Source organism: Diadema antillarum, unplaced genomic scaffold (genome assembly GCF_040938485.1).
Source record: "Diadema antillarum isolate AM-2024a unplaced genomic scaffold, OU_Dant_1.0 seq00000674_RagTag, whole genome shotgun sequence".
In the NCBI taxonomy this organism is placed as follows: Eukaryota; Metazoa; Echinodermata; class Echinoidea; order Diadematoida; family Diadematidae; genus Diadema; species Diadema antillarum.
In genome coordinates this window covers 902,244-1,023,675 of record NW_027271580.1, presented here as the reverse complement: position 1 = coordinate 1,023,675, position 121,432 = coordinate 902,244, and the positions used below count along the sequence as shown (strand labels likewise).

At 38.6% G+C, this 121,432-nt stretch overlaps 3 protein-coding genes across 3 annotated transcripts; 2 read left to right on the top strand and 1 right to left on the bottom strand.

Annotated features, from left to right (window-relative positions):
• Positions 1 to 9,686: 9,686 nt before the first annotated feature.
• LOC139736920 (uncharacterized) lies at positions 9,687 to 22,315 on the top strand. Its single transcript, XM_071647594.1, has 15 exons — positions 9,687 to 9,749; positions 11,792 to 12,609; positions 12,958 to 13,037; positions 13,761 to 13,891; positions 14,630 to 14,855; positions 15,209 to 15,276; positions 16,202 to 16,286; positions 16,671 to 16,814; positions 17,757 to 17,816; positions 18,467 to 18,730; positions 19,657 to 19,921; positions 20,221 to 20,508; positions 20,964 to 21,156; positions 21,514 to 21,661; positions 22,305 to 22,315. Exons 2-15 carry the CDS (start codon positions 11,831 to 11,833, stop codon positions 22,313 to 22,315), a joined length of 2,742 nt encoding a protein of 913 aa, XP_071503695.1. The 5' UTR covers positions 9,687 to 9,749; positions 11,792 to 11,830.
• Positions 21,116 to 25,679, top strand: LOC139736919 (uncharacterized). The gene is made up of 3 exons (XM_071647593.1): positions 21,116 to 21,156; positions 21,514 to 21,661; positions 23,379 to 25,679. The coding sequence occupies exon 3, from the start codon at positions 23,379 to 23,381 to the stop codon at positions 25,677 to 25,679; it is 2,301 nt and encodes a 766-aa protein (XP_071503694.1). The 5' UTR covers positions 21,116 to 21,156; positions 21,514 to 21,661.
• Positions 25,680 to 34,152: 8,473 nt separating this feature from the next.
• Positions 34,153 to 120,679, bottom strand: LOC139736918 (spondin-1-like). Its single transcript, XM_071647591.1, has 12 exons — positions 120,351 to 120,679; positions 74,056 to 74,150; positions 72,325 to 72,458; positions 52,490 to 52,563; positions 51,066 to 51,206; positions 50,366 to 50,514; positions 40,842 to 41,099; positions 40,066 to 40,252; positions 39,086 to 39,346; positions 38,273 to 38,308; positions 37,254 to 37,427; positions 34,153 to 36,052 (listed from the first exon to the last, which is right to left on the bottom strand). The coding sequence occupies exons 1-12, from the start codon at positions 120,538 to 120,540 to the stop codon at positions 35,871 to 35,873; spliced, it is 1,881 nt and encodes a 626-aa protein (XP_071503692.1). The 5' UTR covers positions 120,541 to 120,679; the 3' UTR covers positions 34,153 to 35,870.
• Positions 120,680 to 121,432: the final 753 nt, after the last annotated feature.

Here is a 121,432-nt window from a genome sequence, read left to right as displayed (position 1 = left end):
ATCATTTTGGAGATCCTGTTCATATACGAAGTAAATCTGTTCATTAAAACTTCTTCTAAGCTTAGTGTAATCATAATTCTTGAATGAGAGCATGCAACATATGTTTCTGGTCTGTTTTAGTGGACAGGCCTATCAAGAATGTTAAAAGGAATACTTTGTAAACAAATGTGAAGGATTTATCTCCTTTAGATGTGTTTCTTCCATGAAAGATGGTGACTACAATTACAGTACATACAAATAGAAGTTTAAAAGTCCATGAAACAAGAATACCATTGTTTAATTCTAAGAGTGTTAGAAAGTAAACTGAAATATACTTTTTATCAAGTGATTGCCTTATGATGATATTGTTTTGTGTTTTTTTTTTGTACACTTGCAAGTTGTGTTTTTTTTTCCCTGTTGACAAACAATATTACCTGACTTATTTCATGTGCATAACCTGAATATTGTATGGGAAGTAGGAGTGTTTTGTGCAAGTATGAATTAATAATTGCCAAGCATAGCAAGCCAAAGATTTTGACAAGGCCCCCCCTCCCCCCCAAAAAAAAAAAACAAAAACAAAAACAAAAACAAATGTCCACTGATAGTCAGTCTTGCATTTTTATGAAATGGAAAGGCTGATTTATTGAATTTGTATGAGAAATATGTATATTATTCTTTGATTATACCGTACAAAACAGTAATAATGGTTTAGAAGTTAAGTCCAAATGGTTTTCTTTGAATCTCAAGTAAATCTCTGAATTTAGACTGTCTCCTCTTTCAGTGAATGTTTGGTGGTCTTTTCTTGGCAAAAATCTGTGGATCATGATGAAATTGATGTAATAATGTTGCAGATTCGAGTTTCAGAGGGATAATTTTTTTATATTAGATAAGAGTTTTGTGCTTTCTCCAATGCTGAATTGATTGATACACAATGTGCAGAATGCCATATGCGCTCATGCTCTGCCCCTTTTATGCCAAAATTTTTATTTGTGCAAGACCTGATATCACTTTTATTTTATTTTCAGGGGTTTGATTGCCCTTTCTGCTTTTATGCTTCAGATACAGTGAGAGCCATTGCAACAGAGCATAAAATATCTATGGGTTTCTTTTTAGCAAAACAAGTGATTTGTGTTTTTCAAAATCTTGTTCTCAGTGTTGTTTTTACGCTACTTGGAGAGTGAAAGGGAGTTACAACAGTACAAGGTTCTGAAAGAATACTTGACAGTATTTTATGGAGCATTTTTCTGTTCAAGCAAGCTCGTGTAATGCAGGAGTACATGACAGTAAATATTATCTGTGGTGTAAATTCAGCAAAATGTGTCTTGAAGTGAGCATTGTTTATATCATTTGTTGGAAAGTGGCAGCTCAGCCAACTTAAAGAAGCCATGTTGGAAATTTGTTGATATTTTTCTACTGTGCAGTTTCAGAGGATATCCACTAATTTACAGGCTCTGATTTGACACAACCCTCTTCCAAAACAAAGCCAAGGCATGATACCTGTTTTTGTGCAAACTTGCATTTGCTCAGTTTTGCTGTCAAGCCAGCCGCTGGCAGTCTAATAGGCACCTTGATCTTACACATGAGCAAGATGTCCTTCCCATGACTCACTGTAGATGATGATATCATATATATATATATATATGCTGTTGCAAATTCATTCATGTCTTGCAGCACCTGGTCTACCAACCTCTGAAAAGTCGTGGGTACGCCTTGCACGCCAAATGGAAATGGCATGACATTGAACTCGAAAAGACCAAACGGGGTTATGAATGCCGATTTCTTCCTTGCCTCTTTTGTAAGAGGAACTTGCCAATATCCCTAGGTTAGATCAATGGTTGTCGTGAATTTGGCTTTCCCTAACTCATCAATTATAGCCTCCATGTTGGGCATAGGGTAGGCACCAACTTCTGTCACCTGATTTACTTTCTGATTATCTACGCAGATTCTTAGTGACCCATCCGTCTTTCTGACAACAGTTAAGGGCCTAGCGTATGGTGAATCTGACAGAGAAATTACCCCTGCCTCAAGCATTTCGTCTAGCTCCCTTTTCACTGTATCTCTCAGCCAATAGGCCTTTTGCATAGTGGGATGGTCATTGGATGTCACTAAGTCATGTTCAATCATGTCAGTCCATCCGAGATTGTCACTTTTTCTTTGGATGTTTGTAAACTCATGAATGACGTCAACACTCACTGCGTGTTGGGGTGAAACAATCTCTGTTTCTTCCTCTTATCCCCCATCTCGATCACATAATTTACATCACTCAATAATCTTTGCCGCCCCGGCCTTTTTAGGGTTAAAAGTCGCACTACTTATTGAACAATTAGAGCAACATCGATTCTTACATGATAGCCATCAATGAGATGAGACATGTTATTATGTGATAAATACAAAATATGTCATATCGTGACATGTACTGCCTCTGGAAGGATTTTCATCAAAGCCTAGCGAAGGAGGATGCTGTATGCCTGTGTCAAAAGCCATGAGTTCCTCAAAGTGAATTTTTCATCCTCCAATTCCTCAGAGAGATCACGCCAATGTGTAATGCATCGTTCTTCTTCACGTTATCTGTTGCTCCCAGCTTCGGCTGCGGGAGGATCCTCCATATCAACTATTGAATCCTCCTACGTGAAAGGGTGAGCAGACATAGTGTCTCTTACACCAAGGTCCTTGAGCCCTTTCCACATCCCTTCAGCAGCTTCCATATGTCGGTCTTTCTTCTTCACATTGTCTGTTGCTCCGAGGCAGGGAATAAATGGGTGAAAACTGCCATTCCACCACTGTGGCTGTGTCATCCTCATGAAATTCGCCTATAGCCGCAAAAACAGAGACTCCAACCCCAAGCACCTTCTGATCTGGAGATTCTCCCGCCCGAAACCCCTAGCAAACGGGAGACTCCATGTTGATGTGTGCGAAGCGCGAAGTTCCTAGGATTCTAGATGTTCTCTGGTGCTATCTAAGGCTTATTTTTTCAACATACGATAGAAATAAGTAAGAAAGCCTTTCCACCGGGAGACACAGAACCAGGGCGGGAGAAATCAAATCTCAAACGGGAGAACGGGAGATTGTGCAAAAATGGGCTTTCGCGGGAGATCTCCCGTCGAATATAGTAGAGTTGGAGTCTCTCCAAAAGTAGCCATGATTTGACTCCCAGACGTTACCAAGTCAAGAAGATGCAATCAAAGTTTATCCTCGTCGCCACATTTGTTGTTATGTACATGTAATTTTGGTACATTAATACAACAATGAAGACACTAAAGAAATCACTTGTGATACTTTCAAGTGCAGTTCGAAAGCAAATTTTATTACGCATAGGGCATGCGCGGCTCTACAGTGTGTGTGTGTAATACTGTAGTCTTCATTTCCATACACTGCAATTACTACACGTACCAGCATGTCCAGTCTTTTCACCATCCATCCACTGAACTGGCAAAGCAAACTTAAAATTTTTAAGTGCCTGCCAGAACGTGCTCACATGGAACCCCTTTGCTAAGTCTTTTTGCTCCCCCTTATCAGTCAACTCTCCTTGGCAATACTCATTGTATGGTCACTATTGTTGCTGTCACATTGGTTCAGCCAGCTGTCAGATACTCACTATAGTCTTGTGCCTCCTTGGGTTCCAGCCCCTCGATTCCATATCTGTCTGCAAAGCAACCCTGGAACTGGTTGCCCAGTGTTGGTGCTGACGACATCACAACTGCGTTGCGGATGACCAATGTAATGTAGGGGGGCTCTACTTCCCCGGTCTCTCTCGATGTTGGAACTCACAAAGTTTTTGAGTCCCAAGACAGTGCTCCAGCAACTACATTACCACCAGCATGGGCACTTCTCAGCTTCTCCTGTGTCAGGCAATACTTCTGGATAACACAGCGCAGAAATAAAGTCTCAGCTGATGGTATTTATTGTTGCTTACAAGTAATGGGAGTTCATCTCACCACTCCCACCAAATGTTATTGGATGATTTTCAGCAATGCTGCATTCTCAGCACACTGGCGTACCTTTCACACTCAACTCCCACACAATATGACACTTTTGAAGAACTTCACAACAAACATTGATGTACAATATGTACAAAGATGGTCGTTTATTGTTTTGATGCCCAGATAAAGTTCTCAGGTCTTCTTGTTCAGTATCAGAAAGTGGGTATCTTCCACTCACTGAGTGACTGATGAATGAATAAATGCTTGTGTGGACTGACTTCAAAGAAAGAAATTGTTTTGTTTATAGTATTCTGAGGGAGCAGCACATGGTGCCATGGAATATTTTGTATAACACCACCTAGCAACAAAGTAATGAATGCGATAATATTTGCATGCTTCACCCCTTGATGATTTATGCACATCATCATCCAGTGGTATTCTGTCAATTACTGGCTACATGGCTCTGGGCCATGATCGTGCATGTTCAGAAGTGACGACCAGGCTGACCGCTAGAGTATTCTCAGTTAATTTATCTTATCGACTGTCCATTACCACCTGTCTGGTTTTAATGGAAAGTCCCATATATTTGTTAAAAATGTGTGCAAGTGCTTTGTCGTAGTAACAAGAAGAACACAGGAGACTTTTTTTGTGTATTGTTTGAATTTGCAGGTTCAAAGAGAAATAATCTCAAAAGTGATGGGAACAGGTAGGATTGGTTTCTGCGGTTGTCATGGAAACAGGTAGCAACAGGTGGAGCAATATCTCACGACTGAGATTTATTTGTGAATTTTATTGCGTATTCCTGTCATACAGAGTAGATGTTGGTATCGCATGAATAGGCGGATAGGAATGATATTAAAGTGGCAACAGACTATGTGTGTGTTTTATGCAATGGACAAAAAAAAAAAAAAATGCTGCCATTTCATTTCTGCAATATTGGGTTCTTTTCTGATATTGTGCAATGATGTAAAAAGTCAAACTGACAGTTTCCAGGCTTGCTCTGTTGCCACATATTGATGAATGAGCTGCAAGCTATGATATACAGGTGTCTGCCATTATTTTTATATTTTCTCTCTTTTCTCCTCTTTTACCGTGTGACAATGAGAAACTCCAGATATCATCTGTCACCAGATTGTACAATTCTGAACGGGATGTGGGGATACGAGGGCCAGTGGTAGATGCAAATGGCTGTATTTGGTGATGTTCTCACATAATAATCAGTAGCTTTGGCAGCAATGAATGGACTTCCTGAAAAAGCATCCATTGCATTTCTTGTCTTTGAAACTTGGGAACAACTGAGGTGAAGATGAAGTTATTAGGAGTGTCCCGCACACAGATAATACTCTTTGAAAAATTTATTTAAAGCTCCCAGATAAGTGTGTCAATCATTCACCACTGTAATCGGTTGCTTGGTACTGTAAGACCAGAAATTTTCGCGAATTTTTGTGAAGAGCCAAGATTTGTGAAATTAAAATGAATGCGAAATTCTTGTCTACACTCTATGAATTGAATGCCAGTGGCAGTTCATTAAAATTTTGTGCTGTGATAATGGCAGTTGGCTCTAAATTGTGAAAATTTCATGCCATTAATATTTTTGGTTTTACAGTCAACATTTCAATTTGGGGATGTGTATGTTATTGATGTAAAAGAAGAATGTCCAGCAGGAGCGGAAAAAGCATACAAAAGAGAAGATGTGGAAGAATTAAGATTTTACTGTTTTGGGAGTAAACCTGTCAGTAACATACTGAATCCAAGGTTTTCTTTTCTTTGTTTTGGCTCTTTGTGCAAATGCACTAGAGGGTAGATATATGTTTTTGTCAAAGTAGGTCATTGATATTCTGTACATTTGTTGTTTTTTCATGAATATGAACTTCAATATACTGCTGAGATGATCCACATACATACATAGTTTTGCCCAGCTCTCTTTACCATGACAACATTGGGGAAAGAGGAGTTGTATAACATGTTTGTGTCTACTACTAGTGGCTATTTTGTAGCTTCTTTTTTTCCTTTCCTATTTTTAACAGACACTGTTGTTGTATACTTACATTCCAGCAAGTTTGATCCAATCAAAGTGGTGCATTACTTTCTTAAATATCTCACACCCCAAGGGTACTGGAATTCCATTTATTCTAGTGAATTCTACATATTAACAGGCATTAGTTTTATTGTAGTTAAGCTCCTGTACTTTCCTGCATACAGTATATACTTATGTTAGCATTTAAAAGGAGAATGCGGAAAGTGCTGTAGGATCGTACACAAGACTGATCAAGATATGCCTATTTTTTTTTCCATTTTTTTCTTATCTCTTAATGGCTGTATGGTCAAAACTATGTTGCGCATGTCACAAGAAGAATATTTATATGAAACTATTGTACAGAGATAGAGAATAAATTTTTAAGAAATAGCCAAGCATGTATGGATTTCGTCCTGGCTTTTACATCAATTATGATTTATTCTACCATGTTGTGTGCGATGTTACTGGAGGGAGATACTGATACAATACAAATACAGATACAGATACAGATACAGATACAGATACAGATGCACATACACATACACATACACATACACATACACATACACATACACATACACATACACATACACATACACATACACATACACATACACATACACATACACATACACATACACATACACATACAGATTACTCACCTACACAAAGAGAACAACACATAGGTGTATTACCCCAGTACTTCTGACCCTCCTCTGGCTCCCTGTGGAAAAATGTATTCCCTTCACAATTGTACTTCTTGTCTACCGTACATTGCCCAGATTTGCCCCTGCCTGTCTTCAAAATACTCTTCATCTTCACCAACCATCCTTCACCAAATCTCCGCACCTCTAACTTCACAAATTTTACAGGTACCTCGGGTCAAACATAGTTGGGGAATCATACTTTTCTGTACATTAGCCTAAAAGTCAAACTTTGGAACAACCTTCCAATATCTCTACAACGAGCAACTTCTACTGATGATTTCAAATTGAACCTCAAAACCTACCTTTTAAAACTTTTTGATTTTCATTGACAATTGTTCACATGTAGTATGTGTATATGTGTATTTCTTGTTTGTTTCCTTATTGTTTTTATGTTCTGTCTTCATGATAGGCCCACTGTGTCATATTACAGTGCCATGGGTTATCTTTTTTGGTAGAATGAGCACTTTATAAGACTTCACTTTTATTACTATACCTAGTATATTAGAGTGAGGCCTGTTTGTTGCAAGTTCTAACTGCCTGTGTGTATGCATTCGCCGCTTACAAAGGCAGAAAAAAAAGCTGCTGAAAACTGCTGATCAAATAGTGGCGAGCCATTGCAGTCCAGTAAAATTGAGCCAGTCCATCTATGTTGATTTTCAAGCCAAATTAACGCTGCTTCACCACAGCAAAGAATGGTAACATGCTTTCCCTTCCTATCCACAAAAAGGAAATCTACAAAAATTGCATATGTTTCGGAGTGAGTGACAACCATCTGATATCATTCAGGTAAGATGAAAATTTGCGTGCATATTTAGCTGTATACATGTAGTATGAATGTATGTATGAAGTTTATTGTTCCATGACATTTGCTCCTGCGACATTGCTCCCATGAAATATTTGCATGCTAAGCCAAACACAAATTCTACCCTCAAACATAATCCCAACCCTAATCCTAATCCTTGAAGAAAATAAGACCGGAGCAATTGTTGCAGGAGCAAATGTCATGCTACCAAAGTTTATATGTGCATTGTCTGAATATACAGGTGTTTATATGAAGATATACGTACGTGTATGTGTAATAAAGCAATAACATTCACACGGGTAGATGACTAGAGGTTCATCATTGCTTTATTGCCACTTTGAGATTCACGCAACTCACACGAGATTCAATCATCAGGCAATTTATCACATCAATATAGTTGCCTGATAATGACACCTTGTGTAGGTTGCATGAAACTTGTGAGTAGCAATAAACCACAGAGCAACCTCTGGCCATCTACATGTCTGAAAATTATTGCTTTTCTACGGTCTACCTCTTCCGCATTGACCACTGTGTATGAAGATATACTTCACAAATTATATATGATATTTGCACTTATTCATATAGGCATGAATTTTAAAATAAATGACATCCTCCACATCAAAGTTTTTAGAGTTGAAAATGTTCAGCGTAATGATGGCTATGTAATAAAGGAAATTGGAGGGGTATCGCGAACTGAATTACCAATTCCTAGACTGCTACAGGTATTTTCAATGTCTAGGTTTTTAGCCACTTATGTGTTGTGGAAATGATTCAAAAACATTATATTTCTAGCGTCCATGTCATATGCCATTTTAAAGAAGATAGATTGAAATTCTTAAGCCAACAAAATTTTATTTTGATGAATTACAGCTATCATTACAATGTCTTTTATCCCAAATGAAAAATGTCATATTGAAAAATACCATGATTCAAAAATATATTCAAATTCTACTGTTATGTTTTCCACATTTTCCACATAATTGTGCAGATTTGTATCTGAAGAAACCAGTACAGGAATTTCTAGGTATTTATCTTGTTTCATTGCCAAGATATTTGCATAATTGTGAAGCATGTCCGCAATGCCCATGTAAGGCCTGGATACCCTTTCTGTAGTAGTTAGCCTACTGTGTGCAGAAACACATTAATTTTCTGCTTTACTTTGATGAATTAGTCCAAATAGATATGTTTCAGTTAAATATCATAAGTTCTCACCAAAATACCAGTCGATATAATCATTTTCATTATTGTGATCAAAAGCACTATAGCTTTTTCTACAAAAGATATATCAAAACTTCCCTGTAATGTTACGCTCTAACTGTCGTATAACTCCAATTGCAACTACACTTTTCATGTTTTGGTTCGTTCATTCATTCATATTTTGATGATTAGATTTTGTCAACTAATGTCACCTTAAACATAGAGTAGGTAGGTTTCAAAAACAATTACAGAAGGGACTTATCGTCCCTTAGGTCTACATGTGAAACATATTTTGTATCTCAACATACAGATCAGTTTCTCGACAACTTTTAAAACCATTCTCATGACATTCACATTTTACAGAGTTAAATATTGCCTTTGTTTATTCGTTTGTTTTCCATAATTGACTAGTGGTGAAGCATATCTTTCGTCCAGTTGCTGTGATCAGTTCTTATTCCCAGAGGGCCACGGAGGTGGTATATAAGAAATATTGTAACACTTCTGTGGAAAGTACTCGTGCCGAACCGCTACAGAAGTGCCTGGCCGAACGTAGCCAAACTAGAGCATGTGATGTTTTGGAGGTTACAGTATTGGTTTGTGTATTTTTATGTAGAGCAGTTCGTGTACAACGTACTGTATTACTATAAGTATGCTAATGAGAATCGTTCAGTCATATAAACCCATTCACCATCAAGCTGCTGCATGCCTCGGAATACTAAGCCACGCCCTTGTACAATTCATCGTATTTTCATTGGATAGTCAGGACGGCCCGATGAGACGCACACATGTACGCTATGTTTAGAGAGTTGTGCGAGGACAGCGAAAAATGGGCGGTCTTGTGTGTACCCGCATCAGCCGCGCCAAAATTGAACTGAAAAACGTACGCCCGTGGTTTCTGTGCTGATATGCCTGGTCGATTGTGCGCGAAGCGAACTCCCAATCTTGTATCGTATGCCGTTTTCGTGTGTACGCATAGCAGAGAGCTAGAGGGCAGGGACGTATTACGTGTACGTGTGTACGTTTAGTGTGTGTGTGATTTTGTGCCATTGATCGCAAACGATCGGCTGACTGAGCTGTGTTAGCAGAACAGAGGCAGACGCCTGGCCTTGGGTGCCTTGGAAAAAATGGTAAGTTTTTCCTAAAAAGTCATTATTTGCAAATTCCTTAACAGTCAATGTATAATTTCATCATGATATCTCTTTTCACATGCAGACCCAGTTAAGAAAAAAAAATCTTTCGACTTGAAAACCTAGCCATTTTCCAGCGACACCCCAACGCACGATCAGCAGAGAACAGAGAACAGTCGGATTCGGAATATCGACTAGGATAGGCAACGTTGGATGTTGAATTGTATGCAAAATTTACAGCACTTGCTAACTTATTCATCTAGTTTTACAAAAATGCTTCATTACGCTATTTTCCCTCTCAGTGTTGACGACATGACAGTGACATATATGAGTCACAAAAGATATAGATTGTCTAACTCTAATTTGTGATCTGCACTAGCACAGTAACTAAAGTTGTAACGTTAGACCCACTTGTCGACGTATTACATCGTGCACTGCACTGCGCCTCGGCCGTCGACGAAACGCGACGACCAACAGTTTGATATTCGTACTGCCATGTAATGTAATATTTTCCTGTCGAAATTCAGCTGCTCGTAAGAGTGCACGAAATAAATAAATTCTGATACAATGAAATTTGGACACAGATTGATTGTACAGGCATGATGCCTTTCATGATTTGGACAGGCTCTTTCTTATTTGTGGGCGTTATATCGCGGATCGCCAACGGACTACACAGGGAAGGCGGGCGCGCGTTTTTCGGCTTGTTTGGTTCTTTGCGCGCCCTGCCTATACCACTTTTATGGTGCTGCTGGTTCATCAACACAGCTCTACTATAATGGCGACCGGATGTGGGGCATGGCTTTATTAAGCAAAGATCAATCGTGATCGCAGCCATTTGTGTTGAAATTTGAATGGTCAGACTAACTTGTGCTTTGATGGAACCATTGCCTGACCAATATACAGCTACAAGAGTTCAAAACTATTTACCCAAAGAATAAAAGAAGAAGCATCTTTCAGTCTTACTAAAGTTCAGGAGCTAAAATTTAGATGCTAATGCCAATGCAATGGCATGCAGTAGATTATGTCCCTGTAGGGCCTATTGTAATTTTTCTATCACAAAACAAAACATCACCCATTCACTAGATCTAGTCTAGTCAGATAATACCACTACTACAAGGTTGTTTCTCGCTCAGGAATTCAGTTTCTTTACAGTACTTCACGTCTTCACCCATTACGACATATTGACCTGTCCAACCTCCCTTGATACACGATGGCGGTGTTTTATTTTTGTTTTTGCTTTAATTTTTCTTTTGTTTGGTTTTTCATCTTGAGAATTTAAAATCTACAGGGCAGTCAAAAGGTTTTGAAAGCATGTTTGTGACCTTCAAATTCATGAAATTCTTCCGTCGATGTAGGGCAATTTGTCAATCAGTTGCAATGTTTGTGACCATTCTGATTTTAGCATGTTTCCACATCCACAAGAAATTTAAGGCAAACACTGACTGAATTGCAAACAATTGCAGGACATGCCTCTGGCTTCTCCCCAGCCCCCCCCCCCCCCCCCCCAAAAAAAAAAAAAACTTATTAAAATACAAAAATATATAAAGAGGAAAGATATATGATCTTGTGTATTTATTTGGCAGATAAATGATGAAGGGACAAACTCAACATGTGTGAATGGTGTATTAATAACCTGCCCACTGTACTTGTATTGTGAATAAACTTGAAATCTTAAGAAAAATACAATGTACAATTTGTAAGTGTAGAATTAATCAGAAATAAACAATTTCAGTCAAAGTTTGAAATCAGTATACTGTAGATAAAATAAGGATATCAACTGAGGTAATCATGGGCTTGTTATGTCAGCAGTGTCCACCCAATTGGATAAGCAGGGCAAAAATGTTTCAGACTGGTCAAACTTGATTCTACAACCAAAATATCTATTTAGGGAGAAATTCAAGGAATGTCTACTCACATTGTAGGCTACAAGCCCTTGGACTTTTATACCTACATAATAAATGTACCGGTATGTCATTATAGTCACATTACATTGTTTTGCACCTGTACCAGTACCTTTGCTTCTTATTTTATTTCTCCATCAGATGCATTTTCTGACTTTGTTTGACTGACCAGTATTCAACATGGCTGAGTTAGCATCCAGCATGTCTGGATTCCTGCTACCAAATAACTTCCAGCCACTGGATCCAGACAGTGACAATGAGAGTGAATCCAGCGAGTACGGCAGTGGAGTCAAGATACCGTTCTCAGGATCCCAAGGGTCATCCAGCAGCAATCATACTGTGGACATTATGACCTGCAGCCCAAAGGTCAAAGATGAGACTGTGCCCTCAGAGAGAGTGGGCAAGATAGATTATAGCTGGAACCAAGACTCTAGGAATTCAACAAGTGATTCCTGCTACACGCCAAACACATCAGTATTCACAAGTGACCTGGGCTCAAGTGGGGGCTTCTCATCAGTGGATTTGAGTTTAGATTCATCAGACACTCTGGGCCAGAGCTCAAACTGTGACAACTCATTTAGAACTCCATGCAGCAGTGGTCAACACTTTGATGAGTCCTGCAAACGAGCCCTGCAGCCCATCACGCCAACGAAGCCGACTGATGGCGATTTCCAGAACGGTCCGCTCACACCAACAGCAAACCTGAAGATGCTGCTGAGCGCAGCATCGCCAGAGATTCGGAACATGGAGAACAAAAAGAAAAAAGCCCGCCTCTTTGAAGGGTTGGTAGAAGTGGCCTCGCAAGGAGCAATACCGCCGAGCATTGGTAGTGATGCATCAACAGGGGAAAACTTGACTCAGCTAGGGTTGCTGAATTCATCACAGGAAGAAAGTGGAGTAGATGATTCAGAGAAGGCGAACAACAGAAAATCTAAGTCACTTGGACTGCTCTGCCAAAAGTAAGAGAGATGCTTAATTTCAATATTTATGAATTTTATCATGTCTGTATGTGCACTGTTCTTACAATGTATGTGCTCTAATGTGGATGTAGCTCAAAGAAAATGCTGAATAGCTTATGGGTAGATGATGTAAATTCAAACAAAGACCACATTCGCTTTGTGTCTGTTTTGAGTTCTTGTGTGTAATCCAGTTGTTGATAGCTTACGGTAAAATGAAATATATAACCGTTGTCACCTCGAAAAAAGGTAGATAGAGTTCCTGTTGCTTAAATCCAGTTGCAGAATCAAAGTGATATTACACTCTGTACAGATGTACACTGTGTATTGGTGCTGTTTGCTTTCTTCCAGATTCCTGACAAAATATCCAGATTATCCAGAGGATGGAAAGGCCATGGACATTTCTCTGGATCAAATCTCAAAAGATCTGAGTAAGTGGTCTAAAAGGTACACCATCATGTCATAATATGAGAGTCAACATTGTCATGGGCTTTCCTCATCCAGGGGCATAGTTGGACAGTGCTGATGGCAAAAGGAGAGAAAATCAGAAAAAAACCCCCAACTTTTTGCTATTTTGAAATTTGAATGGCATATCAAATCTCACTGATGGGACAAAATTGTAATGAAATTTTTCTGTGTGAAAAAAAGTGATGTTCTCATTGTCTAAACAGGAACCAGTTGTGCTCCATACCTCATTTTTTATTCTTTTTAAGTTAAAAAAAAAAAATCATTTAGGACATGATGCCGCACGTTGCACAATAAAGACAGCATCTCAACAATTTTAATTGAAGTATTGGTTTGCCATGAAATGTTATTCTTTAAATACTCATATGTATATATATTTTTGTTAAAAGCCTGGAATTCTCTAGCAGTTGCATCGACAAATAAGTCAATCCTTGTTGAATCATCACATGAATGTTGAGAGTAATGTCTCACTGTAGGGTAAGCCCTATGAATGGGCATTAGCTTGCTAAGAGTATGGAATACAGTTGTTGTTGCTCAAATGGCTATGCAGGCATGTGGGAGAAATCTAGTTTATGTGCTGATATGCTTTGTATACTTACTTTGTATTGGATGGTATTCATTTCCAACATGGATCAGGATTTTGACCTTGTAAAATACAATGCACTTTGCCTGTTCCTTTCTTTCTTTAGATGTCGAGAGGAGGAGAATCTATGACATTGTCAATGTCCTCGAGAGTGTGGAGATGGTCAGTAGGAGAGCTAAGAACCGATACCTTTGGCACGGCAGGACGAGAATTCACAGCACGCTGGCCAAACTCAAGGTAGGGTGCCAGAATCTATTCATTGGCCCAAATTCACAAAGGTGGTACAATTGAAACCATGGTTTAAACCACGGACAATTTGTATGGAGCGCCAAATGTCACATGGCCTATTTCATTACAAAATAAGTCATTTCGCCAACGAAATGACAACGAAATGACCATTTCGTTGACAAAATTTTCATTGTAGGCCATGCGACACTTGGCGCTCCATACAAATTGTCCATGGTTTAAACCATGGTTTCAATTGTACCACCATTGTGAATTCGGGCCATTGAGTTTAATTTTATTTTGTTACAATGTATCTTCTCAAATTTTGTCTTATTGCCGTATCATTCTGCGTTTGCTTGATTCTTTGAGGATCTTCAGTGTACCAATCCTTTGAAACTCAATAGTTTCCAACCTCATACAAGGGCAGGGTGTTATTTGTGTCCCATGCAAGCAGTCGTGTGGTTATAAGTGTCATTTTATTATTTCAGTCCCATTTAATTTCTCAAGACAGTGCAAAGAATAATTAAGGAAGTATCAGTTGACATATTCAATATAGGTTCACTTTGTCTAATGTGGTCAGACTATCAACAATGCGCAGTGTATCTCCCATGTATATGATTTTTTTTTATTATTATTATCGTTATGGTCAAGACAGTGAAGGTAAATATAATTAATGAGAAGCTATTGTTGACTCGTAGTTGGTTGGTTGAATGTAGTCATTATGTATCGACCATCTCCTTCAATGTCCAGTGTCTTGGTCAGCGGCAGAGGTTTGCAGAGCAGCTGGCTCACCTGCATCGTCTTGATGAAGGCTATTTGCTGTCCGACGAGAACGTGTCACCAACATTTAGTGACGATAGGATGTATCCTACCCTGGCAAAACTGCCGTTCCAGGATCTGAGCAACATCCAGGTGCCACTGAAGTCACCGACAGAGGCAGAGATGAGGAGAGACGGTCAAGAAAACTGGGAAGATGGTGAGTGGCAGCTATGTAGACTGTATTGATTGTGTGTAGTTTATCGAGTGAAGTTCAGATGAGAGAATAATGCAAGCTTCCCTTTTTTTGTGTGATGAAAAATATTAGCATCAATACCACACTCCTATTCATGACATGACTATTTCTTGGCACACAATTTCATGAGCTACTTTCTATAATTTTAGAAAAATGTGTTTCTACTAGTTCGAGAAAATAAAGGAGTGTAAATAACATACAGTACCATTTTATTTCATATTTCTCGGTTCGTTATTACATGAGTATACTTATGAATATATGTTCATTTTGCTCTCATTTGCTTCAAATCATATTTTCATCCATCATTTTGATACTAGATACAAAGAAAGACAAGACACTAGGAGTGATGAGCCAAAAGTTTATTATGCTGTTTCTTGTCTGCAAGGTAAGTAAATGCCTATCCTATCAAACATTTATATTGTACCGGTAATATCTTTCCCTCTGTATCCAGAACAATTGTCTGACTTTTTTTAGCTTTAAAGGGCAAGTTCACCTTCATATACATGTGGATTGAGTGAATGCAGCAATATTAGTAGAACACATCAGAGAAAGTTTGGGGAAAATCTGACAATCCGTTCAAAAGTTATGAATTTTTAAAGTATCTGTGCATCACTGCTGGAGGAGAAGACTACTACAGTGTATGATGTCACATGCGTACAACAATATAAGGAAAATAAAAAGAGAATTTCACAAAACTTGACTTTTTGAATAAAGTGCACACTTCTTCGACATGTTACTGACTTATGTTAGGGGTAATATTATTTCCCCTGACATCTGAAAGAGAGAAGTCGAGTGTTCTTTTATTATGTGAGAAAAGTGAGAATATCTTGAATTTTCTTTATACTTTCTTTATATAGTTGTACTCATATGACATCACAAGCTATAGTAGTCTTCTCATCCAGCCGTGACTGAGCAGAAACTTCAAAAATTCATAACTTTTAAACGGATTGTCCGATTTTCCTCAAACTCTCACTGATATGTTCTACTAATATTGCTGCATTCACTCAACCCACATGTCTATGAAGGTGAACTTGTCCTTTAACTTCATAAAAGGAAGCATTTGACTCCATCATGCTTGGAGCATAGATAAGTTGTGACAAGGCATGTTGCCAAAAGTCGTTAATAAAGATGAAGAGTCCATTTTATTGAATATCCATGATGACTATTGGAGGATTGGGTGTTAGATTGCCTATCCTCATTGATAACTAGTATTTTGTCCCATTGGATTTGATAATGAAAAGTATTCACTGTCTTCTGATGTTGTTTGCTGCAGTTTCAAATGTCTCAAACTGTTATTTTCTGTTTTGCAGGATCGTGTCATCTCCCTCGATGTTGCTGCCAGGATTCTGAAAGGAGACCAGAATTATCAAATGGGAGAAAGCGCCAAGTTCAAAAGTAAGGCCAAGAGTGGTAACATTGCAAGTGTGGTCTATTTAGATTACATGGATTGTAACTAAGCTCGATATATAATGCATTCTCAAATTTCCTGTTAATAAGATTTGCAAAATCCATTCCAAGTCCGTTCAGTTCATCATGTGCGGTGTGTACAGGCTGTCAAACAGGACCTCCAAGAATTCAACCGCAGAAGAAGTACTTGTAATGTAGGGGAAAAGATCAAACAGAAAGGTCTAGTACAGGCCTTTTTCTTTTCTTCCTTCTTTCTGTAAAGATAAGAAATATGAAATGGGCAGGTAGTAATTAATCATGTCTCTTGTTAGTCATCTATGATCTAGTTTGTAGCCTCACTGGTGTAATTCTAATTCTATTCTTCCCATACAGCTAAAGTCCGCCGTCTCTATGACATCGCCAACATCCTGACCAGCTTGAAGCTCATTGACAAAATCCACCTGTCGGAGGGGCGTGGCCGCAAACCTGCCTTCAGATGGATTGGGCCTGATCCTGATACCAGCCACGTAGATCTGAGTGAGTACCAATGTTACCGCAGAGAGTTCATGGATAAAGAATGAAATAAGTCGCATAATCAAGTGTGAAACAGTCTGTATGAAATTTCATGAGCCATTATGACTTCTATGAATTTACATTGATGAGTGACCCTTCCCACATTTTTAAACTCATCATCAACAATGAGCTTAACATAGTGGCAACATGTTTTGGCTTTCAAATAGTAAGTTTGTAAGGCAGATTTTAAAGATAAACAAGAAGGTAACCATAGACCTTTACCAAAATGGTATTTGACCTTACGAGTAAAGGAGAATGACCCCATGAAATAAGGCACCAAGCAACTGAGACCTTGAGGTATGCAAAAAATTTTTAAATGTTTTTCAAATCTGCATGACTTACTAACATTCAAACTGTCATATTGTTTATCATACTGAACTAGAGTCACTCTCAGATCCCCGCTTTGATATCACCAGTTTCTTTCCATGTAAATCTGCTTGAGGAAGACTGTCTCGAAATGCTACATAATGTGTGTTGTTTTCACACCAAGCAATTTTGTGAATGTCGGGTGTTTGAGGTTCTCTTGTCATAGAACCCTGAACTGGAGGAAGTAAGAATACCACAGTCCCTACAAGTTGATGACCAGGAAGATCAAATCTCATTTGCTCATATCTCAGTTTGACTAGACAAGTTAGAAAAGCACAATGGCATCACAAGTTGAAAATGGGGACTCTCTCAAGTTGGTACTGTCACTGAAAGTTAACTTATCCAGTACATGTTTACCTGCTCCATTTGTCATTGGAAATTTTGTATTTGATTTTCACTGCCAGTAGTCTGTCTCACTTGTATACTACTTTGAGAGACTTATATAGAAAAGTATCTGTGAAAACAGAAGAAAAAAGACTCAAAACAGCGCTTATTATCATGTTACATTTTCCTGTCTACACTCGTCAAACTTGCCCACAGGTGAACTTCCAAGCGGCAGCAAACCTACACAGAAACATTCCTACTTCCCTCTGCCACCAGGTCAGTTTGAAGCTTTTAATCATTTCCTTTCATATTCTGAGTCTAGGAAAGAGATACTTTCATGAGGATCTGATCATTTCATTGCTGCCAGCTTCACTAACTTGTAATTTAACATTTATTGATTTGTTTTTTCGTGATTTTAGAGTTCTCTCTTTTTATGGGATTATTGCTGATGCACAGGTCATTAAATCATGACCAATTTGAGTAAGCGTGTGAGATGAAAGAATAAAAAATAACTGCAGTCCGTTCAGTGATTCAATTTTTTGTTTCAAGTAAATTGCTGGTAAGAAATGATGCCTGGGAGAGAAAAGTGATACAAATCAGTCCTGACATATCAAATTTACAACAAAGTTTAGATGACGTAAGTGGTTGTGATAAGCCAGTATGACATGATTTATTGTAAAACTTCTGCATACATCTGCCGAAATCAAATCAGTTGAACAGATGACTGCTGTCATTAGTGCCTTGTTCATCACAAACCAATGACTTCAAGCCTGAAGTCTTTCTGATTCACGCATGCCTCTGTAAACAGTATTTAATGGTTTGATTGTTAGTGTGAGTATTGGTGCCTGTTTAATTCACTTCTTAATTTTACTCTTAAGAGTGTCATGTATATGATCCTAATTTCTGTTTACACATGATAATGACAGTGACAGCTGAGGCGTGGTCAAGTCATCCCACCCACAAACAGACTTCAGCCATGAAGAAGCTCCCACTCGGGAAGCTAGGGCCGGGGAAGTCCCGCCTCAACTGGAGCCGCAACGCCTCCTTCAGTGCCATCTGCGAGGTGGCCGAACAGGAGCGCCGCAAGTACTCCTCTGCCCCCAACAGCCCGGTCAAAGTGGAGAAGGAGGAAGAGGGACAGGAAGCTGGAGGGAGCAGTCCGTCTCTGGAAAACAGTGGCAAGAAGAAAGGTATATGTCTTCTATAGAGAGTCTGGTAGAGCTGGTAGTCAAAACTCTCAAGCATGAAAGAGAAGGACTTAAGGCCCCGTCACACTACAGCGAATGCCCAACGAATGCCCAACGTATGTCCAATAAATTTGAAAATGTGAAGATATATTAACATCCATTGGTAATACTAGAATAGTTCATAACATGCTTGGCGTTCTTTGTATTCATTAGCTATTCGTCGGGATTCGCAGAGATACGCTGGAGCAGATTTTATTTTTTAAACATGTCCAAAATCTCCAGCGTATCTCTGCGAATCCCTATGAATAGCTAATGAATTCAAAGAACGTCAGACATGCAAACTGTCTTCACATTCTCGAATTCGTTGGGCTTTCGCTTGGCATTCGTTGGGCATTCGCTGTAGTGTGACGGGGCCTTTAGTTCGGGTTAGAAAAAAGGAGGGTTGAACCATGATGCCTTGGATGCATTTTAAGGAAAGAGGATGAAATCCTTTTAGACAGACACAGTCATGCACAGAGGAGGGTACATCATACTTACCACCCCCCCCCCCCAAAGGAGGAAAAAAAAAATCTATGTAGTTAGCAAGTGTGACTGAAAAAATATCAGTTGTCTGTCATAGACCCTACAGTATTTTCCAAATATATCAACAACCAAGCCCTTTATGAGCAGAGCTATATTTGACTGATTGGTAGTCAGTCACAATGAAAGCAGAAAAAAAAAATGGAAGGGTTCAGGCATTTTGTTGTCAGATCTGAATGTTCTATTCAAGCTATTAGAATTTTGGGTTGGAACATAATATGTACTTGCTTGTCACTTGACCCGTATTGCAAAGCAAATATATGACAGCATGCAGGTCTGCATTTGCATTCATATGGAAGGTAGCTCCTTGGAGAATTGAAGTTGTGCAATGTGTTCCATTTCTTTGACAGAGCGAGCATTTCTCAAAGAGTTTGAGGCTCTGCGCAACAAGTACCCATCCTGTGTCTCCAGACTCTTCTCTGCCTGTGGCGGTGCCCCTGAGCAGCCCACTGCCAGCCCAACTTCCTCCCCCGTGGACCACCTGGTCCATCAGAGTCCCACAGACTGCCGCGTTCCCAGGCTAACCCACATGGAGGTGACAAGTCCCGGCACCCTGGGGGCCCAGACCAGCAGCGGAGGAGTGGGGAAGCCCCAAAAAGTTGTTTATGTGCAGAGGTGAGTTGATAGGCTTTGGAATTTAAAGTCTGAGGCAAAACATGAAGTAACACACTTGTAGGTACACGCACATTGATGTTTTCAGCTATTAGTTCATGTTGAATGTGCCATATGTATGTATGTGCATCTGTATCTATTTTGTGTGTACAAGTTGTATGTTTGTATGTTTTTGGATGTGTGTGTTTGTGTGTGTGTTTTTAAGATTCATATTCTGTAGTACATATGTATTGTTTGCTGTTTCACCTCAAAACATTTCTGGGATTTGGATTTGCTCCATTTTTTCCCCACCTTTCATGCAGATTTGTGCCCCTGCTAAATGCAAACACCATTGCAGCAGTGCAAGCCAGCACCGTGGCCCAGAGCACTAGTCAGACCACTGCCAGCAGCACCATTGTGGCAGGGCACCGGACCACCGTGGTGACGAACCCTGCCCTAGTCAGTTCACAGAGTCCAGTCATGCTACAGACTGCCCCTGGATCGGTCAACCACCTCCTGCCCTTCAGCAATGGCGGCTGGGTGCAGCTTCCACAGGCTAACGGAACAGTGCCCAGAAACATTGTTAATCTGCAGCATCACGGGAACTTAAGGTGCACCAGTGTTTCTTTATGAGACATTCTCTACCACAAAGTTGTTGTATCACATGCCAGTATGTATGGAATTTAGTTGATGAGCAGATATCGTGTCAAGAACTTATGTAATGATGAACCTCTATGCAAATCTAAAGAGAATTACAATTTTTATATACACTGTATCATGCTAATCAGGGATTTGGTTAGACCCCAGCTTCACTTGTTTCTATTATCAGTGACTTCAGCTCGAATCCGGCCTCCATGCCTTTACGTGGGTGTTTTTGTGTAAGCATGAACCTGTGACGATGTGGCTTTTTAGACTCCACCCACTGACTATCCCAAATATCCTAACCCCAGTTTTGAAGTACAAGTGTATGTGCAGGTAATGCACATTTGTAATAATTTTCTACCTGATTCATGTTGCATGTAAGTGCTATCTATCTCACTGATATTGTATGTATTCTCTAACACAGCTCAGCTGTGAAGTCCGTTGAGATGAATGGTCAAGTGGCCGTGACCACATCGCCCCCACTGACCACCAGTCCTGGAGTGACCATCGTCCGTCGCAGCAAGCGGCAGGTCAAGCTGACCCTGGACAACGAGTTTGAGTACCAGCCATTGGTGAAGAAGCTGAAAGTGGAAGAAACTGACACATCCAACTCTCAGGTAAATCTGTGGCTGTCGAGAGGAGAGACTTATGCCATTCATTGAGTTTGCTTAAGTCTGAAAGCTTGATAGGTTTCAAACTGAACAGCCATCCTGCTAGAGGGTGAAACCAATTTTATAAGAATCTTCCATACTCATAAACGAGAGAAGCAATATAGAGACTGTGAGACACCTAGATAAATGCCACTTTGTTTTAATAGCAAAAATATTTATATTTGCTTGGAGAAATGTAAAAGGACACTTTTCAGTGTCATCTCATAGCTTGAAGAGAAGATGGGTACAGGTTATAAATGTTGTCTGCCAATTTATGCCTTACAGTAAATTTATAACCTGAACTGTCTTTCGGCTGTCCCCCAGACTGCTGATGGAGAACCATGCAACGAAGAGCCCATCAGGAAACCAACAGTGGTTGTAACCCACCAAGTGGCCCTTTCTTCTGCTTCGGCTCCCCCACCACACCCCAAACCAGACACCCAGCACACAGCACTCCCCACCTCAGCTACAGGTCAGTACCATCACCTCCCAAATTGTGTTGCCACTACATGGACAGTGAGGGCAATTAAAATATTTACCTTCACACCTTCTGTAGTTAGTTTTACTGTATTTACTACTTCCAGTCTAGCTGCAGATTTTCTTAAATGATGGCACTTTATTCTGTTTATGCCAGAGATCTATGAATTTGTTTGAAATGCACTCTTTACCACCTGTGTGAAATCAAGTTGTGGTAACAGGAAACCCTATTATAACAATGTTGACATATATGAAATGATGCACCAACATTAGAGTTAGTGTATGGCAAAGTTGTTTCTCTAGTGCCTCAACCAATTAGTCCAAGAAGCGCCACCTTGCAGTACATCTCTCCTTGAGGTGTGTTATATGTGTGTGTGTTTTTGTAAATTGCTGTATTTTTACATATAACCCAAATGTAATTCAAAAAGGTTAGTGTGTTCACTGTACATGTTTATATCTGTGTTTGTCACTTTTTTGCTTACCATGTTTTCTTGATGACATGTGGCTAAGTGAAGTGTATCAATTTTCTTCCAAAGCAGGATTTAGGGACACATCTCATAAACAGGTATAAAGCCAAAGTAAATTTGTGTTTGGATTTGACTAAATTCTTTTCAGTTTAATTTCTTTTACCTGCATAGTTGTGTCTTGAGTTCTTCTCTTTTCAAAAAGTAGGAGATTTCCATGTGAATATTCAAGTAGTTACATCCAAGTGTTCTTATGTTGCCAATACTTTTACATGAGGTGTGTAGAATGCAAACAGCTCCTGCCACTGACAGAATGAATTCTCCCATTGAAGTTTGAATTTCTGCCAACACCAGCACAAGGAAGTACAAGTTACATTTGCTGGAGTTGCTAATTTTTACCATCCATTTACTGTTAAAGTTTAAGATTCTCACAACATAACAGCTGACATGTGAAGCCAGCAAGAAATATTTAGCATGACAAAGATAATGCAAGTGAAACAAAACAAAAATTGAAAAACACAAAACTGCCCAAAGAGCAGAACACCAAAAAATTTCAGGAGTATTTCAGTTTGGTGGCATCACATGAAAATGAGTTGTGAACCTCCATTAGCCTTAATGTAGATTTGTAACTTCTTCTATGGCCAATTCATAGTTGTGCACATTGTTCTAGTTGGCAAATATGACAGACCATTGTTATTATGTTAGTGTTTGAATGGACTAGGAAATAATACTTGTTTTGACCAACATGTTAATTTGCTGCATTTTATATGTTTCATTATATCTTTGATTTGGTTTTGACTAGTTCAATGATTTTACTTTTGTATTGTTTTGTTTTGTTTTTCTTTTCTAATTTGGAAAGTGTGTTATCATTCCATGTTAATTCTGTTTCATTTCAAGATCATATCTTTCCTCATTTTGGACCAAATTGACTAGTTGGTTGTTTGGTATGTTAAAAATAGAAATCTTCATCTTTTAGAATTCCTTAAACGACATTGAAATGATTGTGCATGGATATTCAGACTTGTCTTTTTACAAATTTCAAAATGCCTAGATTCTTATGAAAATGTTACCCACTGATCTTTAACTGGACGAGCTATGATTATAAGATCTATAAGTCACAGATAAAAGTAATTGAAGTTGCCTTCCTTTCAGGCCCTTCAAAGTGCCTTGGAAGTGAAAATTCCTACCCATAAAAGTTTGAGCCTGTCATATTAATCATTAATCATCTTCCTCTTTATCTTACATCAGATGGAAACACCGGTAGTCAGGAATGAAGCCAAACACCGAACAGAAGCCCTCAGACATGTAAAGCGTCGCCTCACCATTGACTTGGAGAGCGTACCAGCTGTACACGATGCTCTGATGCCCAAGAAACCATCCAACAAAAAGAAAGAGAACTCCAGGGGCAAAATGCCCAGGTGTCGGTCCCTCCCAGAGTTCAGTGGTAAGAAAAATTTTATCCCGTTAGAGTCTGGAAAGGCACCTGAGACCATGAAAATATCCAGTCAGCTGTGTGAAATCGCATCAAAATATTTGACTGAAGCTGAAGAAAGCAATGCATTGTCTGTTGCGAAAGAGCATAACTACAGCTACCAGAGAGTGAAGATGACTTTTGGTGGCAAATTAGGTAGCCTTGAGAAAAGCTGTGAGAGTCCTCCTGTACTAAGGAGAGGAGAGGGTACCACCAACACAGCTGGAGCAACAGAGTCAAGTGAAGAGAACAAACCATGTTTTTTGGAAAAACATGCCGTTGATCAGAGCATGGCCCAAGGAGCACATGTGAAAAATGTCCAAACAGGTAAACGACCTGCATATCACAAGGCGGAGCAAAATGGCCAGGAATCGAGCAAGAGTACAGAGTTGGAAGAGTATTGGTTGTCTGCGAGCTATCCCCCTCCTTCCCTGTCGGCTTTTCCAACCTTACTTCAAGGTCGAAGCAGCGTGAGCACTCCTCACCTCTTGCCGAGCAGGTCCAGCTCTATAGGCAGCATCGGGGAACTTGATCGGTGGCTGTTTCCTGGTGATACTGAGTCACCCAGCCTCGCTGCTGACCACGTTATCAAGACAGTGGCTACACCAAAGGGTCTGTCACCCGATGAAGTGACTCCACCTATCATATCGTCTTGCTCTTCTCCCCCTAAGCTCACCACTCAGGCTAGCCCAGCTTGCCAGGCAGTGGTATCCCCCCAGCCTCTCCTCCCTCATTCAGCTCAGCGGCTGTATGAATCCAGAATGATGAACCTTTCAGATGGCAGCCCCGCATTCGTCCAGGAACCTCTGCTAACCAGCACACCCAAATATCCCAAGTCTCAGAGACCTCCCACTGGTATTGCTGAGAGCCTTCCCAATTCCTCTGAATGCCAATCTGCTGACAACTCTATGCCAGTCACCCCTCTGGAGTCTATCAGTGAGGATCTTGGTAAGATAAAGCCCATCGATGAAGGTCCCGAGCAGCAACGTCATGTTGAAACTTCAGTAAAACTAAATGCAAACAGAGAGCAGCAATCGCCAGCATCCACAGAAATGTATGATCTATCCCCAAGACCACTATCAAACCCTTTGATCATCGATGAAGACTTCAGGTCTCCAATCTCGCCTCTTCCAGCAGAGCAGAAGGCGATGCCATGTAAGGACACCTGTGCGCCCAGTCAGACCTGTGGCTTCCAGGAACACTCCTCACTTGGACAACATCCGCCCAACCAGACCTGTAGCTTCCAGGAACACTCCTCACTTGGACAACATCCGCCCAACCCAACTTGTGGCTTCCAGGAACACTCCTCGCTTGGACAACATCAGACTAACATTGATGGAAGGCCAAGACATGTCGTCCAAGACGGGTTACAGTCTGTCCAAAGGTTTCCCGACTGCATCCCAGTGTTCCAACTAGTCACCAGAGGAAATGTGAAATCTCGGCCTGTGGACAGGATAGAGAGGCATGCTCTCCCACAGAGTAAGAACATCCTTCCTCTGCTTCCCTTGGCATTTAACTTTCCGGGTCAGGTCATGCAGCGACTTAGAAGTGAGTGCATCCAGATAACTGCAAACGTCACGAATGTGTCAGCAAGCCCGATGTATGACTCGCAGGTTGCCTCCGCCAACGCAGCCAAGCACTGTCATGCTCAACCCATGCGGTACTTGCGGCCAGCCACATTTGCGAATCTTCAAAGTCAGATGGCAAGTTCAACACAGGCACAGCAGACGATTATGTCAAAGGGTTTCCAGGCTTGTGGGTCTGGCTCTGGACAGGGGGTGCATTTTTACCCCTCTAACAGGGTTTCGGGAGACCCCGCTCCTGTCACTAGTGCTCCTCTCCAGTCCTGCCCAATGCTCACTCCAGTCACCAGCCGAAGGACAGCCCCTTCTAGCGTGGCGCACCTCCAGACATCTGTTGCTCTCCCTCCCAGCAGATTGCCCCCCAAGGAGTCCTCCGTTGCCATAGATACCATGCTCTTGCAAACAGCCAAACGAGGGTGTGCTTTCATCCCCATCATACAAACTCTCCTACCAAGTCCATCCACTTCCTCCTGTTTGGCCACCAAGTATGTGTAAACAGGATCAACCCCCAATACTTTGGTCAGCTTTTATTCTGGAATGATTCCTACACTATGCTATATCTATTTTATTTGTCAGTAGTATACAGTCGTAACCTGTTCATGGTATTATCCTCATTTATTCCTTAATGTATTTCTTTTCGGAAGCTATGATTTTAAAAGACCTTTTTTTGACACATAGTTTTATGCAATTTGATTATCAGGGCTATTCTGTTGTATTTTCCTGACCAATATTATTTGCCATTGTTTTACCCACAAGTATTTTATGTGTGAATATGCATGATTAGAGAAAAGTGTGACATGTATCTTTGTTACTGAAAAAAAGTATAGCCAGAGATAGGAATGGCATTATGCTCTTGCCATTTATATCTGCATGTTATATACCTGGACATAGTGCTCATATTTTGTGTTGGCATTTTGCTGGCATATTTAAATTTGTGAAGAAAAAAAAAAGGTCTCTTGAAGCTGTAGGAAGTTATGGAATCCTGTTATATAACTAGCACTAAACTTGGAAGATTTTTTTTTTCTTCAGGTATGAAGTATTGCAATTGTTATTGTTAAAAAGTAGGATTCCCAGGGGCCATTTGAATATATGGAATGCACAGAATACCCCTACACTTTACATTATGTGTGGGTTACCACTGAATGCACAATTTTTGCATTATATAGATTTAAACATAGAGTAAGACTAAACATATTACACCTTTGTAGTACAGTTTGTTAGATCTGGGCAGGAGGTTGTCTACAACTGATGACTCAACACATACACAAAATAACTTGAATTGAATCTATGATGAAATGCAAGATTTGATTGAATTAGGATTTCTACTCCAAAGGCGAGGTCCTCTGCAGAAACTCGATACAGATGCTGTAACAAGTAACACAGATAACTGTACACTTACATGTCCATGGGCAATGTTTTTTTAAAATCTTATCAGTCTTAAATATGCTTTAGAAGTTTTTCTATCTATTAACAGTCACTTTATATCATTATACTCTTAGAAAGTCTACAAATAGTTAGGAAGTGTCTGTATGTGCTCATAAATATGTGATTTGCAGTCAATATAATAAATGTTCCCTCAAGGTTTCTCAACCTGCAATTTACACCTCCAATGAAAGAATATATGACTATGTTTTCTCTAAGAAATGAATTCCAGATGTAGAATTTACTTTGTACATCTCTCACTCATGAAGATGTCAATCACTGTAGGTGTTTATTTGATTTCACTGGTTTTTGGCATCTGTTTGAAATGTGTGGTAGTCAAAACTAAGCAGAGTGATTGTTTACTTCATGCTCTTTTATAATACCTCAGTGTTTACGATGTGCATTACCAGACAGGACTGCCTTGTATGTATGTATTATCACGGAGTGATTGTAGACAAATTGTGAAACGTATACCATGCAGTCTTTGGTGAAAGGGTGTGTCACCGGACGCCTAAAACTCAGCAAGTTTTCAGTGAACTTCAAGTGCGGTTCAGCAAGCTTAATTTGAATTTGTACTATGTACAGCTTGGATCATTGTGTTCTGTTCATCATTAGGTAACTAAAAATCATCCAACTTATATGTTCACAATTATCATTCATCTCTGGAGCTGGATACTAGTAATGACAGCATTCTAAATATCTGAAAGAATATCTGAAATGGCACATAAAATCATTCAATTATATTTCCATGTGTTTAACTTGATACTGACTATTCTTGATGTCTTCAAAAGTCAGTTGTGTAAACTAGTCGAAAGTGCATGTGTGTGATCATTTGTATCTGCTGTACATAATTGCAAGCCGACTGATTGGGAGTAATGTGTACATTATACAGTATTTTTAGTTGGTACGCTAAATCAATGATGAGCATCTGTATTATGAGAGTCACACAGCAAACATACTCTCTTTTGAAAGAGAGTTCATTAATTCACATTAATTACTCACCGGTAACATTCAAATTTTAATCATTCCCATGTGGCCAAAATTGTTCATCACAACCAGAAAGCTTGCCCAAGACTTTTGCCAGGCTTTTCTGACATAGCAACAACTAATTAATGCATGCAAACTACCTTGCCAGTATTGAAATTCACCGAGTGTGTGAGGGTGGATGAATTGGCTTGTTGCCAGGACCTTGGAGAGAGAAAATATCGTAACTTTGAATATACTAGTTCAGTACAAAGGGAGTGATGGGGGAATAGGAAATTTATCTTGTAATACAGTGGACCTTCATTGTAAAAATCTCAATGGGATGTGTTACTAGTAAAATTACTTTGTCAAAGCAAAATTTTGTTTTACCAGGGCCTGAAAACAGAATGATACGACCTACATAAATACTATTATATAAATATCTCTTTGCAAAAATTCCCTCAGGACCAGTAAAACCATTTTGTCATGTCAAAATTTTGTTACAAAAGGGTATAAAAAGAAAAACAATGATACAGAGAAACTGATTTTTTTTTTTTTTTTTTTGGGGGGGGGGGGGAGAAAAATTACATTGTTTTGGCAAGAGCTTGTTATATTTGTGTTTTTGATAAGAAGAGTCCATTGCATGTGTAGGTTTACCTCTGAGCAGGTCAGAGGGAAGTATTAAGTCAATCCTAACATGGGTGCCAAATTATTATGAGAGAAATGCATGTAATGTAAATTGTATGTATTCTCACCCTGGTCCTGACATGGACAGTGAGTGTTGTGAACGAGTGTAGACATGAGGCATTCTCTTTTTCCCCCCATCAAAGAACCCGTAAAGACGTGCATTTTGTAAACGGAGCACAGTAAAAATCAGATGATGTCCAGTCTAGTAGAAAAGACAAAATATACAGTAACTGTGGTCCAATTATTACCAGTATACATATTCTTGTGGGCAATTCCGCGGTTAGTAACGTTACATTTGAACAAATTTAGATATTTGTTTTTACTACTAAATTACCATTTATTCATTTCAAGCCAAATTTTTTCAAAAACATGTTCATCATTCCCAGGTGTATGATACAGAAAAGAATGAATACAATCCAAGAAATAATAGCATTGCTATGGCAACTTAAAGGGCTGGTTAGTAACGTTACGAAAAAAGGACATGACAAAAAAATCAAAGTCTTGTAACAAAAAGGGTGCAAAAATTCAAGTTACTTCAAACAAAGTGTTGCATTAATTTCAATTATTGCATCATGACAAATGTTCACACAATGCTTTTTAGCAGTTCGACCAATAATTTCTTAGCTAGACCCCCAAAAGCATGGTTAGTAACGTTACGGTTAGTAACGTTACATTTGTCTGGAGTAATTCCGCAGGTCATTTCACCCTTTTGTAATTGACAAAATGTCACATGACTTCTAGAGTATATAAATGTATTTATCTTTTACCCTTTAGCAAAACTTTTAGGAAAAAATTTCAAAGGAACCCACTGTAATTTGCATTTAAGTGAATTTCAGCATCCCCAGTCCCACATGTACATTTTAAATGATGGTTTTAGATCTCACGAAATCAATAAATACGAAAGATAAAATCTACTGAATTTGAAAGACCTTAATGATTGGTGAACATCCATGGCATTAGTTGATACCTAGATTAAAGAGTAAGATAAAGAGGCACATTTCTTTTATCCATGTCATGTCCACCTAACTGCAGAATTGCCCTTAAGCATAATTTTACATGTATAATCTGGGCACACTGCATAAGTTTTTGTGTGCACATTAAGAAAAACAAAACTATGAGAAGACAGAGGAATAACTATTTTGCATTTATATGTCATTTTGTTGCCCCCTTTAGGCCAACAACTTGACAAAATTTCTGAAATGTGGCGAGTATTAGTAGCCCCAGGCCATTTTGCCACCACAAACTTATAGACAATGCTGTATCCAGAGGCAAGTCATACTAATGTGTACTTTTAGGACATGATTTGTTTCGACCATGCAGACCTGCTTAATTTGTGCATTAAACAGTACGTGTACTTATGTTTTCAACCATTTCCATAAACAAATCAGACATCTTGTGTTAGCAGGGTGTTCCCCATGTATGTAGGCAATCCATCATTTTTATTCAGATTTTTTTTTTTTTGAGGGGATGGATCTTTTTAAGAAGTGCTGTGTGATAAGTTTTTACTCTTACATTTTCTTACCAAAAGTACTGCACTGTGGAGATTTGCTTTAACTTTTGTAAGTCCTGTTTTTATCCTATTAACATTCAACATTTTGTATTTTAGGTTGACATTCTTTTTAAAATGCATGATTTAGCTTTGTTCTGAGTGTAAATACAAAATGTATAACAAGAGTTATTCTATGTCTTAGTTTCATGCACAAATGAAGTACAGGTACTACAATTAGGCTAGTACTGGTTTTTTCTGGTAAAACAGATGTATTTGTAATTATATTTTCTCAAGCATTAGGAATTGCTTTTTCTGATTCAATGGCGATGTACATTGATAATAATTATTGCAGTTGTGTGCCCAATTTCTGTACATATATGTAACCCATGTGCATATTGACATACAAACTGTGAATATTGTATTAAAGTGGGGTTTTTTGCCACAACATGGTCCATGAGTCCTGCACAACATCATGTATTTACTGAGATTTGTAGCTCAAACGATGAGTGGAATGCAAGTACAGGTAACGTGGGAATCTAGTTGTAATGAGTTAAGATACAAGGAGTATCTGCCTTTAAACGAGGTACGTACAATGTCGGGGTACCAACCAGTCTGTATGTTTTAACCTATGGGAATTTGTCGAAGTTCCTTTTATTGCAAGATGAACATCAAACAAAGGGAAGTAAAACAAAAACAAATTTGTGCAGATATAACTGGCAAACTTTTGGTCCTGAAGCAAAATAACAGGCAAATCAGTATGCTGTATTAAAACAGCAAACTTGTTTTGAATGCCTAAAGCCAATTTCTACACTTGTCTGCATTGTAAAGTCTGCATACATGCCATAAGTGACCATCCCCAGTGATGAACACCACATACATATGTGCTCTGTATTTTCTGAGCTCCACTTGGCTTTGTGGATTAGAATGAAATGAAAAGCAGGTCTCGTCTGCCACATTATCATTGCCATAACAATTTAAAACATTTTATACCATGCACTGAGAATAAGATTAATTTTTAATTTTTTTTTTTTAACATGAATATTCTAACCACTATCCCTGTAGCATATATTTCCCGTTTTCCTGTTTATGAACATTGCATCATACAATGTACAAAAGGCAATCCTATTATAGCCTCACATGTTCACACAGTGTACATTTGTGGGTGTGTTCTACATGTATATGAGTAGAGACTTTATAATGAGTTAAATTAGCTGGAATCGACGACCTAGTTATACATTAGCAGGATTCCCCTGTACATCATGTACATGCCGTGTTCTCATTTAGCTTCTGGCCCACTAGCTATGGACACATGCTGGGTCTTCTTCAAAAACAGAACAGGCTTTAAAGGTACTAGCCCACATTTGCAAACCCACGAAAATCAAAACTGCATAAAACAGGTCCAATATGACTTCAAGTACAAGTTATAACAGTAACATACCTCACCTGTTGCTCTTTGTCCATACCATTCGATAAAAGAGAGAAAATCATCGTTTTAAAATCAATTTTCAAACCGGGTCAACCCGACCCCAAATCGAATTACAAGCGCGGGCTAGCTACGTACATGTAACTTACACATGTATCGCGTGCATGTAGTACGTACGTGGACCGGAGCTAGCGAGCGTTATACGCATGCATACGGTGCATTTTCATTCATTTTTATGAAAGTAATGGACTAATTGGAACGACATTTTGCACAGGTGTTACTGCAATCATACCCAAACTCCATGCTAACTATGAGACCAATTGCTGCAGGTTTACAAATGTGTGCTAATACCTTTAATACAGAGTCAGGACTACATGTGCATGGAGAATTTATTCAATAGTAGTTTTCTAGTTTTAACACAGGTCATAATTTTGCCTGCTGTTAGTTTTCGGACCAAAATTTTTTCTTGTTATATCTGCACAAATTCTAATTTGTTTTTTGGGCCAACAATTTATGTCAATAAAAGAAACTTTGAATTCTCATAGGTTAACACTTAAATTTAGATGGGACCAGACAATATCACATTTTGCCTTGTTAAAAGCGAATTTTCCTGTATGTTTACTGCACCCTGCATTTTTTTGCATTGTGAAAGTAGCCTCTTTGTGTGTGTGTGTGTGTGTGTGTGTGTGTGCATAAAAAACCCACATTTACACATGTACTACGTGTTTATTCACTTAAAAGAATTTGACAGCATAAAAAATATATGTCAATGATGCAATTTCAATTGTCTTTTTTTCCCTCTCCGAATATGTTAATCATTGCCTTTGCAGATGGAAAAACAAATGACTCCCAAATAATCCTTTCCTTAAAAAGTTCATAACTTAAGCTTATTTATAAAACTGAAAAAAGAAGAGTGTGTCAGAAGGTTCCATGACATTTACTCCTGTGACAATTGCTCATGAAACATCTGCATGCTAAGCCAAACATAACATTCTACTCACAAATACAGTGCACTACCATCATAACGAACAGTTATAATGAAATTCCGTTTCAACAAAGTAAAAATTCAGGCTGTATCCACTGTATTTTTATTGTTTATTTGTTCTGTTATAACATAATTTCGATACAACGAAAGAAAATCGCTGGTCCCAAGGACTTCTTTATAACAGGAGTCCACTGTACAGTGGACTCCCGTTATAACGAAGTCCTCGGGACTGGCAGTTTTCTTTCGTTGTGTTGAAATTTCGTTATAACTGAACAAATAAACAATAAAAACACATAGAGCCAATAATTTTGCGACCTGGATTTTTATTTCGTTGTAACCGGAATTTTGTTATAACCGTGTTTGTTTTAACGGGAGTGCACTGTATAACCCTAATCCCAGTCCTCGCATCAAACTAAACCTAAAACCCTATCGCAACCCTGATCTTAAGTCCTTGGAGAGAATAATATGACTGGAACATTATTGTAGTAGGAGCAAATCTTGTGTCTGAAGCATTAAACTCAGCTTTGTCACCCTGTACAACATCTAGTAAAGGCATGGGGAGGCATTTTTGCTACAAAATGACACAGTGTGACAATGTGATTACAAATGCAAGAAAGTACATTTATTGTCATATATCAAGATAAGTACAATAAAAAGTTCTTCATGAAATCACATGTTCACTTGAACACCAAAATAGCAGAACAAAAATTGGTGTGGTGTACACTGATGGAGGATTGTAACAACCACACATGAAATTATCATACTTGTGCAGTGAAAGTACAGTCAATTAATAGACATTTGGGACAGTATATCAAAGTTACACTTCTGGAATTAAAATTCTTAAGTCTGCTGCCCAAAAGTAAGAGAGATGTTAAAATGGTCACACATGAATCTGCACATTTAACCACACAAGGGCACTCGAGAAAAAGTTTTTGAGTTAGTTAATGTGTGGAATTCTGACATCAACTTTCCCATCTAGTAATCCCAACACTGTCCACGATGAAACACATTTACCACATTGGAAATGTGTTGATGCACAAAATCAAAATTTCTCTTTCAAAATCTTACTTGACGCCCATCCCATCTGAAATGGCTGGTTCGACTGACTTAAACAATGTGACTGTAACCAGCTTGGAGCACTTTTCAACCAGTAGACAACATTAAGAGCCTCTAGAACAGAAACAAATTAATTCTAGTGCCCCCAGCAGCAATAGCTATCAGCATATGCCTGATTATGCTGCCCCAAAATTCTGTGGTTTAAAAATGCATACCTGGTATTCATGGCTAAAATTTGATAGCCTGCACACACACACACACACACACACACACACACACACAAACACACATTGAAGTAAAGTGGCTCCTGATGTTGGATGTTTCTTGTAACTACCCATCAGACTACAACTTTTTTTTTTTCTTGACCTGGCTTGCAGGCCCTTAAAGCAACAACTTTTCTCTATGAAAACCAAAAATACAGTGTATTCACATATTTCTAAAATGTTTTAAAAACACCAGTTTGTGAAATGTTGAGCATGCTGAGGTAATATTTTCACCCCATTGCTTTTCTAGAATCTAAAGGATCATAAAATTTAAGACAGTACATCAGAATGTTTTTTGTATCAGGGTTGTAAAAATTCATCTTCATGACAAAATCTGGGCATTGAGCTGACAACAAAATGCTCCATTTTTTTTTTTCTTTATGAAGGTTTACATCTTGAGCAACAGTAGATTGGTCAATATGTTGTGAAATGCATACCTCTAAATTTATTAATGGCTATTGCCATTAAATTATTTATACAGAGCATTTTAGTAAAATAGCTCCAAAAGTCTACCATACCCTCAGTATCAATGCCTCCATGCTACTCTTGTATGTACCTCCTGTTGCTTGCATAGATAGCTCAAACTGGATTGTCCAAACTAGATTGTCAAGAATTGTTTACATGCATTTTCTTCTTGTTTTTTTCTTTTTCATTTTTAACAAGGGATGGAGGAAGGGAAATAGAGTGACTAATAGGGGAGCTTTCATTTGTATGCCTATTCTAGAAATGAGAGCTTTGTCACTCAGATCTTTTTAAGTGCCTGATGAATCAATCGAGCAATAATCTTGATTTCCCATGGCAGGCAGAACAGAGCCACACAGCCTTGCAAGGATGGTGCTTTGGGTATTAAAGGCAAAGATAATGCTCCTGCTGCCGACTAGGCGCTCCTTTTTTGTTACATATGCATTCGCTGGAACAAAGAAAGATCTAGAGGCACTCTAGCGTTCTTTTCAGTCGACAAATATGCCTCAGCATTGTGTGTCGTCTCTAACCCCTGTAATAGGGAGCTTTTGCAGTGGCGACACGTGGCGACTGTGCATGTCGTGTGCAAATTTTTGCAGTTGGCATACTAGTAGTTGCGAGCATGACATCCTGCATACCTTCAAATCTAGACTGGAAGTCGGACAAAATATTTCATGACGATCAAAAATACTACTTGCACTCACTTTTGTTTCCTTACAACCGTAATAGGCATCTCAATTTCACAAGATTAAAAACAACTACTTATTACATATACTTCTGGAACACAAATTTCAGAAGGGGAAAATAGAAACAAGATTTACTTTGGCTATCTGGAAATGAATAGTTGTTCACTCCTATCTAAAATTATGAAAAGGAGTTCCATGAAATATTAACAGTGCATTTAAACATCTTCTAATTTGATTGAAAGAACTAACATAAAAACATGCAGCTAACTTTTTTTTAATTCCTGACTCACTCGTTTCACTCAGATGGTGATATGGAGTCACTAAGTGATGTGTAACGCATACTGACTGCTATACTAGGTGGCAGTGGGTGAAGTGGTCACTTTCTATACAAGCAGAAATTTACTGTACTGTGGAAAAATATACTTTATTTACAATGATTCATACAAAGAAACACCCCCATCACTCTCAAAAGACTCTCGGAGAAAAATAGGTCAGAGATCTAACTAGCACAGTGAGTTTTTCAAAGGGCTACAAAATGCAAATGTGGCAATCTAAACTCTATGCAAGATTGGTATCATTACATACAGCATGAGCTAAAACCTAAAACTTAGCATCCATTGGTATCTTTTGCCACAATCAAGTATTCAAATTTTTCTGACATTTAAGAGCTTTAAAAAAAATAACGCGCTCACATCCAGCAACACTGATTTTTGAAAGATAAATGCTGGATAATAATGCTAATTAATCAAACGATTTATTGCAAATCATGTAGGTTACACAATGAAATGAACTAAGTGAGTTATGCACAGCAAATATTCAAAGTAATAGTTTTGTTGTATAACAAAAGGCCCATCCACACACTGTAGACAAAACAAAAATATATATTGAACACTCCTCATATGCAAGTGAAACAAACTTCTTCACGTATGTTGCAATATTTTTATCAAAACACTGTGAAAACTATTGGAAAGGGAAGATAGTGACTTAATATTTCTCATGAATTGATTCAACCTTCGTGTATTAAATCGTAACATACAGTTGTGTTGTCTTGTTTTAGTCTATCTATTTTAGTCATGTAAAATGACTATTTGCTGACTGCAGTGTTTGATATTATGGCTTGCCTTCCTTTCTATCCCCTACTGTAGGATTAAAATTGGTAATAAAGTTCAGGTAATCATTCCTCTCTGAGCACACTCAAACAAAAACATAGCATTATTAGGATTTTTAAAAAAAAATCAGTCTGTCTCTCGCTAGCATGGATTGGCATTGCAAACGCGTAGTTCCTTGAGGGCACCGCACTCTGCGCCGCGTCCACGTTGTGTCCGTTTGATGCTCCGCATCCTGAACTGCTCCCCTTCCCCACAGGAGATGGTACACTCCGACCACGGACTCCAAGCACCCATGACGCAGTCACGTGACTTGCCTCTTGATGCTGGAGGTACACACAATTGAAGTCACATGGATCACAGCATATATCAATATAACAAAACTCTTTGAAGTCACATGGATTACAGAACATACATAACAAAGCATTTTGAAAGTACAGTGATTTGAAGTACAGTCATGGTTCTAAATACAGACACCTTTTTTTATGTCTCAACATGATACAAGTCTTTGATCTGGCTGTTTAACTCATGTTCCATATACAAACTGGCAAAAGACACTATAAAATTATCAGCATTCTAGATCACTGTGTTATGAATAACTCTGCTAACACAATTGTTGTGAATGAAGCTGACTGACTATATAAGTCAAATTACATGGCTTGATGTGGCATTCAAAGACTATTTAGGCCAAGCTGTTTGTTTTTAAACCCAAATACTGCATGCAAAATATCTGTGTCATGTGCAGCGTTATGTGCCATGATATTTACAAAGAAGTTGTAGTTGACATATTTTCAACTAGTTTCCAATGGCTTAGTTTTCCTAAATCATCTTGAAAAAAAAAATATATATATATTTTTGAGGAAGGCAAATGATCAAAAATGGTAATCTATCAGTCATCGGACCATTTCCCTTTTCTCCTTCTTCTGAATTTTTCTTTCACATCTACCATACTTCCATCTCCATTTTAACCCGTTTCCTACTAGAACCAAGTGGCCTATGTAGTAAGTCTATGGCAATTTCAGAATTCAGTTTGGAACAGGTTAATTCCTGTATCTATAAACCTTGAAAATCCTTCCCTTGCAGCCCTTGCTACCACTGCCCCTTACTTGTCAATGGCCCATGGCCCCACTAGCTCCAACTACTCCTCTCTTGCTCAATAAATCTGCACAATTAATGACATGTGCTTTTTTCCCTCCATCATCCATTTACAGTGTCTGCCGATATTGGAGGCAACGGGTCTAGAGCAATTATCCCCTGGGCAATTACCCCTGACCCTTCCCCTGGCCTAAATCCTAATCCTAATCCTGAACCTAATCCTAACCCTAATCCTAACCCTAACCCGAACCCTAATCTTAACTCTAACCTTACCACTAACTAGTATTTAACCGGAGGGTAATTGCCCTCTGGGGGTAATTGCCCGGATACGGAGGCAACCCAACCCCATCCTCCCCCCATTAATATCCCAACTCCTACTTGGTACACATTATATTCATCAAGAGATATGCTTCTCTTCTCTCTCCTACTTACTGCATCTGCCAAGATTGCAGTTCTCTTTCTCCCTGGTGGGTCCGCAGGCCAGGCCACCGTTCCTTGGTCTCTGCTTGATCATCCTCTGGCGTGTCCGCTTGCCCTTGCCACACGACTTTGAGCACTCTGACCATGGACCCCAAGCGGTCATCATACAGTCCCTGACCCTTCCACCTACACACCATGGGGACAAACAAGGATGGCATAGTAAACACTGAGCAGCAATCCACAAACAATAGTAACCGAACAGTCTGGTGCCACATAGAAATTAGAGCCAATTTTAATATCTTACTGCTATGTCCAAGTATCATAACAACAATAAATGATAGATAGATAGATATAAATGATAGACCGATAGATATACAGATAGATACATAGATAGATAGATAGATAGATAGATAGATACATACATACATACATACATACATACATACATACATAAATAGATAGACAGACAGATAGATGACTGATGGACAGTTAGAAAAACAGACTGACCAATACACAAACTGACGGATACTGTAGATAGATTAACACATACATATATACACATAGATATACAGACAGATACTTATAATATAAAAATATAGGAATATAAAAAGAAACTAGTACAGAGTTTGATAAAATGATGCATATTGGGCATATAGCAATGCAAAGGAAGAACTGTTCATATCTTTATTCTCAAAAACACAAAATTCATATCATGACAGGGATTACAGTAACCATAGTAAAACAGACATGTCTGAAGTGCATACTACTCACTATTTCATTTTTTGCATAGATTACAGTTAACTTCTCCTTTGAAATGCAAATAAAAAGCTTTAAAGACTACAACAAATATTCATGCCCGTTGAAATAACTTTCAAGAAATTAAAGTTCCTTCCCCCACAGAGTTTTGCAGTTATTTCATTGTCGCAGTACAGGTGCATCATAAGATGCTGAATATGAAAGATAATCACAGCACATATGACTTTACAACAAAGAAACAGTATTCAGGCATTGGTACACGTGGAAGCACTTACCTCTTCTTTTGGGAGGCATTGTTTGCAAGTCTGTGCCTTAAGTATGGAGACAGCAAAACAAGTTATTAATATGATAAGCTTCAGGAATGATATCTTAGTATATACCTCAGAGATTCACCTCATTATACTTGTGCCCCAATACTGGGGCACAAATACCAATACCATCATTTCTACACTAATACTCCTCTGCGTATATACATGTACACCAAGTTTCAATTTTTCAGCATTTAAAACAGTGTGGACTTGATAACTAACGTCTAGAGAGAAATATAAAATTGTGCTTACTAAAAGGTTTGCAGCTTTTCTTGTGCACTAAAACCTTCAGTTATTAGGATCATCATCACCTTCATCATTACAATCACCAGCATAATCATCCTCATAATCATCACTGTTGCTGTTTTCATGGTCATCATCATCTTCAGTTGTTGCCCTTTAGCACTACAAATTTCTAGAGCTATTTTACCCTAGTGGACTTGTAATGAGACATTGCAGTCCTTTTTGGTTATCTTCAACATCACACCATCATCATTATCAACATCTTCACTCTAACAGGTTGTCTTTGACGATTCAAATCCCAGCCGTGGATACACATCTGTCTATCCTTGGATAAGCCATTTTACCCATAAGTCCCCCCCCCCCCACCTCCTTAACCAAGGTGTGTACATAAATGAGGATATGGCATTGCAACTAGTGTTATAGTAATGGTGAGACTCTCAGGAAGAACAGTGCTTTTACTGAAGAAGCTAACCTGATTGAAGCAGATCATCATGTCATTGATGTACTGCTCCATTTACAAGATGGTCACATACTCACCTTCACCCATATTCTTGGGGGGCATGGTCACACCCAGCTGCTTTGGCGGCATGGTAGGGTCGGGCCCCATGACCTTTGGTGGCATGGTTGGGTCAAGGCCCATGACCTTTGGTGGCATGGTGGGGTCCGGGCCCATGACCTTCGGTGGCATGGTAGGGTCGGGGCCCATGACCTTTGGAGGCATGCTGGGGTTATGACCCATGACCTTTGGTGGCATTGTCGGGCCACCTCCCATCATTCCTTTCTTAGGTGGCATCACACCTGTATCAAAATATCAAATGAAGAAACTATGACACTGAAACTAAAAATATCACAAAAGACAACCAATACTTCTGCCATATATCACCTTGCGAATGGAATGCTTTTGGCTATGAATTTTTGTTGACATAGTAACATCTTGCAGAAACAATATTTCTCTCACATCATTATCCTATGATCATCACACATTTCAAATTTTATCTCAATTATTGCAAAAAAAAGAAACTGTTAGAGTAGTTTGCCCTTGCCACAATCATCCTCAGCTGACAAAACATAACAACTATGTCTGATGCACATTCAGACATTCCGGTCCTTATGCATATAGGCCTCAAATCACTTCAATATTTTGAAAGGAGTTCATGATGCTTGGTTTTGGTAACAGATCATCAGATCGTATGCACTGACGTCATATCATATATAGTTAGACTATGATAAGGAACAAACTCATCATAGCCTTAACTACTACAAGAATAAAGAATATCTTCATCTTTACAGGTAGTGTCATCATTATCAACATTATGATCAGCCACAATATTGTCCATATGTGCCTATACCTCTTGCAATAGAAAACAGGAATATATTGATTCTCTACCATATCCTTAATACCCGAATACAGAATGATCCTTTGGTGTGGTAGGCAGAGAATGACACCTTAATCCCAGTCTAACAGGACAATAACGGACATCATACACAGCAACACTGCAAACAAGCATGATCCAAACCTGTGTTTGGGTCGACTGAGTGGTCTGTGTCGGGGCTGGTGCGGTTGCGAATATCCAGCCTCTCGAGAATGATGGTTGCCAGGGGCGGGATGGCAGATCTGTCTCTCCGATAGAACGACCTCCAGCGCTGGTCTGTGCTGGTAATGGGTTGGATCCGTTCAGGTGGCTCTAAGGGGGCGTTACTGGCCTGGGGGAAGGGAAGAAAATGAAATCCGATGTGGGTTTGGAATTGAAGGTCAATGGACTGTAAACATGAACAAAAATCCATTTTGTGAAAAAAATCAATTCTTTTGAGACTGTTGTTATGATTTGTAGGACAATGTACCTCATCTATATTACACGGCAAAGTGAATGAACTCTATGAGGGACTATGCACTGGGGTGTAACTCTCTCATTACCGTTTGTTAAACCTCCAAAACTTTAATTTACCGCAAAGTTTAATTAACTCAGGTTTAAACAATTCCACAGCTCCTCCTGAATGTCAAGAAGAAAAGATAGAAATGAGGGTTATTACATAATCATTGTTCACTGATAGTTGCCATCAGCTATGTATGTGTTGCGTGACTGGCGATAAAAGAAGGTCAGGAGAAAAGTCACTTGGTGAATGAAGCACAATATGGAGAGATCAACAGATTATTAAAACATGAGAATGATAAAAAGAGAGTTATGTCCATTTGAATGCCAACAGATGTAAGGTAGAGGTCAAGGGCAATGAAACCACACTCCAGCCACACTGAATTCCCACACAAATCCGACACAAATATCGCTTTTCTTACTTTGTAGGTACGACCGCTGTCAGTACCAGCATCCCAGGGCTGGAGGTAGAAGACTTTCCTCTCTACCCAGCCACAGTCCTCAGTACACATGTTCTCTCGCGTGATGCCAACACACCAGTCCGGACTTGGGCCCATCATTGAGAGGGCGGAGACCAGGTTCCTCCGCGAGTCCACATTGAAGAGGGATGTCATGTTGCGTGTCACGCCGTATGCAGGGAAAAGTCCTCGGCTGAGAATCACTGTCTTGACATTGGTGCCCTGTATTTCGGAAGCAAAGGGGAAAAAAAGGAAATAGAGGAGAAAACAGGCCCTTTATTTTCATCATTTTACAAAATGTTCGTGCCAAAATTTCTTGTGGGGGAGTACAATCTTCACAAGTCTGTCCAAAGGTACTGTAAAACTAGAAACATTTGAGGCATGAAACTTTTGTGATTTGGAGCAGACGACCTTTTTTTGCGGCATAAATGCTAAATGCCACTGGCATTGTGTGTAAACATGAATTTTAATGCGCATTTTACTTTCACGAATCTTGGCTCCATACAAGATTCACCAAAGTTTCATGCATGTGAAAATTGCAGGTTTTACAACTAGAAAAGCACTCCGAGAGTGCAGACCTCCGCCAAGCAGCTACTTTTCACCGATGATCTTGCTCTTCCATAAGTGATCAGTGATTTCCATCCATACGTATGCATGCTGAAAAATGCCCGAATTCCCAATATAGAAGCCTTTGATATGTCATAAACCCTCTACTGCATGGCGCGCCTCGCCCTAGCAGAAACTAGAGCACGCACTTTAGTGCACGTATAAAAACCTCAAAAATGCGCGGCTTGAACTCCAAAGTTCATTGACCCTACCTGCCAAAATATCAAAAATCCTTCATAAAATCCATAAAAGTTTCTGGATCACTACCAAAATTTAATCATTTGTTCCTTTTGTCATTCTCAACCTTACCTGCAAGTTTCATCTAAATCCGTTCACGACTTTTTGAGTTATTTTGCACACGGACAAACAAACAAACGGTAACGAAAACATAACCCGCGTCCTGCATTGGCGGAGGTAATGATTACGACATACAATTGTCCTCTGAAAAACATCCTCCAAAAACATGGAATTCTATTTATGCACGCACACAGATGTTAGATTAAATTCAAGAATCTTATCAAGTGCAAACATAAATGAGAAGTATTGAGCCAGAAACAGTGTAATCACGCAATCATGGCAGGAGATACTACATTACAGGCATTCAATGCATTTTTTTACATTTTTTAGGGCAATTTTCCTAAATCTACCCCAATATTTTTTTTTCTTACTATCTAACTAATATTTAGCTTATGCAGTGCCTTTGAGACATTTGTTCACCCTGGGACCAACCTTCTTGAGGACAACAACTTCTATTTCAGTATGCTCTGTAAGAGTTTTCCTTTTTGGATAAGGTAATAATTTTTTTTTTCCAAATGGGGGATGGTCAGAGCATCTCCCTTGATGATATGAGGGAAGGGAAAGAGAGGGGACAAAATACAAGGATTTCTTCTTATGACCATCTCCTGTAGATGTGAACCGCTTGGTACCACAACGCACAAATAAAACAATGATGCAATGTCTTTCTCAAATGTGTTACAACTGGCAGTATACATTTTCATCACATGTTTCACAGATAACTCTTGCTTGAGAAGATGTTCAGCATTACTATATATGTCCATATATCTGCACAAAATTGACGGATATAAACTTGATAACACTTAACAGCATCTAAGATGCATTTAATGTAGTCAATTAATACACATTATTCATGCTCAAAAAAGTCAGGTGGTTTTCTTTTTCATAGCAAGCTGTACCTATCCCAGTCTTGTACCAGAGACTGTAAACAGTGACTAATGTCTATGCATGACAAAGCATATCCAATGAGGTACACTTTCACTGTCACATTGCTTTTTTTCCCCCTCTTTTTTCCCTCTTTCTCTCTCTCCCTCTCTCTTTATCTCTCTCTCTCACTCTCTCTCTCTCTCTCAATTCTTATTTCCCTTTATCTGATTCTGTCTCCTTATCTTTGTGTCTCTATCCCTTGTTGTCACACATTTCCTCCTTTTACAACATTTCTGTAGTTATCCTTTTTTTTTACTTGCTACAGCATTTTTTTTCCATTTTCCCCACCATATTTATCTTTTCTATTTCTCTTTTCTCTCCCTTTCTCCCACTATCCAGCCTACTAATTTCTTTCTCATCTGCTTTTCTCCTGCCTTAAATACATTCATGTAGCAATTCAGTTTGTTAAGTTGATTTAATAGAAGAAGGGTGTAAATGTTCTAGCCTCTGCGAAGTGTCAGATATATTTTTTTCATGGTTCTAAACTGACAGTTCGGTGTGCTGGTATCAGCTGTCTTCCTTCGCTTGTAATTTACTGCGATGAGAGAAAAATAAGTCAGGTCAATGCAGACGGCCCTACAATGTGTCTCGCCTCCTGTCTCTGCTCCTAAACTTTTTAATTAGACACTGTGATATTCATCAACATGTCTCTGGGCAGACAGGGGGCCCCACCCATTTCACACCAAAATCTATAATCTGTCTGTACCTGCCAGTCCCGTAAAAAGAGGGGATCAGTCACGTCTGGGGTAGAGACGGCCCGCAACCCGACAGATCACGTCCCTACGATCTCACCTCTTTTTGCGTTTTACTTTTTTATTTCGACTGCGGGGACTGCAAAACGGATTAAGGTATCTCCCAGTTTCACCGGTGCCTGCTACATCTCATCAGACTCCTCACCTTGGATACCTCTCCTGGATTGTCTGCTCTTGCTCGAGCTTCTCTGTCACTACGCATGCAGGTTCGTCGTCAGTCACAGAAAATGTTCTCTTTAAACATTACACTGAACATGAAGCCTTCTGGCACTAACAAACCGCTGGGCAAGTACATGTAACCTAGTTGCACCATATAAGATTATCGTGAAACATTTCAAACTTTGTATAAAGTGGAATGGTCTTGAGAAGTGCATGGCTGACATCTTTCATTAAGTTATATCATAAGCGGATGGGGGGGGGGGGCACATGCCCCACTATCTTTTTGTAAACAAAAGAAATAAAAAGAAACGAAATGAAATGGGGGTGCGGACATCTCCCCTTTAGTTTTTGACGAAACCATCTTTTCAGCCAATGAATCCCAGAAGTGGCAAGGAGGAACAGAAAATTGCACACTGAACAGTTTTTTTTTTTTGGCTTTGTTTTGTTTGTTGTTGTTGTTTTAGCTTATCAGCTGATGAAACCTGGAAGTGACACCAAAAATACTTTTGGCACCCCCCTTTTCGGAATTCCTGGATCCGCCCCTGTATATCATTGCTGATCCGTGAGAGTTTTACTCTAGCACTGCACTCTTTCTTCTTGTGATTTGTTTTTCCCTGCATGGCATATAAAGTGCATTTTGAATGCTGACTGTTTCAGTGACCCTACAAAGGACAGAAAAGTCATGAATATTCCTTGTCCTGACGTGACTTTCCTTGCAAAAAAATCTGAACGCACAGCAGCATGTGACAGCCAATATTGGTGAATAACACAGGAAAGGAAGACTGTATCACACACTTTTAGGAAAAACCCAAAAAGAAAAAAAAAAGAAGCGATCTTTGAATTATTGATCTCTTGAAATGTAAAAAAAAAATAAAAAATTAAAAAGTGCCTTGACGACATGTGCAGGTATATTTCATTTCAATCATTCATAAGTTCTGCAGTGAAAGTTTAATGTGAGAGTACACTCACCTTGATTTGCTATAAAGGTAATATCAATTGGTTCCATGACATTTGCTCTTTCAACAATTGCTCCAATGAAATATTTGCACGTTAAGCTACACATATTAATTCTACTCAGAAACATAACCCTAACCCTAATCCTAATCCTAATCCTCACATCAAAATAAACCATAAACCATATCACAACCTTAACCCTAACCCTAAGTCCATGGAGAAAATAAGACTAGAGCAATTGTAGCAGGAGCAAATGTCATGTCACCATACAGTGCACTCCCGTTATAACGAACACTGCTATAATGAAATTCCGGTTATAACGAAGTAAAAATTCAGGCTGCAATGTTATCCACTCTATGTATTTTTATTGTTTATTTCTTTGGTTATAGCAAAATTTCGAGATAACGAAAGATAACTGCTGGCTCCCAGGACTTCGGTATAATGGGAGTCCACTGTATCAATCTTCTCTATTCAAATAATTGATACTTTGTGTACATATATGTATCAGTGATCACGTACACCATATGTAGACAGTGGGAGTGTTTTTTTTTCATTGTTCTGATGATTATTAGACCAAGAGAGTAAGCGAAGAAACCAGCTAGGGGTTTGAATCCATCACCTCCTTTGCCCAAACTCTGTTGTTTAGAGACAGGCTTTAATATATGAGATTCCCAAATAAGTACTACACAAGAAAACTGAATACCATAATTCAAACAGGCATATCATTTGCATCAATAAAATTCTGCCTGAATAGATCGAAGTACAAAACGATTCCTACTCAATATTTCATGCAGTTCAATATTAGACTATTTTTTTTTTCCTCATTGACTTTTACCAGGATCTGCCAAATCTATACTTGGCAAATGCACGACATCCAGAAAAGCTGTACATCCGATGAGTCAGACTATTCCCTAACCTTCTATAGAGCATGTCGAGCACCATATAATAGATGCACCTGCTACCCTACCTATTCCCGTTACCTGCATTCAATGCCTGTATTGCCTAGTAATTTATACACTGTTATTAGGAGCCCTGGTAAGAAACATGTGCTGTTAATGGCATGAACATCAATTCACCCATTAGCACCATACTCAGAACAAACTCTAATTAATGCGAGGCAAGTTGTTTGCTCAGCAATACCACAGGCGGCACACGCTCACAAAAAAGAAGAAGAAAGAAGGTATAATGGATTGATTGGAAAAACAATCAAATTGATGTCATACTAATTGTAGGTTGAGGAACTAATAACTATCAGGTGATTAAGAATCACTTGTCAGATTGTATGGGTGTAATATATGTCTAATTTTCCTTTCCCATCCCCGCCCCCCCCCCCCCCCCCATGGACCTATTAACCCATTGAGGACGGACAGATTTTGCTACAACACACATTTCCCATAGACACCTGCCTGAGTATTCTTGGGACTCGTCTTCAATGGGTTAACATCACACATTGTGAACAGATCACAACTTTGGAATTATAATAGCTACCATGCTGATAAATGAAATTGTGCCCCAAACCTAGGACTGATGACGATGAAGCTTTTCCTGCAGTTGATATAAGATATGTTAAATTGGCAGAGAAAATTATTCTTTCTCAAAAGTACTCATTAATCAAGGAATTTCCATCGCTGCGATTGAATCTACTCAGTACAGACTTTCAAAGAAACATTCATAAGATTCCAAGAGGGGCACACAGTCAAAGATAGATGCTGTAGTTGTTTGGTTGATGTTGAGTCATAGTAGGTGGGGTAGAAGAAGAGCATCAATTCGCAAAATGACAGTATAATGTCCTCCCATTATTACAACTTCCATCACAGAGGTGTGACGCGCAGTGCACTTTTTTCATCTCGCTCTGTCATGTTATATGCATGCTACGTGTAAGGGTCACAGAAAGTGCATGGCACCTCAAATGTCTACATTGCTGTTGTGACAGCTACATTGATGTCAAAGATCAGTCATATTTATCTGGCTACCAATATGTTCATCATTTGGTAGATTTAAAAACATACTGTCTGCATCATTTTTCTTTTTTTAACCATTGGTTTGTAGTACTCTATTATATTCAACTTCAACAGCATACCCACTTGAAAACATCACTGAGCCTCATGTGTATTACTGGCCTGATTTAATTTTTAAAAAAAAATCATGATTATAGACTATGTTACATGCAATCAAATGACTTCAAGAATTATTATTCAACATACTTTTTTTTTTGCAAAAATCATGCCTCTGGTATTTCTTCTACACTTCTATTGTGCATCCAAGCTTTCTACTTTAAACCATAGTAGGTATCATTCTCTAGGACTTCTAAGAGAATACCATATACTTTTCTATCCAAAATTCAGTCAATTCCCAGAGAGGAATGATTTGCACAATACAATAACTGCAATAACTCATATTCCTAGACGGTCATACTGTACTGCAAAATAGCTAGTGTTTCCATATTCAAGCAATACATTAAAACATGTACATCTACACACACACACACACACACACACACACACACACACATACACATACACACACATAAACAATCCTCCTTGACAAATTTGAAGAGGATCTGGACATTTCTCAATGCCCAGCTATAAAGAGCTGTGCTTGTTTGTCGGCATGCTTCGGGGCATCTATTTTGTCCCATTAACTCTTGCCGCTTTGGCACAGAACTGTCGGACGCAATCCGCGAGACGAGAGCTCACCGACGTTTGGTGAGGACTCATTTAAAAATGCTCTCCTACACGAGCTATTAAATCAAACACTCACATAAACATCCTTTCTCCTATACTGATCGGAAGCTTGTGGCAAGATTTGGGAGTTACGATGCGGAAGAGATGTGGCAGGAGCGGCGTCTCTGATGACAACGCTTCCTGCAGGATTATTCAAATGCCCACCCACAATCAACACGGGACAAGTTTGCAATATCAATGATTTACAAAAGACGAGGTAAACATGGAAATAGAGTACTGGAAAAGTGGATATTTTTGTGCGACTAATGTTTCGCACTCGGCCGGGTAAGTAGAGTTTCATGTGTTTTTAATTCCGCGGGATCAAGACATCAACTATGGGAACACATAGCAAGCAAAAGTATTCGCGTGCTTTTATTTTCGCTCTAGTTTCTGGTTGCGTAAAAAATTCAACACCGCAAAAATTTCCACTTTTACAGTATTGCTCTTGGACACAAGGGAACCAACAATGTGACAGAGATATACAAACCATTACATGAAGTTGTATTGCATCATAATTTTCACTGGCATAAGGATGTCTGTGAACTCAAAGTGTGTATCTTTTTTTTTATTACATATATATTTGTGTGTGTCCATGAAAATATATAAAAAGCTAAGAAAACCACTCAACTGAGTTAGCTGTACTGATATCACATGTTTGAACAACAACAAAATATACATTCTAACTTGATAAAAAGGAAGGACAAATAGTCAGTGGTATAAAAAGAAATAGAAGACCAAGCAACCAGAAGAATAATATACAAAATACACATGACAAAAGGAGACAGAAAAATGAACATTTTGATGAGCAGATAAACATAAACAGACAGAAAGATAGATGACTACAAAATAGATAAATGAATCAAGTGGACACAAAATCAACATCAAGTGGACACAAAATATTCAAAAGTGATACATAGATTTATCCCTCATTCTCATTTTATACATCAAACTAATATACACATGCACACACACACACAAGTATACACAAATATACATATAAACATACACAGACAAACGGAGAGAGAAGGAAAGAGAGAGGTAAATCAATTAATGGAAAGACTGTCAGATTGACAGAGATAAAGAAAGTAAAGACGGACAGATAGAAAAAAAAATGATATAGAGATGATGGGGGGGGGGGGTCGACTTCAATGACACTGGCACATCTTATTTCAGTGCTTTGATATCTGTACACCGAGGAAAAGATGTAATGCATAGACATTTACATTTCCTCTGATTGAATAGGCAGAACAAGTGTGATATTATGCCCTTAGCAATCTATCATTCCATCTCAGATGAGACAAATACATAGCACCCTAGGGGAGTTGTCATGTGCTAAGGAATCCATTATGCTATGTGCACGCCTGCATTTTACATGATCTGTAAAGTTGTTGGGTTTTTGTAAGGGGGGGGGGGGGAGGATATCAGGAGCTAGTAAGAATCCTATCTATCATTTGAAATTAAGCTCTATGATAAGAGAAATTATATTGCTTGGCAAAATGGTACATTATTCTATGAAGGTAAGAGTTTACAGACAATGGCCATTTTGCAATTCTATCAAAGTAGCCACTGGTACACCTGGCCAGAGATGCTCTCTAATAAGTTGATCAAACATTTTTTGTTAATGCTCCTCTATAATTCATCAAGTGTGCATATCATTGCATACTATATCGCACCACTGCAACATAGTCTTAGTTTCTCTCAGAAAATGATATTTGTGTTTCCTTTTCTTATCAAGAGTACCACATGAGATCTTTCTAGAGTGGTACATCTAAAGGGTAAGAATAATGCAATGATTAAAACGACAATATCCTGGTATCAGAAATAATTCGAAGAGCAGTAAAAATGGAAGAAAATCAGCAAAACCATGACACACAACCAAAGACTGGATGTAGACCCTGCTGTTACATGACGACAATGTGTATACTGCGGGAGTGAGGTCCTTGACTGCTAAATTCTCATACAGTGTACAGGCTTGTATGATCCGAAAGAGCTCCATTCAAGTTTGCTAATGAGCCCCAAGTTTCCATTTACCCCAATAATGCTTTACAAGATGCACATTCCTCTCAAGGATATTGGGTACCTATTGAAAACCAGACAGAACATTAATGGGACATGGCATGCTTTACCTGGTAAAACTAGTTGCAGTAATAGAGCATAAGTAGGAAAGTAATATGCGCCAGAAGTAGGCTACTGTGGAAGTTTAGACTTCCGCCCATCGCTTTCATTACTGGCACTTAAGCATCCAATACCACAGTCATTCTTGTCTCCATGGATACGGCTAAGATGCTCTGAGGGCCACTGAAGGCCTTTCGTCTTCCTCCTGTTTTCCTAACTCAAGCAGCACTCTTTGTTCGCTTCAGCAGAGTAATTGCACATTCTGCAAACACACAGACACAGACACACAGACATGTGACACACATACACACAGACACCCACACACACACACACACACACACACACACTCACCCACAAACTAATGGGAAATATAGCAGTAACATGTTCAGCCTAAAATCGACAGAAAAGCTTAAGGACATGTCCTCCAGAGAAAACACATCACTGATGGCTTTAATATCGAAATACTACTTCAATCTTCTCTTTTGTACAGATGCATACATCAGTTGCAGTTACAGAGAAACTAAGCCTTGATCTTGAACAAGAGCATTCACATCCGTCCATCATACCAATTTGTAATGTTGTAAGTTTTGACAATTTCAAACACAATTGACATTCACAATTGACAATTGACAATATCAAATTTATGTGCTAATGAATGATATTGAATGACCATCCAAGATTTCGACAGCATTTTTGATGGAACCAATAAACTGCCCCGTGACACAATGACGGAGAAACAAAATTTGCAAAAATATTTTCAATTCTCTGACATGACTTCTAAAAAGACATTTATCTATTCACTTGAATATATTTGTTTTTGTTTTTTTCCTGATGATGAAAATTTAAACATGCATATATATAGAAAGTGTCATAATTAGTCACATCAGTTCTGCATATATGGCATGGTGAAGACGAAGTTTAAGGAATTGTGACAAAATGTCAAAATGATTGCACATACCTCAAGTTTGATCTCACGTTCTAGAGTTATGGGACTGCCCCATTCAGCAACCATCTTAACCCCCTGGGTGGCATACTGTCCATAGTCCCATATTGTGTAGGCTGGGCTGTGAGATGCCCCAATCAGATCAGACCAGTGGTTCCCACGCCCTGTTATGAAACGAAATGCAAACTTACTGGCATACAAATTGCTGATGCATTTTTAAAAAGAAATAATCGTTATGACATCGGTCACATCCTGTAAACTTGGAAAAGCTCACACTGTGGAATTTTCACAAATTTCATGCTCTGCTGAATGTGGTGTAAAGATTTCTGTGAAGTATTGAAAAATATGTACAGAAATGAGCAAGTTAGATTCACTGATGTTGGCCCAGTGCAACAAATTGATTGCATAAAACGTTTTACTCAAACAATATTACTTTTACAAGTCATGAATTACCTGCAATCGCAACAGAAAATTGGACATTGGTCCCAAAGAAATGATGGAAAGAAACAACCCTCGACAACAAGTATATAGAGTACCAGGAAACAACAAGAAAATTGCAAAAGATAAATGGATGCTTGCTACCAATAGGTTTGGACCTAGGACCTAAAGATTGAGGGTCCATGGTCTTAAACACTGAACCACAATGAAGCCTTATGGGGATTCATTTGAAATTGAGACACATCGGGAGTGGGGCTGAATATCTTGCTAAGAGCACCTTCAGGGTACTGGTATGGGTGTGTCTCTGGTGTCCAGGTACTGATGAATGTCATTATGTACTTGGCCTCCTGGTTGGGTGGGGCACAGCAGGCAGTGGGGTCCGGTCCCTCATGTGGGGCGGGGGTCGTGGCTGCACCTTCTGCAACAAGACAAAAGAAGTTATCATATCAGGGCCCCGTTTTATCAAAAGATAAAATCGATTATAAATATCCTTACTACACAGGCTGCCATAGACTTACAGTTGAAATCAACTATATAATCAATTTGAACTCTTTATAAAACAGGGCCCAGATATGTTGGATGGAAAACTGTGATCACACAGCTGTCCAGAGCTGTTGATCTATGTGCAAAATTACGAGACTGATGAAAATCATAATCTACCACCAAAATGTCCTAAACACCAGTTGAGGACTATGTGGGCATTCAATGCAAAACCAATTGTCTGGACTGGACCCCTTTCTAAGGCATAGTACAAAACAAGTTTGGTCCAAGGATGATGTACGCAGTGACTTCAGACCTGTGGGATGACATTTCCCTAGAGGGTTAAAAACTGGAAAGCTTACAGTTGCCTCAACTTAGGTGAGTCAATGCAGCATTTGGGTTGAGCATTTCCCACGCTGTTTGGCTATGGGAACATTGTTTACTCAATTTTCTTAAATTCAATTTCACTTCAATGCATCAAGAACAGTAGATCATACTTACCAAATGCTGCAATCTCCTTGAATCATATTTCACAATTTGAAAAGCCGGTGACAAGATATCGTAGCAACAACTGAAACACTAAATTGCACTTAATTGTTATGTAGAATGCAAGGGAAAATAATGACAATTGTGTATCATGCGTGTGTGTGTGTGTGTGTGTGTGTGTGTGTGTGTGATGAACAAATAGATAGATAGATAGATTGATAGACAGATGGACAGATAGATAGATAGATAGATAGCGAGAGAGAGCATTGCAAAATTGATGCGACAGATATAAAATTGGAATTATATAAAATTGGAATTATTCCAGAAACCCTTTGGTGTTCTTCAAATACCAAATCTACTGTATATGCCAAATATTTCGTGAGGTTTTTATTTTCGCGAATTTTGCGAGTCAGCTGCTATTCGCGAAATTAAAAGCACGCGAAAATATTGACTCCAATGCCGATATGAATGTGACGTACGCGTACACATTTCTCCGTTCAGTACAGGACTCCAAGATCGCGAATTTAACCACTCGCGAAATTGCCGGGAAGTCCCGATTCACGAAAATTTAGACTCGCAAAATACATGGTGTATACAGTACTCCAAAGAAATGATCTTCATTGAAAATCACAAGCACACAAGATGAATACTTACAAGGAACTAAAATGAAAAAGAGAAGGTAGCAAAAAATAGATTTAAGAAGCTTGATAGACACCAACAAGACAAACAGCATACCTCTTTCACAAATCTGCAGTGTCAGTTCATCGTCTTCTGCAAACCAAACTGTCTTCTTCTGGACAACACCGGCCCTATTTTCAGTGAAGAAACACACAAAAAAAGACCAGAAATTCACAAACACATCAAATTCAATCAGAAGAGCATAAAGTTTTCATCATTTCATAATCTCATTTTAACTGTCCCTGAATTACAAGACAGCACTACTTCCTTTAACATATTGTTGACCAAATGTTAGTCTCAATCTGCTTCCAATGCATGCTGTATGGTGTTGATTCTCATGATCATATGTCGAGACATATGCAAAGTTTTCTCCACTTCCACTCAAATTTTTGTAAACATTTATAAAAATGCAGCAACATCAATATATGGTTGGGTATTCATGCGGGCACCACATACCAGTATAATTCTATGTTAACAGGTTTCAAAGAAGTGAGACCATATCCTATCCTTGGAGGAAAAAAAAGAGCATAAGTTTGTAAGCTTTAACCTGTCAACCTCATTACACCAAAAGATATTGCATCCCTACAAATTCACAGGGACACCTAAAAATTCACCACTTTTTACATACAGAGATCTTGACAACTTGTTTCCAAGAATTCTTTCATTTTAAACCCGCTGTCAAGCCTGGTCTAGTAACCTATGGCTCATAGTGCAAAGCCATTACTGAATTTATAGATTACTCTCCACTCCTCTGCTGCCATGCAGCAATAGGGCAATTTTAAAACTGTGCACCAAAGCAGTATAACAACTTGTTTCTTTGGCATGGGAAGGGTTAATGTGACTGCATCAGTGAAATGCCTGTGTGACATTTAACTCTATGGCAGTGAGGTTTCCCCTATGGGATATCTTCGTCCCTCTGTGCTCGTCACCTTAAAATGTTGATATCATCTCACACAAATCGTATAATGTGCCGATACGGGAAGCGATGTGAAATTTAGGCAACTCGATGCTAATCTATTTCTGCTCTATAGTCTATCCTTTGCAAGTAAGTAGCATCCCTCCCCCCCCCCCATCCCCCTCCCCCATCCCCCTCCCCATCTCTCCCCAATTGCTGCTCTAGCTGGCTCAGGTGAGCTAAATTTGGGTACCAATGCCTCTCGGAAGTCTGTTGTTGAGAAAACTGTTCTTGAGCTGAAGACTCTTGAGTCATTCTAAAGGCCTCGACCTAGCCTCACTTTAAGGCTGAAAGAGATTTTTCTTTTCTCTCACTGGCACCATGGTTTACTGATTAGTTTATAATAAATCTGAACTTAGAGACATAAAAAAACATTTCTTATGAATGGTATTTTTTAATGCATAAAGTCAAGATGATGTTTCACAGGGAAATGATAATTCCCAAGAGCTGTTGAAAGAAAAAAAAAATTCTCACATCATGGCATACTACCATCCAAACATGACACCTTTGAGAAAACTAGCCATGACAAATCACTGATCAGTTATAAAAAAAAGAAGAAAAAAAACAACAACCATATTTCACTGAAACATTCACAAACAAACTTATTGTTTCAATGGGTTTTAAAAATATAAAAACAAAGCAATGTTCACATTCTGTTCTGGCACAGCTATGGGATTTGCTGTGGGCTGAAGGTGACTAAAATGAACAGCCGACCAAAACGCAGCTGTGGTTTCGGTGAACATAGGGGCAAGCAAGACAACTCCTCTCAGGAGACATGCGATCACCATCCATTTTTGATGCCAGGCGGAAGACTCGTGGGAAGGGTAATCTCGCTCCGCCCACCCACTCTTATTCGCCTGCCTTGTATCACAGTGGCTGTCCATAGCACTGAGCTGCCGAGACTTTTATATTCGTGAAATAAAATGCCCTTTTGAAAGGTGAGATGAATTAATGAAGTGACCAAGACAAAGAGCAATCAACAACAACGACAAAGAAACTGTAAATATCACCACAAAATTGGCACAGGGAATGATACCGAGATGAAAAACTCTTTGAAAACAAGACATGATCAGACTTGAATACAGTCCAACCTTTCCTATCCAGCCTCCCTTTATCCGGATCTCTCTATTATCTAGATGCAATCTTGCCGTGATTGTTTTTTTTTTCATTCTAATAATTACTGAGGAAAGGGGGATTTTAAACTCAAACAAAATTCCTACACAAACTCACATAAATTACATATTATTCTTCACAAAATGAACATACACTTACATCTAATTTTCATGAAAATAACATGCATTCAGACATTCATTACCCCCAAGATCACCGCAAGAACGTGGGACAGAAAACTTTTCATTTTCAGGGAATGGTACAGGCGATTGTTTTTTTTTTGGCAGCTGATGCGTCTATCAAACATTGAGTCTGCCATATCTGGCCAAATCCCTTGTCCAGATTATCGCCGGTCGCGACTTGTCCGGATAGGAGAGGTCGGACTGTATCTTTAGAAGATGATTTCTCAAAAAAAAAGACCACAGAAATTCTTTATTGTCATGTCTACTAGAGGTATGATATTTATCAACAAAGAACAATTAAATGGTTGTGCCTAATGCATACAGTGCCCTGACACCACGAACATATCACAAGCCGGTTGCTATAATAAATTTCCCTGCGCAGACCACTTTTCATGTCTTCTACATCAACATTTCCTCACAAGCCAAATGATCCCATCCATCCTCATGCCATGAATATTGTCTCACAAGAAAAAACTGTTGCAAGTTTTAGGAGAATCAAGTATTTTTTTTTTTTTTTTTTTTTGGGGGGGGGATCAACAAATCTCCACGAGGGTATCATGCAATCCTCAATGGGGTCATTTTCACAAGTTATGTATGCATGAGTGCTATTCCCCTTAATCTTCCCTTATGATCGAGACATGATTTTAACATGGCAAACTACGACCTCTTGTTGCATGCATACATTTAGAGCAAATACCGAAGGAGAGATTCTGTACAAGACAACCATAAATCACTCTCAGCAGAAGTTACAGCTAGGAAGAGGCCATAAATTGGTACTGCCAGCATTAAACTCCTTGGGCAATTATCTTTTATGATACCATCAAAACTGACTTGATCTCATGATGAATGGCTGTAAATCAAAAGTGAAAATACAGTGTAAGAAGATATTTGACAAACTTGATGTCCATAAAAATGCATGGTGTGACTTTAAAAAGTTTGGGTCAACTTCTTGTTTCATTACACCCCCTCCCTAAGCTCACCATCATATTTTCCATGGCACCCCTCCCCTCCCCTCCCTATAACTATGCCAGGAAAGTGGATCTTTCATTTTCAGTGCATGCCAACAACAAAATTGTGTCACAAAAGTTTGTTGAGCTTCAGGGCATCTACCAACAAACTGATGACATTATGTTTGGATGAGAGAGAGGGATATTGCTTCATGGCATCATAGAGGCACTATGTCAGGTAGCTTTTATCACTTACGGTTATTGTTAGACATAGGTTTTAACCTCTATTTCATACATGGGCATCCTATGGTATCCTTTCCTCATCACTGCACCTGTCAACTCCACACAACCCTTTTTTTAACAATGGACACCTTCCTCCCCTCTACCCCCCCCCCCTTTGCCTCTATCCCACCTCTACCAAAGCCACAGAGGTTTATATGGAAGAATCTGCAGTGATTGGGCCGAAAGCGAGCGGAAGCGAGAAGTATCCAACCCACAGGGACCGGAGTATCAACCACTGAATTTGAGACTCTCAGATTGCACTCTCAGCATTGGAATCTCATTGATCAGAGATCTCTGTTACTTTACTGGTAAGTCTATCCCCCTCCCTCTCCTACCCCCCCCCCCCCCTTCTGAAAAACTAGAGAGAGAAAGAGATAAAACCAGGCAGACAATCAGATAGGCAGACAGAATGATACATAGAAGAGGGATGCTGCTTACAAGATGGTGCCACATGCCAATGTAACACAAGACATGATGCCCACTCCACAGAATATTGATTGACAAATGTACTGTACCTGAAGTAAAGAAACGCTTTCCCTTTATTTCAGCCTCCAGTAATAGGCACCATGACAATTCTCTCTCTCTCTTTCTTTCTAAATGAAAGAAATGCAAAGCTCCTGCTAACATATGCCACACAGAACTCTCCTCTTCAATGAGCAGAGTTTGAAAAAGAAAATACTGGCTGTAAAAAAAGAAGGCTAATACTGCATGCTCCATTTAACACAGACATTCTGGCACGGCACTGTGCACTGTGACCATAATTTTCTTTCAAGTAATTATCTGTTGTCCTATTTGGCAGAGCCGTAAGTGCCATTTACATCCAGAAGAGACCTATTAAGACTAATTATTCTTCAGAGCCATTCAAATCCTAGGTGGAAACCAGCACATCCTCGGGGGCAGAAGTTTCACTGTTCAAGAGCAATTCCACTCCAGGCTCTAAATGAATAACATGCAAACAGTGAAAGTTTCATCAAAACTTACATAGAAAGGGTTGTAGTTGCTGATTTATTGACAAGAAAAAAACTCTTTTCTCATTTTTTTTTTCTGGCACAAACAAACAGAGGACTTGAGAGGGTAGGACATCATCATTTATGTCCCTCGGATAGGACATAAAATGGAGGTCCCGTGTGTGAGAGAGTCGCAACTCGTGCACGTAAAAGATCCCGCTTCATTTATTCATCACAAACAGCTGGGTGTTTAACCCTGTGAAGTGGTCCTGCCTCACAGTCACATCCAACTGGACCCCATGGAAGATCAGCCATTGCAGCTGAATATGGGCTATCCAGCCATCTTCTCAAATGGGAATGAAACAAACAAACAAATGAACAAACAAATCTCACCTAATTCACATACCATAAAGCCAGAAACGTTCACGGCATGAAACTTTTACAAATTGGAACTGATGGCCTTTTTCAGGGCATGAAAACTTCATTGTGTATAGAAAAAAAAACCTTCACATGCATTTCACTCTTGCGAATCTTTGCTCCCTGCAAAATCTGTGAGAGTTTCATGCTCGCAAAAAAAGGGGTAATTTCAGACATTTGTTATATCAAGTAAAGTTCTACTTATAAATGGTGAATACATTGCAAATGCTAATAGGTGACAGACAATTTTGACAGTCCTAGACTCCTTTTTGTCCTTCATTACTTAAATGACCCTCTCCCACAAGCAAACAAATAAAACAGAACAACGCATTACATTCACATCTTACACGGATTTCAGCACGCACACTCAGGCTGTGACAACGCATTAGTTTTTGAGTGTGAAAGCTGCTTATGGAAAGTGAATGCATGATACCATAACTTGTGTCATATCAAGATTTCTAATGTGCCTTTTCTTCCACTTCCGACTGTCTGCATTCATGACAGTGGTTGGGTTTATTAATAAAGGCTGAGAGCCAATGATACAACTGTTCTTTCCCGGGGTCAATACCCCTGGTATGACACCACAACAATCCAGTGTGTCCTTTTGGGGGACAATGACTTTAGCAGGAATCACTCAAACAAATCCTGCGAAACCCTGATGTAAAGGAGGAAAGACTTTTAGACATACAAACATACGAACAAATATGTGTCATATGTGTGTGTGCGTCTGTGTGTATGTGGCATGTGTGTAGGAAGAGACAGAAAGGGAGAGATAGAGAGTGGAGGGAGCATATACAGACTCAAGGAAAAACTAGAGGATAGAGAATAAATGGCATGGTACTAAAAAAAAAAGTTATCACACAGATTTGGGCAATATTAAGATGGAAGGGGAGTTTGTTATAGGATAGACATATAATGCATATAATTATATTCATACAAAGAGAGAGAGAAAGAGAGGGAGACCTGCAGAGAAAAGCAATTACACAATGACTCAATCAGTGAAGCACCCATAGGGAGGTGAAAGATTTTTATAAAGTTAAGATACAAGAGGACATATAGTTAAGAGAGTGGGTAGATTGTATATGACTATATAAATATAAAGGGAGAGAAAGAGAGAGAGAGATAAGGAGAGAGAGAGAGAGATAAAGGCTCTATATATATGCTTCACACATCAAATCTACGACGCAATTGCCAAATTAGATTAGGCAGTATTTTCCTCGTATTGAATCCTCTCCCCCCACAATGACACGGAGGCCAACGACCGTGCTTTGCCCAAGCTTCCTCCCTTGCCACCCAAAACATCTTGAGCGTATTTGCACGCCACGGTGGTTGGCGAGCACTCGGCAAAGCCTCAGACCCCGGGAATGCAAGACGGCTGACAAGAATATTAATAGCGCATTCCTCCACTCATCATCCGAGTGACTGACAAATAAAGTTGTCCCACACTGCCAACTTTTCGACCTGCCATTTACTCGCTCCTTTGTCACAGTGTCATGGTCTCGCGCCTGACTGCAGTAAAGCCCCGGGGAGCCATTTCGTTTTTAGAGGGACAGAACATCTCATTTTTTGCTTTTCTTCATCTGACCCTCCCTGAGACACACTCCCATAAATCTCCACTCTATTACATTTTCATTTTGCTTTCGAAAGACCATTTTCGTCTCCATACTTTATTGCACAGAAAAAGATGAGTCACTCACTGCAAGTGCGATATTGAGCCAATAAGGAAAATTTATTATGTAAACATGGCCTCTGGAAAAAAACCAGAAGAGTCCAGCACGGATATCCGATATTAGTTAAATTTTATCAAGAGGTACATTCAAATGTCATATATACAAAGCATCAGACATTCTCGTTGCAGATGAAAAACCACTGCTACATAGAATATGATGTCAATGAATATCAGGTGTGTTAGCTCAATGACACACAGAAAGCCAAATCTGCTAATGCTGATTTTGCTGGTTTTCTCGTGCTTTTGATGGTATAATTATTTTGCATTTTATCTCTCTCTCTCTCTTGCATTATACACATTGATATATCTCACTATGATGAGGGTTCTAACAGAACAGATTCTAAGTATCAAAACATTCCAGTTGTCCCACTGACACCGCATATTTCAATCATTATAGCAAATCCCTAAAAAAGATTTAGACAGCTCTTATGGTGAGATGCAAAATCATTAATGAATTCCCTTCTGATTGCTGCTGATTCAAAACCACTTGAATTATTGATGAATGTTCCCTAATAAACAAACATACCTCCTCATATGCTGTAAAATGAGGAATGTTCTCATGCATTTTAGTTTCATGAATTTCGCGAGAGCCAAGATTCGCAAAACTAAAATGTATGTGAAAGTTCTTGTCTACACTTTACGCACTGAATGTTAGAGGCAACTCGCAAAATTTTCATGCAAAAAAAAAGCTTTATGTCGATGTAGGGCACTTTGTCAATCAGTTGCAAAAAAAAAAAGACTGTTGGCTCCAATTCGCAAAAAATTCATGCTGCGAAAATATCGTGTTTTATAGTACCGCAGCTGATCACACTTAAAAAAAAAAGAAAGATACAACAGAACAGAACAAAAAGGGCATCTGGCAAATTCTAGCCCACCTCCTCCCACGAATTTGAGGGAATTCTTTTTTTTTCCATCCATCTATCTCTGAGATTCCAGAATTACCCTGTTTTTCTTGCCTTTGAGCAATGATGTGATGCCATTAAGACATTAAAGTCGAACGGGTTCATTTTTACTGCTCAAATCTCATAACACGAGGCTTAAATGGCCATTAAGCTTCTATCCTTTCACACTAAAAGGGGTCAAGTGACATTTTGTTCTGATCCAGTTGACACCTTTACACCCAGCCAAACAGAATAAATTTTGAATGATGCATGGCACAGACAAACATAAAATCAAAAAATGCAAAACTCATTTTACAGTCTTCACTTCACAGTCATATGGAAAACACATGTGCTGATCAAAACTTGGGCAAGAAAAAAAAAACACACAACCAGATTTTCACTGCAAATTGCTATGATTTTTTCTCTTTTTTTAAAATGAATCATACACTGCTTGCAGCTACCAGAAATAAAAGAAAATTTTCTTGTACCAAGTATGTGATGAATAATGAAAAGTTCATTTATATGTTTTCAAACAGGATATGTTCAGGGCGTGCACTAACTGATCAATACACACAACCTAATGCTCATCAAAGTATCTCAGAAGTGTATACATAATGTCTGATGAACAAAGTATACAATTTTTCAGATTGCATTTGCTGCAACAACTATAGATAACTGAAAGGAGTATGGATGAGACTTTATGATGATTCTTACTTCAAGCAAAACATAAATTCTGCTGAAAATATCTTGTCAGCAAAAAAAAAAAAAAGTTTCTTCTGAATTTCACTCTACAATTTATTAAAAAGTGTAGGATTACATGGAACTGGTAGCCAAACCTGCATTGAATTTGGAGAAATATACACAATTTGACATTTAAGAGAGAAACAGTGACTCTAATCTTATGTAATATGTTGCCAATTTAATAATCGGGTATGAATTTATAAATTTAGAGGTTTGAAAGTCCTGGAACTAATGGACACACAGGCCTCGAAATAGGATTTTGGAGGGGCACGGCCATTTAGAAAAGGGCACTTTTTCCAAGAGGCCAGGGCACTTAAGTCAGTCAGAGGGGCACCAAGGCCACATTGGAAAGGGCATGTTTGGTGTTTATGAAAAAAGAAAGAAGAAAAACAAACCGAGAAAAACAAACAAACACACACACACACACACACACACACACACACAAAGTGCAACACACAACAAAAACCTCTTCCCTACAGTTGTAACACATTCCCGATCTCCGCGTTTCTTTGCAGTGAAACAACATTTTTTTAAACAGGAATAAAACAACAGTAGGTTTTGATTGAAACTCGACACCCTTTCAGGCCAGCCAGGCTGCCATGAAACTTCAAAGCACATTCCGACAGCTGGCTGGCAAAACCACAAGGCAAAGGAATTTGCGTGCGCGTGTAGATTGCTATGATTAGTCTGTGACAGACAGTTCATGACCTCCAAGAATGCGCCAAGTACGCGCGGTTTCTTCTGTTGATTGGTCTCTCTCTCTCCACCCCTCCCCATTCCCCAGTCTGGCACACCTTGGCATCGTGGGATTTTTCTTTTTTTCTTGGTGAACTTGGGAGTTCACTCTTCACTACTCTATCTGAATATGCGCTGCCTACTAGTAGCTAGTACCGTGTACATACTCGCGGCCGCTGCGCTGCGGAGGCAGTCCACTAGTCGGGACGGTAAAAGCCGGTCGGGCGTACATGTAGGTACACGTCGTCTTGTATCTCGGAAAGATACTTTGAGTTTGAATCAGATATATCGGGACGCGAGTGAACTGAAGGTATGATATTTGAGATCAGGAAAGTTGTTCAAGCTTATTAAAGAGACTTTGAGAAAGGGCATATCATACGTCATAAATAATAACTTTCATTCTAAAAGGGCACCACGGCCCCAAGAAAAAGGGCACATTTTTTTTTGGCCGTAACTTTGATCAAAAAACAAAAGGCATTGCGGCCAACGAGAGGGGCACCGACGGCCATGGCCGTCGGTGGCCGTCGGTTAATTCGAGGCCTGGACACACAGAATCATTTCTATGAAAGAGCTATGAAAATAATCTCTATGATTACCTTATGAGACAGTAGCTATGAATATTAACAGTTACAATAATAAGTCAGCAACAACCACATATATTTGGTTTGTGGGACTTGATGAGCTAATTAACAGCCTTCTGATTGATTGTATGAAATTTAACACCGTGGGCATTCTATGTTGATCTTTACAAGGAGAACTCTGTAAACTTCAAAACTTTGGACCAATCTGACAAAATATTCTAGATTTCCTCTGAACTCGGCAGTTTTCGAGCATCAATTGTGACATTTAGCTGAGCACAGTGATGCAAGCAACCAGTGTTTCATGCAAGCTTGGCATTCAAAGGCCAGCAGACCAGTATAATACTGCATGAAAAAAAAAAAAAACCCTGCCTATATTGACATAAATCCCCAAATTAATAACACAAAGTTGGCCTCCATTGTTGCTCTTTCTCCTACTCAGGTTTGGCTGCATCTGTGCCAACCATCCACATACCCCCCCCCCACTACTTCCCATACTGCTCTCATCTTTGCCGTTTCTCCTCTTTCCGTCATTTTACTGGCAATCATTTTCCAATCATCGCTGGGGGTTTCAGTCCTCACAGCGCATCTGCCCCGATGAGGGATTGCACTCCGAAACGCAACTACCCCCGGAGTCCGCGGATGCCCCACAAATCTCTCGTCGATGATATCGGGTCCGCTAATTTGATCCGAAGTGCACGATAACCACCCATGTCCAACTATGCCTCACTTATCCATCATGTGATCACTACGATATGGCATCCAAGCCACACAAAAATTACATCAATAACATTTGATCCTCTGTCCACTCCAGGCAAAGAGCTCTTGTCAAGTCGCTTTCTGCGTCTAAGATGAAATGGTGCCTCCTCTTAAATGTACATGAACTATGAATTTTAGCAGGTAGTTGAGTGTCTTTACTGGCATTTAAGGTAGGCAGGACTGGGGACGGAGTGGGGGGGGGGACTTTTCGACAGCTTGGACAGGGTGATTTGGGTCATTATCTGGGGCATGGAAGAAGGAGAGTGCAACCAGAATATGTTTAAGTTGTCTAGAATATGGGAATGCAAATAACCAACATCAGGAATATTACCACAGAGGTATATTTTGCAGCATTTTCATTTTCGAGCAATTCTACAGGTACTTACAAAATCAAAACTTTTTGAAAGTACTGCCTCACATAATGCCAACGTGTTTATATATCATCTCAAAGGTGGAAAATTGATAACTTTCTCTTGAAATGGGAATAATGCTTCTTTGTCTTTTCATCAATGCTGTTCTCAATCACAAATTTAACCGCAAGCAAAGAAGTCCTAATTTGTGAAATATAAAGGAATATACAGTACTAGTCATTCCGGATCAACTACCACAAGAATGCGGTTCTATTTATTTATTTATTTATTTATTTATTCAGGGTTTTTTTCAACAGGGTAGCCCCATCAGTAGGCAGGTACTGTTCTTACTGGGGGCCCTTCACAAACAAACAAACAAACAAACAAACAATTTCATTTTTTGAATTACATGAGGTGTTTTTATTTCTTAATATCACATTTGTGCCTTTAAGACTCCATAGGCCAAGTCACTTATCTATATTATTATATACCACCATCTGACATATGTTTCAACAAGCACACAGTTGCAGCATCTTGTGCCAGAAGACACAGAAAAAATTTACAGCTGTGCTAAAACAGCTATATTGGACTTTTGAAATATGGTAATCAACTGCTGCTGTCAAGCCTAAAATGTTATCATTCTACAGACATAGCTTTTACACTTACTGATGTCTTTCCTTTTTTTTTTTTTAGATGTGTCAAAAACTTTGGCCTGTATTTTGGAGATGAAACTGTCCATCACTCAGATCTGCAGTTTTGTTGGAATAATCTGTAACTTTAGCTCAAAACAGGCCAAGAGCTGGTGAACACAACCCCAGACAGCATTCCACAAAGCAATTACTAATACCGCCAAATCCCGACATTTTGAAGAAAAGGGACCGCATCGAAGTCTGCCGCGGTGAGACTAGGCAAACTTTAGTTCCATGCACTTTAGCCATCAACAGGCATCAGTGAGAAACTGGTTGATGAGACTCTGGAATGGCTCTCACCATGTCATTCTGATGAGCTGCATTTGAAAAACACTGTCATATTCCGATGACGAATACGTCATTGCACCTAGCATCTGTCAGTTCTGATCAAATCCTCTGTTATGGGGGTTTTAAAAATAGCTGCAAACAGATGGATTCAATGTGGATTCCTGCATTTTGTTGCCAATGCATTTACGAGTTTCGACTCGAAGTTTCTTTAATTAAGTGTTCACATACCTGTACTGCCCTTGAATTTAATTAAAGGAGTTTAGAATAGTCAGACAAGAAGAATTTACTATATTTGAGGCATAGGAGAACAAGAAGTACATGAGATTTCTCTCCAACAAGGAGAATTTTCCACCATTTCTTTCTTTTTTGTGATCAAGCAAAACAGAAAGGGAGATGTAATCAACATTATGGCTACCTGAAATAAGCACTGGAAAATGTTCAGACTGTACTACACCTGACAGACACAACTGTGATAAAAGTGGCATTTCTTGCACAAAGGTGTCATTCAAATCAAAGTGTGTCCAAAGACTGAAATTCTACTGGTCATCTTTTAAGGACAAACTTTCCTTGAGCCTTTGCTGTAGTAAAAACAAAAACTACAACAAAACAAAACATTATATTTTTTTTAAAACTCAGGGTATGTTCCCAATACACAAGGGAATTGTGTTTTGTTGATCACATTTCCTGTTGGGATAATCTTTATTTTCTGCAACATTTCTATATCTCTTCTGACTATTAAAGTACAAAAAAAAAATTTAAAGAATGAAAGTTACGTGTTCATACATTCTTTAAACAGTATTGCACAATGTGTTCAAGTTTAGTATAAATATTGGTGCAGTTCAGTCACACCCTACGCTAACTTTTTACTTGCATCAATCACTTTTTGAACATTTGGAAACCCAACTTAAGGTTAAGCATATGATATCTATTTTCACTTGTTCCTCCAGAGTAACATCAATTGAAGAAAGTATTCATTGCAAGTGGTATACATCCTTGTTTTTGAAAAGAAATAAGATAATATAGAGAGGTTTTATAAATGTACATATATAAGTATGTATCATTGTATATATCATTTTCTTGCTTTGATGAATTTGTATATAAGATTTAAACCAACTACACCAGCAAGTACCTTGTGCTTATTCGGCTATATGCTAGTGACTGTGATGACTGTCCTTCATGAATTCTCCCGAGAAACTGTTCCGTATGTTCGTACATGTATCTGTGTTTGTGAATGCCAGTTTTTGTTTGTTTGAATGTGTGTGCTGAAGTGCACATTTCCTATTCTAAACAGTCACGAATGACTTCCGTTCATTCGCGCGGGCCAGACACATTCAGCGATACCAGCTAGATCCCGCGCAGGTGACTTCACTGGCTGGCTAGCGCATCCCTGGATATGCGGCACTGTTTGCTAGGCTGTCAAATGAGATTAGCTCGTAAGTAGCTTACTCCAGAGAAGCCGTTAACAGAATTAAATTGCTTTGGGGAAGGGGAAAAAAATAAGAAAAAAAAACCCTACCCCTGACCTTCTCTTGCAGGTGGTAAGTTCCATGTGAGAAATATTGACTACTTCCTTGGCACGGAAAATAGTGAGAAGGAAGACGTGCCTTCAAAGACGAACGGCGAAGACGGTCGAAAGTCTCAGAGTAGTGGCAACAAAAGGCTCTTTCTACAACTGGTGTGGCTTCATGTTACCCGCGACTTCTACAGCTCTATGAGACTAAATGTCCCTAGAATTGATACACATGCAGTTTGTGGACAGGGTTTACAAGAATGTGACTGACTCAGTTAAACTGTCACATTGTACTAAAGCCTTTTCCTGGTAAACCCTGCTGTTCAGAGCATTTGCCTCAGGATAGGGCACGTTGTGTCATTAAAAAAAGCTGTTCCACATTCTTAAATACAGTAGTACAAGCAACTCCCTTTATAAGAAAGTCCTTGGGACTAGCAGTTTTCTTTTGTCTTATGAAAATGTTGTTATAGCCGAACACTAGCTATATACCTAAAGATATAAAGATGATCATTTGAGGACCTGAATTTTTACTGTGTTGTAATGAGAATTTTGTTATAACTATGCATGTTAGTTATAACAGGAGTGCAATGTATGACAGAAACATTTTCAGTATTTTCTTCTACAATAAAGAAGCTGTTGTGGCTGAGTGGATAAGATAATGGACTGTCAATACGATGTGTACGGTTCAAATCCCCTGGCTGTAGTGGTTGCGCCCCTAGGCAAAGCACTTTATTCTCATGGCCTAGTCTTTCAGAGGAGACTTAAGCCGTCAACCCTATTGTAACTTGCTGTATGGAACCAGGGAGGTGCACACCTCCCTGATGGAACTTGCTTCCTTAGCAGCCACGTAAAACAAGTCATAACGTTGAAGATATCGTCACAGGGTGCGTTCGAGCGCTCTAAAGCGAACCAAAGCGAACTGAACTAAAGCGTACCGTACCGTACTGTGCCAGTTTGGGGGCGTTCGAATGCTCTGTTGAGAAAGCGTACCTCTCGAGTTATTTTTAGAAAAGGTCACGCTTGTTTGTAGCGAGAAGGTCATTCACCTTGCGCTTGACCTACTTACAGCTGCCCCGAACAAAGAGAATGATGTTTTTGCATTGTGACGTATGCACATGATACGCGCATGCTTTACAACGAACTTATGGTACGCTTTGGTACGCTTTTGGAGCACATCGGGAAGTGATCCACTTTTGGCTCGGTACAGTGCGGTACAGTACACTTTAGGAGCGTTCGAACGCTCCTCTAGCGCGGTACGGTACGGTACAGTTCACTTTAGGAGAGCGCTCGAACGCGCCCTCTGTTTCCCATGATACAATTAAGCCTTTATCCACCAAAATAATGTTACATTATGGACATGAAAAGGGTGTGGTTACAATGAATGCTTGATGACTCACTGGTGGCTACTTGCAGTAACCAATGTTTCTCCTGAAGGCCCCACCCATCATTTGCAAGGTACAGGTTAGATTTTGGATAGTGTGCAGAAATCTCAATATTGTTACACAGTACTAAATTGGGCAGTATAAGACACACTGAATCAACTCATTTAATGCTAATTTACACCAACAGTGGGGCAATTCCACGGTAACTAGGACACAGGTGCCAAAAATTCAAAATGATATTTGTTTCAAACACCATACATTTTCAGACAGTACTTGAGTTGAAGTTTTAAGAATCATTATGTTTTTCAATAAAAGTGGCCATTTTGATTTTCAAAATGGCTGCCAAAATATGCCTATAACTCAATGGTGAAAAGAGTGTATTGTCGCATAACTTACTCTCTGTATATCCACTTTATTAGTACTCTAAGCAACAATCTTTCATATGTATGCAGTTACCAGAGAAGTCTTTTACCACACGATAGAAAAAAAAGCTGGTAGCTTTAAAGAATTTGATAAAAACTGTTAATTACTTTGATAATGATGGATGTAACGTCAGTTACCAAAAACAAGGAATTTTTAAGTTTATTCATCAAAGGAAGTGAGCTGTATGATGTAACTTGGGATTTCTAATGTATGCCCATATGCCTTTATTTTAATACCAGAAATAAGGATACTTGGCATACTGGAGAGTCAAAATGAACACTACAAAATGTGTAACGTCAGTTACCGAAACGTCATACACGAGTATGTAACGTCAGTTACCATGACAGTAATTATAACTGAGGCAATTTTTTTGACTTTTGGCCATTTCAATACATCTGGGAAGCCAACTTACAACAAAGAGCAGCAATCCCTTTCATAGGAAATGATGTCATTACCTTGGTATGTCCATGGATATTTTTTTTTAATTTTATTTTATTTCTAAATTCATTTATTCATTCATTTACCATGATTATCTTTTTTTTTTTGGGGGGGGGGGGGCTTGAGCTTTCGATTTTTGATTCAGCACAAGTTTAAGGTTAAATCATCTGGAAGTTTAGTTTGCCACATGCAGTATATATGCACTCAAATTAGTACATTCCCAGTCCTACAGGATGATAAAGCTACCAAAGTTTGTAGGCCTAATCAGTGACATGATTGCATGTTAACCACATTTTCTACAAAAAAACAAACAAACAAACAACCTTCTGCACAGCTGTATACCAACAGTTTAACAATCTTCACCAATGTTTGCTTTTGCTGGCATTTTTCTTTTTTTTTCAGGAAGCTTAGTCAAGGTTTCTACCACAAGGCAAATGCACAAACAGATATTTCTTCTCTTGCACTTAAATGTGTGGTGTAGTTAACATGGCTCATCTTGTGTACGTCAGGCATGTACTCATTATTGTTTGAAACTTAACACTGATGTTGCTCAAAGTGAGAGAGGATTCTATAGGGTTTTAAAAAAATTGTTCATACAGTGTTTATTTGTTGATTACTTTATTCTATTCATGCAGGGACATTTTGTAATACAACACATGATAATTATGAACAGGAAGAGTTTTTTATATTGATTTTAGCATTCTTTCGTTGCAAAGTCCGATTTCTTGGTATCTCGAATGGATTTGCAAGTCGTGATATATCAGTGAAAAGGAAAAGAAAAACAGTTAAATTACTTCAAGCTAGGAGTAAAACAATAATGCTCTTTTGACCAAAAAAGCATTTATTTTTCTTCTTCACAGAGAAATATTAAAAGTGCAACACTTTTCATTTAAATCAATTGATGATGGAGATCATCAGGAGTAAAATAAAGAAAAGAAGGGGAAATATATCACAATAGATTTCATACATGTACATATTTATGCATATTTATGAGTTGATACATGTTTTTTTCCCCATGACCTGGAAGATATTTTGATATTTTTTTCAAGCACAAAAATATCCATGTTTTGTGTAGTACTACAAGGTATTATGGGTGGAGCACTCTATGTAGATAAAAACTTTCCTGTTCATTAAAAAACAAACAAACAAACAAACAAACAAAAAAGCCCTTAGCCATGTCCATATATTCATACTTGGAACTGCTTAATCTATTAATGGCTCTGTGTAATCATAAATGTTGAATAAAAATTAAATATTCAGACAAATGTCAAGAAATATCCTCTTGTGCATTTACATTATTTTTGCCCAACTGTGCTATTGCATGGGGGGGGGGGGGGGTGCCCCCTAAGGGCCCACCCAATATTACTTGTGTCTTCAGATTTTGTTTTAATTTGTTGCTGTAGTTGCCTGGGATTGTCACTGGTACATTGCAGCAGTATAATAACCTGTTAAATAAATTAGTTCTCTGTAAACCCCACGGCAAAGTATGTGTAACATCAGTTACGTAACGTCAGTTACTGACATGTTTACCTTTAAGTTTTCATAGAACACAAAGAAAATGGACTACTGTTTCATTTCATTGTGTATTTATGACTGATGAACTAAGGTATGACTCCATATCAACCAAATCATTCTGAATGGTCAGAATTATGAAATATCACATAGCTATTCCCAATCATGATTTTGCATGTGTAAACCCTATGGCAAATGTAAGTGTAACGTCAGTTACCGTCATGCCTTCACTGAAATTGGCATGGTGGTAAAAGGAGACAACTAAAGTGCACATTATTTTGCACACCTGTTCCTAAGAACCTAGGTGTATTGCCATATTAAACACATAAAGGCTAAAAGTCAGGGACATGAGATATTTCCATTTACATCTACACCATAATTTCCCATGTCCTTTTTCCGTAACGTCAGTTACCGACACATTTTCACTTGCTATGTGATAAGAAATGCAGTTTGAGAGAAAAACTTTCCACCTATTTCTTCATTCTCATGAACTTATTCATCAATGCTAATTGCAAGCCCAAGGTGCTTTCATTCACAGAACTACAAGGTAAACAATTTCATGAAAATCCTTACGTGTAACGTCAGTTACCGTGGAATTGCCCAGTGTGCCAGCATTCTGAAATCTAATATCTCTGTAATGGGGAAATTTCACATATTTATTGATTGCTGTTTAATGATGCCATATAACTCTGTAAAATCAAGAAAATAAAAAAGTAGCTTTTCTGCAGAAAGAAACTACTTACAAGTTCTGGACACTTGTTCAGCAGAAAAAGGTGACTTTCTTGTTACCTTTTTTGGTCCTTTAATTACCTAACTTATGGAAGAACCTCTTTAAAATACTTTATTGCTCAATGAAATACTTCTAAATTGTTGTATTAATTGTCCTAGCCTCTAATTGTTACTACTCATGAGGCACAACGGTAACTTCATTGATAAAAATACTACATTAAAGATTTAAGACACACCTGCACAACTTATCATAAACACTGAATTAAATCATATATCATGCTGTCTGTAAAGTTGCAGTTCAGATTTCACAAGTAACATTTGCAAGGAAATATGTCGTTGTACTGTGATTTACAAAGAGAAGAATAGTTGGGGGAACAGTGGTTTGTTTGTTTTTGTCATTTCTTGCATAGTATGATGACTTTTCCTAAAGGCATCTCTTGATTGGTCATGTGTAACTTTGTGTCAAAAAAAACATCCTGTTGCTGTCACAAGGAACCTGAATGATGGCATGACATTACAGAATAAAATGAAAATTGAATCTAACTGGAATTTTCTGAAGTCATCAGCACTTTTGGCCCATGTTTCTGATACACTGAAGTTATTCCATCATCAAAATATCATCTGCACATGAATCTCTTTGGAGACTGAAGGAGTGTCTGGAATGAATGCAACCTTAAAGTTCACTAAAATGTGCTAGAAAAGAATACAAGAATAATAAAAGAATCTCACCAACAACTTTTCCACCTTGAAATGACTGAAGTCTAAGTCTAACCCTATCAATACCGATTGGTGACCACTCTACACCCGATGTCATTGGCCCTCTTAGATGGGTAATCGAAAGAGGGGTTAAATAGCTTGCCACATCCCGCCTTTAAGGTTCATGGTCTCGGGGGAGTCTGCCAGCTCATTCAACCAAATCTAATCTGAGCTAAGTAGATCAAAAAGCAATTCAGACTTTAATTGAATTTGCCGCGCACCCTTCTTACTTTCACATGATCAAGTTAGAATCCTCCATTTTTTTTCTCTCTCTCATGTGCATTCCAGAGCATGGCTAATAAGCACAGGAGGTTAGCTTAAGTGGTAATTAAGTCATTCCAGATAATTAAAAGCTTCATCCTTGTGCTCAATATAGCGTCCTATATTGCTTTTCCTACGAAGCACTACACCACCACCACTTTCTCATCTCTTGCAGTCAACACAGCTGCATAATTGATTAAAAAAAAAACCAGGTACAACTTCTGCAATTTACTGATACAAATCATTGAAGCTTTTTAGTTTTTGGTACAAAGAATTGTAACAGGAGGAAATATGTCAACTCTCCTTTTATGAAATATTAACTGTGTGATAATTGACTAGGTCTTGCTCAGAAAGCACAGAAAAGGTATCAAACTGGATTTCACCTTGCACTGTAAGTGTTTAGCTTTGATTCTGTGCAAATATCATATTTTCATAAAATGATATCTAAAGAGCACACACACCAAATAAAATTCTTGTTTGCCTCTTGAACATGTAACTAAATGTTTCTTCAAATGATAATGTTGCCAAATAAACACTTTACGGTTGCTAGCAAAGACTATCAAAGACCATATGAATACATATGATGTCCTTTAGGAGGTTCCATGACATTTCCTCATGTGACAATTGCTCCCACAAAATGACTGCACACTATGCCAAACATAAATTCTACCCACAAACATAACTCTAACCCTTATCCTAACCTCACATCAAACTAAACCTAAAACCCTTTCACAATCCTAACCCTAACCCTAAGTCTTTGGAGAAGATAAGAACAGAGCAATTGTTGCAGGAGCAAAAGTTGTATCACCCCTTTAAGAATATTATTCATTTGCATTTGTGAAAACATTCAGTATTCTTCAGTGTAGCCCCAGGTGAAAATAAACCAAACCATTGATTGCTTCCAAAGCAATTCTCAGTTCTAAGCAACTGTACATCATCAGCACTCAAACGCTAGCAAGCCTACAAGAGCAGGGCCTCTCATGACCTTGCAACCTTTCAAGTTTCCAAATATTTCCTAGCAAGAAAGTGTGAGGTTATGAATAATTATATGCCATGATTACAAATCAATTTGAATGTTGATGATTTTGAACTGGCTAGACATCTGTGCACCTCCTTTGATGAATTCAATTATCAAGCATATTCTAAATGGTTGTGACCATTAAGCAATATGTTATATATAATATATATATATATATATATATATATATATATATATATATATACATATATTCAGCTCATTTCTCTTATGTTCTCTCTCCCTCTATCTTGCTCTCTCTCACTTCTTTCTTACCTGAAGTTGACGCAACCGGTGCCTGCCGGAGGGGCTGTCCACGTAACGAGAACGGAAGACTTGGTGACGCGACCGCTGTGGGTTACGGCATGGCTGCAGGTGCGGGAGTACTGAGTGGTTCGTCTATCGGTGATCTGTCAACGATGATGACGGGTTGAATTGTTTTGCTTTTTGATAGCCATCTTTGTCTAAATCTAATACACCTGGCTATCTTATGATATTCACTATGTAGTTGAACAATTGTTCTGTTACTAGTACGATCTCTGGAAGATATGAAACTATTTCCCACTTCAACCATCAAGATTTCACGAAGAAAAGAGTGAAAGGTCTAGACTATTATTGGATGTTAAGAGGGCAATGGACGGACATTAACTTCTGCAAGAAAACAATTCAGATAACAGTCTGCATGTATTCCACTGTGCATTCACATACATGCTGATATGTGACCCTGCATCACAAAACCACCAAAAAGTTGCCTGACATGGATTTCTAGTTAAGGGCAGATTCTGAAAGAGCAGAACCTAAACTTAACAATGATGTATAACTTAGTACAAATGGACTCTCCCAACCTAAAAAAAAAATAATAGAAAGACTGTAAACATTCTAGAAAAGTGTTCACTGTGGGAAAAAAAAAGGCTTTGAAGTTTAGGGTCTATTGAAGTGCTGATATCAGCACATTGTGCTCTGTGCAATGAATGGGACAAAAGCTGGATGAAACTCGGTAGCAACCACAGTGAAGGTAATATCTGATTAAGCTTGAAATGCTTCCATTTTGGGGGCAGCTAATGCAGTGCTTACAAACACTTCAATTTTGTCTCAGTTCTTTGTTATTTGTGCAGTTTTCTTTTTTGGGGGGAGGGGGGAGATGACGGGTGGGAGTGGGGGAGTTGGTTTGACACAGATTTTTTTTTCTTTTTTTCTTTAACAATTACCACCATGCACGATCTCTATCAATATTTCATGCTTAAATGTTGAACGTAAGACCAAATGTGATTTATTGTCCATGCCACCCACATAATTTTGCACAAGGGCATTTCATCACTCCTATTTATACACTAGTTTTATCTGGGCTACAGTCGCATTTTGCCATCTCATCTAACATGCCGCGCTAATCCCTAATGGGCTCAGTCTCTTAGCTGTAATGTGCACGAAGCCATTTCATTCCTACCCAAGTCCATAAAAAAATTACTGTACCAGTACTGTAAGCTAGACTATTTATGCAGGAGAATGAACATCACATTCTCATAGACAAATTTATCGTGATATAATGGGATGATAGAGATTACTTAACACAGATTTACCAGAGGATAGTGTCAGGATATCTGAGCCAATCAGGCAATATCCAAAAAAACCTACAGAATGTGACACTTATTAGTAGATGGAGCAGAATGGGGAAGGGGATCCTACAAGTAATAGCATTCCTTTATGCAAGCTTCCCACATTTTCATAGCATGCTGTCCTGCAGAACAGTACTGGAAGCAGAGCTGCCTGATTATATTCCTTAATCAAACTTGCCTTGTGGCCTTGTTTATGTTTGGGTGAAGAATGCAATGGAACATGGCTGACCTTTTATAAGATATTGTGCTACTATTCCTTTTCCAAAAATCCATTCCATTTTGCGAATATCATACTACAAGCCCCAAAGAAGCATTAAGATGTTCTGATATTTACAGTGTGCTTATCACTTAATATTGATACTAAAGTTTGAAATATTCATCTTTATCAACTCACCCCAAGATCTCCGGCTGCTTCACTGGGGGCATCTTCCCTGCTGGCCACCAGGAAAAAATCTTTGAAGGACACCGGTGGTGTGCTCTGGAGGTAGACTGAAAGTAAGGATACCGAAGACAGTTTTATTTCTTACAGTGGCGTGATTACACAACCGGCAATTTTTTCTTTGCCATAACCTGTCTTCCTAGTACATAATTGCATGGTATTGAGTGCACAAACAGCCATTACTAGGAATTCTCCATACCTTTCAGACTACAAAAGATAGGTTGTCATAACTTTTGTAATTAATTACTTGTCACAATTGAAATATTGCCATGAATTTGATGTGTCGGCTGTTGTCTTGCTTATAAATAGTAATCAGAAAATCAATGCAAAATTGCAATTAGCAAACATGCACTCACGCTAAAAGAAGAATCTCTTTTGAGGAAATCATCACAAATGTCACAATAACAGCAAAAAGCGAAACTGCCGAGGGCAACAGACACACGGGAAAAACAGGTTCCGTGGGAAGGATATGGAATAATTCTACAGTTCTGCCACAACGGATTGATATCTTAATGGATGACTGAATGATATTGCAGAAACCTTAATGTAAGAATCACTATAAGCAGCAAGATGTTCTATTACATCTTCTCGACTAATCAAGTGTACATCAAGTTTTCCTGGAAAGCACGCAGTCTCTGCGAAAGATCGCTCCAGTCACACAACTTCCTGAGAGAGACTGCAAAATTCAATGAGTCGTCGTCTCCTACCGAGCATGGGGTGCATCCTCACGCAGTAATTGCAGGAATAAAAAGCTTGTGGATTGTTTACGCAACCCCACTGCTGCTTTCATCAGGCTTCTGACGGCGATCAGACACACAAGGTCATGAATGGCCTTGGGGACTGCACCGTTTGCCGACAAGGAGTAATCATTCTGCTCAATCTTTGGTGGGTAAGAAATGGCCGCGTCCAGAGAAGGCCAGTAAACAGGACAACGGGCAACATTTGGCTGATTATTTCCCTCCGGACAAATCAGACTGTCAACAAAATCCTGAAGAAGAAGATATGAGCTTCCAGACATCCTTGCATCTGCCATGATATAGGACTCACATACATGGACAATCATTGAAAGTTACGTGGTACTAATCAACGTACTACACAGAGCCTTACAAAGAGCTTATCGAGAATAGTTAGAAATGACGCCAGAAATTTAGAACAAATCCAATTTTGTATCAGTAAATTGTGTAATATTCCACATTTATCCCTGTCTTGACATAATCTACCCTACTATGTTCTACCCATGCTTAGTTGTATATTTACTTGTGAACATATTTTCCATGGTTTTCAATTGACAACTGTAGTGTCCAAAATGTGTCGGTCATGGAACAAGCTTTGCTAAAGCTTTCAATCTTGTTCTGAATAATTTATAAAATAAGTTGAAACATAATTTTTATTTGGTGAGTGATTTGTCATAGAAATACACTGATTCCACAAAAGGGAACAATTATTCATTATTTCACCATCTGTTACAAAACATAATCATGTAAATATATACACATATGCAAATGTTTGAAATTTTGAAAGAGGCATTGGCACTTTTATTTAGATGAATGTGATTTGTTTTCTACTATATACCTACTCATCAGTGGTAAAAAGGCAGAAAGGTGGTTTATTGACCTTGTGTAGTCAATATACCTTGCTGTGTCACAACTGGGGTGCATGTCAAGTTTTCCTACTAGTAATGACGTACCAAAAGATAGACTTTTTCACTGACCAAATTGTTGTGTAATCTATAACCATCATTTTGCTGTAGATGGTGAATGAAATCCGCATTACTCTTTCCAGAAGTGGCTATCAAATTATGATAAATCAGATAATGCATACACAAATCTGAATATTTCTTATTTCCAAGGTGAAGAAAAGACATGGTTTCAATCTAAGAGGAGAGAAATAGAAATTGTCTCACCAGCGGTACTCTTTAGGGGTGTGGGAATGCAAAAAACAAAACATAAACAAAAACAAAACAAAACAAATCACAAAAAAAAAACAGGCCATGGTTCTTATCCATGCCTCCCAGGGCAGTAACTAATTGTGCATAACATAACAGCAAATTGTCAGATCACCTTTACGACTGCACTCTACTATCCAAACTAGATTTTGTATGAACTATGCCATGCTCACAATGAGTTTCCTCACAAAAAGGGTCTGATAGCCCAGTGCCATTAAAGGATGTGGTTTAGCCACAAGACAAAAACAATAAATCACAAATTACCCTGCTGTCTCCAGGGATGAGACAAATCCCTACAGATTTGACACACCGTTTAAATCTCATGAAAAATGGGTTTAGCCATGAAACTTCAGTTCATTTTTACCTTTTTTCCCCTCAAAGTCACAAATCAGACAGCCACCTAAAATTCATATCATCTCTCAGCATAACCCCTCCATTTTGTTATGAGTGTGTCGATTGCCTATTCATGACTACTTCTATGATTTCATGTTGTTCTCAAGCACTCACGCACATGGCAGGGATGGTACATGATTTACAGATTCTGGAAATCAGAAACAAAAAGTCCTAAGAATGTTCCATATGTTTTATTCCATTTGTGGTTGTTGATGTCAATATTGCTTGCAACAAGTTTCTGAAATGAAGGTTAGATTCAAATACAGTTATGTTATAACATGATACTGTAGGAACAAAGCTACATTGAGATGTGTCTTATTTGCATTTTGGTGTTAGCACTGGTCTTTTGCAGGGATCCATCCTTATAATTTTCACAGCGTTGTACCTATTTTCACACCTTTGTCAAGTGAAACACGATGACTACCACATTTTGTCTAATGACAGGATTTGAACTTGGAACCCTCTATTCAAATGTATAGAGCCTTTTCCACTGGATCACCATGTTTCTGAATCTTCTGATTCCTCTTTACATCAGAAGACTGTCATGAATTGAATTTGCTGGTTTAACTCCCACCACAAAGAAGAGTTGACTTCCGTGAATACTTTGACTACCTTGAACAAGCAGGCCACAATATCAGGAAGTTGCACAGGAAGAATCGAGTGTTCTCTAGCTGCTTGCTGTGCCTCGCTCCACAAATCATCAGCAGGGAGGAATGAATTGATTGACTCGGCTGGAAAAACAGACCTGGATGTTTGGGGTTAAAACTGCAAATCCTTGGCACGCTGCCAACAGTAGCACGGCAATGATAAAAGATGTGAAATCATTCTTTAATTTCAACGATGAACTCTGTAAGTTAGGAAATGAGAATGTCATCAGACTGTCTCGATTTCACAACTTTGTTGTTGAAACAGATGTATGTGTGTGATACTGGATTGTTCCATTTTCATGCAGGTTGGATACATGAGAAACAAGAAAAATCCTGTTTGTCTAGCCAGGAAATATTTTTTATTTTTTAATGGTTATCAAAAGTGTCTAAACCCTTTCTTTCTTTCTACAGGGAAATGTGAGTAGTTTCAAGTTATGTATGCCACTCATTTTGCTGCCATACGACAAAACACAACATGGTCACCATTTAGATTGACTTGTGAAAAGAAACAGTATCTTCAGTACAGGACTTCAACTTTGCAATATATGCAGTACAAAGTGAAGTTAGATTCCAAAGAAAAAATCATGCTTTGTGATTTGGCAATCAATCAGGGTCAAGTGGCATAACCTTGGAAATTTATATTCACCCTTGATTCTGCAACTGGCAATCCATAGTTTTGAACCATGACATAATCGGACAGCACTCTAGAAATCTCCTGCAAGAGTTGAGGGACTCCTATACGTCAGATTTCCAACATAACGGCTACGTCACGATTCATGTTTGGCATGGCCTCTTTTTACCCATCAGTGCTAGATGACAACTTGAAGAGGAAATATTTCAGGAGAAATGGTTTCCCCCGAGATGCAGAATCAATCAATTTTTCTGTCAACTTTTATTTCATCGTACGATGTGAGCTGGGAGAGCCGAAAAACTTCCCGACTAACCGTCAGCATTCTTGGGGGATGATGTGCAGGCATGCTCCACGATTCGAAAATTGGATCTGCCGCTGCTCCCAATTTGAAGGAGTTGGCCGGGCAATGGGGAAAGTGGAAGCAAGTGGCCGCTTCTTTTTCTTTGGGGTGGTATATTTTTGTGGTGATGGGAAAGAGCTAGGGGAAATAGCAGCCCAGATGAAGGGAAGGAGTGGTGCAGGATTTGTTTTGATGAACTGGCGGGAGTTGCGCTGGTTAAAGGTTATGAGGCTGCACATCAAGGGCACGAGTCGTGGAGGCAGGAAGGATCTGCTTTGATGAACTGGCAGAGTTTTATTGTCTCTGAGTTATGAGGCTGTAAATTAAGAGTACCAGAGAGTTGAATGTGTTTACATCTTACAAAGAGAAGCAACATGACCTGTACCTCTGATAGAAGCAGAGTGGGGGTTTCACACCAGCAAAAGAACTTATTTGCTATCACGTTTCTGAGACAAACTTTTAAGCGAGTCAAGGTTGTTGTTGTTTTTTTTCTTTTTCCTTTTTTTTTAAGTGTACACTTACACAAATTTTGCCTGCTGCCGAAAAAAACACCTTTGAATTCATAATGACAACACTTTTTTGTTTGGAAATATTGTTTGGACCTTATACCACATTGCAACAACTTCATCAGTGGGAAAAAAAAATCCACCGAGCTCTTCTATTACTCTTTTAACATTTCCTCCCACGTACCCCCTTACCTCTTCCTCATCATCTTTCATTCATACTTTTTGACCTTCTTAGATATTGCTATGTGAGGCAAGGCAACATCTCAGCTCTGTGAACCCATGGGCACAACCCCTAGGCCCTGAGAGAAAATATTTAGATCTGGGGCCCGTTGCATAAAAGTTACAATTATGGTAACTTTGCCATCCAATGGTAACTTCCATGGAGTTCTTGATTTTGATTGGCTGTTGAGCACTGTTGCCATGGTAGCTACCATTGGATGGCCAAGTTACCATAATTGTAACTTTTATGCAACGGGCCCCAGAATAATAAACAGTCCATGTCTACCAACTCTCATGCAGTTGCTATCAGCATGTGTTCTTACTCTATAGTCCCAGTAAAAACAAGACTTTGATATTGCTCTTTTATTTGTTTCTTTTATTTGAGGAATATTGTCTGAACGAGCCTTGCCTTTTTCTATTTTTCGGGTCACTTCATTTTCATAAAATCGATCAAAGTAGAGTCACTCTGCAATTCCTACGCAGCTTATGTTGTTTCTGTGGATAAGAGTATGTACAGTTCTTGCTACATATGTACAATTTTGTTCTTCTGCAGTGTCTTGAGTGTTTTTGAAAATGTGAAAACAAGTGAAGATATTACAATATTGAGGATGGGAGGATCCAGGTGTCGAAGTTCTACCTGCCACTACCATATCACTCTTGTTACCACCACTACCACTTCCACCACACCCACCACCACCAGTAACACCCCCTTCTTTGTCTATGCCCCACAACTCACACATTGCCCCTCTTCATTTATCTATCCTTTGAGATATACTGTATGCATATAAACCATATATTTCCTGGGGATTTTTTGGTCATGAATTTCACAAGTCAGGTTTCCTTCACAAATTTAACAACACATGGAAATATTAGTTACTCTGATCCTGACATGAATGTAATGTGCATGCATACATTTCTCCAGTCATTATGGTACTCCACTATCAGGAATTTAACCATTCACAAAACTGTCGGGAAGCCCTAATTCGGGAATAATCAGACTCGCTAAATACATGGCGTATACAGCATTCCTCCTTCCCACCAACATACAAATTTTGCATCTAGAAATCAGGAAACAAGAATCCAATACATCATCATCCAGCCTTCTCTAACCTACCCCACCCCACCCCAATCCCTCATGGTTCTGTACTTGTCCCCATCTGCAGGAGCTCAGCATCGAGCGTGTTGTGTGGCAAGTAAGACGTCCCATATCATTTCCTACGGAGGCCCATCAATCAATCTCGTGTCGGCTTTGGGCAAACAACTCCGCTAGACACACCGTGAGGTTTATTTCCTGCGAATTGGTGCAAAGCCCCCCTCCCTCCCTCCCCCCCCCCCCCCCCTCCCCCCATAGTGGGTATGGCGGCAGAGGCGTTTTCTCCCTGATCAGAAGAGCAGCGAGGGACACCATAAATGAAGTTGCTCCACAAATTGAAAGGGCTCAACAGCCCAAGGGTGAGACTGGGGTATCCCCACCCTCCCCTCCTAAGTTAAAGTATCACATGAGGCATTCACCTTTGCAGGACAAATTTTCTACTCCTTAAATCCAGCAAAATTTTCATTTTCAAGCATCGCCATCTTTCAATCACGTCATCAATCTGTTATAGCTTTCCACAAAGTCACAAATGATATATTTAGGGAGGTTGGGGGAAGGGGAAGCAATGTACGTGCCCATGGGGAAAATATCTTTTTGTAATGCATAAGGATTCCACATATGATATTGCCAGAATAAATGTGTTTCAATATGGGGTGTGTATGTCTAGAATGGGTTCCAAATTGCTGCAAAATCATACTCCTATGGAAACCAAAGGCAAAAATATTCTCCTGGGTTCCTATAAAGTTTATTCTCTTATGGGGGCATCCTTTATGACAATCAAATTTGTCAAGGTTTCTGAGAATGCCAAATCAGAAAGTTCCTACAAACAGCATCACAGAGAGCGGACGTCCACTTTTATACACCCTTTGTACATTTATCAAGGTTGTCATGTCGCACCATTAGATACACATATGTACTATAAAAAGAACACTCTACCAATATGGATCGAGTGGATAGCTTCCACTACCAGAGAAAACTGAAGTTGTTTGCTTATATCAAGTACAGACATGTAAGTACATGCCATCAAAGCAAGGAGAGCATTCTCTGATAAAAATCATCTCAGTTTCTGATCATAATCTGAAGAATATCTGTTTTAGGCATGCAAAATATATGATTATGAGCTAACAGAAGAGAAATATGGTTTAGTACCTGAATTCAGCTGTGAAGGATATCTGTTTTATAGGCATGCAAAATAAATTTGATCATGAGCTAACAGAAGAGAAATATGGTTTAGTACCTGAATTCAGCTGTGAAGGATATCTGTTTTATAGGCATGCAAAATAAATTTGATCATGAGCTAACAGAAGAGAAATATGGATTAGCACCTGAAAGTAATTTCTGTTAAATCTATCTGTTCATCGACTCTCCTCACAACATTCCTGAATGGGAACCCTTTACAATGACTTGAATGTTCCTGTGTCTCTAATCTCAGAGTTCAGATGTAGCGTGTGAATATCAGTAAGAAGTGGGAGAAGACATGGAAAAATGAAAAGTGTTTGTGAGAGTGTGTGAGGAGTGCAATTCAGATTAATATCACACGAGTGATGCTCAATATCATTTACACCTGGTTTATCTTTGCAGCATCACTACCTAAAGGATATGCAGGCTATTTTTTGAGGGAAATTCCTTCCTGACATTGTTTCGTGAGCCTTTTAGAATGAGAAAAATCAGAGATGTAAATCAGTGAAAATTTTTGGGAAAATCGGACATACTAAAAAAGTTATCGGTCATAAAAGTTTGGAGAGTAAGACAAAATGGCAACTCTGTGATGTCCCTGTAGGTGTTTGAGGAGCTCTCTATTTGTCTAGGACACCAATTTCACAAATTTTAACCCATTGAGGACGAGTCCTGAGTATACTCGGGCAGGGGTCATGGGAAATATGTGTTGTAGCAAAATCAGTCCATCCTAAATGGGTCAATTTTTCTCAAATATTTTTGCCCAGACAGAACTCATCTGCTTATCTATGGAGGACACGCAAAAATGTATTACTCTAACTATAATATACCACCCAAGAACTGGTCTGAAGAATTCCATTTTTCTCAGAATAAAATGAAAATTGATGAATTTTTGTGTACAAAGCAAATAAAGAGGTGCTCAACACCCAGTTCACACAGAGTTGCCAATTTTTCTTATTCTCTATGCCTTTTACTACTCATAACTTTTTTACACGTGCACTTTTTTTCCCACAATTTCACTGATCTACTTCTCTGATTTTTCTGTTTTCATTCAAAGCAACATATAACATCAGGATGGAATTCCCTTTAACCCACTCCTGTGAAGATTCTAAGATCTCCATAGACTTTGTGCAAAATGAACCTGGTTTCTCCATGCTTGTTCCCCTAGGGCAATGAGTTAAAGCTATTTGAAGTCTACAGAATTCTGCCCTTCTTCTTTTCACTCTATAAATCAAGTTACACTTTTCCATTACCAAACTGGAAAAACATAAGCTGTATCACTGGTATCAATCGCTCATCAAGTTTTGCAGCAGTAGCGCACAATCCATCTTTACCATTGTCATTAGCTTGCTCGAGTTACAGACGGCCGTGTGCTTCAGTGGTGCATGGAGTATAGAGAGGTAAGATTATCTTGTTTGAGCAAGAGCCGGATAACAGCGAGCCCCCAAGCAACCAGTGGGTTGCTACAAACTCTTCATCGTCAGGCTCCAGAAGAAAAAAAAGGAGGGGAAAAAAAGAGGAAAATGATACAGGAGTTTTTGAAATGCGTGGCATATCGCCGTGCGTAATTGAACCCAATCGGGCACTTTATCGGGGAGACATCAAAGCAGTCGGGAGAGTTATCATCCGCTGGGGCACGACGCTCCGCATCCAAACCTGACAAAGATGCGGAGATGCGTTCCCTCCTCCAGACGACTCTACAATCTGATAGTCCTCGCTGACAACTTTAATTTGGGAAATCAAGCTTTCCGCGTACCAGTTCTAAAAAAAAAAAAAGTTGGGCACTTTCAAATGGACACAAGGGAACCGGGAAATGCTGAACAAATTTTTGTAAATCATCCCATTTAGCATCCTATTTCTTTGTTGGCATTTGTTCTATGTTATGTCTGAGGGTGTGGGCGTCTAAGTGGGTGTGGGTATCGATATTCTGAAACATGTTTGAAGATTTCTAAGACTTAAACCATTACACAACATCATCCTATTAAAGTCCCATCGTAAATGAATTAATGCTCTACATCATCAGACATGCTTCAGGGAATTTCTCTTATTTTGTCGAATTCTATTCAATTCTCTAAAGGCATGCTGTTTGGGAATTTCTTGGAACTCGAGAGCATCAGTTACTTTGTGAAAGAAATAAGATATGTTAGAGTCCAGGCAGTCCTTACTCTGAGGAAGACTGATTAAGTTTAATGCAGATGCATTCTTCTTGTAACAGCAATCTACATGGACAAAACAATCCATGCACATGGCTCCTGCCTTTATTCTCATATATTTTTTCCCCATTGAAATAACCCCATTGAAAAGAACCAACATGGAAAAAACAACAACTACATGGTAAGTTCTTGTATATCACTAAGGCTATTCAAAACAAATAAGAAATCTATTTCTACCTCCCATAACTGAACCAGAAATTCAGAAGTCAACAAACATGAGAACCAAGTGTATTCCATGATGCAAATTTCTATTCTCCTTTAGACAGGAACATTTAAGCAGACTAAAAAGAATCATATCCAAAGTATAAACTATATGTAAGTTATACACACACAAACATATGTGTGTATGCCTTCTCAATCAGTATCCAGGCTATTTACAAAACTGTAACAGGCCATTTGTTTCTGACGCATTCACTTCCAGTAAAATAGAAAACTTGTTTTTCAGATTTTTAAGGTTTTGCCTCGTTTTGTTTTGTTTTTGTTTTTGTTTTTTGCCTTCACATCATATCTTTCGAGGAGAAAAATATCTATGAAGATAACAGACTCCTCAGAAATCGGATAAAATTTAATCTTGCAGGCGGTGAGACAGAGAGTTCTTAATTCAGTTCTGTCTGGGCTGGGAAACTTACAATTTTCTTGAGTGAGTCAAATAACTGCCTCAGGCAAATCATCTTGGTGGGATGCCACCTTAAGCTCTTCTAAAACCCAATTTTCTCCAGCATTAAATTGCTGGCAATAAGTACTGGCACTGATCCTGTTCAATATTCAATGATACTGACGCAGATTATGGCAAGAAGTAAATTTCCCATCAACTAAGATGCCGTTGCAGTAAACAACCCTCAGTGGGAGTGCTATGGAGAAACCATGCATAGGCGGCCCTCTGACGAAGGACTCAGTAACCACTATTCAATTAGCACTGGCTGTCACTTGCTTTTGGAAAGTTGGTATCAGCCCAGTCTTTCTTTTGTGGGGGAGGCTTGGGGGGTCAGAAGTCTTAAAGGGATGGTACAGTTCTAGTTGAGGTGGGGTTTGAGGTGTTTGGTTTTTTTTTTTTAATGACAATTTTTAGAGATAATGAGAAGCCTCCCATGATATATGAAAGATCATATAATTCTAACAGTAATTCAAAGTTATTTGATGAAAATTGGCTTTGAAATGGCTAAGATATCCAAAACAAAGCAATCCCTAATAAAAGGTGGGACCCATCTTTTATTATGATCGCTTTGTTTTACTTTGTTTTTGGATATCTCAGCCATTTCAAAACCGATTTTCATCAAATAAACTTTGAATTCCTCTTAGAATTGGAGACTTCTTAAAATTTCATGTAGTGGTTTCTGAATATCTTGCAAAAAGTTAAAAGCTGAATTCTCACCTCAACCAGTACAATACCATCCCTTTAACAGGTAGATGGCTAGTGAAAGGGACACAAACGCCAATTTTCTCAGGCATTAAATTGCTTTTAACAAGCACTAGCCTGGCATTGGTGCTTTTTTGTTATAATCATTGATACTGATACAGATTATGGTAAAAAGTAAATTTCCCTCAACCTTTTCAAAGATGAAGTGTCAATAAGCAACCCTCAGCAGGAAGGACATGGAGAAACCATGCACAGGTGGCACTAGTAACTAATATTCAATAATTGTAAAGGTGGAGATTTTTGCATGAGTAATTTTTCATGCTCAAAAAGGTAAAATGAAATTTGACTGCTTTGAATTCTGCTGAATCGAAATTTAAATAACTAAGTTCACCATTTTGTCTGGTCCTCGCCAATCTATCACTACTAGCAAATAGGGAGTGACGTATCAAAAATTTTTCAAGGGACTAAACCAAAGCAACTCTCAGCAGCGTTCATTTTCCATGCACATTGTTCATAAATCCTACTTTGATGAGAGTAAATAAATACTGAGGCTCTAACTGCGAGTGCCAGGTAGGGAGTCTCGGTTTTAGGAATATTGTATACTCATTCCAATCAAACCCAAGTTTGACCTGTTCACAACCTCCCATATAATTTTCTTTCTTTTTAAACTGCTTTCCATTTTTTTTAATGGAAGAGTATAGGTGTTGAAAGTCTAAAGGTACAGAGGTATATGCACTGACACATAATTCTCCCTAAACACTGTCATGCAAAAAAAAAAAAAAAAAATGCCAAAAAAAAAAGAAAGAAAAAAAGGAGGGTCTGACATGACAAGAAAAGCTTGAACATCAGCAACTCATACCTGCAATATCACATCAGCCCATTTGGTTGGGTGATGGCAAACCTAGGACAATAGACCTCCAGATACACACCTGATTTATGATGGTCCATGAATAAACGCAACTACCAACTGCATGATGAGCCAATGCCCCACAGCTTACTTTATTGCTGTATTGTAACAGACAAATATTACAGCATCATAGAGGTTGGGTTAAGAAAGAGCCAACAATGTGGTTTTTTATGATCGTGAATTCAACCACTCCCAAGTGTCATACACTCCTTGATGTATAACATATTAAGCTGGCAAAATGGGTGCTGTTTGTTATTCTGAAGGTTTGTTAACATGAATTTGAAATGAGGTTTGTTATTCTGAAACACACATATTCTCTATACCTAGATGTTTGTTAATCAGAAAATAAAATAGGTTTTGTGTGGTTTTTTTTAATGTGAACATTTATTCAAAAAGTTCATTTTTTCAAAGGTTTGTAAGTCTGAAAATTAAATAAGGTTTATTATTCTGAAGGTTTGTTAATCCGAAAACAAAAAGGTGTGTACTAACAAACCTCAGGAATTACGAACCTTATTTCATTTTGGGATGAATGAACCTTTGAAATAAACAAACATTTTTCATTTTTTAATTAACAAACCTTCGAAATAGCAAACCTTTGGAATAAGTAACCTTCAGATTAATGAACTACAACACATTTCCATGATCTGTTGTTGAGTTATGTGACAGCAAATGGTATTCTCCATGCCTTCTAGGGGGATACATTGCATATTCCTTCAATATTCCAGAAAATTCCATTTTGAAAAAGCATTTTTTACTTCTCTATATCATTTCGTACTTCTGTTTTTCTCAGGAAGACTTAACAATCCAAACTCAACTACTGATGTCTCCGAAATGTTGTAGGTCCAGTTTTTCAGCAAGTGAGCAAACCATGACCTTTAGGAAAAGCACATATCCCTTGATGCTACTGGAGATAAGAGTTACAAGTACATGCAGTCAAGCAAAAAACAAATACAAAATAAAGTAAACTACAGACAAATACAAAAACACAACCAAAAAAAAAAAACCCCAAAAAATCAAATTCCACAAACTCCCATGGCATTTCGACTATCTCTGCAAAATTACCCCCTTCTCATTTAAAAGGTCCCGTCACCCACTATAGAATTATCGTGGAAGAAAGAAAGGATTCAAACCTCTTTTGCGTCTTCTGTACTTTAGATGGAGTGATTCATTTTTAAAAGGCAAACATGAAAGACTAATGGTAAACGCTCTGAATTATTCATGATGATGAGTTTTTACGGCAAAGAAAAAAAACCGAAATTCTATGTGGAATTGCGTCTTAAAACAGATTTATAGCACGGGCATCTTGTTTTGACATTCCTGTACATGACGGGAATACCAGTAGCACTTCAGCGTACTGTAATATACCAAACATATGCTGTACTGTTCTGGGATTTATAAATAAAAAAAAAAATCCCCTCTAAGACATAGTGGATATACCATCCATCATAAACTGACGCAGACAAAATCGTCTTCAGTCGTCGCTTCATTGAAGCACACGCTTCTTTTTAACGAGGTTAACAATCATGACAGCACGTGTAGGAAATATAAAGAGCCATGTTTTGAAAAGCATGGCATGTCTTGATGGGATTTTTTCTAACCTCGTTTATCATTTATATGCATCACGCTTAAAATTCGATGGTGAGTTTTCTTCTCATATTTTTCTAATCCCCTAAAGGTAGCTTACAAAAATGTGTCAAGTCACTCTAGAATACTTATGCAGGTAAAGAACCAGTTTTGCAAAAATATTTCCAATACAAATTTCAGAGCGTGCCCTTGGAAAACTAAGCGCTCTCATTTTGTTCTCTTATTGACCACGAGAGAATTCATTCAGTGCGTTTTACTGACATTATATTTCTGGTTCTCTGGTGGGATTGATGACCTTGAACATTGGTAAAGAAAGTAGGATACATATTTTCAAAGATAGGTTTTACAGGTATGATATCAATATTGGTAATAAATCACAAACTGACACAGAGCAGCTCAAAGCGATATATATCACGGAATCAAAAAGAAAAAGACTTCCTACTCATGTCAGAAATGAAGCTCATGCAATATACAATGTGAAAAAACGGGCAAAATGAAGAACATGCCCCTTTCACATTGAGGATTTAATTCTTGCATTTGTATAAAGCAGTTCTGATGACCGTTTCTGTTGCGATTTACACTCACCATGATTCACTGGACTCCTACAAATCTCGATACCTTTTTGTACTGTAATCATGTTGCACTAATGACTCTCTACAGTTGAAACCGCTTCTTGTCTTCACATCACAGCTTTGGCTCATCCTAAAAGTATACCACAGTTCAGGAAGCATCATCTTATAGGAGCATCCATTTTCCTGGCTAATGTTATAACCCATCAACTCCCAGAATCCACCTCTTCTTTTTTCTATTTTTTTTTTTTTTTTGGTGCTCTACATTTTCATTACCACTGCAACCATTCATTGCTATAGTTCCACAAGGTAGAGTTCGTACAAAAATGTATCACTAAGAGCCATCTGTTGGACATTTCATATAAACTGTTTTGGTTGAAGATTTTTCAAAAGCCTTAGAATTGCCACACGTACAGCTGATTCTTAAATTGGCAACATCATTTAGAGGCCAAAAGTGCTTGTCTAATTTTTTTCAAATTGGCAAATTTGTCATCTTCTCCTTCTCCACTCTACAGCAATTGCACAAGCAGTTATATCTAGCGTTGGCACTCTCATGATGACAATGAACTAATATCTGCAGCAAAACAAGTAATGCGCTTCAAAAAAAAAAAAACTCAATTTTTTTTTTTCAGTACAAATGAGATCTTAGATGCAACTTCTGAGGCAAAATCAAGAAGAGAAATCCAGTATGAGACTGCTGACAGCAGTAAGGCCAGTCAGGATGTGCCATACATGGTAGGAGCCTAAAAGAATGGAAGAGAGAGAGGATGGGTGATTCGGGGCATGGGGGGAGTGGAAAAACAAACATTGACTGCAGGCGAGCGTAGACAGTATGAAAATGTTGTGGTGCACATCTTCATCGTGACCAAGATGAGCCAAAAATGAATACATAATGGAATATAGTGCCTGTGGATCGAGAAAAAAAAAATCATAAAGACAAAGATTCAAAGACATCTCACACCATGTTAAACAGAGGCTGCTTAGTGTGAAGCTAATGTTACTATTATCTAAGGGAGAGATGAGGATACAGAGCGAGGATAGTGAGGGAGAAAAGTGGTTACCAAGGTGATTGATGACACATACCAAGGGCGCAAACATAGACAAGCCAGAATCCCTGTTCACATCTTGCACACTAACAAGCATACGGTTTCTGAGGAATTTGTTCTGTTTTTACCATAAGCATTTCTTTCTCTCTGTTTTTTTTTCTCTTTTCGTTTACAGTCAGTCTCGAAAAAAAGCCGCAGTAGTCACAGCATGTATCAATGACTCTCAGTAAACAGTGTGATATGAGATGCAAATAGAGGCAGCAGAAAGATGCCTGTTGCCATGGCAACACGCAAGGTGTACCAACATCTCCGGTCTCTTGAGTCCATTTGATGGTACATGGGCAATTCCACTCACCAGATGAATGACGGTGTATAGGTTTGTCACTCTCTCTCTCCCCTTTGCTTCATGGAATTTGAGGTGATTTCCTTGACATTTGGGAATTTCCTTCAAATGTCTTCACGACTCTGTTTTCCCTTTCTAGGTACCTACACTTCATACCACTAACGCTGTGTAATACTTGGATCTTGAGAAAATCTTTTTCATCACCAAGGGTTTTCATCATGTGGGCCTATCATGAGGTGACAATGTACATTTCACAAATCAGACACACACACACACACACGCGCACACACACACATGTTATCTCCCTGGGGCCAAATCGAGCCACGACTGCCACTGTCATGAACATTTTATATTCTTTACCTCTGAAAGTACCTGAATGCAATGTAACTTCGGTTAAACTACTCCTGTATCTAAGAAGACTTTTGAAATTGACGCACTTCGAGGCCTTGGAGGCTCTAACCAGAGACTCTAAAATACATGGGAGACACCTTTACTTTATGAAGACTTTGTTTCCCCTGCCCCTAAAAAGAAAGGCCATGTGCCAAGTTTGGTGAAAGTCTGAGCATGTACTGTAAACAATGATAATAAAAATGATAGATTCAACACTTGGCCCAATGGCAAAATTGTGTACCCCCTTAGGTGCCCATTCAGGAAAATACTGTTGCTGTAATGAACAAGTTTTACTTGAGGTACTGGATGTCCTCAAGCATCTCACACCAAATCAATATGCCTTGCCAGAATTCACAGGTTGTCAATCTTTTGGACCAAGCCAAAAGTCCCTTCAATAGATTTCCATGGTGAACATCCTTAAGCATCTCACACCAAATCAATATGCCTTGCCAAAATTCAAAGGTTGTCAATCTTTTAGACGGAGCCAAAGGTCCCTTAATAGCTCATTACCATGGTGAAGGTCCTACGCATCTCAAACCAAATCAATATGCCTCGTCCAAATTCACAGGTGGTCAATTTTTTGGTCAAAGCTAAAAGTTCCTAAATAATTTACCATGGTGAAGGTCCTTAAGCATCTCAAACAAAATCAATACGCCTTGCCAAAATTCACAGGTGGTCCATCTTTTGGCCAGAGCTAAAGGTCCCTTCCATGGTGACAGAATCAATAGGTCACTGGCTCTCTGCTCACTACCAGTATCCAAAGATTTATCATGCTACCAGTTCCACAATTCCTTTTGCCATACTTAACCCCCTAGAAATAGAGGTGTCTTATCGTGTCTACTCCTACACATTGAAGAAAGCTGTAATTTTTATACAGTGGAATCTTGTTATAAATAGGTCAGGGGCCCGTTTTATCAAAAGATATAGTAGATTATAAATTTCCTTACCACATAGGCTGCCATAGACTTATGATAGAAATCAACTATATAATCAATTGTAGCTCTTCATAAAACAGGGCCCAGATACAACAAAACCCTCTAAGGGATAACAAGGTGATTCTGCAGGTCCATTCTCCTTATATTTCTTCCTTTTCCTGCCCTGATATGGTGACAGTTCTAATTTCACAAGGTACTTGTCACACTTTTTTTTTGTCCTTGTTATTTTTGGTTATCCTAAATCATTATTTAAGATAAAGGTGCAGTATTGACGATACAGGAGTGACATACACAAGGCAAGGAAACAGACATATTTTTGACACACCCACTTCCCTCACAAAGACACAAACAGGTTCACTATCACACACAGAATGACCGGAGGTGGGTTAAGTCAGTGATTTTCTGAGAGGTGCAGTGACCAACACTTCTGGTAGTAAGGGGTTAAGCAAAACAAACAAACAAACAAACAAACAAACAAACAGACCTGATGTCAAAAAAACTAGCATTCAGCACATTGGTCTCCTAGGAAGACAGAACCAATTTGTGCTTGCAGTGATCAACCAACAGGACATTCCTGGCATTGCCATGTGAAATATTACTATCAATAAATTCTCTGGAAATGCTTCTTAAAAAAAACCCAAACAAACAAACAAACAATGCAACAAATACTTTCTATCACTGACAGATTTGATTTGTTCTCTTAACCTATTATGATAACGTTCTTTCCTTTTTTCCCTCTTTCCCTCCTGGTACAGGTTATGTGATCTTGATAAAAATTAGGCCAACATCATTATTAACAAGGATACTCTTGGTGTCATCAGGGCAGATTAGGATGGAGGCTCTTTCTGTTATTTTTTTTTTCTCTCTCTCTCAGATGAGGCATTCCGTTACCACAACAAGCGGGACATCCGATAGATCAGGACTGCTCCCCCCCCCCCCCCCCCCTTGGGGAGGATGGTATATAGTACATGACTACCGGCTCTCACCTGGAAGAGAGCTGCCGATGTTAATAGGCCAGTTTTAACCCCCGGTGGTACACTCGGGCTAGACAGGTGGAAACTGCGGTGATCGATATCGCTTGGCGAGGGGCAAATATTGATATGCTCAAGAAAGAACCATGTTTTATGGATGACACCGGAGATATCACTGGGTGCGATACACGGCGTATTGCTCCGTGGAGATTCTTGCTAGAGGTAGCATTTGTTTGTTGCTTTTGCTGCTTGATTTATTGTTCCTTGTTCGTGGCTGCCGAGTGCCCTTATTCAACAATCTTTGAATGTCGTTGTGATGGTTTATGAGGTGGCCAACTACTCTACTAGGGTGCTGGATAATGTGAAATAACTTCTTTTCACAAAAATAAATGCCCATGGCTAATTTCAACAGTTGTGTTTTTTTTTCATTTGCAAGTCAGCAAATCCTATTTGCAGAATATCAAGGCTACACAAGCACAGAGAACTTTAAAGTAGTTTCGCAAAGTACAGTGTGAGGTTAGCAGACAGCTAAAAAGAACTTGCTTCCACCTGTGTTAGATCTGGGAAATAGTCGGTGATTCTCCACTAAGTGAGATAAATCCAACATATTACCCTCAAAATGCACCTGACAGTCTGATCTTTATTTCACAATATGAAATATTAAGAATGGATTTATTCTGTCTGCAATTTAACATTCCATTACTTTCATCGATCAGAGTTTAATGGGACTGTACAGTACTGCTTGAGGTGGGGATTTATGTTTTGAACATTCCTAAGTGAGATAATGAGAAACCTCTCATGAAATATGAAAGAGTATGTCATTTTAAGAAGGATTCAATGTTTATTTGATGAAAATTGGTTTTCAAATGGCTGAGATATCCAAAAAAGTGATAATAATAAAAGGCAACAGGCCACGCCTTTTATTAGGATCTCTTCGTTTCACCTTGATTTTGGATATCTCAGCCATTTCAAAACCGATTTTTATCAAATAAACTTTTGATACCCCTTAGAATTGCATGCTCTTTGACATCTCATAGAGTGGTTTCTGAATATCTCGCAAAATGTTGCAAGCTAAATCCTCACCTCAACCAGAACTGTACACATCCGTTAAGTATGTCTCTTATATCTGGAAACAGATTGAAACATTGTCTCTATAACAATTAATTCTGGTTGAAGAAGATAATTTCTCCTTGAAGGAGAGAGAACAGACAAATCTACTCCAGAAAGTCACTTCTCCACCAGCCACTGCTGCTGGCAGAGATCTCATGCTGCAACGCTCTGCATGTCAGAAACAATTAGCAGGTTCTACAGCAGATCAAGAGGTCTTCTTGGCACATCTTGGGCCTCCACAACCAATGTTGAGTCTGGTAGGAGAGATGAATGTTGAATGGACCCGCCACATCCATCACTCGGCCACTCATCCACCACCACCAGCACCGCATCGACGCGGAAGACCCCGGGAGCTATTTTGTTGATGAGAGGGGGACCCCTGCGATGAGAGATGCCCCGGCAACCAATAGCGGTCTGTTTATAGCGGTTACATGAGGTGGGGAGTGCATCGCATCTCTTTAACCCCTTCGTCTTCCATCTCTCTTGTGCCGCCCTCCTTACAATGATCTATGAGTTTTGATGACGAGGGTGGGCGCGGACAGGGTTAGGTCTTCCTCAGCCCCTCCTCTACTCAATCTTTCATATGGCTCACAGGCATGGAGGACGTGAGGATCTGTTTTCTGAAGAATCTTGATGTGAAGTGTTGCGTGAAGCATGTATAATTCTTCAGTGCTGAAGTGACCATGTGCAATGTCTATACATGATCTCAAGCGAAATAGTAACAGTTACAAAGCATAGTTACATCAGTTAGTAGTTTTGGGTGGGCTATAGAAGAATATTAGCACAAGAAAAAGAGAGTGTATGGATGGAAATGTGAGACATATACTTTAGAGATATCTGGAGTTTAATCCAATGATGATGCGTTTGAAGTCTATGGTAAGTTTACTGGTCAGAATGAAGGGAGAATCTAGATTCCTTCAAACATAAATCAAATATTTTTACCTTTCCATCTGAATATGACTGTCCACCTGCAAAATGGCATGGGTAGGATCATTCATTCTTGAAATCTGAATTTCAATTCAATTTGTTTTTTTCATAAAGACTGTTGTTGTCTCAATTCTACTGCAAGCCACACATGCAGAGACTCCAACTCTCCCGTTTTCGACGGGAGATCTCCCGCCGAAAGCCCATTTTTTGCGCAATCTCCCGTTCTCCCGTTTGAGATTTGATTTCTCCCGCCCTGGCTCTGTGTCTCCCGGTGGAAAGGATTTCTTACTTATTTCTATCGTATGTTGAAAAAAAATAAGCCTTAGATAGCACCAGAGAACATCTAGAATCCTAGGAACTTCGCGCTTCGCACACATCAACTTGGAGTCTCCCGTTTGCTAGGGGTTTCAGGCGGGAGAATCTCCAGATCAGAAGGTGCTTGGGGTTGGAGTCTCTGCATATGCCGAAATATTTGCAATCAGAAGTATGATCTACAAGCCTCAAATCTATTATGGAAACAGTTTACCAGCTTTATGACAAATTATGTCTCTGATATAGACTTTGGAGAGCACACATTATGAAATGCTTGGCGTAAACTTTGCCGTAGCCTGGGGCAACCACAAATCACAAATGCTCTGTTTGTGTCGCCCTGTTTGGGGAGCCAAAAGTTTCATGATTGCTGTATATAGTTACGTACTGTATACGCCAATATTTTCGCGTACAGATATTTTCGCGAATCACAGTATCAGTGGCATTTTCGCGTGTTGTTAAATTCGCGATTGATAGTAGTAGTAGGGTCTACTGCCAAGCCCGAGAAACACGTTCAAACACTTGCCAACGTACTCGTAACGTTTTTCCATTTACATTGTGACTTCCCAAACATGAAAATAGACACGACACAGTAGAAGATTTATAAAATGAAACAATTACGGCATTCACAAGTACTAGTACTCAGTACCTACCAAATGTTGCAACAAATAGACGACAAAGTTTCAGAGCTGCGCTAGCGCTAGCGAAAGTTTTACATGCATCCTACATACACGGCCCTGTCGCTGTACACAAGTGTCACGCTAGCTGCGCATGGCGTCTGGTCGGGCTACATGCATCCCTAGGCCTCACCCGTGTACCCAACCACGTCGAGCCAGTGTTCGTTCGCGTAGGGTAACGTAGCACGGAGATTGCACATTTTAATGCACGTTTAGCATCATACTGCACTTCCACAATCGATCGCACTATAGCGTACGTACTAGTAATATGTAGTATGTGTACGTACTGGCCGATGTAACAGCCGCGTTCTGGTCCGGCCAACATTTGATGCATTTGTCATCAATTTGCACATAAGGTATGACAGGGTAATATTTTCGCGTGTCTTTAATTTCGCGATCAGCCCGACGCTCGCGAAATTCGCGAAAATCAAACCCTCGCGAAAATAACGGCGTATACAGTATATAATGCATTCCTGCATTCCTGCACACAGTGTATGGCTAACAAATTATGCACCTTATGCACCTTAAAAATTCTGACACCTTTTCAGTCCACGGGATCTATTGAGAGTACACCAAATTCAAGGAGCTGCTCACCATTCACTGTCTGTAGTTGAGTTGTCAAACATATAGCTTAATGTTATTTCTTATTCTCAATGACTTTTCCTGTTTTTCTCTTTTCCAGACAACCACAAGTCAGTTACTAGCTGCACAAATTCCAAATGAGATGATTCATTTGCCCAACCGGGCAATAATGAAAAGACTTTAAGTTTGAGCATTGTCAAACATGTTCTAGATTTCTTCAATATATTCTGCAAAAATACATGTGCCACGTATTGATTGATGTTATTGTCACAGTATACGTATATTGCAACCATGTTTGAGGTAACATGGCTCTAGTACCACAAATTTGCATCACAAATAGGTTTGTGAGGTAATCACGTTGGTGAAACATAAGGTGATGTAAAGTTTATACTGAAAGATAGGAAGAAAAAAAATGGAATTGGACAAAAGTAACAGCAGTGAATCTAGTTACGGGGGGCGGGGGGGGGGGGGGGTCTCTGCATCCCATTTGCCCTAAATTTTTGCAGTTCCACATTTTAGTTTTTTTTTTAGAGTACATTTGCTATCCTGACATGAACTGCTGAAAGACTCAGATCCTCGTATAAGTGACTCACATATTTGCAAAAGAAAACAACAAACTTTTTCTCCACACCATCAGGCAAAATGTTGTCTTAAATGCCTAATGGATGGACAGATGGATAAGTCATCTTGGTGGTACAGGCAGGCTGACAACTACAAGAGCAGACCAAGGAGCGAATGCTGCCTATTCATATTGATGTCATTTGACACATCTCTATTTCACACCGGGATTCTCGCCATCTCTCCATTTTTTATTTATTTTTTTTATCATTGACACATTTTACGCTCCCTACATCTCTACTTCATGTCCATATTTCTCTCCTTTTTTTTTCTTGCTCTTGCCCTCAACTTCTTTTTACTCCCACCTCTCTCTCTCTCTCTCTTTCACACACACACACACACACACACACACACACACACACACAAACAGACTTCAACATATGAAGAGTATGATCGCAAAACAGATTAATTGCAATTTTGACACATTTTAAAGGAAGTCAATCAAAACATGCAGCAAAATAAAACCATTCCAATGGATCCTTACAGGCTGCATAACGAGAAACATTCTTAAAGTTATGATTGAAAATATCCCATAATTTTTTTTCATTGTCATTGCTTATGGCATATTTAATCACAAACATCTGAAATAGCCAGGAATGGAGTTAAGTTGTTTTGCTATCAAACTCTTCATATATCTATCAATAGCTCCTTTATTTGTCTCTTCCTCACTTCTTCCATCACTCTCTCTCTCACATAATGATGCAATATTACTTGTAAAGAGCAGGTGTAAAGAGTGAGCAGGTGACTGCTGTCATCTCAAAATGCCGACGATTTGTCATCTGGCTGGGAAAGTCCAATTTTAGCCCGACCAATTTGTATTTGTCGTCTCTGTAAGAAAAGAGTAAATATCAGAGTGCAGGGATTCAGAGCTTTCCTTAAGCTGGACAGTGGCCATGCGTGACAGTTTGACAGGATTACCATCCTCAACACCGTTTTTTTTTTTTTTCATCCTGCTGAGATGTGTTTAAATTTTATAAAATGAGTAAGCCCTCATTTTCAATGCATCATGGGAGCAGCAGTAGGAGAAACAAGGAGGCTGAACGTAACCTTTAAGATAACTTGACGCCCAGTTAAAATGTCATATCATCATGGTCGGGCCATAACCTCACATTAGCGGGTGCATATCACATGTTCTGGCGCGGCGACAGGGCTGAAGCGCCGCGGGCATTCGGGGGAAGATGACAGGAAAAGGCTGTAACATTTTTCTGTTTTTCCCCCGAAAGCCACACTTGGGCAAAGTCTGACATAGAATATGACACTCGGGATGTGCAATCTACAAATTTATGAAAATTTGTGGCAATCGGGTCATTTTGCACGTGTGGGATTCCCACTCAGAAAAGTCCCTACTTTGAAAGGGGGACCTTAAAGGGTGTGTACAGTTCTGGTCGAGGTGAAGATTTAGCTTTTAACGTTTTGCAAGATTTTCAGAAACTACTCTATGAGATGTCAAAGAGCATGCAGTTCTAAGGGGAATCAAAAGTTTATTCGATGAAAATCGGTTTTGAAATGGCTGAGATATCCAAAAACAAGGTGAAGCAAAGATATCCTAATAAAGTTGTGGCATGTCGCCTTTTATTATCAGCATTTTTTTGGATATCTTAGCCATTTGAAAACCAATTTTCATCAAATAAACGTTGAATCCTTCTTGAAATTACATGCTCTTTCATATTTCATAAGAGGCTTTTCATTATCTCACTTAGGAATGTTCAAAACATGAATCCCTACCTCAACCAGTACTGTACAGTCCCTTTAAGACTTCCACTGCATTTCTGAGCTTTGACACTGAGCTTTCAAGAGCCTGAAACTCAAACTTTTGAGCCTTTCCATCCAGCAGTGACACAGGCAAACCACTGTGTTTTGCTGAAGAAACAATTTTTACCTTTGATATTAACCCTTAATGCACTTTGTTCACTGACTGGCACGAAGGCTGAAGTGTTTTCTTCACCCGACCGGCACAGACATCTGGAAGCTATGTGCCAATGAATAGAAATCATTTAATCTCCTTGGTCAATATTGTGTCACCATGGCCTTCCTGCAGGATTGTAGCAGTTTCTTATGCTCTCTAACTTACAATTAGGTCCCACTTGACTTAGGAGTAATTAATTGAATGCAGATGAAAATCCGCGGCAAGTTACCGCTAATTGTCTGGGCACACATAAGATCCATAATGCCTGTAAACCTGGAATCAAACTAAAAACAAAATGAAATCAAACTGAAAAGAAAACAGAATAAGTAAATGTTACACATTTTCTGCCTTTGAAAACACTACTGATAAAAAAAGGGTCCAATATATATGTATGATTCAAACACTCCCACTTTTGCATGGGTGATGTAATGAGGTCAAGGGTGAGGAGAATTGTAGAAAGTGATGACAATACAGATTTCACTCCTTCATTTTATACAATGAAATATACACATTCCATTTCACTCATATCTTTGCAGTAATCTAGATATCAAGGACACAGAAGTGTTATTGCTGCGACCTTCTGCGCATGTAGTTCAGTTATCTAACTGTACCAAAGTAAGTAGTTTCCTGTTGCAAGTATAGATAAGAACTTAGGCAATCAAAATTGGCAAATGCTTCAGTTTGGTTGCATTTTTGCTTTAACAGTGCAAACATTACATTTTTCATTATTACTTACTGTTCACACTTGCAGTTTGAAATCATAACAAACTTATTTTCTCACCTGTATAGATTGTGTGATTAGTTGAAGTTACAAATGTACATCAAAGCATTAAAAAGTTAGAAATATATTGTTGTTGGTTTTTTTTTTGTACAGTGTGATAAACCCCAAATATTCTTCAACATTATTCTCATAAGCTTTGTATGTATATATTTCCTTTAATTTTAGGGGAAAACATCCACACTCATTTATTTTGTAAAGTAGCCAAAAGCATACTCTACTTACCTAATCAAGCTTTCAGAAAAAAAAAGATATTGACAATTACATTGCATATAGGTATTATTCACTTATTTTTGAAAACTAAGAAGAAAACTCCCAGTTGACAAGTAGAGTCAATTGTGCCACATTTCTATTATGAGGGTCATTTCAGAATAGTGTTGCTTCGTTCAGGCAATGGTAATTTATGAAATCTAAAACAAATTGTCGTCCAAGCAGCAAAACAAAACAAAAAAAAGAAGAAAAATAAATAAATTCAAAGTGAATTATCACACTTCATAATTACACAGATGAAATGCTTTATCTACTGCTGATGTGAAATCATTCTACTACTGGTCACAAAATATAATTGCTCAATTTTACTACAACTGGAAATCACTCCTTTTACTGTGGCTTTATGATACAATTCCCGTAGCTACCTACCCACACACAAACACTGCCAATGCATTCCAATGGCTGTGTATTACGTGCATATGCCGCCTACCTCGGTACCTCCTAACAATACCACATCAACTCATCCGCACTGCCATTTTATCTAAAACATTCATGATGGATGCCTTCGTAGCCACTGACAAATGGCTGGTCAAGCTTTAAATCATCAAGCCTGCATTGTAAAGCCTATTTTAGCAGACTCCTCACTGTTAATTACAATCTGTCGAGTATAGAATGTAGCTTGAGGAACCCCTTTTCTCCCCTAACGCCAGCAAAATGATATGTCTCCTTGATCCATAATTATGAATCTTTTAAAACATCAAATCAATTTATTCTACAAGAGGCCATCGTTAATGATCAAAATGCAAGTATTGAAGTGCATACTACAGGGCAACTCCCATTCCTACTCAAGACCTCTTGATCAACAAACAGAAAAAGCAAATCATATAAATAAATCTTTGGATGAGAGCCAGAAGGGCTGTATCACAATTTTGAGGGGTACTGAGTTATTGGTATCGAATTGTAGAGCTTGATCTCCTCTACATTACGGTGTCTATTCTAAATCTTTTTCATTTTCAGTAAAATGCTAGAAATCAAAACCACATGGGTACTTTTTTACCCTATGCTTACATATTTTCCCACTTTTGATATGATAAACTTTTTATTTCATGAAAATTTATTGCTTTGTTTTTATTTACACTCAAATCTTAGACTGCAATAGTGCCCTGAACTAGTTCTCAGCTGATGATATGATATCTTGCATATGAGTGCTTTGCATAAATGTTGATGTGATATTCTGTACAAATTTAGTAAAAGTGCAATAACCTTTCTGTCAATTCAAACAACTGAAACAAGAGTTCTGAATTCCAGCTCATATCATTACATTATCTACTTTGACTGCGTCACCATAGCTTCCACATTTCTATCGTAATAGCTCTTTGCATTTAACCACTACAACATCAAAGTTATTCCCGTTATCCCCCTTACAATGTTCACAAGAATCTTTTAAATCTTGCAAACTATATTTATCTTGGGTTCAATATACAAATATGTTCATCTTACAATACATCTTACCCTAGTATCCCTTCACTCATTGCCTATCTCTGTCTGTGTATGTGTTTATCCATTCCACCATCTATTTTATATCCATATTTTCCGTATCTTTTGTTCATTCTAATTTCCTGCTATCTCTATGTGTCCCATCTCACCTCATTCTCTATTGATACTACCCCTCTCTCAAATCTTTCTATACACCTCTTCTGTATTTACTTTATCTATCCTCTTCTATACTATTATCTCTCTCTCTCTCTATTCTTATTCTTCCCTATACGTTTTACTACTCATTGTCTATCTAAGTATTGGTGTTCTTTATCTATCCTTCCTTTCTATTTGCCCCTACCCGTCTCCCTCTTCTTCTTCCTCTTCTTTTTCCTTTTCTTCTTCTTTTTGTTTTGTTTTTCCTTTTCCTTTTCCTTGTCCTCCTCCTTCTTCTTCTTCTTTTTCTTTTTTCTCTCTCTCTTTCTGCTTCCTTCTCTCTCACGATGTGGAGCAGGAACTTCCAGTGACTCAAGTTTGGCATGGATCTGTCTACCGGTGGTGTGCCTTGCACAGCCTGGTCAATATTTGTGACCATCCGGACGCTTCTCACCCTCCTTTTTTTCCCCCGGAGCTGGGTAATGCCCGAAATCAATTCCAGCTGTGTGGCGATAAACATTGGTACATTTAGGAACACATCAGAGAGATGACGTAACCCCATGTGAGCAAGAGGATCTGGTTACCAGTGTATCCCAGCGACGACGGCGGAAGATGGAGGTGAGCATCCGCATCCCTTACCACGAGAAATCGAGAGTTCTTCCCGAGTTACCAACTTGTCCTATATTGATGTGGAATATACTGAGTGCTTCAGCTCTACCTCCTAACACATGAGCAGGGGACCTTCATATCTACTTCCATGCAGTGGAGGTACTGTAGTCTTGCAATACTGTAAAACTAGAAATATGTGCGGCATGAAACTTTCACAAAGTGCTGACCATGGAAAAATAAAGAGTATACTACATAATTATGCATAGGGTAGAAAAAGCCTTAAGTGTACATTTTACTTTCACAAATCTAACCCCTTCACAAAAATTGCAAAAGATTCATGCAAATTTTTCTGGCTATACAAGTATAGAGTTAGAATTTGAGAGTTCTCCGCTGAAGCCCCATCAGACAATAGCAAAACATGCGCGCACACACACACATACACACAAATGGTTGACAGAGTAGCATTCGATCCAACTTCCTGATTAGATATTTTTTCTTTTGATCAACCAGAGGCCATTCAGGGTGTGCGATGTGCCCTGACATGTGTAAAATGGCAGCTAACACATACAGATTCCATGAGGCAGAAGTGGATAATAGATAGCAGTAGTTCCACAACTAAAGACCGTGGTGAGGGCACAGACATCACTGCAATAGTTCTGTCATCACTGACAAAATACCAATATCAGTGTGGGACCAATTACCATCCTTTTTATATCCATCTAATTTACATGATTTGCAACAATAATACAACATAAATTTGAATCATTGGAAAAGCACCAGAAATGATCAAAATTCTTGCAGTCATTTATCACACAATTATACATTACTTCATATAAATCAAACTCCCACTCTCACTTACACAACTCGGGCTGATGAGAGAGTATTGAATTATCTGCAAATATACTCAATTAAGTACATGCCCATCATTTCATCAAGTACATCTGAAAATATGAAAGTTCGGGCATTTCTCACTTCAAACCAAAAAGACAGAACAAAGTTTTGGCACATCTGGAAGGCAGTTTTATTCAATTATGGCATCTCCTTTACATCAGATAGGCAGGCATCTATTTAGTGACTTTGAAGCCACTGAAATAATTTGTTATGGGAAAACTTTGCTAGACAAAAATGAGAGATTTGAAAAGAATCGGGTGAAAATGACCACGGAAACAGAAGAAAATGCATAGAAATCTAAGGTTCTTATGTATATATACATGAATAATAGTACTGGTACTGGTACTAAAAATATAGTTATTAAGGTATGTATAATGTATATAAAAATACAAATAAGATTATCAACAAGTCACATACACTACAATGCATATGTTATAATGTCTGTCCCCATCTCCCATATCTTTTAACCGCTCTCTCCTTCTCCTCTCTCTCTCTCCAGCTCATATAGTTTGCTGTTTACATATTTCCACTCCATATCTTGCATCTCCCCAATCCGGATTCTAAGGATTGTCAGAATCAGGTATTGATTTTTCTCACGCGCCTTTGCAATTTGCCAGAACAAATCAAATTAAAAACGCACGTAGCTGAAGGAGTGAGAATTGCGACCGACGCTGCAGCACTGCAAGTAGAAGTTATCCACGCGATGCTCGCCGTAGAATTCTGTCCGAGTTGCTGCATCGTTAAATGAGTCGAGATATTAGTGAGAATCTTCCACACAGTCAAATCACTCTAGAGAACATATTGCAGTGAGTGGTGGTAGAGGTATTCTTTCTATGTCCATTCAGTATTCTCTGAAGATGGCACTTGGCATGGAAAAGCATTTAAAGGAATGTGGGCTCAAACTGCCGGACAGTCTAGCAATGTTAAAGGCTGACTTATCAATGGAAGTGATTTTCTTCTGGTGATTCAAGGAGTTTTCTTATTCACACACAGAATCATATCAGACATATACACCATGCTGCAAATTTATATGTATTAGAGTATATTATCATAATAGCCGTGTACTATAAATATCCATTATTATTAACATTATCATTATCATCATTCTGTATTACTATTACTATTGTTATTGTTATCAAAATGATTTGTAACTCAGCAAGAAAAAAAACAAACTGGTGAGCTGTGACACTTCAAAATGTGTCTGAATATAACAATTGGATGATAGAAGATTTCACAAAATCTTAATTGCCATTACCTTTTCTACTTTATAAAGATGCATAACACTGTAATCATGCAGCCATACACTAAACCATGGGTTGTGGAAAAAATATTTGATATCTTGACACTCAACTTCAACAAATATTTACTGCAACCATGCAGCCACGTAGTAAAGCTTGGGTTGTAAAAAAAAATGAATATTTTGACACTTAACTTTGACAAATACCCTTGAATAACAATGAAAAATTACCATCAACAATTCAAAACCAAATATTCCTGCAAGCAGTCCATAGCACATTATGTTATTGCAACCACGTAATTGATGCAAGAGTGTTAGCATTCTTCAGTGGAGAATCCACCATCACGGCGACAACTTTCACATGAACATCAAACAAAGGATATCACGCTCCGCGTCACTGCAACGCTCTTCCAGCGTTCGCCTGGGACATCTAATTTGTTCCCTATGCGACACATTCTGGGCAGTGTGAAAGTTAATTTTCATATTTGAGTAGATCGGGACGAAGGAAGTCCATTGAGGAGACCAGTCTTTGATGTCACCTTAATTGTGTCGCACCCAAGGATGGCGGAAGGTCGACAGGACTATTGTGGAGTTTTGCAATATCGCAGGAGAGTCTTAGCTCTCAGACTCCAGTGTTTACACTTTTGTCCAATAATTATATGAAGAAAGTGTTAAATGTATGATATTTGAGCAATATTGATGACTTTCTACTCTTTAGTAACCACACATATTCATAACATCTATTGAAGTCTCATATTTATCATTTGGCCAGCAATTCTGTCATTTCACTTGGAAGTTAGCTGTCTCTTAAGATTAAGGTATGGTTGGAATCACAGACATCTCTGAACTTAAATTGCATATATAGCTGCTGAAATCTTGAAGATGACCAATATCTGCATTTCAGGATGACAAGTATAAAATTTGCAAACATATAACCCACCATCAAATTACTGTTTTTATGGAAGTTAAAAAAGATAATGATTGTTCATGAATGCATCACACTAAATATCATAATCATTTTTTTTTTATCATATCACAAGTCAGAACCCTTTGAGAATATTCTATATATTTACATATCTTGAATTGTAATAACACAATAATCACATTGGCAGAGCTGACAATGCAGCTAATTCCTGCATGATAAAGGTTGGATGGTCTGTAGGTCGAAGTCCTATATTGCAAGTTACACACACTTTTGATAATAGGGTCTATATGATGAACATTTTTATTCAGCATAGTACCATAGTCATGTTCCTTTTCAAGTTTGTCCTCAGCTGTGTTTTGATGTTGAAATCTGCTAGCAGACTGTGATATACCAGCTTTAAAAATGGCACCAATATGGTATTGTATTATTGTAAAGGCATTACATATGTATGCAAGCTCAAAGATCGCAGGACAAAATAGCTTGCTTCAATATCAGATACATAGTCCAGGTTTATCCTCAAGATATATTCTGCAATCACTGTGACAAGATCACTATTCCTATTCATGCACACATATGATCATTTCATGTACTGAATACTGCTCATATTCTCTCAATGACATACATAAGAGTCATCAATAGGAACAACTTTACAAACATTGTTATTTCATTTAGTTCTTACTATCAATGCTAATATAATTGATTGAGAAATGTTACCATGCATTCTGTAACATATTACTTTTTGGGCAGTTGCTCCATATAACGGTGCAAACGTTGATTACTTTGCATTTATGGGGTCTAAAACCAAAGACTATTCATCATTTTGTAAGAGACATGTAACATGCTGTGTTAATATTGCCAAGGTGAATAATACATCACAAAGATACCTCATTAATCCCTCCTTTAGAAGGGAGTCTTCTGCACTCTGCCCCAGCCTCATATCTCTATGTTTCTTCTTTTCTTTCTCTATCTTTCTCCATCTCAGTCTATCTTTCTCTCAAAATGAATATATATCTATATCTATATATCTATCTATCTATCTATATACATATGTATTACAAATTCACAGTTTATATTCCCATTGTAAATATACATCAATGCACTGCTAACTCCTATCTTTTTGTTTCTTTATCAATCTATCTATACATTGGGTGTAATATGTAATACAAATTGATATATTATATCATATACATATATATATATTTTTTTCTCAATGTATATGCACATCAATGCACTTACTCATTTCTTTTTTTTCTTTTTTTTTAATCAATCTCTTTCTGTATTCATCAATTCCTATCAATGAAACCCATTGATTCCAAGAAGCCATATCATTACTCTTTTTCAGTGTGTGCTCTGGAGCACTTCATATCACATTACAATATTTACTGCTTAATTTTAGTACTTTAGAATGCAGTGCAAACAAAATCTTTCATCATTTTTTTTTGTTGCACAACTCATAAATGCCTCTCAATTGCAAGATTTTATGACTGGTTCTTAAGTTGGCAACAGATTCTTGAATTTCAAATTTCATGATTTCTACCACAGTGGCAGACTTTTGCCAATTTTTTTCTGATTTTAGCAGATATGACTTTGACCAGTTCCATTTGATATTTTCCCTGCATAAGTTATACAGTGAAATCACGAGAAGCCAATTCAAATAGATGACAAGATGACAAATCCGCAGCAAACAAAAAAACAAAACAAAACAAACAAAACTCAGAGCCTGCTGGATTGATAGAATACACACACACACAAAAATAAAATAAAAAATAGGCACACATGTATATTCGCATCTGTATTTAAAGTATACAGAGTATGACATTATTACCACTACTGCCCAGGCCATTCCAGTCCAAGAATGACTTGTGCTATCACAGGCGACCTTTTCATCCCCCAAGAGTCAATTTGAAGATGGAAGATGAGTCTGTCATTCAAACTGACCTTGCAGTCTCTCAGAGTTGGAGAGGTATCAGTTTCCCCCCACAAAATAGATTTTCTGACATCACGGCTAAAAACTTTGCCATCAATATCAGACATTTTGGAGTATTGATTCCAGCTCTGAAGAGAGGTTGGCAAACTTGGGAGTTATTTGCTTGATTTGAGTTGATCGAGACAATGGCTATCAGCTGCCGGTGGGGGGGGGGGGGGGGGGGATATCTTCCCCTCTCCCTGCCGTAAGGATGCAATTATGAGTTATCATCCACTGAAGGTCACAACCTGTCAATCACTGCAAAGCAGGTGCATCTCTTGCTGACAACAGAATAAGAGAATATGAAAACGTATTCTTCGAATCTTCTGCCTTTTTAATTTGAACATGAGAGAATGAGCATTGGAGGTGGGTAGTATATATAAAACAAATAGGTACCAGTAATTAAAACTTTTTTATGCTGTGGGGGACAAAACAACATATTTAGAAGTACTTACATTAAAGCCTAATTGAATTTTTAATGAAAATGTTTAGTCTCATTTAAACATCTGTCATATCCTACCAATATGCCATGAATGTCTCAAAAGGTCACTCAGAGGCATATAAGTGAGATTCATTTTGACATGCATTAGCAGGATATAAATCTCGAGATTTGCCTTGTGATCCAAATCTTAACATTTTCAACCGTTCGGACATAAAAATCTCACTAAATAGCATATGATCAGCAATGCAATCCAAATCCGACAAAATTGTGCTATTATTTTGCAATTATCATGATAATTGCACAGTGGCAAGAGTGTGAAAGCTGCTGCTGGAGCAAATTATCTTGAAAGTTTTTTATTCCATCATTCAAAACACACATCACAAAAGTGCACAAACTCAATGGCAAGGGTCACCATTTTGGTGGATTTTGGGCATGCACAGTTTGGTTAACAAATTATCACGATCTGTAATTAGTGGGATAATCCTGTCCATCTGGACAGGCACAAAAGATCTCGGTATTTGGATCCCGATCAACATCCCACTATTTTGTCTGTGTAAATGGCACTATTGTATGCTATGTTACTGCCTAATGAAGCAGAACATTTAATTCAGCATCTTGCAGACAAAACAAAATATGTGATTTTTGCTGTGCAAACAGAACACGAAATCTATGAGATAATCTCAGAAGAAGTGATAAAAAGAACCAAATTAGAAATGAGCTGAGAGTACATCATGTTGTAGCAAATTGCCCATTGAAACTGCATGCAGCCTCAGACTTGAAATTCATTAACCATGTATGGAATAGTTCCAAAACTTTTAAGCACTTGTATTCAGATGATTAAGAAAAGCACTGGAATCTGAATGAAGTTCATTTTGCTCTGCTCATTTAGGAAATAAAGAAAATAAATCACAACCCAGAGCTGGAAAGTAGTTGGCATGCACAAGAGGAAGCAGACTGGGCAAAGTTTTGTCTTTTTCTTTTTTTAGTGTGGGCATGTGTGTTTTCCCCTTCTCCATTAGCAAGTACCGTAAAGTTCCGTGTATAAGACGCACTATTTTTTCGTCGGAAAACATTGAAAATCGGGGGTGCGTCGTATACACGGGTACAGTCGAATCACGGAAAAAAATCTGTCATGTACACCCAATTTTATAAGGTCACCTTGGGGCCATGTATGCCCATCGACGTTTGGAAGGTAAGCAATCACTAAATCTTACAGATAAATGAGCGATCTTTCAATCTGGACACACACAAAAGCTGCAAATACGGGATAAACTTACATCGGCCTTGTGCAGTAACGATGTATCAATCTGGCCATAGACAACAGCTGTAACAGCACTGCTACCGATGTATCAGTCTACCAAGCTACCAACAGCCAACCTAGTAGCTGAAATACACGATGTACAGGTATCATTACTAAATTACCGATACCGTAAAACTTATCAATGTACTAGTATCAATATGGCCATAGACAAAAGTTGTAAAATACGGAGTAGAATCGACACTATTGTCACCGTAATATAAACGATGTGTGAAGCATGCATGCATACCCATGGCGTTCGTTTGCATGCTCTTCACGAGGCCAGGTAGGATAGCATAGCTACACTGTAGCTAGCTAGCTAGCTAGCAAGCCTTGTGCAAAGGCAGCAGCTGCAGAGAGGCTCTTGCAATGAACTCGCGTCGTGCACACAGCGATCGGATCGGAGCGCGCTTGCCCGTTGCGCGCTGTGTGTGCAAGTCCATTGCTCTCTGTGTGCGTGAGCTGAAATTATAGGGAGCTGCCTTTTGCAAAAGGCTAGCACTGTGCATACAATCATGGTACAAGAGACACACATGTTACTGGAAATCCCTCCGGGCGAAACAACAGTGAGAATAATTACCGTACGCACCGTACGTCTCGCCGTACGATCCCTCTGCTACACTTGTTGATGTTTTTCTTATTTTTCGTAACGAACCTTTCAGTCTGACATGGGTCAATATGCGAGACACCCTCTGCTATGTACAGTTTGTATGATAGCAAAGATCGTACTGTACACTCATGAGTACGATATGATACATGTACCAAGATTGAAAGGCAAAACAATAGCAAGTGAGTACCGAGACAAGTCTCGCATTTTGCGTCTTCCATATTTTGCCGATGTCCGATGAATACCGTTAAAAGAAAGCATAAAAGGAAACGAAAAATAGAGCAAATACATGCTGCATTCTAGGGAAATTTTGAGCTGAAATAATATGTATGACACACGCAATATTTGCGTGGAAATTTTCGTGTGGTTTTTTTTTTTTTTAATTTTAGGTCCAAAAGTAGGGGTGCGTCTTATACACGGGTGCGTCTTATACACGGAACTTTACGGTAAATTGGCTCCAAGATTGGGTAATCGGGTTACTGCACATTATCATGTTGTTTCAGCTTTGTCAGCACCAACGCAGTGGCAAGAATGACAAATGCTCGATATTAGCCAATTTAGGCAGACAGAGTGTTATGGCCCATTTCGCATTCATGAACATGGCTGCCTTCATGAATAATGGCGGACGATTGTGGTCACGAATTGTTCTCGTATGCAGAAGGTGTCATTTGCATGTTTATAGGAAGACACTTTTTTGCAGCAGCACAATCTGTACGTTGAATAAATTTAGGCAAACATTACTTACTTCTTTTTTTCATTTCCCCAAAAGAATAAAAGCACATGGAAAAAAAGAAATCTTTTCATATGGCAAAGTGTAAAACAGATGCTTTATGGAAAAAAAACAAGGAAAAATGTAAATCTTCAGTCTGTTTAAAAGGATTTTATTTTAGAAAGACTGGAGAATGACTTGAAAGGTTTTAAAGTATGCCTGGATCAGGGTACATGATTGAATGTTGCAGACACCAAAGCAATTTGTGTATCAAAGATTTAATGGTGTTTTATATCTTGTGCACGATAAGCATCTAGTACTGGATGCAATGTCACATGATGTATGGATGTGGCTCATTATTCCCGATGAAATATCCCGATAAATCTACTTAATACAACATCCACACTCACGAAACAACAAAAAGTGCTGTAATTGTTAAAGATAACTCATATTGTAATGTGTCATCTGAGTTTGAGTTGAGAAAATGTTTTCACCTAGAGGAGACATACATTAGATTGATAAAATTTGTAAAAAAAAATAAAACAAACAAGCAAACAAATTGTTATCAAACACAGCCTGCCTATGAAATGAAACCTGAATAATTGTTGGCACTCAAAGAAGTCTGTAAAAAGCGTAGACTCTATGGAAGAGATAACTATTCTAGTGCTCCTGAGATTATCCATTAAACTGCTTTAAAAAAAAGGACATTTCTTCATCATCAAAAATCTTTTTTTTTTCCACCAAAAATCTTATTTTTTCCACATCATGTTCCAACTCTCTTGTTTCTGACTGATCACTCCTCACAAAAGGTATGGCAGCAGGAATATAGAGGTTCAGAGCTCAAGACTACCAAGAGTAAATAGTGGACGTGGGTATGTTCAGAGCCAAGATGTCCGATATTCGGATGGCAAGTGAGATAGAGTGCTGATTAGATTTACACCATGAGAGTATTGGACCCGCCATAAATTGGGATAGGCTCGTAAATGCTTTATTGTGGGTGTACGCAGGGTAAATACAGCCTCAGATACGTCTGGCGATTCCATTGGGAAGGGTTGTGAGAGATATGGACTGTGAGAAGGTCCTGGAAACGGAGAGAAGAAGGGGAGAGCGTACGGAGAATGAGATCGGATGGTGTGAGTCAGAAACGACTGGGAAAAAGATGCGTCTGGGAATGGCAAACGGTACAGATCTGACGTAAGAAAACAATTACAGCCAAATCTTACCCACCTATGACATCAACGTAACGTCATCCACTTAGGGATTTATTTCGAGATGTTTCCCGCATGCTACGCCAAATGACATACAGACTGACATTCATGTGGTTGAACTAGCCTCGTTGAGCGTTTTATTCAATTGGCATGACATTGGACAGATATCTGTTACTACAACGACATATGTCCTCAAGGTCAAATCATTTTTTATAAGGCCCAGTACGGAGGAGCACGAAATTAGGCACTACTGGAGGAGATATTCAAGAAAATTGATCGCTATTCGTTGTAATGTGAAGGTGCAATGTAATCTGTTCAAAATCGTCAGGCATTGCAAGCGCAGTTGATTGTCTTGGTCATCAATCTCATCACAAAGTCTCACGTGTCAAGAGTCTACGAATGAACAAAAGTTCACTACGGACGAAATGGAAAAAACAAGAAGGCATCCCAAAACAGGAAAGTCAGACAATGACGGACATCAAAAACTCACAGCACAAGATCTTCAAATACAGAGTGTAAAACATTTAACATAACAGAGATAAAGAACAGTGATAGTCAGAGGGGTGGTCAACATCATACCAAACTGTATTCACTATCTATTTTGCAAGCATGATACATTATGATTTAAGACTTCTTAAAGGGACTGCGCAGTGATGGTTGAGGTGGGGATTCATGTTCTGAACATTCCTAAGTGAGATAATGAGAAATGTCTTATGAAATATGAAAGAGCATGTAATTCTAAGAAGGATTCAACATTTATTTGATGAAAATTGGTTTTCAAATGGCTGAGATATCCAAAAAAGTGAAAATAATAAAGGGCGACAGGCCACGCCTTTTATTAGGATCTCTTTGTTTCATCTAGTTTTTGGATATCTCAGCCATTTCAAAACCAATTTTTATCAACTAAATTTTTTATTCCCCTTAGAATTGCATGCTCTTGGACATCTCATAGAGTGGTTTCTGAATATCTTGCAAAACATTCACCCATTCTGTACTGAATTCTGAAATCCCCACAGACTTAATACAAAGGCTACCAGGTTCCTGTATAGAACGGGTTTAAAAGCTAAATCTTCACCTCGATCAGAACTGTACACACCCTTTAAATGGTAAGGAAGCATATGAAGCATACAGACAACAAATAACTTCTACGAATATGATATCTAGATATAAGCATTATGTGTACATGTGTTTCAAATCTAACTCGTAATCTCTCCAAGATATGGAATGAGTCTCGTATTCCCCTACTTCCCCAGTCTGTTCATAGGAAGAAAATAGCTTGTGGGCAGGATTTAGGGTTGGCTATTTCTGCAAAATAATATCTCTCTGCTTCTAATCTCACTGGGGACTAGATCCCTACTTCTGTGAACTCAATACGACAAATTGTTTGCAGGCTCCTCATCAAATTACTGCATTCGAATCCTTCAAAAGGGGCATCTCTGCTGAATATACAGTAGATGTGCTACCATGAACAATCATTACACAATCTCACCTAGTATCAAAGCTTTGGATGATGTACGGTTTTACAAATCAGAAATTTTTATGAACATGAAATTTTGCAAATTTTGTGAGCCAGGATTTGTGATTTACAAGTGAATTGTACATGAAAGTGTTTTTTTTTTACACAATGCTTTGAATGCCTGTGGCAATTCACAAAAATTTCATGTTACAAAAAAAGGCCATCAGCTTGAATTTGTGGAAGTTTCACGCTTTGAACGTTTCTGGTTTTACAGAATACACTGTGCAGACACATCTACAGTTCACATACCGGTACCAATCTCTATCAAAAAGTGAAAAGCATTTTTATTCAAGTTCAATTTCAAATTCAATTAATTTTTTCTCAATCTTCAATATGTTTAAAAGAACATACATACCACATGAATAAAAAGAAAGAGAGTAAACATTTGTTATTATGGAACCATTAAAAAATGAAATGTCTCCATAAGTAATGAATGGACTGCTCTGTATTACTATATATGATGGGTTTCTGTCTGTATCAGGTGCAGCTGTGTCTTGACATACTATGTCACCAAATTGTGTAATGCCACTGCACAAGCAAACTACTGTACTGTATCATTCAATCTACCTAAATGCTGATTCAAAGCTATGTCGCATACATAGTATGAAAGACAGAGCATGTATTCATATTTTCATACACAGGAGGTACAGGAAACTTTGACAAAGTTCAACATTACATGTTTTTGTGGTGTACAGGTAGTTTGGTGAATCACTTTGTCTTTATCCCTGTTGAGAATGTGGAGACAGATTCTGCACTCCTGCAAGAATCACGACATACATTGTATACATACATCCCCGCATGGCCCAACATTCTGGGACCAGGAAATGTGATTGGATGAAATGCAATGCGAGCTGATTAAAGTGAAGTTATTGATGAGAAGTTGAGTGTCTTGCTCTCTGCTGAGATGGGTTAAGTCCCCTCGTCGAGCGAGTCACTCTGACGGTCGTCTTCGTTTCGATTCACTAAGACTCTTTTGGAGAGAGGGGAGGGGGAGAGGGGGTGGGGCTGGTAATTGATTGATGAAAAGACCTCCATTAGATGATGGATGAAGACGGATCCATTAGCTGACTGAGCTCCTGTTTGAGGTCCCAAGGCAAGGGATGCGGGGATCGGGGTTTGTGGAATCCTACCTGGATGCCTTCTTTTATCTTTCTCTGGTTCCGCCCACCGGAGCACAACCCCTCGGAGGCAGCTTCCCATCGATTGCAAAATCTTCTAATCCATAGATGCCTTCTTCCTGGAGGACGTGGATGTGGGGAATAACAAGACAAGGCCAAGCGGCAGATCTTACCACTTCCCGGGTGGCTCTGCGGTTCATACACTGTAGTCCGCGACTCTTTCTCCAACAGCAATCATTGCCACACACTACTATCTGATCATCTGAAAGCATTAACAGAAAAGCACTGACTACTTGTACCTGTAGTGTAAAACAATTGGCACTGTTTAAAAAAAAGTATTCTGACAGTTTTCAATTCTAGGGGTTTTATGTGTATTTTTTTTCCTGGTTTCATGATTCCCTGATTATACACAATTGCACTAGAGTTTCGAGATTTGCATTTTTCCCTAACTTTACTGAGCAGTCTCTTACAATGTACACCTTGCACATAGTGATATAAACAGAGCACATCATGAAAAAAAAAAGCTATCACAAATTTCTGAAACACTAAATGGAAACCTAGAAAATAATCCATCGGTCAGATTGTCAATGATCATTATACATCCAAGGAGAACAATGACGCAGTTCTTCCATAATTCTCTAAAATATCTAGTTGAACATAGTATTTCATTATCCATACATCCACAGGTATTGCCTTGACCTCAGTCTCCAGTTCACAAAGTCATTCTTCGATATTCTGGAAAAGTCCAAGTCATAAATAACCATAAGGCCAGCAGTGCTTTGTTTTGCCTTATTACAATATTTGATGATCAAGTTCATGCTCGGGGACAGAAGATCTCAACACTATAACACTAAGTAACATGTTTTGTATGCGAGTAGCCAAAGGTGGTATACTGCTTAAAATTCAGGATGTCTATATTAGAAATGATTTCTTTCCTTTTTCATGCTTGAAAACAAGATAAGAACTGTAGAATAATCTGAATACTTTGTCTAAAAATGCTATGATGCAACTCCATCTTCCTAAGCACAACACAGGGAAGATTGTTGGATGATGAATATTCATCATCGGCTAGTACCGGAATTGCTTGAAGATATTGCATGCTAATGTACTACTCAGGTTATCCACCCCAAGCTCCGCTTATCACAAGACCAAAGAGAAAAAGAAACCGTCAACTTGATAACAGACAGTGTTTGTCCATTTTGAAAACAGTCTGCAACGTGGATAGGAAGTATCGATTTCCTGCCAATTCTTCCTGCTGACCTGCATCAGTTGATCCAGGTTTACAGGTGTGCTGAATTAGAACCCAATTGCATACATAGAGCAGGCACACAGTATTGAAAGGCTGGAGTTCTAGTGGTATCTGTTCTAATTCCTAAAATCGATCTTTTGGGGTTTTTTGTCTTTTAGTTTTTTCAGAATGTATTATCAGAGACACAGGTAATATTGTTGCAACTGAGAACTCAAATATATTATCGCTTAAAGAACACTAAAATGTACCTTTTCATGACATCTTACACTGACATGCCCAGACTATTGCTCCTCTCAAACTGGGCATTTCAAACCAAATTGCTTCAGTGTGACAAGTCTCACTGAAAATATCCCTCTTTGAAACACCATTCTAAATAGCAACTTGAACACTTCAAATGGTAGCTCTTACCCTCCCGATCCTTTGGGTAACTCCTGATTGTTAAATGACAATTCAACAGCAGACTGGTAAACCTATCATGAAATCTATAAAATTCACAAATTTTACCACAGTTTGTGGTGGCAAGGCATGTACTTCATCACACAATCAGTGCTATTGAAGGGACACCCGTGCAAAGCTTGTTGAGATGAGGGAGTCATGTTTATACACTTGTAATTTTAATCAGACATTCAAAAGTTTTCAGTATTAATGGAAAATGGAGAAATGTACATGATCTCCATTAGAACAACTAGAACCCCCCATGCATCAGTGACAATTTATGGGTGACCAAACAGAAAAGTCAGTCTGAAAGGGCTGTATGAGAATGTGTAATGAGAATCTCATTTAGGCTTTAAACTTTACTAGCATAGTGGCACTTTACACACTATGAGAGAGCAGAATTAAAGATAAACCACTAGTTAGATCATGCTCTAGATATACTTAGTACTGATTAAAAAGTTTGCAGAATTTCATCTCAGTTGACTTCAAAGAAATATATGGCATCACACATTGACTCATAAGTTGCACTTTACTTTTAGATTATTTTCTACACAACAGATTACAGGGATGTTGATGGTAACACAGTGGTGGAGTTAAAAGCAAAGTAATGTGTCTCATAGAATCCCAATGTTTTGAATTTCAAACTATTCTGAGGATTTTAAAATGGGGATAAGGAGATTTTGATATCTATTGAAAGTAGATTTTCAAATTGTTCAAAGTCAATATTAAGAGCTTATGGCTAAATCCCATTTCTGTAGTTTTTCAGGTTACAATGATATTACAGTGGGCAATTTATTTCACTTCATGTTACACCATCTTGCATAGGCCCTATGATAGAATTGTGTTTACAAAACTCCTACACCAGGTAAAAATTTAAATCAGTGAATCATGTTTCACTTTCCAATATTACAATACATGCTGAAAGTGTAATGGATATAAAAAAATACAAGCTAAATATAGATCATAAAGACCTACTCCAGATGCAAGGAAATCATAACCACAGGAAAAGCCAATGGTACAGCAGGAAACTGCTGTAACATGTCAATATCCGCCTCCACACTTGGATGACAGTATATATTTGTACTTTTCTACTACATCGGTTATATATGAATATATATATATTTGTACTTTTCTACTACATCGGTTATATATGAATATATATATATTTGTACTTTTCTACTACATCGGTTATATATGAATATATATATATATATATATATATATATATATATATATATATATATATATATATATATATATATATACATGCAGTGTCGGGATTATGTTTACATATCAAGTGCTTCAATCTACCCTTTGTGACTGCCAGACCGAAGTGAAAAATGTGTTCACGTCACAGATCATTTCAAATCCATGGTTCACGGAAACTTGAGGCGGGGAGGAAGAATTACCCTTTGTTTAGATGCAAGACTTCATCCCAGTTTTAAGATGTCATGTGTAATCAATAGAAGTAAGGTCAAAATGATAGAAGGGTGTACACTTAGTGGCATTTTATCATTACAGGCCCTGCATGTCTAGCCTAATTGCAGCATGTGCAAAATGAATGCACTTTCCCAGTCAGACATGAAAGAGGGTCAACACAATAACACACAAATACACAAAAACCAAACAAACATAATAAAAGTCCTGATGGATATACAGTACAGTAAATCATCAGAAAAAAAGAGAATGAATATCAAAGTATTGTGTTTTCTGATCATTTCATAGAGTAATCAACACATCAGCTAACATGTGTGAAAGTAGTGGATTTTGTATCTTTTGGCAAATAGGGTCAATGAACGTGGGAGTTCAGGCTGCATGTATTTAAGAATTACCTACGCGCACTAAAGTGCGCACTCTGCTCGAGGCACCACATGCAGCAGGAAGCTGATAAGGTAAACACAGGGCTTTTTGGTTTATCACTAATTTGGGAAATTTGGCAATTTTCAGCATGCGTGTATATACCCATGGATGAAAATGAGCTGCTTCCCGGAGGTCTGTGCTCTCCAAGTGCTTTTCTAGTTTTTTTTATTTTATCGTCCTTATCTATTCTGCATACCTTTTTCCTTGCCATTCTCACATACACACATGCTATCATATACAATGCACTGAAAGTGATACAGCAGTGCATATATACCCCTAATTATGCATATGTTTACAACAATCTTCACCAACAAGACTAGGTCTTACTAGGGTCTTACTAGTCTTTCTAGGGTGGATATGATTGATGGATAAATTTTCCCCTGAGAGCCTATTCAAAGGCTTATGAATCAATTTTTTTCCTACTAAATACCTTTTTTTTTATTGACACTATATCTCGGCATTTGCATACAAATAATCCTTTAAAAGACTCTGAATATTTAAGTTCACAAAAAGAGCACCCATAAAGCATGCTGCCATTCTGCTGAACAAACTGCCTTACTCTCAAATGGACGGAAGTTATGACAATGGCTGGTGAATTTTCTTTCCTCTTCTTTGAATGCTTAACATGTCTTAACATTGTCTTATATCACAATATTCTTCACAAACTAGTAGTTTGTTTAAAAAAAAAAAATCATTCTGACAGCCAATTTGAGGGGTTGGATTGATGCAAAGCTTGACACATAGCCTGCTATTTTGATACCAAAGGCCAGGCAGGTGCCAATTTGCGGAGATTTGAGAAGGCTCGAAAAACAGGGGTGACTGCATTCATGACCTAATGTCAAGCAGAGAAGTGATCTGATTGCTCTTATAAAATCCTTACTTTTTTTACTCAAATTCCTCTGTACCTTCCCCGATAAAAGTGCCTTGCATTCAGACACCCACCCAGTTCATATCGGTCAAATCCAGGTGAGTTTTAAAAGCGCATGTGAATCAGTGAGGCAGAAAGAAGTCAGTGACTGTCGTCTTCTGCCCATCCTTCCTCAGGAATCGGGAGGCGGTTTCGCCCTCCATTATCCAAGCCGCAGTATAAACAATGGTCCATTACAAGATTGGCAGATAGAGTCTTTTAGGAGCCCCGAGATCACGATGTTTGCTTAACTCCCCAGGATTACTATGTCTCTCCAGTTTTCTGCCTTCTGATAAAAGGTATAATGGTGGACACATTAAGGGCGGTTCAATAAGTGTACCATCATCACTCATCCCTCAGGCCCCTACTGGCTAGGGTCTGGTTTGTCACAATGGCTGGATTACTCGAGGGATAATTTTAGGCGCAATGAAATAAAGATAAATATATGCACAATTTGAGAAAGTAATGTCTGATAATGTTTGCAATAGGCTACTCTGTCAACTCTTGTCGGGGTAAATGAAGAAATCATCTAAGGAAGGTTAAAAAAAGAAGCATAGAGTCAAACATTCGGCTTTCCAGTTGAACTCTTCAAAGCTTTGGAGTCTGAAGAATTGCTTTCATCTATGAAGCAAAACTCACACTCCAAAATAACTATTCATGTTGTCTCGAATTTGATTGAAGAAGGTTCATCAAAATCAGGCATTGAATAAAAGAGTTGGGGATTTGAAAGTTAGTAAATCAATACCAAGTATGTAGGCCTACATCCCAACAGGCTTCAGTATCTGCCTATGGCTGATGTAATGCAACAAAATTAATAGACATAAATTACCACTGACATATGAGACATATGCAGCACAAGATCAGTTTTAGTTTCAGCCAGCATAAAGTTTACATTAAAAAGCAATACAAAAATATTCCATGACTGTTTTCTGAAATGTCATTGATCAGATTGACAATTGAACTGAAAATGGTCTTTTTTTTATTGAATAGCACATTCAGATTGTGCCTTTAATACCAAAGATTTTAATGTTCATGAATTTTTCCATTCATAATGAGTGAACTCCTGTTCACTGTGAGTCTACAATTCCATCACAGTTTCTAGTGAGACAGAGAGGGTTAACGTAGGAAGATATGAGCATCCTTCTTGTTTTCATACCAAAATTTTAATCACCTACCTCGTACATGTAGAATCTGAGATTACCCCAGTTTGAATATATGTATGATGGGTGATGGGTGAGGTGAAGAATTTTTTTTTTTCCTAGTATAAAATTCATAGGTTGGCTGAGAACGAGGAATGTTCTGGGAGGTTTAGGTTGACTTGAAGGGTACAATTTGACCTGTCATGTCAGCCAGAGGGCATAGCTCAGTGGAATTTGTGACTCTGCATAACTAAGTTTGCAAACTGAGCTTGTTGTGATGTGTGCTTGTTTGTAATGCCAGCCTCACTACCAAGGGAAAGGAAATTCTACCGTAAAATATATATATCACACACTGGTCATCAACTTCATGGACTTTATGTTGAGTTAACTTTCCTCTGCTTCCTAAAACACTGAATATACATGAAGTATTAACTTTGCTCCTTTTAACAGAGTACAATGATATAATTCTCCCCATTGAGAATACATCATCTGCAAAACTTTTCTGTCTTAAAAAAAAATCATCTTTTTCTACAGCACAGACATCAGTGTGAATGTAGGTAAACCAATTCTGTCTTGTCCAGTATATCCTACTTTCATGAAAAACTTGCATACAGTAGTTTACCTGCGAGGCTTGCATGTTATTTAGCTGGTCTGGTACTTGTTATAACCACTTATCATTTAACTCTATGTCATTGCAGCAAGGACGCACACCCCTAAAACGAAAGTACAGCTTTGAATAGATGTCAGAAAAAAAAACAACAACAGCAATGCTGTTACTATGATACTGTATAGCAGTATGTGTAGATCTCTTTTAGAGTCCATCAAAATTACATTAGGGGCCTACATACACCTTCCTATACTTCACTGATTTTCAACTCCAATATCAATTTCGAATGTGACTTGGAATCTTTACCTCATTATTATTCATCTCAAATATTTGCACAGATATTGATCATTGTTCATTTGTGAAGTGATTGGGCAGCCCTTCTCATGACAGTGTAGATATCTCTTTCCCCTCATACATTGTAAAACTACTGTTTCTGTTTCTGTTCAGGTTCCGTCTGTATACTCAGAATTAACTGTACTCCACCAACGTTTAGATGTTTGTTTTATATGGATATATACTTCATGCTGTCATGATCTGTTTGAGGAAGTACCAACATACTGATTAAAAAAGAAGATTAAACTTAAAATCAGATCTTTAAAAAAAGACCTGCTTGCATAAAAGCGGTGACATTGCTGCAGATCAATCATACAGGCCTATCACAGGAACTGATAACAAGAGAACAAAACTACAGTTCAGCTCTAGACTTGTGAGGATTTAAAGAAAATATAGGCCTATATACATGCTCATCAAAGAAGAATAAAGCAGATTTTTCCTCAACTGGAGGAGAAATTCTACCCCATGATTGACTTTGTCTGTAATTACAAGGAGAGATGTGAATTGGAACCTTATTTCTAAACACATAATTTTTTTTAAAAGTGAAATTTTAGTTCCTCCTGTCTGCACAATGAAGGTGATATTAGTCACAATATGTAAATGAGATAATAATTATGACTATGCCACTGCTTTAGATACAACTCCTCTACTGGCTGCAAACCTTCTGAAAATATCTAAATTATGTTTAGTCAACAATCTACTGTAGGAGCTTCACTATTATTCTATCTTCAGAAGATCATCAATGTGCCAATTTTAAAAAGTCTCTATAATTATTGGTATTAAAAACCATATCATTCTTGGTTAATTGTTTAGTGATGATCAAAAGAAGTACTAGACTTTGCGTCTGCTTTGGTCCTGTTAAGTTGAGGATTTACCGTATATTGCATGTCTACCTCTTTCCTTCAATTCGTTGTCACCTCTTTATCAATGGCTTTAAAGATGGTCTTGGAAAACATCATGGCATGCGCATGCTCAAATTCTTCATAGATAACGGCGATAGATATGATAACCAGCATTTTAGAGCTATACTGACAAAAAACAACAACAACAAAACATATACCTAACACAACATTAACAGGTAATGTGATAGTGTAGGGGTCCACTCGGCACTACCATGTTGTTTTCCTGTCGTCAACCGCGAGCATGTCGCGTAAACTCATCGAACAGTGAACTCCACTTACCCCGGTATTGGCCGCCCGGAGTGTAGTACGAGGGCTGCCCGTCAATGCGAATTCTATAACCATTACTTCCAGACCTCTTGGAAACTCCCGATATCATCACCGGGTCGCACGAATTCTCCTCCTGCGAGTAGGCAGTCCATATCAGCAACACGACAATTAAAGTTCCGAATTTAAAATCGAACGATCCCATATCTGACGCTCAAAGTTTAGCTCCAATTACTTTTGAAAGTGTTGGGACATCACAACCAAATAAAGCAAAACCCACACGAACAGCTGGCGTTTGTATGCCACGATAGCACTGCACGCTCCTGCTCAAATTGGAGCTTGGAACCGAATGATCACCAGCGCGTCACCAGCTGCAGTTCGAGTGAGGTGGTGGTAGGGGTGTAGATCTAGATGGTACGCGCATCGCTCGCCTTATTGGAGGCTCCAACTGACGGAAATGACTCTCGTTTGTCTTTGCGGGTAATGTGCGGTATGTTGAACGGGGAAATGGAAGAGGGGAAAAGCGCCGATGCGACAAACACTTTTAAACAAGTTATTTATAAGCCGTAAAGATTATATCAAAATAAATGATGTAAAAGCGTGGATAGCTATCGCTTAGGTGATCATTTGACTTGACATGTTTAATATTGGATGAAACCTTATACAATAGCAAGCACTCTTTTTTTTCCCTAAGACGCATCTCTCCTTTTTCCCCTTGCTGTCGCTGAAAAGATGGCATCCATCATCTTTGCAAGGTTTCATCTGACAATACTGAAAATTATCACAATTGCAAAATCCCCATAAGCCTAGACAGAGAACCCCACATGTCAAGAGACAGCTGTATACTTGTGGACACAAGATTGCAGTAGTGTCATAGCAACTGATTTGCATGGTCCGTTCATATTTGAGTACACTCTATAGGCATTATGACTTTCACATACAATCATTTGATGATGACGCTGATCGCAAATGGAGACCCTTGGTATAAAACGATTAGTCGAAGTAACCTGTTTTTGTGGTTTTCTTATCAAATTTCTATCCTGAAACAAGAGGCTTTCTTCATTTCTTCTTTCTCCATGTATAAACTTTCATCTTCT

Excerpts from the sequence above, each read along its gene's own strand:
- LOC139736919 (XM_071647593.1), top strand. The coding sequence starts at position 23,379 with ATGGAAACACCGGTAGTCAGGAATGAAGCCAAACACCGAACAGAAGCC.
- LOC139736918 (XM_071647591.1), bottom strand. The coding sequence starts at position 120,540 with ATGGGATCGTTCGATTTTAAATTCGGAACTTTAATTGTCGTGTTGCTG. Across the intron at positions 51,207-52,489 it reads ACTGCAGATTTGTGAAAGAG|AAGGTGCAGCCACGACCCCC; the intron begins GTATGCTGTTTG and ends GTCTTGTTGCAG. Across the intron at positions 37,428-38,272 it reads AATGCCTCCCAAAAGAAGAG|GTGGAAGGGTCAGGGACTGT; the intron begins GTAAGTGCTTCC and ends CATGGTGTGTAG.
- LOC139736920 (XM_071647594.1), top strand. The coding sequence starts at position 11,831 with ATGGCTGAGTTAGCATCCAGCATGTCTGGATTCCTGCTACCAAATAAC. Across the intron at positions 16,287-16,670 it reads AGAAAGCGCCAAGTTCAAAA|CTAAAGTCCGCCGTCTCTAT; the intron begins GTAAGGCCAAGA and ends CTTCCCATACAG. Across the intron at positions 21,157-21,513 it reads CTGACACATCCAACTCTCAG|ACTGCTGATGGAGAACCATG; the intron begins GTAAATCTGTGG and ends GCTGTCCCCCAG.